Raw genomic sequence first — 144,179 nt, forward strand, 5'->3', positions numbered from 1 at the left:
TAATTTTCCATTGAAAAAGATTCAGTTTTAAAATGAAAAAAAACACTTTAACAATATTTATCCCCTACTCAATTTTAAATGAACAATTTAACATATATTTTCAAAAGCCCTATGAAAAAATTAATGTCTGGTCATGCTGTATTCCTTATCCACGCACTCTCAAGTAGTCCCCACTCCCAATTACTCATGAACAGTTGTACTTCTTTAAGTTGTATAATAATTTATTTCTACATTTCTACTTCTATAAGGTGCCATTCAAGAATGAATGATTTCTGTCAGGCCATTCAAGGGTCTATATCAAAGAGTAATCACTAACTCCCAAAATCAAATTTCTTGCCCACCTTTAAGAATCAAGGTGACGCTAGCTTATACCCTATGCATGTCTCAATCCCCCTTTTACAATTTTTTAAATCTACGACAATCATGCACACTACCCTCAACTGTCCTCAATGTCAAATCATTTCTATAACAACCCACAACCAGCATACCACTAGTGAAACCAAGTCTGATGATATCCCAGCCCTGATTTCACTATTCTAAATTAACTAATACCCATTCAGATGGCACGCACATGCTTGATGGCCCACACTTCTTATGCCTAAGGGCAACCAAGAAATGTGGTGTAATGATCCACCTGGATGAAATATTAATCAAAAGTGACAAAAACAGAGCAGTTATAATGAAGTTGATTAAATAATTTTAATGTATGACTAAATTTGTTGACATTACTCTCACATTGTTATTTATTTCAAACTTATAAAACTGACAGCTGTTTAACATCTATATGTTTCAGATAACTTGGGTAATTAAATTTCTAAAATTTGTTATTATGTCATAAAATACATCACAAATGATGGTTCACAATTGTTTTATAAATTTTCCCATTCCCCAAAACTGGCATTGATGACACTTCAATCCACAAATACAGCAACTGCAGCTTCAATTTCATTTCTAGACTTACTCAAGTAGGATCTTGGAGAAAGATATGTTCAAACCTGACAAAAAAAAAAGAAATGAAAATTTTAAAAATAAGAAGGGATACGATGTGTTCCTTTTTGTTGAGAGATAACTGCATTTAAAAGTTAACCACCATGTGATTGAAGATTTGATATATTTTTATCAAGAATAGCAAAGATTAAATTAATAACATTGAAGATAAAAGTACCCCTGGTGAAATTCTTATTGGTTTAATGATGCTAATGTTTTTGAATTAATATTTAGAAAAAATAAAAGTAAAAAGATTTCATTTTTAACGGTTATACTAGTTTCATTTAGTTAATAATTTCACCAGTATTGAAGAAATAATTGAAATACTACAATATTATTGGAGCATTTGGAACGATGAGTAGAATATGGTATATAGAAATCCAAGATTAAATATGGATAAGGTATCTTGCTTGGCATTGAATTTTCTCCGGCCATCAAACTCTTTAAGGCTATTAGAATTCAAGCATTCCTTTTTGCTAGAAATGTAGAGATGATCAACAGCACAGAACCATATCCTCCACCTAGGATAACTCCCACAAAATTTGTTATCTTTGATAATGAGTCATGTCCTAATTTCAACATTGGCATTAATCCTTAGCGAATATCATTGATGACTGACATCCTCATTTTCACTTCAAGTAATAAGTAGATAGTTGGAAGGAGAATGATTTTCTGTACCAAAATAAGGGTGGGGAGAAACATGGTGTCAGAATTTAGTTTTTGCTGACAAAAGGCACCAAGGAGGTCCACAATATGAGTATTCTATCCTATCCCACAGATAAATTAGAACTGCCATCCATGGTGGAATCATAATGAGAAATCCTTTAATGCTGGTAAATGTAATCATATCATTGGGTGCATCTATCTATATTCCAGGATTTTTATTTTTCACTCCCATCCTCCCCTACAACATTGTTACCCAATCTAACACAAATTTCTTCTTTGCTGTCAAGGAGGTGATTCCTCGAATCTTCATTATTTTGATATTTACCAAAAGAACTCTGCAACACACTCTTGTAACCATTTAGTCACCATTTTTAAATGAGTAAATTTTTCTTCTAGGCTTCTAATTCCTGACCTCATCAAGGAAAAACTTAGAATTTACTGCTCTGTTGTCGGTAATTCCTTTAATTGTCTCTATATTATGAATTTTTCACCAAAAGATTTCCTTACTGTTTTCTTGGATTATCACAACCCTGCTAACGCCAGAGTGTTTATCTACAATAAAGACACAGCCCCCATCTATAAACACTCTGTCATATCTGTGAACGGAAAGTGATTTTGGGAAAATTTCACTCTCTGTCATATAAGTGGATAACTAGCTTTCAGTTCTAGTAATTATATCTGCACATACGCTTTGATGTGATCATAATCAGAGACTTTTTTTTATTTCAACATTTAAATACTTATACAGATAATTTTTCCTTATTATTAGATTTACTTGAATATTTACTGAAGATCTTTTTGTGATTAATATCTATTCTCTTATGACATTTGCCATGAGATGCTACCTGATTCTTAATTAGTGACCTATTGAATGCAAGTCTAGCACTGACCCTCACTTCATTTAAAGCTGAAATATTTGGGAATGAGGATTGAGAGACTGGCTATTTGACTTACATGGTGTCCCATATTATCTAAAAAAGCTCTCAATGCTCAAATATTACAGACTACCAGCCACCGACGCGTGGTGAACACCATAGCGGTTCAGAGGGCTTTTACACGATTGGATGCCGGCTAAAATTCAAGGAATGAGGGCCCGACATCTCCGCAGGAATGGCGCAAACTCGGATTTTTTAATGCTACTGCTACAATATAGCTAGCAGTTGGTCACAAAAAACTACAGGAAAGGTTCGTTGGTAAAGAGCAGGTGCATTGGAGGGGGGGGCAGGTTCAACACAGAGCTCTGTGAGACTCGTTCTATCACATCAGCATCCAAGAGAGGTTGAAACGGTACTATTTACACGAAGTACAGGATTCTACAGACGTATTTTTTGATGGGACTAATAGATATCTTATTCGTATATTAATTTCTTAATTTTTGTTGGAAAGATTGAAGATATCGAAGCGATCTAGTATAGCGGATTTATTAGAATTCATGCGTTTTTAATATAAAGGCTACCATACACGTGTTATAAAAATACTATAAAAAAACGGGTAAAACTATAAGTGTGTGATGACATAAAATATTGACCAAGTTCTTAAGGATCAAGAAAAAGCAGTTATTTCGATAATTATACTTAAAATAGACAACCAAAAATTTGGTAAAATCACAATATGAAATTGACTTTTTCGATCACTGTCAGTGACAGGCAAATATCAATGGCAGTGATGCAATCTTATTTAAACAAATCAAGATTAGTTTTTTCACTAGGGCAATCGAAAATTATTTCACACTCTCCTCACATCGTACGAATAAATATGGTGGCCTTAGCAGAAAAGGTACATCATTTACCCACAGCGACAGATAATGCAAATGGAGCATTTGAGAAATTATCCAAAAACGACGGGGAGAAAAATTGTATACATTTAATTTTTGTGGAGGAATAAGCGTATACTTATCAGTATTTCTTAATCCCCAAGCCTGATCGCTTGGGGATTAAGAAATACTGATAAGGATACGCTTACCAGGAAAGGCACTTATTTAAGGTCGCATACATTGAGATGGCACGGTTTCATTTCTTCGATTCTCAATTTTCACTTCATCCACGACATCAGCAATGATTCTCCTGACATTCGAATCCTTGAGGAAATTTGGCCAAGCAGAATCCAGGAGCCGATTTATTTCACTGTATTTTTTGGTATCTTCATTTGAGATCGAAATATTCTTCAGATCGTGGGCTAGCTTATTGATTTTTTTGTTCTGTACTTAGTGTACTGACGTTTTCTTTCTCAGGCGACTTGCTCTTGTTGATGTTCCGACCGAATCATCTTTTATTTTCCGATTCTTTTCGGCGCTCTGCATTAGAGACGCTGAGCAATTCCGCTTCTTGGTGTAGCACTCAAAATTGGCGTAAGTTTTTCGTAGCGCATCTTCCTTTTCCTTCTGCACACACACACAGATCTTTGATTCCAAAGTTTTCCTTTAACATTTACCACATGTGCTTGCTTGTGATTCGGCATTCAGTTCACACTTATGAGGAAAATCTCCACTTAAGGAACTCTTCCGAAGCGTAGGAACAAATGATGATTTTCTCCCAAGAACAGAAGACCATGACGATGTATCTAATTTAACCGATTTAATCGATCCCCGATATGGCGTTGGTATTCTTTGCTTCTTTAGGCCAGTGTCACTAGGCTTACCACTGCTATTCCGATTTCTGCGGCCTCGAGCACCCATCGTGCCTCTATTCCAAGCGTCCTTTAAGTTATATGGAGTTTTGACTGCCCAAGCACAAAGGTAATGTTCATATGATCTACGGCTGTCTTTCAAAAAAGAAATTACTGGATCATGTGATGCCCATACGTTCGCGGACAGCAATAATTGGAATGACGTTTCCAATTGTTACTATTAGAAGAATGGCCAACATTGCACATACGGTATAAGTACGTCATGTGGCGTTCAATTCATTGATATAAAAACAATGGCGATCGCTTTGGAGCGATCATGGAATTGAGTGTATTCATTTAATTTAGTTATTATCACATTATCGTTTTCCGGATTAAAGATATTACCTTTCAATCGCGTAGCTTCCCGGGAGCAGATGCGGACTCTGATCGCAATTTAGTTGATATGTAATGTAGCGTCCGTTTCAAAAAGATAAGGCAGGGGCGGCGGGTTAGGAAATGGAATGCAACAGCATTAAATGGATTGACAAGGAAGGAGTATCAGCAGGCTGTAGAGAAAATAATGGAGGACGGTATAGAGCTGAGTAGGGGAGAGGGGGGCACAGTGAGACAGTTTTGGCTATTATATTTTTTATGAGCAAGCTTATCGCTGAATGTAAAAATCTTTTTTTACGTATGAATGAAGCACATATTAAGGATTAATATAGAATTTTTTCGAATGCCAAAATTCAGCAATTGGCATAAATTTTCTTCAAAGACTAAAGTTAAAATATATGTCTCACTGTGCCCCAATGAGGGGTACAGTGAGACATAGTATGGGGTACTCTGAGACAAGATATATAAATCTTCAAATGATTACATTGAATTATTTCTTTAAAGGTGAATTTATTTTTTTACATATATATGAAAAGTAAAAAATATTAAATACAATATTAGTAACTTTAACATCTTGTTAACGGATGTTAATCATGCTGAAGTCAATGTGAAATTTTATATGACCAAGTTGTCGTTTAGTTAAACCACTCTTGAAAGGTGGAGGCAATATCATTTTTACTGAACTTCCTGACACTGATGCTGCATCTTCTAAAAGAGGATAAACAAATGCATTTGCAATTTTGTTGCTTTTACGTAGGAAACAAACTTCATAGTCACCATCTTCATCCTTATTCTTCAAAATTTTCCCTACATAGAATACCTTAGTGTTTTTATGTCTAAACCCAATAAGAACATAGTCACCTTCCACTGGCTCCTGATCTAACTCTTCAAAACAAGGACCAACCTGTGGGAGGCAATCAATATCAGTGGCTGAATCTGATACTTCCTTGTGATCAATATAGTTTTTTTCAAAACATGAATTTACAGGATCCCTATTTTTGAATCTTTTCCTTGATTCCATTGAGATTTCAGGTTGAGATTTAAGGTTGAAGTCGATGATGAGCTTTTTCCTCGCATCCTTCTTCCTTTTTCTTTCTTCTCTGGCCCTTTCTTCCTCTGCAATTGCATTTTTAATGGGCGTGTCCGTAGCAATGCAGGTTTTACCTAGCCGTCTCCGTCTACTATCAGTTTTCCTAGGTGGTGCTTTGGGAAAACCTCTGAATTCTCTAGGGCTAATGTATGTTGAGTTATCACCATCTGTAGCACCGCCAATATCTGTATCATTTGCTGCGGTAATGCCTCCCAAATTAGCCAAAATGGGCATATGATTACTAACTGGGGACATTACTCCATTTGAGGATCTATCTTGCTGATTCAACAGTCGATCTGTTACTGATGAGGACATAAAGTCATCATCAGTGAAAAGATTACTATCAAAAGGGTATATACCAGTACTTGAGAAACCTTTCTTGATATTGGTAATGGTCATAGATTTGTCAAACGCTTTTCCTACACACTCTGCAATGCCATAAATTGTTAATGTTTTACCTGGATGAGACATCATATAAGAATCTATGGCAGAATAATAAAAGTGTTTGAAAGATTTAAATAACCTTTGTAGTGTTGTAGTGTATAAATTAACCTTTGTAGTGTTTGGAATTTCACTCCTTTAATTTTTGCTGCAGAACGAATTGAATACCCTTCATTTATTACTAAATTTACTGCACCAGACATTTCTTCTTCTGTGAACAACCCAAATGTTGTATTTCTATTTCTATTACGTACCATACTGAAACACTAAAAACGTAAAAGCACATGGATGTTAGAATACTTACATGATGTGATGAAGCAATTCACATGGGGCACACTGAGACAGTGTCTCACTGTACCCCCTAAGTTTTTGTCTCACTGTGCCCCGAATGCCCAAAAATTTCATTGACAGTAATATCCAAACACCTAAGAATGCTAATCGGAAAATATATACCTGAATTATTTCTGAATGTTTCCATTTGGTCACAACTAAAGGATTTTTGTAATATTCCTATTGCAGAAAACAAAATACTTTAAAGTATTTGACCGAATAATTATATCTTACTGAACCAAAATAAACTTCTGAATCCAACGACACCTACAATGGCCGCAGAGATTCAAAATCCCGCGAAGATGTAGGTCCTTAGGACATCTATCGGCAGTCAGAATTACTTCTTCGGCACGTATTTCAAAACGATATTATGAATTTTGTCTCACTGTACCCGCTGTCTCACTGTGCCCCCCTCTCCCCTACTATCGCAGAAAAATAGAAATGTATCAAGAAATGGATATCGAAAGCCGCAAAAGACCCCGTAGGAACCGTTAATGGGAAAAGGACAAGGAAACCATGGATCACGGATGAGATGATTACAAAGATGGATGAGAGTAGAAAATGGAAGAATGTAAACACAGAGTTAGGCAAAATGAAGTACAAAGAGATAAATATTAAAATGAGACGGGCACCAAAAAAAGCAAAAGAAACATGGTGAAAGGCGCAGTGCGAGGATATGGAAAGTTTGCAGAGGAAGGGTGACATTGGTGCGCTATACAGCACGGTTGAATCACTATCGGGAAATAAGAAGGGAAGATCTATGCTAACAGTTGGAAATAAGGCGGGTTAGATAATAGTTGACACAGAAAAGATTCAAGAAAGATGGAAGGAATAAATAGAAGAACTGTAAGGCCAACAAGGTTAGACATAGAAAAGGAACATGACGTAGATGAGGATAGCCCAGGTCCGGACATACTCGAAGATGAGATAGAAATGGCTTTAGGGGAGATGAAACTAAATTAGGCCGTGGGAGGGGATAACTTTCCTGCGTAACTACTGAAATGTTTGGGAAAATGTGGAAGGAAAACTCTATATGGACTTATTCGTAGTATTTATGAGGAAGAAATCTGGCCAGAAGACTTTGTGAGATCAGCGTTAGTTCCTTTTCTGAAAAAGGTCAAGGCTACAACATGCGAGGACTACAGAACAATAAGTTTGATATTCCACGCAGCCTAAGTTGCTCTCAGGATCATCAATAAAAGGATAGAGAGTAGAGCAAATGATTACTTAGGGGATGATCAGGTTGGGTTTAGGAAGGGGAGAGGTACGCGTGATACCATGGTAGTAAGGAATCGAGAGGAATATAGAATACAATCAAGACGTATTTGACTGTTTCGTAGATTTCGAAAAAGCGTTTGATGGAGTGAATTGGGAAAAATAAAAGAGTATATTATAGGAAATAGGAATAGATTGGAGGGACTGGAGGCTAATCCGCAACCTGTACATGTCTCAGACTGCTCAGGTGCGAGTGAGGAACAGGGAGTCCGGATACGCAGTGTTACGAAAAGGTGTAAGGCAGGGTTGCCCATTATCACCGGTGCTGTTCAACGTATATGCGGAAGAAATGGTTAAAGAGGCATGGGAAGAACTGGAGGTTCTTCCCATGCCTCCACCACCGGTTAAGGTAGGTTTTTGGATGGACATAATTACCAATTAAATAATTTGTGACCACTAGCAAAACAAAATATCCTACTCTACATCAGGTCCCTCTTCAGCTCTGAGTACTTTCTTCCTCCCTTCATCCCGTACAACATCCCAATCATGTTCCTTCCCTTTTCTCGTTTGCCTAACATTCTCCCCTCAATCACAGTCTTCGACATCCCACTGCCGGTCAAAACCCCCTTCATCCACTTTTCCTGCCTCCATAGGATTTCTCCCAGCAAACCCTTCTCTTCGCCCACCATACCAAGTACTTGCTCATTTGTTTTCTTCTCGTCCATTTCACCTTCTCCATTCTTCTCCACACCCACATTTCAAAAGCCTCGTCTACGCCTATCCTCCTGCTTCAATGACCACGCTTCCGCGCCGTACATTGCTACGCTCCATATCAAAGTTTTTACGAGTCTTTTCTTAACATCCTTGTTCAACGTCCCTGTCATCAACTCCCTCCTCCTTGTGCAAGCCTCTTTGCCTAGCGCAATTCTTCTCCTTACGTCCCTACTACTTTAACCGTGTTGTTCCAAAACACTACCGAGATACGTAAACTATTCTACCTGCTCTAGTTTTTGCCCTCCTATTTTAATGTTTAGCTTAGCCTTTTTCTTTCCAGAGAATCGCATAACCTTTGTTTTATTTATATTGATTCTCATACCATACCTGTCGCACTGAATTTCCAATTCACTAAACAATGCTTGCAACCCCTTGGCTGACTGACAAACTAACGCTTGATCATCAGCAAGCCTAGCTGATTTTACGAATTCCCCACCCACTTTCATTCCTACTTCCAGTTCTTCCCATGCCTCTTTAATCATTTCCTCTGAATACAGGTTGAACAGCAACGGTGATAATGGGCAACCCTGCCTTACACCTCTTCCTAACACTGGCCATCCGGACTCCCCGTTCCCCACTTGCACTTGAGCATGGCATCACGCGTACCTCTCCCCTTCCTAAACCCAAACTGATCATCCCCTAAGAAATCATTTGCCCTACTCTCTATCCTTTTGTTTATGATCCTGAGAACAACTTTAGCTTCGTGGGATATCAAACTTATCGTCCTGTAGTCCTCACATGATGTAGCCTTTACCTTTTTCGGAGTAGGAACTAAAACTGATCTCACAAAGTCTTCCGGCCAGATTCCTTCCTCATAGATACTACGAATCAGCCCATATAGCCTCTTCCTCCCAAACCTTCCTATACATTTCAATAGTTCCGCGGGAATGTTATCCACCCGCACGGCCTTATTTAGTTTCATCTCCCTTAATGACCTTTCTATCTCATCGTCGAGTATGCCTGGACCTAAGCTATCTTCCTCTACGTCTTGTTCCTTTTCTATGTCTAACTTTATTGGTCTAAGGTCTTTACTATACAGTTATTCTATATACTCCTTCCATCTCTCTTGGATCTTTCCTGCGTCAACTATTACCTTACCCGCCTTATCTCTAACTGTTAGCATAGATCTCCCTTTCTTACTTCCCGATATAGATTTAACTTTGCTGTACAGCGCACCAATTCCACCCTTCTTCTGCAAACATTCCATATCCTCACACTGCGTCTTCGACCATGCTTCTTTTGCTTTATTTCTTGCCCGCCTCAATTTATTGTTTAACTCTTTGTACTTCATTTTGCCTAACTCTGTGCTTACATTCTTCCATTTTCTCTTCTCATCCATCTTTGTAATCATCTCATCCGTGATCCATGGTTTCCTAGTACTTTTAGCGTTAACGGTTCCAAAAGTGTCTATTGCGGCTTTAGACAACCCTTTCTTGATACTTGCCCATTTTTCTTCCATAGTACTTAGCTCTTTACCATCCTCCATAATTTCCTCTACCGCCTGTTTGTATTCCTTTCTTTTTCAAACCATTTAATGCTTCTACATTCCATTTTCTAACTCGCCGCCCCTGCCTTATCTTTTTGAAACGAACGCTACATTTCATAACAACTAAATTGTGGTCAGAGTCGGCATCTTCTCCCGGGAAGCTGTGCGAATTTATCACACTGCTCCTAAACCTGTGTCTAACCAGTATATAATCTAGCTGATACCTTTCTGAGTCACCTGGCATTTTCGATGTATACCTGCGTTTTTGTGGTGTCTAAACCAAGTGTTGGTGATGACTAGCCCCTGTCTCCTGCAGAACTCAACTGCTTTCTCCCCGCGGTCATTCCTCGTGCCTTAACCGTAGTCCCCGACCTCATCACCATCTCTTCCTTCGCCTACCGTCGTATTCCAATCCCCCATCACTATCAAATGTTTTCCTGCAGGAACACACGCGATTATGTCCTCTAACTGATCGTATATCCTATCGACCTCTTCTTCCTTATGGTTGCTCGGTCGCATGTATACCTGAATAATAACCAAGTTCGTCGGTTCTGCTTTTATCTCTGCCAGTAATATTCTATCCGTTCCCTGTTCTATGCTGACTACGCTTCTTTCTAACTCTTCATTTAATACTATGGCAACCCCTCGTTGTCTCTCGTCCCCGCCGCTGTATAATATTCTATAATTATCACTCCAGTAATCCCCGCTATCCTTCCATGTCACCTCGCATAGACCTAAAATATCTATATTTCCCCCTTCCATCTCTCGCTTAACATTCTCCAATTTCCCTGTCCTCATCATTGTCCTAACATTCCACGTTCCTATTCTAACTAATTTGGTCTTCTTCTCCTGCGTCTTCTGTCCTGCTGCTGCTGGTTTTCCCTTGCAAGGGTTTCGTGGGATGACGACCGCGGAAGCCTTGCCTCCTCCGCTGCCGGGCACGACACACGGCCGATTGGGCCCGCCCCGTCGAGCTCTATGGGTCATCGGAACGCACAAGCCCTTCCACCACGTCAAGGTTGTAGTCCGGGGAGGGATGTATATATATATATTTATTTATATTTTTGTATATATATATAATATATATATACCATAAAACCATAAACACAGTAATCAACCAGAAGGTCGGTTTGGTAGGTGATGGTTGAGTTCACCCAGTACTAAGCCCTATACGGCGTGTGAAATTCACACATCAGGGTAGGGGGGCCAGTTCCTTTCCCTGTACCGGTCGTGGTTTTCCAGGAAGATTTGGTAGATTTGGTACCCGAAAAATCACATAGATTGGGTGGAGCTTCAGGTGCCCAGGGTGTCCTGTCTCCCACATATTAATGTATATATATATATACATATATATATATATATATATATATATATATATATACTCATATATACAGAAACATATATAAGGAAAAGGGATAGGAACACGTATAAAGGACGAACACAATAGAGGTGGGGAAGGCGGAATCGAACGGATCACAAGAGTAAAAATATTTCCTCAACCGGGACTCGAACACCGGATCTTTCCACTTACCGGGCGGATGCTCTTAACCACTTGAGCTATCGAGGATATGTAATTTACCCTGAGATCCGTGGGTCTTATATGTCGCCAAGCGCCCCGATTCTTTAGCCAAGAGATGGCGTCAGGGGGCTGTTTCACCCACCAAAGGAGAAATAGACAATACACAAGAGGAAAGGGCAGTGGTTAGAATTCATACAACATAATACAGGAAAAGAACAGTGCGTTTCGTGGCACGCATAGCCAGAAGAAAGAGATGAGCCACATTGGCCAAATACACATTCAAACACGAAATCCCGCCAAACGGCGAATAAATACTCATATATACAGAAACATATATAAGGAAAAGGGATAGGAACACGTATAAAGGACGAACACAATAGAGGTGGGGAAGGCGGAATCGAACGGGGCGCTTGGCGACATATAAGACCCACGGATCTCAGGGTAAATTACATATCCTCGATAGCTCAAGTGGTTAAGAGCATCCGCCCGGCAAGTGGAAAGATCCGGTGTTCGAGTCCCGGTTGAGGAAATACTTTTACTCTTGTGATCCGTTCGATTCCGCCTTCCCCACCTCTATTGTGTTCGTCCTTTATACGTGTTCCTATCCCTTTTCCTTATATATGTTTCTGTATATATGAGTATTTATTCGCCGTTTGGCGGGATTTCGTGTTTGAATGTGTATATATATATATATATATATAGTATATATATATATATATATATATATATATATATATATATATATATATATATATATATATATATATATATGCCGGGTTAGATTCCCTGGCAAGACACTCTGGGCACCTGCAGCTCCACCCAAGCTAAAGTGATTTTTTGGGTACAAGGTCTTCCTGGGAAACCATAACCGGCACAGGGAAAGGAACTGCCCCCCCTAACCTGATGAGTGAATTTCACACGCCGTATACCTAGGGCTTAGTACTGGGTGATCTCTACCATCACCTACTAAACCGACCTTCGGGTTGATTACTGCGTTTATGGTATATATGTATATAAATATAAATATATATATATATATATATATATATATAATATATATTATATATATATATATATATATATATATATATATATATATATATATGCTCATTCATTATGCATAGTGATTCTTGTAGAGGTGATGGGTTATCTTTATGTCGTTAGTCCATTAGAAGCGCTTCTAGTATCTTAAACATCTTGTTCCATTCGACATTGTCGAAGGCCTTATCCAAGAGCACGAATGCCACATACGAGCCTCGTATAATGCCTTGTTCACATGCATCAATTTTTCGGGCAGTGCCCTCAAGCTGAGTATTGCCTCTCTTGCTCCTCTGTTTTTCCTGATTCCGAAATGGTTTTCCGAGAGGCTCTCAGCTACCTTTCCAACTATTCGTCGGTTGTTAACTGAGTAATTATTTCGATGCGTGAGATTTCAGGCGCATTGTTGTGTTCTTCGCACTTATATGTTCTTGGTTTCTTTGGTATTGCAATCATTACACTGTTATCGAAGTCCTCAGGTTGTTTTTCACTGTCGTAGATATCTTTCATTATTTCAAATAGGGTTTCCTTTGCATTGGCCCCGAGTGCTTCGATAATTGCTCCGTTTATTTTATCTACTCCCGTTGCCTTGTTGTTCTTCAGGTCTTTAATGGCTCGGTTGAATTCACTTCTCAGTGTCTCCGGGCCCCGTTCGTCTCATCTATCACGCTTTCTTCTTTAATTAAGCCACCTTCAAGTGGCTTGGGCCCTTGATAGAGATCTTCAACGCATACCTTTCACTGCCTCCTCTTCATCTTCTGTCAGTATCTTTATTTTAGCATTTTGGACGTTGTGGGATTTTTTTCTTAGTTCGAATCGTGTCTTCACCCGTTTATAAATGGTTTCACTGTTTCCCTTTCTTGTGTTGCCATTGATTCCCTCGCAGCAGCTTTCTATCCACTCTTCCTTGTCCTTCTTGCACTCTCGTATGACTTGGTTCCGAAACTTCTTGTGAATGGCTTCCTCAGTTTAATTTCTTGGATTCTTGTATTTTCTTCTTTCCTCTACGAGGTATCTTATTTGAGCGGTTATTCATAGCCGTTTGGTTGGCGCCGTTTTACTCACGAGTTATTCATCTTCTACTTTGGTTATGATATTCTTTATTTCCTTCCATCGTCCTTCTATGGTAGACGCTTTTATTCCTACTATTTTTGTCTATGGTCGTGGTGAACTATTCTTTTGCCTGCTTTTCCTCCAGCATTATTGTGTACAATCTGGGTTTCTGTGTCACTTTCTTGATTTTTGCATCTTAGTTGGATGTCCATGACCACCAGTTTGTGATCGCTATCAATATCTGCATATTAGAATTGAATAAAATTTTCAAAAGTTCCTGAAAAAGTATTTGCGCAATATTTCGGGTTATTAAGGTTCAATATTTTCCATATCCAGAGAACCCAATCAAATAGAGAAGAAGTTGTTTTTATGATTGATGGTATTAAGGGATTGATTTGACCTTTCACAGCGGTTAGCTTGTTACTTAAAATAATAATAAACATTTCTGCAAAATTATTTTGAAACGTTGTTTTAAAAGCGATAATATAATATCAAAGTGCATTCTGTCATTTTGTCAAAATCAATGCGGGATATCAATGTTTCTAATGTGCTATCACAGGCGGATTTACAAAAGAACATATTCTATTATCAAACTACACAAAACACATATATACCTGTTAACCTGCCAGCCACCGCTGCTGTGTATGGCGGTGGTGATAACAAACGAGACTACCATTCGCACAATAAAATTCCTCCCTAGGATTGATGCGCCACTAAATTTATCATTGTCATCAACTTTTGATTTGATGGTCTAGTTTTAAAATTATTAATTTATTAATGCCACTCCCGCAAGCTCTTAATTTGCCAAGTTGATTTGAAGTCTGCAGCGAACTGTGATAGTAGTTGGAGACATGGCCACTCGCCACTAATAGCCATCACCACCTGCCTCTAGTGACCAGGATTTATATTCAACTAGCGACTATGCCCGGCTTCGCCGGACCAATTTGTCCGCACAGCTGCAGCAGGATTTAATTCGTATTATAGGCATTTTTATGTACGTGTGTTAGGTAGTCGTCGTCTTTCCCATGCTCTTCTAATTTCTTCCCCTCTTCCCATTTCCACACCCTTTCCTTCTATCTCATAGCAGTCTAAAACCACAGCGTTCGCCATTTATCGTTTGTTGATACCGGCAGTTAAGCCTCTTGGATCTTGCTTCAACTGACAATAATCGAAATCCAGCGAAAGCTTTTCTCCGTCGCACAAGGCGTCCGGACTCGCACACGATGTGGCAACAGCCGCAGACTCATTAAGAATTAAGGGTAGATGGGCCACACTAAGCCAGTGGGCTTATTGCCAAGGGTCGACCATCTCTTGCTTGCCTTTCAATTCAGCAGCCACATGCTTTGCTTCGTAGTTCAAATGGTTAGACACCGGTTGAGTTAGGGATGGTAGTGTTTCATGACCATTGGATGCTGCCTCCACGCGTTTATCATTTACAGGAATTGTAAACACTTACGAGGTGGACAATGGTATTTAACGAATAGTCATAAATTAATGGAATCATACTGTTTTCATAATACCCTCAGCTCTGCTCGTATTATCGTCGTTCTCTCGTTAATTCGACAAAAATATTTTTCAATGTGACGAACTTAAGACTATTGCATACATTTTAAATAGGGAAGACTTATGCCTATTAGCATTCACTGAGAAGGAATACTTATTCATAGAATTAACTATGGGATAATAATTATTGATTTGAACAAATTGAATAATAATACATCGAAACCGGATCGGGCTATTAAAATTATCTGATAGAAAATTGTTACTATCTTTTCTTATTTTGTTATTAATTTGTTCGTAACTTTGAAATTTTACATTTGGACGTTCGTATTTATGTACTTTTGGCTCGATAATTGTTGGGAGGTTCGTATCAAATATAGTATTAACTTAAAATAGAACAATTGACGCATAAAAAATACTCAAATTGACTAGGAATATAATACAGTTACCTTTTTTTACCCTTCTTAGCACATACATCGCAAAGAAAGTCACCAAAAAACGTATAAAAACTGTTAAAAGGAAAATGATAAGGAAACCATGGGTTACGGATGAGACAATTTGAAAGATAGACGAGTTATGGAAATGGGAGAACGTAAACACGGAGTTATGCAGAAGGAAGTACAAAGAGTTAAATAATAAATTGAGACGGATAAAAAAAGCAAAAGAAGCATTGTAGAAGACGCAGTGCGAGGATATTGAAAGTTTGCAGGAGAAGGGTGAAATTGGTGTACTTTACAAGTAGCCTAAAATACTATCGGGAAGTTAGAAGGGAAGATTTTTGTTAACAGCTAGAGATAAGTCGGGTGAGACAATAGTTGAAACAGAAAAGATCCGAAAGTGATGGAGGGAATGTATAGAAAAACTGTATGGTGAAGAATTTTGGCCAACAAGATTAGACATGTAGAGTGAACATGACGTAGATGAGGATAATTTAAGTCTAGGCATACTCGACGATGAGAAAGAAAGGGCACTAAGGGAGATGAAATAAAATAAGGGCGTAGGGGTGAACTAATAAAAGGTTTAGGAAACGATGGTAGGAAGAGATTTTATGGACTAATTCGTAGCATTTACAAGGGAGGAATTTGGCCGGAAGGCTTCATCAGAACAGTGTTAGTTCCTATTCAAAAAAGGCGAGGGCTCATTATGTCAGGACTCCAGAACAACAAGTTTGATTTCCCATGAAGCGAAAGTGGTTCCCAGGATCATCAACATACGGGTGGAAATAGAGGCAAATGATTACTTAAGGGAGGTTTAGTTTGGGCTCAGGAAGTGGAGAGGCACACATGATGCTGTAGCAGTTATGAGATAACTAATACAGAGGAACAAAGAATACAATCCGGACGTATTTTCCTGTTTCTTAGATTTCATTAAGCTGTTTAATGAAGCGAATTTAAAATTTAAATGGGTTCCAACTGTGTACAAACTTGATTTAAGAAAAACTATTGGCAATGAATGTCGATGGATGAGCCTCTACCAGTTAAAATCCTTGGGGTCACACAATCAAGATAATCCAACTCAGAATGGAATCTAATTATCCTGCAACAATGGAAAATATTTTAATTAATCATTAAAAGACAAACTCGTTTTTAATTTTTTTCTTGCATTTTAAAGTAAAAAAATGTGGGGAATTATTATAAATCAACCAAAAGATTTCTAATTTCCATAGCAAAATCTAGGAAGAGAGAAATTACTTTATATTTTCAGGATGCTGGTAGAGGAGAGTTGAACACCTTTTTATTAGAAAATATGCTTCCAGTAGTCGCAATTTACGGCGTAGGTTTCATCGATGTTTGTTTGGCACTAATATTTTATTGATCATGACCAGTTTTAACATTGGCCGATATTACTTTGAGTTAATTCTTTAAAAACTATTGTCCCAGAAAATTATTACTAGAAATTTTCAGCGAAGTACTTATTGCTTATAAAACAACGTTTAAATATATTGTCGCAGAAAGGTCTATTATTTTTTTAAGTAACAAGCTAACCGCTGTGAAAGGTCAAATATTTCCTTAACGTAATCAATCATGAAAATAACTTATTTGGTCTTTGATTGGCTTCTCTGGATATGGAAAAATATTCAACGTTTATTACCCGAAATATTGCGCAGATACTTTTTCTGGAACTTTTGAAAATTTTATTCTTGTGTCAATTATAAGGTGAACATGAGATAATTTACTGTTTATTTAAGTAATTGCCAAGCTTCCGGTGGTTCACAGTACAACTTAGCTAAAAACAGAAGCCAGTCAACATTTTTCCTGCAGTCATAAGATTGAAATAAAAGTCTAATGAAATGAATTTCGATAAAGTTGCGTGAGTTAATTTTACGCTGGTCCCCCTAGGTAATTTGACATTAAAATTGTAATCCTTTCGGAAACTTGTATCAAATTACTTACCAATATCTCAAGTCAAATATCAAGTATTGAAGAAGTAATGCACATTAATCTGGAATGAAGGAACTACTTTGGCCATTGTTATTTGCAAATGATTCGTACCGGCTCAGAAGTTTGTATCCAGAAACGTTCTTTACAGGACAAAACATTGAAGCCCAAAGCCTCAACCTTTTGCACATCACGAGTCGATGATGTAAATGAATTTCAACTCTTCAATCATTTTTTTCTCCCGCCAATATTTACGGGACGGAATCTATCGTTTCCTCCACGTGGCCACGTAGACAATCTGCTTTAATGGCTAGAAGAGAATGTGGCTTCGCCCCTTTTAGCACTACTTTTAGCGGTGAAACGGCCATTGGTTCATTTGTTACTGTCATAGGCAAATTTCTACTTTTTTCATTTCCTTGGCTACCATTGATGCTTATTGATATAACATTTTTCAATGTTATTTTCTGCACAGTAATTTTGGTTTCAATTCATTCACCATCGGTCTGGGTGGATGTAAGTGGGATTGAAAAGCGAGAAAAATCCGTGTTATCGATTGCCAATCTTTATTTCGCTAATAGAAATGGAGGTTAATTTACTTATTATTCCACTATTTCCTTTCTTCTCTCATGTCAAGGTATTTTCGGGTACGCGCGAATGTGCCCCCAATTGTTTTTGTTCACATTTCACACAAAACGGTTCAGAAGCATACCTCACCTCATCGCGTTTTTCGTTGCCGCAACGTGGGTGGGTGGGATATCCCTCTCATGGTTGGGAGATGTGGCCGAGGTGGTGACAGTTAATAAATCCTCACATTGGGTTTGGAATTAAGTGCCGTACGAATAAGCACTTATACTCCACTAATCCCTTCTCCTGAGCTGGTCCAAGGGAAAGGCGAGAATGAATGAAGTTGGGTTCATCGTCTCATCATTTTCTTGATTGTAATCCGTTGGCAGTCGATAATTGCCTGTGGTACCAACTCTTGCATAATATCCTCGATAGGAAATGAGATACTTTAGTTAAAGATTTCCCCTCCGTAGAACATCGTTTTCGTTTTTAAGTCCAAATATTTAGGAAGTACAATGCAACAATTCCAAAGTGAATAAATAATTCGACTTGCCCTTATTCCCGGGTAAGACGAATGGTGTTTAAACTTTGAAATTGTTTCACTTTAATGCACATTAGCGGATGTATCCGTTAAAAGATTCTGTCCTGGCAAATCCCGCAGTTTTTTTGAATTTATCTAGGAAGTGTTTTAGAAGAAGGTAGACGAAGAAGTAGGGATATTAATGAAAGAATTGTGTTAGCAAAGGAAAATATTACGAGGAGAAGGGATTTGATGATAGCTACAATAAGTAAGGATATAGAGAAAGAGCTAGCGAAAACTTTAATATTAAGCGTTGTTATGCATGGCTTTTGGACTTCATCAACCGGATGGGCATAGACTGGAGGATATTGAGGTATGGGCGTAGAGAAGAATGGAGAAAATGAATTGAATGGGAAGGAAAACAAACGACCACGTTATAGGTATGGGATGAGGAGGGTTGGCTTTTGAGAGAAAGTTAAAGACGACGGGGCAAGCAGATTCACGAGCATTTCCTCCAGCATTCACCCGTAGCACCATATTCCCATTGCTCCTTATCCTCTAGTCCCTGCAGCCTCTAGTTTTATTATCTGAAAACTGTAGAAAGGTTAACTCCATATAGAGCTTTTTATGAATACTTAAACTAAATCTACATAATACTCCCGCAAATCGAAGCATGGGCGAGTAGAGGAGGATTGGGATACCAGCCATAAATGAGCAAACATTAGTTATGTATGCATTTCAATATATATCTGCTCATGTAAAAATCATGTGTGCACATATGGACACAAACGCTTACATAAATCATGTATTTACTGGTGTGTTTGGCTGAATATCAAAATTTTGGAATTTTAGTTAATAAAATCTTTTGCCCTGCCCATCGCCTACCTCCTAGACAAGGTAAAAGACCTTGGGAATCCTGACGATCCCTAGAGCTGTGCTGTTGGGAGCAATGAAATTTGTTCCAAGTAGGATCACCCATGTCAGTTATGTCGAAAATTAGGAGCTAGACGAAAGGTGGTTGTGATGAGGATGTGGAGAAGGTGAAGTGGACAGAAAGGAAAAGAAATGAGGTGGTTATAGGTATGTTTGGGGAGGTGAGGGTATTGTTGGGAGAAACCATGAGGAGGCAGAAAAAAATGGATGCAAAGAATATTGATTGGCAGTGGGATGTTGAAGAGTGTAACAGAAGGGAGAACGTTAGGAAAACTAGAAATGGGCAGGAATAGGATAGGAATGTTGGACGGGATGAATGGAGGAAGACCATCGATGCTCGGATATGCCAAGTATTTTGTTCAGATTATGGAAACATTATTACAATTATATGGCTTATTTAAATTTCTGAATTTTCGGGAACGAGGCAAAGAGACAACGTGTATGGCTCCTAGAACCTACTATCCAGCACCAATGGTGAGAGGTAGCAGTTTCACCACAGGGCACTGATGACGCAGATCAAGAAGATCGGTCTGCTATCAACTGCCACAGCTGTGGGCGAGAGTGACAATCACGGAATCGGCCTCAGTACTGCGATGTGGTAGGCAACGGGAAACCACTGCATTAGTATCCCTAGAGGATGCACCCTTGCATTCAATATATGACGTGATGGCACTCCTCCCAGTATAATCTTCCAGAGGTAAAGCTATCCCCCAGTCGGATCTGCGGGTGGAGACTACTGGTAGGGGTTCATCAGTCAAGGTAGACGAATGCAGGTTAGGGATATGGAACGTGAGACCATTGGGATTGTGCGGGAAGTTGGAAAATGCAAAGATGGAGATGGGCAGATAGGAAATCGACATTCTAGGATTGAGCAAGATTAAATGTGCTTGGCACTCTACGGAGCATGGCAATCTACGGCTCGGCGACATGGAATATTTGAAAAGTGGACCAACGAAGAACAGAAGTATTTGAAAACTGGTGCTAGAGGAGAATTCTAAAGATTAAATTGACAAACAAAATGTGGGACGGTGAAGAATATAGAGAAGCAGAAGAGGAAAGGACCATATGGAGAGCTCTACGGCAAAGAACTCGATGGATTGGACATACAGGCATACTCGACCGTTTCTAATTTATCGATTGTGCCAGTATCTTGAGAGACAATGGATAAATTAGGAACATAATCGAAGGAAAAATTGAAGGAAAAATCCCGCCAGGATGGCCAAGAGACAAGTGGGTAAATTTACATAGGGTAAATTAAGGACGTTATACTGGGAACCTATCAGAGGGTGAGGGAATTAACACTAAATACTGAAGACTGGAGGGCTGCTGTAAACAAATTTTAGGATTGAAATACTGCTGACGATGATAATTAAATGTCTATGTATATAATATATATATATATATATATATATATATATATATATATATATATATATATATATATATATTAATATATAATATAAAATATAATATATATATGATATAATATAAAATTTATATATATATATATATAAAATAAACACCGTAATCAGCCCGTAGGTCGGTTTGGTAGGGAGTGGCAAAGTTCATCCATCACTAAGCCCGGCGGCGTGTGAAATTCACACATCAGGGTAGGGGTATATATATATTTATATATGTATACATATGTTCATTCTCATGGAAATATATACGAGTAAAAGGGATAGGAACGTATATAAAGGACGAACACAGGAGAGGTCGGGAAGGCGCAGTCGAGCAGATCTTAAGTGTAAAAATATTTCCTTGCCGGGACCTGGACAACGGATCTTCCGAGTTGATGGGCCGATGCTCTGGAGCATCAGCCCAACAAGTCGAAAGTGTGTGAATAAATAAATGTATAAATAAATAAATATATACATAAATAATAAATAATATATAAAGGATAGGCTAAACATAAAACAAAAAATGTTTTGGACCAATACGTTCAAAGTAGTAGGGACGTAAGGAGAAGAATTGCGCCAGGCAAAGAGTCTTTCACAAGGAGGAGGGAGTTGATGACAGGGACGTTGAGTAAGGATATTAAGAAAAGACTCGTGAAAACTTTGTTATGGAGCGTAGCTATGTGCGGCGCGGAAACGTTGTCATTGAAGCAGGAGGATAGACGTAGACGGGAGGCTTTTGAAATGAGGGTGTGGAGAAGAACGGAGAAGGTGAAATGGACAGAAAAGAAAACAAATGAGGAAGTACTTGGTATGGTGGCCGGAGAGAGGGGTTTGTTGGGAGAAATCCTATGGAGGCAGGAAAAATGGATGAGGGGTGTATTGATTGGCAGTGGGATGTTGAAGACTGTAATAGAGGGGAGAATGTTAGGCAAACGAGGAAAGGGGAGAAATAGGATAGGGATGTTGGATAGGAATGAAGGGAGGAAGGAAATACTCAGAGATAAAGAGGGACCTGAATTAGAGGAGGATGTTGGATGTTGCGTTTTCTTAGGAGTAATAAAATATTTATTTGGTAGTTCTGTCCATCCAAAATCTCCCTTAACCGGTAGATTACCTACATATATTTATATATATATATATATATATATATATATATATATATATATATATATATATATATATATATATATATATATATATAACGATTGTACGGGAAAACTCACACGTGCGGCACAATAATGGGTTGACACAATATAACACAAATAGAATAGAATAGCAACATTTAAAAGGACACTCACACGGTAAATTGTTCGAGCTTTCGGCCCTCTCAGAGGCCTTCTTCAAATGAGGAAATTAAGGGTGAGAGGGCCGGAAGCTCGAACAATTTACCGTGTGAGTGTCCTTTTAAATTTTGCTATTCTATTCTATTTGTGTTATATTGTGTCAGCCCATAAATATATATATATATATATATATATATATATATATATATATATATATATATATATACACATATATATATACACATATATATACATATCTTCGAAATGGAACGCTTTTCGGCGATGCAAAAATATATAAAATAGAAGAATCTAGACGACGGCCGAGCCGTCGAAACGTCAAAACAACATATTGCGAGTGTCCTTTCTCTGTGTCTCTATGGTCTAAAAATCTACATCTTTGTTTATACTACCTTGATCAAAAATTTCCCGGAATTTATTCAGAAAATTAAAAATACAAGTTTATTCATCTAAATCTATATTGTCCCCTTCAAAGTAATCCCCATCTACTGCAACACACTTATGCCAGCGCTTGATCCAATCCTCGAAACATTTTTTATATTCGGTTTTCGGTATGTCCATCAGTGCTTCCTGCGATTTTTCCATTACTTCCTCTCGGCTGCTAAAACGCGTTCCCCGTAATGGTTTTTTAACTCGATTGAACAGAAAGAAGTCACAGGGAGCCAAATCAGGTGAATTCGGTGGCTGTTGGATGGTATTTGTTGCATTTTTCGTCAAAAAATTACGAATAATGATAGCACTGTGCGACGGTGCGTTATCATGGTGCAAAATCCACGAGTTTTCTGCCCACATTTCTGGTCTCTTTCGGCGAATTGCTTCACGCAAACGTCTCATAACGCCCAAATAATACTCTTTGTTTACTGTCTGGCCTTCTGGCAAAAATTCATGATGCACTACACCGTTGTAATCCATGTAAACCGTCAGCATTGCCTTCTTTTTTGACTGAAAACGACGTGGTTTTTTTGGTCTCGGCTCATTTGGTGAACGCCATTCACTTGCCTGATGTCTGGATTGCGTGTCGTACTCATAAACCCACGTCTCGTCTCCAGTAATGATCCTTTTGATGAATGTGGGATCGGATTCAGCCTCGCAAATCATGTCTTTTGCGACGTCAACACGGTCTCTTTTTTGCATGAAATTGAGGTCTTTTGGCACCAACTTTGCTGCTACACGACGGAAACCCAAATCATTAACCACAATGTCTTGGGCGGATCCATAGGCAATGTTCAAGTCCTCCGCTATTTCTCTGATGGTTAATTTGCGGTTATTGACCAACATTTCTTTTACTTTATCAATTTTTTCACCGACTTTCGATGTCGATGGTCTGCCACTGCGTTCATCATCTTCGATTGACTCACGACCACTTCTGAACCGCTCGTGCCACTGGTAAACGACCGTTTTTTTTTAGAGAATCGTTGCCGAAACACTTTTCCAACATTTCCAACGTCCGTGCGCCACTAAATCCGTTTTTTACGCAAAATTTAATACAAGTTCGTTGTTGCAAATTTAAATCCATTTCTGCAATTGTAAAAAATCGCCAACACACACAGAGATAGATGTACTCTTGGCTACGTAACTTTTGCAAATGTCAAGTTATGACACTAAGATTTGAAGGGAATATCAACAACAGATGTACCAATTTAACAAAAAAAACAGAACTCAAATCGGAACGATGGGAGCGCCACACGGTGGTTATTCCGGGAACTTTTTGATCAAGGTAGTATATATATATATATATATATATATATATATATATATATATATATACATATATAATATTTGGATGGCACAATAGAGCAAATTAAAATAGTAACACTTAAAAAGACTCTCACATGGTAAATTGTTTAAGCTGTCGGCTTTCTCCGAGGCCTTCTTCAAGTAAGATAGAGCTGCTGGAGAGGGGTAAGGGATCTGGGCGGGGGAGGGGAGATGAGGTGCAGGAAATGCTGGGAAGGAAATTAAAGATGGCGGTTAAGAGTGGAAATTTTGAAAGATCGGAAAGCTAATATATACGCTAATTCTCGAGTTCTCACCTCTATATTCGTGGCTGAATCGCGTAGGGATTCTAGGATGCTAAGAGTAAAACACTGGTCGAATTAAAGGTTGTGTGAAGGGATAGGAAGAGAAGGGGGTGAGGCAGAATTGCAGGAGTACCGGTGATTGTTTATTCGAATGGTAGGGGGTAATGCATTCGCCTATGCAAAATGAAGTGCATTGTTTGCATGACAAAAGATGCATAATGTTTTTTGGGATGCAATTTAGTGGGACGAGGGGAGGGGAAATGATGGGATATGAGGAGACGGGAGTAGATCTAATAGATAGGCAAAATTTACATCGGGGGATTTACATTTTCCTCTAATTTGCAAGTAGAGGAAATATCAGGAAATTTGTCGCGGGGGGGTGCCAAAGGGTTGGTGGATCTCAAGAGGCATATGCAGGGTCGCACCCAAAAGTGGTAGGACTGATTTTCTCTGGCGCGAACGGAGCGGTGGAGGCAGGTCTGCCTGGCAGGATAAGGTGGAGGGGGCTCTTAGCAACAGACCGACGCCAACCTCAGTCGCCTGCGGGCTGTCGTTGAGTGACGACACCGTTTTTAGTGAAGCAAGTTTTTTGTCCGCGTCGAAAAACAAAATGAATCTGAACTTAGAGCAACGTTATTCCGTGAAGTTTTGTGCGAAACTCGGGAAGACGGCAACTGAGACCCTCGATATGATCAAGCAGGCTTATGGGGACATTGCCTTAAGCCGTTCCACAGTATTTGAGAGGCACAAGTTGTTTAAAGAGGGTAGGGAGCTCGTTGAAGACGACCATCGCTCCGGACGGCCGTCGACGGCAAGAACCGACACGAATGTTGACAGAGTGAGGACACTGCTGAACACAGACATAATCAGTGAAGAAATTGCAGACCAGTTGGGTCTGTCTGCATCCAACGTCCAACGCATTATTTCACAGGATTTGGCCATGCGCAAGGTGTGCGCCAAGATGGTGCCGAAAATTCTGAGTGTCGACCAACAGGCAACGCGTGTGCGCAATTTTGGTTTCCCACCCTGAGGGCGCGGGTTCAAATCCCGGTGGTGTTGAATATTTTTCAGAGGTATCTCGATCCCTACTTGAGGTGCTTTGTGGATGGCACTTTCAGTGATTATGCCGTCCGTCGGATGGGACATTAAGCTGCGGACCCCTCGGCGCCTTTCATTAAGAGTAGGCTAACGCCAGGTTTCTCTCCACCCTTCATCCTTTCCTGTCCATCCCCTAGGGCGCAAATGACCTTAGCTGTCGGTCGCCTCCCCTAAAAACTACTATGAAGCATATTGTCTGATCAATGAAGATGAAACATGGTTTAGGAAATTTAATGTGGAAGTATTAACCGCGACGGCAAAAAGGGAGCGAGTATGACAGTTGTATGAGGATATGGAGTGTTTACAAAGGAAGGGTGAAAATGGTGCGCTCTATAGGAAGATGAAAACATTGACAGGAATTAGGAGTGAAATATCCGTTCAAACCACCGAAGTCAGAAAATGCATTGATTGAATAAGAAAAAAACAAGAGATACGAAAAGAATAATAGGAGCAATATGAAGAAAGAAAGATTTTTCAACAAAATAATGGAGCTTTGATAAAAAGCGTTTCTTTATGTGGTTCTGAAACTTGGTCCTTGAACGGATAATTTAAATGAATATCGAAGGTGTTGTGCGCATATGGAAAATGGGCATGATGAATTTAATATGAAAAAAGGATGGAGTTTGTCTGAAGGAAAATTATTTTTTAGACAATGAAATATAGAAAAATATTAGATTGAGTTAAACAAATTCGCAGAGATTTGACATTTTTATTTAGACCTATGTCTCTCAGGTATTCTCCCATCTATGTTATAAAATTCTGAACGCATCGTAAACACTGCTATAGGCAGTCAAATAAGAGTAACTCCAAGAAGTTTAATGAACCATATTTTCATTGTTTTGGACTACCCTTACACTGCGTCATTTCCACTTCCCCGACATACCCCTGTCATAAGCATTTCCTCGCCTATCGTCCACTGACCGTTTCAATCATCCGCAGCAGAATTCTATGATTGTCTTGTGACTATTCAGTCTGTTTTCTGGTGAGAAGGGTTAAAATATCCCTTTCACTAGATTTTAAATATAAAGTAGTTGAACTCACACGGCTATACGATCCGATTCCGGAATTCGCTGATAAATATATCAGTGAGATTTACTTGAATCCTGTATTAAATACAGATGCATTCGTTTAAGAATGCGGGATCAAAAGAACAAAACAATTTTAATATTTTAGTCTGAGTATAAGTTGCTTTGATTCAATTTCCCATTTCAATTAGGCCGAACTGGATGATACTTGAAGGAGTTAGATTATCTTATTTTGGGCATAAAAAAATTACTTTTGCATTTATCATCCTCACATTCATTTAAGAACGAGGGTAGTGGGGATCGAGATGGTACGGGGGCTAACGTACTGGCTTCCCACCCAGAGTTCAAATCCGGCGGTGTTGAATATTTTTCAGAGGTATCTCGATCCCTACTTGAGGTGCTTTGTGCAGGGCACTTCGAGTGAGTACGCCGTCCGTCAGATGGGACGTTAAGCTGCGGACCCCTTGGCGCCTTTCGTAAAGAGTAGGCTAATGCCGACGCCGGGCTTCTCTCCACCCTTAATCCTTTCCTGTCCAACCCCTATGGCGCAAACGTCCTCAGCTGTCGGTCGCCTCCCCTAAATACTACTACTACGAGGGTAGTAATCAGACAGGTACAACATTATTGTCTTTACCACCAGAAAACTCTAAATTTAAAGTTACATGGTTTTGAACACTGAAAAATTAGGTATTTTTCGAAGTTGCTGGAACATCCCCAAACCTGACCATTAACCTTTGACCTCATGATAATGACTTCTCTAGGATAAACTGATCTTTCATAATTGAAGATTGGATAAATTGTGAACTGTTCCAGGAACAAATATCAGTAATATTCTCAAATATTTGTTATTCAGCTCATAATAGGGAATGCATTCACTACTTGATCTTCACCCTACTACAAAACATGTTATTTTTCGCGTATTTATGGGTGCCTTAGTATTAGATAAACACATCACATAAGAACCGCTTGAGAATAAAATAGCTCTCATAGATAAAATAGTTATTACGTTGTTATTGTGTAACACATCCCTAAGTTGTGTGAAATTACTCAGGCTCGCAAACTCCTAAATTTTCGTTAGATTAGTCAACCACATTACAGGAAACACTGCTCAATTGTTAGAAAAATGTTATCCTACAGTTATTATGAATAAGTAAGATTATGTCCTAAGACTATGTCAAAAGAACAATAGAATACGTCTCCATTATTGGAATTAATGGACCGACGGTCGCACTGGTAAATAAATTTTTCAAAAATACCAGGTAGACCCTGCTCAATGGTGCATCTCCTTGGACTGGGTGCCTGAGGTAATCCGGAGCAAGATGCTTGTGTGAATGACTGAATAAGCAACAATGAGTAGCCGACCCAGCAAGAGAGTATCGAGAGAGTCGGTTTCTTGAGAAAACGAGGAAACACTCTAGTATCTACAAGTCTACCCCCTTCATGACAGACGCGTTTTTCTGCAGCTTTTATTGAAAAAGAAGATCATCTTATGCAATTAAAGAAATATAAGGCTACAGGAGGAATACTCTGTTATTTATGGATTATTCTGAAGAGATTATTGTTGCTCGTTAAAGCAGAAACTCATTTTTTCAACTGGTAAACAATCTGATTTTACTTGATCCTTCAAGAAATTAAAACGATTATCAAGAGGAAAATTCTGGCATCGGCATAGGGATTGCAGGGAAATAGTGAAATGAATTCTGCATTTTATGCTTGGTTGGCTGCTAAGTTGCAGCAAAAGAAGGAAAACCTGGCTATTAATCATCTGAACATGAACATATAGGCTGATAACGCAATTTTATACGTCATCTCCCATTCTGAGGCGTACCGCCCTGCCTAAAAGCATTTTTTGGATCTACCGCTGAGCCCACGAAAGGCCAAAACGGTGAACATACTAATTGAAGTCTGTTCGGATAAAACTTGCGAGAGAGCGGCCCATTCAGCCAGCTCCAAGGGGCTCTGCCACTTCCCCTTGCTAGTTCCATCTAGGACGGAGCTAAACCTCCCCTTCATCACTGCACAGAAGATGGCACTGGCACTGTCATCCTCCTGTCCAGCACTTTTCGTCCCCACCGATTGAAAAGTTTCTCGGTAAAAGTCGTTTGGGGCTCTGCCTGGGGGTAAATAAAAGTCCCATTCGTCATTTACTCTTTATTTAATAACCATCCAATGAAATATAAGTGTTTACGGCTTAGCCACAACTTCATATCGGGTGATCGAAAATTGAAATATTTCATGTAAAATTGTCGATTCAGCATTATATTTCATTAATAGACAATAAAATCGCAATTTATTGCAGCCGAAATCCAGCAAGATTAAATTACGTTCTAATGGATAGAACTTGACGCTGCTATTAGCTACATGTCCTAGCTAAATATCATATAATTTGTGAGAGCTTCAAGATAGTTATAGTTTTCAAGGTAATTGTATTGACAACCTAAACGATTCAAAATTCTAAAGCGATAACGCGAAGTCATAACTTCCGGAGCCGCAGCGACATCGTCCAATACACCTATGAAGGGTTCGTGGGACTACCCACTCCCCTAACTGGTGCTCTCATCCCACACACTCAGCAGCATCGGATGAGGTGAGGGTCCCCCACTTCCCCATTTCCGAAGAGTGCCTCACCGGCGGCGTGGCAAAACCAACAGCAGTTCATCGTGGGCAGTCGTGTCGTGCAGGTGGCGAGCTACATATCACGATCATTGGTAATTGGTGGCATTTTTGAAGCGAAAGACCAGGGGCTACTTCACACCGCTCCGCGGGAGTGAGTGATATCGCCGGCGAAGGAGAAAGGTAATGTCATTTACTTGTTGTCTCTAAATAACTTTGGACTTGCCAAAGTGAGCATGCTTTTCACTAAAGTTATGCTTTCTGTTCCAACGAGTTTTGATATGATTTACATCTAATTAGTAAATTTCCGGTGAGCTTTGTGAGTGGTAAACTGTTGATCTGGGCACGAATGTTTATACACGTTCGCACTTGAACCGAATTTCATTATTGTCCTATTCTAGGAGAGGGAATGTGACACTGTTACATCAAAGCCGTGGATAATTTATATATCTCGATCATCGTCATCGGTCATCAATCCTATGATTACTCATGACTTAGCTCTTTACTTTGTTCTTCTATCTACTAACCCCTTCATTATACGCATTTATTCTCTATGACGAAGAAGGTCATTTGCTCCCTGTCCTCCATCCTGGATCTATCTTTGCTCTTCCCTTATAGAAATTGGCACATTGCAAGCCAATGCTAGGGTGTATGGCAGGGGGTGAATACACAACATACAAATTGTTACCCGAATATGACCCTGCCGTGTTCGGATAATGTTATTATGATCTCTTATCGTTCGTAGTAATAATTACATCTTAAATATATCTGTTCTTCACTTAATATCTCTAACATTATAGATATGATCGCTCCTATCGTAGTGCGAAGGGAACATCATTGCTAAAGAGACATCCTTTCAATTAATGCAAGATATTAAATCTCTAATTTAACCTTCGCTCCGTGAGTGATCCCCAGCCTAGCTCCTCCAATATTTTTGATAAGCTACTAATTGTATCATAAAAACGTTCTACAAATCTAAATCATCTGCGATGCACGCGATCCAATTTGGCAAATTAATCCAACTTCATTAGGATCCCATCTCCTAGCAGCATATTTTAAGTGAGGCCTAACTAGCGAAAAACAACATTTCTCTTTGACCTTTTCATCACATTTACCCAGTACTCTTCTACTAAATCCTAATTTTTTGTCTTCTTATCCACATATTCCCAGTGTGTGTTTCACCCAGGAGAGGTCGTGAGTGAGGGTAACGCCTTAGTATTTAATTGAGTCTATACATTCCATTTCGGAGTTCCCGATGCAGCAGGCGTTCTGGAGAGAATTGCTCTTTCACCAAAAATTCATCGCTAGGTACTTTTTTTAAGATTAATTCTTATTGCCAAGTTTTCTAATTTCTAATTGACACCGTTTTTAAATATTGGTGTTACGTTAGCCGTTTTCCAATCCCTGGGAACTTCGTGATCAACTTGCGACTTCTTAAATATGATTTCTAGATACGGTGCATTATCCGACGCTAGATTATTAAATACACGAGTGGGTCCAGAGGATTTATTAGGCTTAATATTTTTCAGCGAACGTCCTATTCCATTACATGAGATTTCAATTTTATGCTTCGGGAACAGCATTTAAAGTGCTTAGAAATGGTTACTTACATCTCTACGTAAAACCTGGCTGCAGGACTCGTGAATTTCGTCTATTGAAGGCCGGTCATTTTTATCACTTTCATTGAGAGACGACGATTTAGGCTGAGTAGGGGCATACTACGTCAGGGGTGAGATGCGTTTTAAATTTCCGAGCATGGGGTCATAAAATGTTTCGGAGTAAATAAGAACACATGCGTGAACATACGTATTGTAAACGTGCCTTTGCCCCTGATTGTTGCCACCACGACGTATAATACAAGCTAAGGATTTTAGTTCCGATACCCAGGAATTGCATCACTTAAGGTGTATTTGGAAATGGAAATAAATAATAATTTTCATAACAATAGTTATTTTGTATGTTTTCTGCGTGTTTAAGGTAATGTGGAAAAACTTAAATTGATAGTCATTAACAAAGGGCAGTTTAATTATCTTTACTGAACTTTGTGGTGTCAGTTTTTACGGTGACATAATGTAATTAGAATATGCCTTAGGTGAAATTAAACATGGAAGAATCTGGCCCCTGCAAACAACATTTAGCCAATTAACAGTGAGGCGCCAAATAAAAACGGTAGCAGGCAACATTTTTTTTATCTTTCGGTCGTCTATGAAATTTACAAACACTGTTATCTGCTTTTTATTGTGAATGCTCACCGCCTATCCACATTCCCGATAAAAGCATTGTTTCTATTACGTTTAACGTATTTATATTTCAGGCTAACCATGATTTTCGCACACTAACACAAGAATCACTTTTGAAAAAAGAAAACAGGAAATTCCCACGCTTTATTGTGTCACTATCAGCAGGCGGAGAGTTCACCTCTCGGTTGCAGGTTCGCTATACATGTTATGGTGGGTGAAATTTTATTCATCAACAGAAACATTGCTATCCATTTTGCAACAGGGTGGTGACGTTTCTTTAACCGGTGGTGAATGGTGTGTATGAACGTCCGTAGGGTACGGTAAACGCCAAGCCCGATGACCGAGTTCAATGGAACGAATTTGAGGATGATTCACGTAAATGGAAAATTGACAATTGGGTTGTTCGTAAATACTTCAAATGTTTGACGAAAAACAGTAAATCATACGTGTTTAATCCAATATTAACTCTTTAATCCCATATTTTAGTGGAAAAAATGTATTCCACTATGAAATGTACGAAATATATTATTAATTTTATTTTAATTGCGATAACTCATTGTTTTTTTCAGATAATTAGAGGTAACGGAAATAGAAGTTAATCATAAATGTAAATACGCTATTGATGAAATGAAACAATTATGATATCTGAGGCAGTTAGAAGGAGAGCGACCAGAATAAACTGGAGATGTTTGTGTCGGTAAATTTCTTAGGCGACCGAAATATGGCTAATATAGTGTCGGACAATTTACTAAATACCTACGTATCTTCTCCATGTCCTTGGTATCCAATCAGAGGAAAGACTAGAATGGATATTAACACGTGTGAGTACGCGAGGGTCATCGATAAGAAATACATTCTATGTACAAAATCGGATCCAGGATTATTTTCGTTTCACTTCATGTCACAACATCCTGTCCTGTTTTCTTATTTCATAAAAACTCGGGTAATTTTCCTTTTCTATGTCTGTAATATTTTTGTTTTGTAGAAGTTTTGTTATAAATTTGTTTACAAGAGTAACGGAAAAAAACAATTCACTAACATAATAAGAATCCATATCATAATAAAACACTACTCATCCGAGAAAATACGACCGAAGATAGTGGATATTTAATTTTCATAAAATATATTTGGCTTTATTGATTCAGCAATGCAGACTTCCAGTTATAGGCAGGCATATTAGCCAGGAGTATTCTTTGATAGCTTAGAGTCAATACGAACTGAAATTGACCTTCAGAATGCGCATTTAATGTACGAGTAGCTGCGCTTCTACGTTCCTCATGGGTGAAATGGAACATGGGACCATTTGGCCACAATATCGCCCTAATATAGACTACTATCTATCTATACCTTGCATAGATTATTTGTGAAATTAGTCTAACTGCTGAATCGTGGCCGTGCATCCAGAAGTGATGAACATCGGTCGGGACGTCCGGTTGAAGTGACTTCCTATGAAATTATAGTCAAATGCATCAATAAATTATACTCAGTCATGACTGTAAACCAATTGGAGGTTGTCCGATATGGTACATTGAGTTGCTTAGTTATTTGGTCGACAAATAATGCTTGATAGTAATAATAAATTTGCACTCTGTTTTTTAAAACTAGATGCATCCAGTTTAAGCATAAATAAGAGCTTCCATGTAGGCTTCCGCGGAGATTTTTGATGTGGGAAGTGGTTCTTTCGGGTTCTCTTCCGCGTGTATCCATTTTCCGGACAATATTTCGCCAACGTTCCAGTTGGCTTCCTCAGGTCCACTGAAGTGCCGATGCAGATTAGTTGTTTTAGTTTTATAGGTCTTTATTTCCGTATAGAGACAGCGTACAAGAAATGCATAAAATATATGATTGAAACATAACATAACAATACGGAAACCCCGTTTTAGGATAAACTCCTCTTTGGGGTGGAAAAATTAAATATTGAAAGGCTACAAGATGGTAGCGGCTGCGGAAAAACCTATGATTTCTTTTCTACGGGAGCGGTATCAGCCCGGCATTCACCCATGGGCGGAGGGAAACCCGTAAAACCTCCGCCAGGCCACCGGAGAAGACAAGAATAATGAAACAAACGTAACTGTAACGGTGACGACAGTAGCAACAATACTATAATTAAACAAATGGTAACAACAATAAAGAAACGATATACGGTAACAACATAAGGATAACAGTGTATAACAAATGGTTTAAAAGGCACTTCACTTTAGTCACTGTGAAGGATTGGCTCAATATCAGCACGGTCATAGACGTACTCCCTCGGGGCATCGGCAGGTAGGAGAAGCATTCGTCTCAAAACCCGGCGATCAAATGATGCATAGCGCTCTATGTTATTATTTAAGGGCAAAACCGGGAGCGCGGCATACTCCATGACAGGCCTGACAAAGGCTTTGTATAGGAGAACACCGCATCCCTCGGAGACGCCATGGCCGTTAGCCCGGACGGCACGTAGCAGGTTCGCGCGTCGGTTGCATCTCGGCCTTACCGTTGCCACATGCAGCCTGAAAGAGAGGTGCTTGTCAAGATGGACACCAAGGTAGGAGACGGAGGGGGACGGGGTCAGGGACCTGTCCCAGAGTTTTAGGGAAGGAGGTGAAAAACCGACTCCACGGGAATCGCGGGAGCCGGAAAACACCATGAAGGTGGATTTGTGGGGGTTCGGTCGCAGGCGCCATCTCTGGAACCATCCCTCCAGGGTGGATGTAGCACGCTGCAGGTGCCTCACGGCCGTTTCCACACGCTGCGCCCGTATCCGCAGTGCTGTATCATCGGCATACTGTGCGAGTGTGATTCGTTTGCCGTGATTTTTGTCCGTGGGCATGTCCCAGCAGAACAAGGTGAAGAGGAGAGGGGAGAGGACGGTGCCCTGAGGGACGCCCGCGAGTAAGGGGAAGGGAGAAGAGAGATGTCCATCCACTCGCACTCTCACCTGCCTGTCGGGCTGATGCAGTTCAGTTCAGTTTTCGGTTTTATAGTTTTTTATTTCCGTATCAGAACAGTATACAAGAGATATATAAAATATATGGAAACATAACAAAAACAATACGGAAACCCCGTTTTAGGATAGACTCCTCTTCGGGGTGGAAAAACTAAATATTGACAGGCTACAAAGATGGTAGCGTTTGCGGAAAACCTTTCTTTTCTTTTCTGCGGGAGCGGTATTGGCCCGGCATTCACCCAAGGGCGGAGGGAAACCCGTAAAACCTCCGCCAGACCACTTGCCGATGCAGGTTTTGGTCCAATATATATATACCCTCCGTTTGGCGCCTATTTTGTGGTTTTATCCTTGTAAACGTGTCCTCAAGGATTTCAACGAATCAGAGCACACCTCCACAAAATAGGCGCCAAACGGAGGGTATATATATTGGACCAAAACCAAACCTATAAAACTGAAAACTGCATCGGTTTTCCGCAAACGCTACCATCTTTGTAGCCTGTCAATATTTATTTTTTCCACCCCGAAGAGGAGTCTATCCTAAAACGGGGTTTCCGTATTGTTTTTGTTATATTTCCATATATTTTATATATCTCTTGTATACTGTTCTAATACGGAAATAAAAACCTATAAAACTGAAACTGAAACTGCATCGGCACTTCAGTGGACCTGAGGAAGCCAACTGGAACGTTGCCGAAATATTGTCCGGAAAATGGATACACGTGGAAGAAAACCCGAAAGGACCACTTCCTACATAAATAAGAGCTGTCAAACTTAAATATTTTTGGGAATAAATATATTGAGAGTACATTATATTTCACCAAGGACTCTTCTTCATTGATCGAATGAACGTGTAATGAAATTCTGTAAACCAACTCAAAGCATTGACATGAACCAAGTAACCAAGACGAAATTCTAAGTTAAGTCAGTGAATCATAAAAAATATTGTTTTGCTAACTTTAAAACTATGCTGAAATATGTTTTTTTGTAAATTCTCCATTCGTTTGTATGAACTTGTTAATCTTTCTATAGAAAGAGAACGTTAATTTATTTTAATGTATTTTACAGGAAAGGAAATCTCCTTGGAAATAAAGCGGCTCGGTGAAGATGTCATGGAGGAATAAAAAAAGTTTCCTCGAAACCTAAAGAAGGTAAATACATGATGGAATTTCAACTGTTTATTGTATTTATTTTAATATTTGAACAATTAATGTCAATATTTGAATAATTAATATTAAAATATTTTAGTTCCGTGTTATCTAATACCATTAGCATGTTTTTACAGGCTATAGAAATACAATAAGGAACAACAGGGACGAACTGACTCCTAAGAGGAAAACCATGGGAAGTAAGTTAATTACATTTCTTCATATGCTGTGGAAACTTCCTAAGAAAATCCAAGATTTTGCATAACACCACATATAGATGAGAATAAATTATGAGAGCTTTTTTACCAGCAGCTTGCTCACTTTTTGATCACAAGCAACTTGCCTGGCCTAGAAATAAGGTTGGCCAGAAAAGTATGCTACGGATAAAGTGACTGCTGTCTAGCATTCTACTGATGGAAGTCTTTTACTTCTCCGAGGTATGGCACATGCGAAAATTGATCCATCTGAATCATCTATAAAAAGGCAAAATGGAAATACTGTGACAATTGAGAGGCTTAAGTAAGATCACTATCCTGGGGGTCATCTCCTTCCCGATAGGTAAGGAGATGACCCCCAGGTATGCCCATAAGTATTTGGTTAAGGATGCAATTATGGCATCGACCACTTGAAATGGTATCAATAGTTATTCCATAAAAGTAACTAATGCCATTTCTGGATTATATCTGAGTGTCAAACTGCCAAGACCATGATAACTGAAATAGCATCGACAAATGTGTTGATCCATAGTCATCATTTGTCGATATCATTTTAAAACACATACTCTAATCATGAATCTTCATGGAGTTGATTTTAATCCATTTAATACAGGCTGGAAAATTATGAGATGCAATAATTCTAAAGAGACGATTACAAGGCCTATCAAATCATTTCATAGTGTGCAATGGAATTTACGTCTACTGTTACTGAGCCATCGACGAACGATACCACATTGAAGACTGATAGATGGGAGAATATTTTGGAAGTGAGGAAGGGTTAGGAATAGGCTAGGCATTTTAGATGGAGTGAACGAAGCATGAATAAATGAAGATAGGCTTATCGTAGTATCAAATGTTGGATGAATGTGCTTTGTTAAGAGACGTAGGTATAAAGGGTCTAAGACACTCTCCCTGGTGAATCTGGGTAGAAATCTTTTTCATACTAGACATAAATGATGGAAGATTAACTTTGCTATTACCACTAGAATTTTTATTTTTGATGACCATGGTTTCATCATAAGGCAACGTAACCGGCACCTGATTATGTTGTCTTCAGCGATTCGTCATGACCGCATTAGGGCTTATAGATTGGGATTCTTCAAAAGGAGCATCTTTATCCTTTTTTTGATAAATGAGGTTTGGATTTGGTGTGGGACTTCAGCCGTGTTGTGAGATTCTTGAATCTGTTTTTTCCGGAGAAACGAGTTTAGAAAGAGCAAACAGTGAAAACACGAAAAATTATTTAATTCCAGCGATTCTCGGGTGAAAATCGATGGGATAATACCTAACTATACATTTAACATTGTTAGAGCTCACACTTTTGAAACGTTTAACATAAGGAATTAATAAAATTATCACATAAAATTTATCTTTATGATTTATTTAGACTTTGTAACATTTTTTGCACGAATTCGGCTTCAATATTGGCAAAATAGTTTTGAGAAATTAGGTCAGTTTACCATGAAGCCAAAATAAAAACCACGTTTTACGCAGCCGAGAGCGGTGACTCTAATGAATTCGTATATCATCCAGTGGTAAATATTGTCATTTAAATTACTGGCAAAAGCGTTTCATTATTTTTGGCCATAAAATTGAAGAATTTGTTTTATTTGGCTCTGGTTTGGGAATATTTAGTCGTCTTGCGGCTGAATTTGGAACTGTTTGCCAAGCATACTGGCGCTAGTAGCAATCTTGAATGGCTCTGGAGTCCCAAGCTGTTCTATGTCCTTACAATATTTAATTTTTTTACTGGTGTATACAGATATTCATTTGTTCGTTAATTCATCCTCAGATGTTCAACTATTTTTTGCAAATGGAAATGATTCATAAATTGTGTGATATATAAGGCTTAAATGCTAAATTAGTTGAAATTATATTTCCATTAAAGTGCCTAGTTAACAAAATGTCGAACGAAGTGTGCCACAAAAACCGAAATTGCATCAACAGCTCAACCAGGAACGAGAGTGATATGTTTGGTTGACTACTTCAAAAAATTACCTGAGAATGCTTCCTTCTTCAGGATATTTCCAATCTATTAACTGTCCGTTTTATGACAGTGGCCTTTGTGACAGGTCATATTGTCACTATAGGCATGTAAAACGGGGCAAGTACCTTTCTAAATATCCCGCTTTAGTCGATTACAAATCATGTAAATTAACTAATCATCTAATCATGTTTTATGTTAGGAGATGTGCCGCATGGAGAATGCTTTGTGACATTGTGTCGCTAGATAGGAATTAACGTGGGATCTATTCCTTTGAGTGATCTCGAATAAGTCTGAAACTGGAATGTTAGAATGGCTTACTGATAATCCTAGAATGGCTTATTCTGGAGGTGTATGTGTTGAGCATAATTAGAGGCTTTAATTAATTGATCGAATTATATTAATTCAAAAGACTGTTAGACGCGCACATTAATAGAATTAATTACTTAAATGCGTCGTAATTAGTCTCCGCGTGCGTTTAGCGCAGGCATTGTTATTGGAGGGAAAATTTTCTCTTTGATCTTTGTTTGTCTTCCTCGGCTAAATACGTTGAAATAACAGTGGTTGAACATGGAGACCTATTGCTAAATGTTCGCATATTATTCTAGAATATTGACTAAATGTGGATTTTGAGTTGGATAATTTTCCCATGATGTGTATTACAGCCCAATTTCCAAGTAGGTTAGCAAATTTACGTTACTTATTCATTATCGCTTGCTTGTTAAAATTGACCGAATGTTATTGTCAGGAGAGAACAGGTTTTTAGAGTTTGTTTGTCTTGCTAAACCTGATAGTATTTAGTAACGCAGTTAAAGATACTAGATATGTCTCGAGCTCACATTGGGACGGCTTCATCAAAACCTACCCTGTGATGACTTTCATTGGAAGTCATTGCCTTAAAAAATTACGAGCTAAGCTCCCTGTAATTCAAAAATAGTGAGAGGCGGATTTGATCGTCTAACGCCAAAAATTCACTTCTAGTGCTATGCAATTGGGGGACATTCCTCTTGGGGGTTGAGTGTATACCGATCCTTATATTTGACATCATCCAGATGCAAGTGTTTAAAGGTTGGGCTACACATGATACATAGAGTTAACTTGAAGACGTACGTTGACGTTCGAGTTGAAATTTATTTTAGACCAATCATATATTTCCAGGAGAGTATGTTATTTTACCGCAATCTCCAATGTTTTGATACTACTAAGTATTATTTTGATTATTTAAACTACTAAATATCAACATTTGTAAATGGAAAAATGTATACGTATAGATATATTCTCCGAATGCGCATACCATTCCCATTCGCATTATTAGTTACATGGGTATCTTATCAAATTTACCTTCTTCGCCCTTAAATAATTTGCCTCGGCATGAAATGTGGAATCCAGGTAGTAAATCTCTCGTCTTAATCATTATAAGTGTCCTTTTCTGCAATTATTCTGGGGTGAATTTTATTTTTATGATAAAGATTCTTCTGGTAATACATTCATCTTTTCACCTTGTTTAATAAACATTTCATCATTCCTTACGTTAATGACGTTGATTTCCATTGTTCATTGGAGTGGTGTCTGATGTTTCTGAAGACCATATCAGTTTTTTCCTAGATAGGGTTAGAATGAGTTTCTCCACATGGTGTGTTCTCTCCATTTTGCTTAGACGTTTCATCTCCTTTTCCAGATTAAATTTCCTAAACTTTTATTAAGCTTTAATTTCCTTAGTCCTTGAATGTTTGTTCTCATTTCTATTATTTCTAGTAGTTTTAATTCTAATCCTTTGCACAGGGATCTTGTGACTTACAGTTTCTTCTGTAGCTTCAAAAAATCCACATTTAATTTCTATTTTTCTTTCTTCAATTGATTCTGTGCAGCTATATTTTCCACATCCTTTTCTGTTGTCTTTGGAAATTCATCCATGGTTTCCTTCAAGCAGATTGATGTTTATTTACGGTTCTTTTCAAGAAAGAGGAAAGCTAAGTTAAATGTTAAAAAGGAGGGCAAAACTAGAAAAGGGAATATTTTACCTATTTTGGATGGGTTCTGTACCAAGGTGGTTATAGTAGTAGATATGTAAGAAGAAGAATTGCATGAGTCCAAGAATCTTTGGCCAGTAGGTAATAGATGAGGGAGATGTAAGGAGGTTAAGAAAAGACTAGTGAAAACATTGGTATGGAAAATAACGTCAAAATAAAACTTCATAATCATATAAGATAAGCATATGTGGTGCAGAATTTGCAGGCCTGATGATGCTCAACTGCAGTGAAACCTAGATCTCATTACAGTTTATTTTACATATGTAATTATAGTGTTTCAATTTGATGTTATTCATCATAGAGCATATCCACAAATTGATGCCTGAAACAATTTATTATATTGGTATGGAGCTTGGTTATGTAGAAATTAGAAAGTTGGTCATTGAAGTAAGATAATAGGCATAGATTTGAGGATTATGAGATTTAGGTCTGGAGAATGATGGAAAGGGTAAGGCGGATGGAAAGAAAAACAAATGGAATATGAGGAATAGTCAGGAAGGATAAAGGGTTGTTGGAAGAAATTCAAAGAAGGCATGAAAGATGGATGCACAGTATTTTGATTGGCGATGACATGCTGACGACTGGAAGAGGAGAGGTCATTATTGAAGCATGGTAGGGGTTAGAAAAGGATAATCATATTGGATGGAATGAAGGGGGTTATATATGGGATTGAAGAACAGTTCACTGTATTCTGTGATGTCAGGTTGTGTCTTCTTCGACAAAGCTAAGAAATGTAGGCATGCGTAGTCTGTGTCCATCCATTTTCTGCCTTGAATTTATTTTATTTTTATTTAAAACTTTATTTGGGGTAAGATTGAGACAGTATAGTACCTTCTTCCACCTTGAAACGGTAGACTTGATAATAGAAATGGGTTGTAATACATTTTCTGGATGTTTCTAAGTTGTGAGAACAGTTTCAAATTATATAATTTAACACCCCATCAATTCTAATGCCACAACTTTATTTCCTTGAAAAATTTCCACGGTTAAAATATTTTATGCATTTTATTTTAGGATTGTATTTGGAATTAGTATTTTTTAATTACCATTTTAAAAGTGTGGATCTGGATTTAGTCAAAAATCCTATTCCAAAGAAACTGCGGGAGATGCCGCAACAGTAACTTTTAACGGAGTCATCCGCTAATGTGCATTTCAATGCAACAATTTCAGAGTGTAAAAATCATTCGCCTTGACTGGGATTCGATCTGGGACGCCTCGGTAGCTTAAGTGGCTAAAGCACTCGAGCGGATATTGAGGGATCTGGGTTCGAATCCCAGTCAAGGCGAATGATTTTTACACTCTGAAATTGTTGCATTCAAAAATCCTAATTTTAATTTTCACTTTAGGTCTCTTTAGGAAGTAACTGAAGTATATGTCAGTAAATTAAATATTAAATGTGTTTTTTATCATTGCAGACAACCCTACTAAGGAATGTGGTAGTGCTGAAGTAGGAGCAAATTCCCTACTTGGTGTAGGAGATGATCATAATATTTTGCAGCAACTTGTCTCAGAAGCAGTGAAAAAAGCCCTCCGTGATACAGAGTTATCATCATCTGTGGAAGGAGATGCAGGGAATGCAGGCAGCTCGGGGGGTACTGAGGAAGTTTCATCTAAGTTGGCTGAAAAAGTGATCGAAGGGTTGAAACCACTGGTTGCCAGATCACCACCTTCTCTTCCCACCCCTGTGGTTTCGGTCCCCATTCCATCTTATAAGCCTACGCCAATATCTGAGCTTCGTAAGAGACACATACCAGTGCCTTATACGCCTAAGGATGCAAAAACCACATTAATTAAAAGACAGTCAAGTACTGATGTTGGCAGTCAGTTGGTAAAAGCCAAGCCGGTATCCACAAAACGTAGAGAAGAGTATGTGCCTGGAAATTTAGGAAAAGCAGTTGATGGTGAGAAGCCATGTTATAAACCATATACTCCACAAAGCTATGGGGAGGTGCACTATTCGCCTCTTGATAGTGCAGTCACCAGTGAAATTTTGTATACTCCCAGTGACAAATCATCATTGCCAACAAAAACTCCTGATTATGTGCCTACTGGGTTGAGTGATACTTCATTACCTAATGCTTTCTATAAACCAACGAATAGGGGTGACAGTCCAATACGAGAGCCTGAGTATCAGCCTTATATTGGTTCTAGTTCTTCTAGACTTTTATCTTACATACCATCAAAATTAGATGGATCAAAAGAGAACAGTGATGTGGATAGCAGCAGTGATGCTTTTGATCCTGAATGTAGTACTGTTTCATATTCATCGTCAAAAATTTCTCAGGGTTGTGTAAAAAAAAATATCAATGAAAGTCACATAAAACAATTGTCATCAACGAAACATCCTGTGACAAATGTGCCAGTGAAATTGAATTCTGATAATGCTACTGAAACTCACAGTGCTACTTCAAAAGGTTCCAATAGTGATTCCAGCCATAGTAATTCTGTTAAATTAAAATCTAAAAGTGAGTCAAAAGAAAGGGATAAGTTAAAATCATCATCAAAATATTCATCACATCATAAGAGCCAACAGGAACACAAAAGTGGAAAGGGTCATAGTAGTAGCAGGGAGCATAAGGATGGAAAAGTTCTCAAAGACTTGAAGCATCAGAAGGAAAATAAGGACCATAAAGAATCAAAAAGTCCCAAGGATTCCAAAAATCATAAATCGATGAAAGATGGACATACTGCATTGGACACCAATAATTCCAAGGATGAATTCCATGAAAAAGATAATAGTATTCATAAGAGCATTAAGGGAAGTAAGGATTCAAAAGACAAGCATAAAAGGAGAAATGAAGATGAGCATGACAGCAAAGTCAAGAGGCAACGTTTGGATTCAAGTGATGGGGTTGATGGCAAAAAGAAGGAGAAAGCTCGGGAAACAGGCTCTAAAACTGAAAACAAGCACAAGTCTGAAAGTTCACGCAGCAAAAGTGATAAAGAAAAGAAGAGTATTAATGACAAACATAGCTCCAGTCGAACTAAACATTCAGGAAGTTCTCATGCAGTTCATAAAACAATAGTAAAACACACGAGTGAAAGTGTAGAAATGAAAGAAAGTAGAAATAAGTTGAATTCTTCTGTGAAGAAATCAAAAACTAGTGCCTCAGGTCAAAGCAATAATAAGAAATTTGAGGAAAATAAAACTGTGCCAAAGACTAGTATAGTTGATTTGAAGAGGAAACATCATAGTGGTGACTCTTTCGAAGAAATGGAATCTCTCATAATGGAAAGACTGCAGGAACGTGATCATGCAGGTAAGACTACTTATATTAGTTTTAGTATTATTTAGAACCCTGCAAGCCACTGCTAGGGTGTGTGGTAGTGGATGATAACACACCAGACTACTCTTGACCAAAGATACATTTCCTTCCTAATGCGGTCAGGCAAATGCTATTTTATTCTAATCCCTTATGGTTTTGGGGAAAAATGGCAGCTTAAATCTTTCTGTTCTACACTTAATCTCTCAAATGTTATTGACATGATCTCTCGCACTGTAGTACATTGAAGCTAATAATACATTTCAACATCATTGCTAAAGAGATATCCTTCCAATTTATGCAAGAGATTTAATCTGTGATTTAACCTTTGCTTCGTGAGTGATTCCCGACCGAGTTCCTCTGATAATTTTGATACAATACTCATTTTGTCATATCGTTTTATAAATCTACCTTCTCTATGCAATTCAATTTTATATAAAATTTTGCTGATATAATTGCTAATGATAATTAAATAGGGTGTAATGAGGGCTTTTGAATGGAAGAAAATTGCTAGTATTAACTGTTGTTTTGAAATGTATGTTATTTATAGAAATATGTTGAATTTACCGATAGTTATTACTTTTGTTACTCATACTTAAATTCTATAAGAATGGTGGTGTGATAAATTTGCCGAATCCCAATTTTTGTTAATCACACAAGAATTGAGATTCAGCAAAAAAAATGTAATTAGCAGATGCATAGTAAGTTGTCAAAAATAGTTCATTTATTAAGATAATTTTTACACTTTTTAACATTAAAGTATTCTTTTAGTGTTGTTTGCCAAACTTTTTTTGAGGGAAAATTTGTATGCCCTGCCAAAAGTTTTGTGGAGAGATAGCATTTTTGATCAATCACATATTTCATAAAGGAAGAATAATTTCAGCTGTGTTTGCCTTTGGGCTGGGCATTAGTTCAACAAGACGTAACTGTCCTCTTCTCTCTTTACTCAAAAGCATTATAATTCCCCACTACTTGCAAGTATTTATTTTAAGGCATATTCCCAATTATGTCTTCTGATTGTTCTCACAGACAATCTACTTTTTCCTCTCGGTGACTACTTGTCACCAGGTAAAATTAGAATATTGTGAGATTGGTTATCTGCTTTTATCTTCATCAATGAAATTTTATTACTTACCTGTTCAATAATTACTTCTATTCAAACCAATTTGCTATTCAGTATCTACATTGGCTCTCCTCCTGCCAATCTAAATTGCTTTAACTAACCACTGAAAATTGCTCCATTAATCCCCAGTTCCTATACATCTAACCTCCAAAAAACATAACATATCTCTGCTTACTATCACCATTATTCACTTGATGTTTTCTAAAATCCCTTTCCTTTACAGAAACCTAATTTTCTATGCCACTTTTCAAGCAGTTGTGGTCCTTTTCCAAGTCTTCTTTTCCACTGCTCATAGCTCTGATATACTATGATTTTGTGACAAGGACCTCTGAATCCTCTCTTCTCTTCTTGCTGTGCACAACAACTAACCCAGTGGGCAGAATCCTTAGTTTCCAAGTTCCATTACCCAAATAATACCATCGTATTATGTTGGGAAGGATAATTCAGACAGTGTCCCAATTCCTTCCTTAAATATCAATTAAATAATTACTCCGTTGGCATTAGATGTTGTTGCGATTGCCTGACCAAGGTACAGATTCTTCATGGACTATATTTTGTACAATTTCTACCCTTAGAGTTATACGGCATGGCATAGATTACCTGGAACTCTAATTGAAACACTGTCATTGAAACACCTGAGCCTTCTAATTTTGTCAAGGTTCATGTCAGGAATCATGTCAATAGTTCATGACAGGGATAGCCACTGTTAAAATGGCACAATCAGTTTCTCAGTTTATGAGGTTCCTTTTTGCCTTTCGAGTGTCTCTTAATATCTTATTGTTATACATAAACATCAAGAGTGATATCCAAATTAAATATTTGTCACAAACACATTTTCTTTTGGTGTGACATTTTCTGTAAGGGTACTTAAAATTTTTGTATTCATTTCTTATTCCTGCATTCAAAGAGGAATTGTTTCTCCTGTCTCTACTGATTTTCATCATTTTTTATTTCTTTTCTTCTGGAAATAAGGGAGGGAATGAAGTTAGACATCAAATGCTTAAATCACAGAAAACTTTGTGATTGGCTGTATAAATCTAAGGGTAGAATTTTAAATTACTGTAAATTTTGAAATTTCACTGAATAATTCGTGTTAAGTGAATGCTTCATTCTGGTATAGCTAGTTTTTCTGCTTGGTTTCCTATGTACTTTTCTTGATAAGAAAAAGTTGTGTGTTCTGGCACCACTGTAAATACTCCTAGGCTCTTAGCACCTATTAAAATTAAATTATCTGATAACTCTTGGGTGTCATTGAAGGGAAGCCATACTCTGGGGTAATGTGCAGTATTTCTGAGGTTATGAGAAAAGGTTGATGCAAAATCAGTGAAATAATGACTTGGCAATCTATAAAGGAATCGCTATTCTCCAATGGGGTGACTTTGGCCATGTGGGGTAATCATCTGCCCACTGCTCTTTTAATGGCAACTTGATAATACAATGAGTAATATGGCATGGATCCCTTGCTTCTGGGCATTCATAACACTGTTAGGCAACACTAATCTGTCTGACTTAACTTATCAAACTTACCATCAAAGAAGTCAATTTTGGAAAATTTGCAAGCATTTGTGCATTTCTGGAAGTTTTTAACTCAGAAAAGACTAGGGTCATTATTGTTAATTTTAAGTAGTGATGCATTTTTATGTAGTGCAATTTTGTTAATGATTGGCATTTCAAAACATGTCAATGATGTAAGAAATTATGCTATGTTCTATTGAAGGAGGTGACATTCCTGGGTAACTTTGACCCTTTGCTAAAATGTTCTTTTTGGGATGGTGGGCATTCATGCTGATCATAAAATTCAACTGTAACAAGAATTAGATAGAATCAAAAGAAAAAAGTGATAAACTTGAAGACAGCAAAACTGATGTGATGGAGCTTGTCTAGTTAGTTAAGCTCTTGGAATTCCAGTGTCTACTTTCTTGTAAACTAGTGTGCAATGTCACTAGTGTTGACTGTTAAGTAAGAGGCTGGGGAGAAATTTTAGGGAGCTACATTGTTTTAAGTTTAGGTGTGGAACAAGATATTAGTGGTTCTTTGAGTTTAGCTAAGGAATGAAAAGAACTTAAGAGTCGGAAGGTTCTCATAGATGTAAAGGAAGGAAAAGAAATATTATTTTGGTGCAAATGCTACTTTTCTCAGGCAAAGGAATAATGTCATAGTTACTAGAAACCTTGGCATGCAGAAAAGGAATTAAATCATCACTAGGCAGGAGTAGTAGTAGTATTTAGGGGCGGTGACCAACAGCTGAGGTCATTTGCACCATAGGGGATGGACAGGAAAGGATGAAGGGTGGGGAGAAACCCGGCGTCGGCATTAGCCTACTCTTAACGAAAGGCGCCGAGGGGTCCGCAGCTTAACGTCCCATCCGACGGACGGCGTACTCACTGAAAGTGCCCTCCACAAAGCACCTCAAGTAGGGATCGAGATACCTCTGAAAAATATTCAACACCGCCGGGATTTGAACCAAAGCCCGCTGGGTGGGAAGCCAGTATGTTAGCCCCCGACACACACAAGACAGGAGGAAGTTATAAATGAGGAAAGGGGGAAGATAAGAAAGGAAAAATTGTGTAGGGATAAGTTGAAAAGAATAAAAACTATGGAAGTGGGACTAAATTTGAAATGTACAAAATATTTTGACGAAGATTATTTGTTGGGGTAAACAAAGTGGTCAGAGAAACTTAGTCAGGAATACACTTGATAGTATCAGGCTTGACTAGGTGGAAATTCATTTTCCAATGGAAGAAGAATACTAGGTATTTTCCACAATATCTAGCTATCCCTGAGTTTAGTGGAAAATACCTAGTATTCCTCTTTCATTCGAAAAAGACTTAGTAAAAAATGTAGTCTGTGGGTCATTTGAAGCAAAGGGATTAAATAGGTGTTTTGAAACTGGTTTCATCTGATCTCTACGATAGTATAAATCTTCCTGCAAATTAAAAGAAAAAATATTGACACTATAATCTTGTTACTATAATTCAGTTATTTTTATGATCACCATGCAATTTATCGGAAAGGATTGGACTATTTGTATGCTCCTATGAGTAGACCACACAAGTTTTTTATCTTTGAATAAGTAAAAGTAATCATTTTTTCACAGAAGTTGTCACCTTTCAAAGTTGTTACAGAGTGCTGAGTGCTTCCTGTTTTTGGCAAAATAAACTCCTGGCCAATTTTATCCCAAGTATTTGAGCTGCGCTTTCTTCATCCACATCCACTCATTGATGCACATCCTATCTCTTTGAAGGCACAAGTAACTGTGCTTGAATTGAGTGATAGTTCTCCAAGTTAAAATGATAAAAAAGCAGATTTAGATTTCATCATTTGTTCTATTGCTGGCTCCCTTCTTTTCTTAAATATCTCTTCTCACCCTCACCTTTTTCACATGTACTATTCTTAATGGTGTTCTTTGGTAAACTATAGGTGTGTCAAGAAATTTGATTTCATATTCCAAGTCACCAATTATTAACGCTTCTGCTAATCTAGAATTTGGTATTCTTACCTACCTAAATGCTGCTGGGTAATTTGTTGCGTAAATTAATGGCACTTCTTTGACCACTAGCCTTTCTTTATGCCTCTCAATCTTCCCTTACTGATGTCATTTAAAAAACATTTGGATTCAGTTTTATTTTTGTTTGTTGGGCTTCTCAGTTCTTCTGTGTGTGTATCTTGTCCATGCTTTATTGTAATGTCAATGGAGGTCCACCGTTCCCCAGAATAACTCATGATAGGGACTCCCTAACATATCTGGGCTCTTTTACATTTTATTCAGCTTTGTTATTTGACAAGTTTACAGCATTGGCAGTGGAACTTCTGTATTTATTAATATCTGTGGAGGTTGGTTGGTGTTAATTTCCATCTTGAATTTTTCTATTCTTACCATTTTCCTGTATTTTTTATATTGTTCTTTATCTGCATCTTGTTAAGTGGCATATTTTTCTTCAGTGTTAAGTAACAGCTCCCAATCAATTTTTTTTTCAATTTTTACTCACTGCTCCATTCTTAGTGTGGAAACATGCCTTAATACAAAAGTCTACCAAAGAGGATCTCTCTTTAGGTAATAATCCAAAGGCAAAAAACACTTCAATCTTCTGAGAAAACTCCTTCAGTGAAAATAAAATTGCTTTGCATTTCATCCAGACACCATTATATGTAGCTCTCCTGTTTTAGTGAAATGGGAGAAGATGGACATTCCCAATGGTCACATGTATTTAAGGGTGATCATGAAATACAAAGGAACTATGATTGAAAGTTGAATTTTTTTTTAAGGTTGCCCAGCCGACCTTGACTAGGATAAAATAAACATACTCGTCATGTTTGTTTTCATAATTTTTTAAAATGCATTCAAGATTAAACAAATGAAACCATTTTAAATGAAATGAGCTGTTTCAAAAAAAATGAAGAAAAATATAAGTATCACTTTGCTGTTCAAGAGGACTTCTTAAATTTCTGTAAAGAAAAAAAAATATTGTTTTTTAGAGTTTTTGTGCCAAAAAATAATGTGAATGACCTTTATTATTATTGTGTATTGGAATTATCCAATGATGAGAGCTGTATTAAATGTTTGGTATTTTATTTTGCATGCCAACTCAAATGTTATGCGTAGTAATTGAAATTGCAGGTTTGTCTTTTTTATCATCAGGTTTTCTGGAGTTTGAGATATTGAATTTAATTTATACAAATATGCGGGCAATATGGGATTCAAACCTTTGAGTCGGAGGAGGTTTAACAATCAGACCTACCTGAACAATTAGTTAATTACAAATATTAACTTGCAGATTTATCTGTTGGAGACTCAGATACTGATGAGGACATAAGAGCAGAGGAGTGTCTGAAAATCTTCAATTCATACAAACCAGAAGCACCTGAAGAGACTCATAAGGTATTGTCTCTATTTTTATAATTGCATTGTTTCATACAAAGGTACATTGATGATAAAGCACAAGAATCTGGATGAGATAATAGCCTGACACTAGTGTATTTTTGCAATGGGTCTTAACATGAAAGAAACTGGATCATATTTTAGAGTTTTTATTTGTCATATTTACGAAAATATTTCATGTATAAGCTTTTTGAGTCTAAAATATCGTCAGTGTAGTTGGTGAATTTGGAATTTGGTATAATGCTTTTACATGGCAATGGAAGATCATTCTAAGAAAGAGATTATTGAAGAATCTGGGTTAATAATGTCAATGGTCAGTTTCAAGAAAAAGGGGGAGCCAAATGCAATCGATTTTCTCAGCAAGATTAAGTATTGAGGAGAATGACACTGTGGGCATCAATAGCAAGGTTGAATGGATTCTTGAATTGCATTGGAAAAATATCTTTTAAAATTATGAAATTTGTAAGTGGCAAACATAGGCACTCATTCAAATTTATTAAGACTGATAATATGAGTACATAAGTGCTGGCTAATTGGAGGCCATGTGTATTTCCTCCAGTACTTATGTGTGTTCTGTCTTTCAAACTGTGGTAACATTTGGCTTAGATAAGTTGCATAGGATTGATCTTCAATGTGGCAAAAGCTGAAATTTGTCACCTCTTCTTAATGATATGGTGGATAAGGACCTGATTAAGGTGATATTCTGTTGCATTTATTGGAAAATAGAACATATGAGCTGCTTGTAGACCATAATTATATTTAAAATTGTGTCTGTATTTGAAAGTGGAATTATGGAATTTGTTATCTATGAGAACTGAGAAATATTTGTTCAGAAAATATAAGATTTTTCCAGCCCCTTTGTCTATTTTTAAGTTCGAAGGCTTATTGCTAGCTTTTTACACCCTGCTTGTCTTGCATATTTAATTATGATTTTGCACAATGGATAATTTTGGTAGTTTTTAAGATGGTGATATGCATATCGATTATTGTACTACAAATATTCTCTATTTTTAAAGGAGCTAATTGTATGGGATGATATATCCGTTAACCTTCTTGAAGCTAAATACTCTCTGTCGTGCAAGTGAGAAAAGTCAAGAGTATTTTAATGAAATGTTAATTAGAAATGTGATGGTTTTTGAAATGAAAATAAACCATTGTAAAGTATTCCAAAAATATGTTCAATAAGTAGAAGTTAAAGACATTGCTACCAAAATTATTAATACTCCAACAAACATTTTAGTAAGAATTATTCTTTTTAACATTTTCATTGGATTCTTTGCTTCTTATTAAAAAAAAATTCAATTGCAATCTCTGGATGAGCTGATATATTGGCCCAAGGTTTTTTTCATATGAGAAGCAAAAACTGTAATATTTTCTGGTTAATAAGAGGGTTAATTACCAATTTAGCATAAAAACTGATAGCTTCCCTGAATAAAGTGTGGAAAAATGCCCTTATTGTACAGTTACAAGAACCCACGGTAGAAGATATCATGATGCTTTCACTTATGACATCACTAATGTGGCCTATAAGAAAGCTTCATTTTGTGTCAATCACGTTGCTGGAAATGATTTCCTAATATTTCTCCAGCCGAGTGAATTGTCATGAAATGCCTCTGCAAGTAGCAGTCAGCCTTAATAATAATTTTTAAGTAAAAAGACAGTAAAAATCATAATAAACCCTTAAAATACGAGGGTCATCCGGAAAGTAGTACCCGTTCGTTAAATAAAGACACAAAAGTAAATATTAACAAACATAAAAAATTTTATTTGAAAGAGGATACTTTAAACTACTTCTCAACATAATCTCCAAGCAAATTAAGGCATTTGTCATAACGTGTGACAAGTTTCTGTATTCCTGCTGCATAGTCCTTCGCCGCCAGCTCATTGAGATACGCGAGGGACCCATCTTGCACAAATTTTTGCATAATGCAGATGGTGTTTAACAATTTCATGAACAATTGTTCGAGAAACATTGGGAAAATGCTCACAGATGTCATCAATTGTGACGCGCCGATCGTTCCTCACGAATTCGTCAACTGAGCTCACCAGTTGGTCTGTAATGACAGACGGTCTCCCCGAACGCTCATCGTCGTGTGTGTTCCCCCTCCCCATGTTGAAGTTGCGACACCACCGCCGAACAGACGACTCGTCCATTACATTGTCTCCATACACCTCCTTTAATTGGCGATGAATATCACATGGGCGAACGTTTCTTGCATTGAGGAATTTAATCACTGCCCTCACTTCACAACTGGCGGCGTTCTCAATTTTTTTAAACATTGTAAACAATCACAGAAACAACACAGGCAATGCTAGCGTCACGCAACTTGGCTCAGAGAAGGCAGACAAGCCACTGAAGCTATCTGACCTCGTCCAGCGGCTACTCGCGTCGTCAGCACTTCATGCGGCACGAACGGGTACTACTTTCCGGATGACCCTCGTTCATAGATGAAAATGAAACATTTTCAGCGAGTATATGGCATTAATCATAGTCACTTGTAGTCATCGGGATGTAAGCTGTTTTTGCATATTACAAATGCCTTATTTTGAGCTTAATGTATATATTTAGAAATCTACGAGGATGAGTCATCAAAGTTGCAAACTTCAGATTACCTTATACCATATTTAAATTAAGTATGCCTATTTTGCGAGCTAATAGCAGCATTTTGTTTGCTTGTTGTAGAGGCTGTGTGGCATCTCGGGTTCATTCAGCCAGTCAGTGACAGCCATTGCAAGGTGGTGGATGTATTGCATGAGTGTACTCGAGAAGAACAGCTGTTATGAACATTTCATTGGGAACACTTGAAACTTCTACTGTACAGTGCAGTCCCATTTTAGCCCCGTATGATTTTCATCTGTTTTGGCCCCTAAAAAATGACATGGGTGGCCTTTTTCTAAGAGGTTACTCATTCGCTGCAACAGCAAACAAAAGACACCCTTGCTGCTGGTTATTGAGGACTTGTAAAGAGATAGGATAAGTGTCTCTGAATGTACAGGGTGAATATTTAGAACAGTAAACGTTACTCTGATTATTATTGCCTTTGTCTCTATCCAGTTTTGTGTGCTATTTATTGACTTACCCTCATAATTAGCATGATGTTCAGGTTGATTATCAGATTCAGGAGACATAATTGCTTTGGGAAATTGTTGATTAAAAAGCCCTAAAGCACTCCTAAATCAATTGCTAGTGGCAAAAGTTATGTGATTTTAAAAGTGAGGGTGAAATTGTGTACAATTTAGTAATTAATTGATAGTTATTATGTGAATGGCATGCATTGTAGTGTTATGTGTATAGCACTCATACAATGTAATTAGGAAATTCCGGAAGGTCCTATTCTCAAGGGCCACTAAAAGGTGGGGAAAGGAATTTAACATAACTTAAGTTATGCAATGAAAAACAAATGAACAATGAATGAATAAATAATGAATAAAATTCTCACTTGGGTGTGCAGGCTACCAAAGAATTTGCAGGAAATTTATTTCTTCATTAGTGACCCACCATTTGTAATTTTTATCCAATAAAAATTAAATAATTACTAAAATGCATTCGCTCCCTCAGTTTGGTTTGCCAAATTCAGTGACCTACTAGTAAAAAACACAGTAAATAACGTGAGTCTCAATTACTATTTCACACATACAATAAGTGATCGGCCAGTTGTATTTTCAATCAAACAGAGGGATGAAATTTGCAAAACATTCATACACATATAAATAAAACATTTGACATCCATTATTGAAATAGAAAGAAAGACTCGTACTTTTCCACAGATTTTATTATACGGAACGACGCGTTTCACCGACTTGCGGCATCATCAGGTACCTGATGATGCCGCAAGTCGGTGAAACGCGTCATGCCGTATAATAAAATCTGTGGAAAAGTACGAGTCTTTCTTTCTATTTCAATAATGGATATCAATTACTTCCACGAAGTGAAGCCTGAAACAATAGAAAACATTTGACATTTATTATCCTGAGTATTTTTACCCCTCTTTTTGTACCTGTGGCAATGACCTGTGGCAACTTAGTTGAATTAGTCCTGACCTTTTCAAATCAATATTTATTGCCTTTCCCTAAGAGGGACGCCTAAGCCACTTCCTAGGCATGTATGGCATCTGAGACTTTGCCATGGTATGAAAGAATAAGTGGCCATAAACAAGTGATGAAAATTTTTTTGTCTACTTATATCAGATTTTTAGAATGGGAAATCGCTGTTTTAGCAATCAAAAATATCAGTCAGTAATGATGCACTCTTTTGTCTAAACATTATCTTACGGTATATATTCTGACATATCACTATTTTTAAAATGTTTTATGTGCACATATATTTATATTTTTAAACATAGTCTCACTTTAAGTTGATACACTTTTCCAGTGATGCCTTTAACTTATTTAATCCTTACCAATAGTATCTGACGTATTTCTCCCCTAAACAGGCATTTACTTAAGCAATAACCTCCAACTTTTATGCAGGAGTCCTGCCATTTTCGTTATGAGTTAGGAAGGTTTTCAGACAGCCCTAGTAGATGGATATCTTTTAGAAATTAGCCAAAAATTGCTCAAGGTACCTCAATACATGTATTTCCATTGAAATCCCAAAGATATGCGTTTCATGGAAACCATAATTCCCATTTAGAGAAATGTATGGAGAAAATAAAAATTAGGTAACTCTGATGTATGAGTTAGTGGTTTCCTGGCAAATTGCTGTGGGAAAGGCTACTCAGGTGTTCCTACGGGTCAGTTCCTCCAACGATATGACGCCAGTGTTTTGGAAAACGAGTCATTTTCCATCCTCGGGGATCATCATCAGCTCTGAGGATGGAAAACAACTCGTTTCCGGAAACGTTGGTGTCAACGCTGGAGGAACTGACCCAGTGGAAGATCCAAGTGGCCTTTTCCACAGGTAACTCTGAGCTTCAACACCCTTATACTATGTATTGCATACTAGAAAAAAGAAGAGAAGTATAAGTAAATAATTATTTGCCTGTATGTTTTTTATCAATTTTATCAATTGTGGTGTATATTTCATTGTGCAAATGCTTCTTCTTCATCTCTTTCAGAAAACTGAACTATCTGAGAAGGAACCAGAGGGTACTGACTCAGCTCTTCCTGCCAAGAAGCGCTTGGCTCATGAAGGAGCTGCATTTTTGGCCAAAAAAACTGTTGTGCCAAGGAAATTATTTGATCCTGCATTGGTATGTTAATCCTGAATTCATAGTATTCTATTAATTTGAATGCTTCTAGGGAAAAAATGAATGTGCCCAAAAAGCATTCATGGACTGTCAATAGAGTGTTTTTTTTTAATTTTGCTGAATTGGTATCATTAAATAATAATATTTATAGAATAAAATACTTTGTGGTGTGATGAGATTTTACAAAGCTTTCAGGTTCAGTGAGTTTAAAGATTTTGATTAAATTGATTTCAATGGAGACTTACACCGACAATGTAAAAAATACATAAATTTAGTATTATGCCACTTTGGATTTTTAAATTTATAGATTTAATTATTTTAATTGATGGTGTTTGATATGCATGCTCTGAAATTTTCTTGAGCTTTCTTTTCTTTCTGAAAAATGTCATTGTTGCTCTACCAACTCACTTTTAAATAATGGGATTGATTTTTTATAGATATATGAACAATAAGATTTTTTATATCTATATTTTTCATAGAAAAGATAAGACCTTTAGTACCCTGTCTGCCTCCTCGTGACAAATTACAAATTCTTAGCCCACTTCCCTGAGGCTTCCCCCCCCCCCCTCCGGGGAGCCTCAGGGAATTGTCGGGTTTGTGGCTCAAAAAAGATCACCTATAAACTTTAGTTTTAACATTGAATGACTTTCATCGCCATTTTCTTATTCATTGAATTATAAGACCCAGGTATTAACTGTTTTGTATGACACTATCAGTCCGATGATATGTATGTGTGTGCCTGTAGCTACTCTAAGTCACATATCCCTTACATTTCTTTTTTTCAGCTATGACCGCTAAGAAGGGGAATATTTTCTCAGATGATCAAGTCAAAGGGATATTTTGAAAGTGATAATAGAATTATTAATAGTAGTGATTAATTAATATTAATTAATTAAAATTAATGTAATAATTAAGAGAGTGATTTTGATAGATAGGATTATTTGGGCAATTATTATCGGTAATCTACCAGTTTAGGTAGGCTTTGATGGACACAAGCTGCCAAAGGGTACGGCAACAATTCCCTTCTTGCTCTTAAGAAAAAAACCTGGCATCCAATATTACAATAATCTCCTCATTAGTGCTACATACTTCCTTCCATCCATCATTCTATCAAACATGCCATCCATTTCTACCCCTTCCTTGTTTGCCTTAAGTTTTCCCCTCTGTCACCATCTTCAAAATTCCATCCCCAATCAGAAAGCTCTGCTTTCGTCTTTCTCTCCTCTTTTTGATTTTTCTTAACAATCCTCTCTTCTCCCTGACCATGCCTTGTGCTTCTCCTCTGCACACTTAATCTTTTCCATTTTATTCCACACCCTTATTTCAAAAACCCCTATTCTATGCCTATCTTCCTGCTTCAATGACCATGTTTCTGCACCATACAAAACCATGCTCCATTGCAAGGTTTTGACAAGCCTTTTCATAACATCCTTAATCAAAATCTCTGTCATCGGCTCACTTGCCCTTGTAAGAGATTCTTTCCCCATTGCAATCTCATGTCTCTAATACTTCAACCATTCTGGCCAAAGTACTTCTAAACAAGATAAGATAATCCACCTGCTGTAGTTTTTGCCCTCCTATTTTAACATTTAGCTTAGCTTTCCCCCTCCTAGAAAATTGCATAACCTTCGTTTTACTTACATTTTTTCTCATCCCATACCTATCACTCTAACTTAACAATGCACTCTTCTGGGTTTGCAACCCCTTGCCTGACTGACAAATTAAAGCATAATCATCCTCAAACCTCATTTTATGAATTCCCTGCTTACTTTTGTTCCTATCTCCAGTTCTTCCCATGGTGCTGTAACCATTTCCTTGACATATGCATTAAACAGTGCAGGTGATAATGGACATGGTCTTACTCCTCTTCCTAGCTTTACCATCTAGACCCTCTATCTGCCACTTGTACCTGAGAATTCTTAGACAGGTATAGCTACCTCCAATCTACTCCTATTTTCTGCAATACATTAATCATTTGTACAAATTTATTCTATCATATGCCCTTTAAAAAATATACAAAACAGACAAATACATCCTGATAGCGTTCTATGATCCTTTCTATTAGTGATCTTATTACAGCAATAGATCATGTACCTCTCTGCTTCCTGAATCCAAACTGATCATCCGCTGAGTGATTATTTGCCCTCCTCTCCATCCACTTGCTGATGGAGAGGAGGGCAAGAGCCACTTTAGCTGTGTGTGAAATCAGACATTCTGTAGTCTGCATTCATTGCTGCCTTACCCTTTTTTGGAACAGGAAGTTTTCCAGCAAAATTCTTCCCCCATAAATTCTATGAATTGTTGATAAAACTCTTCTTCCCACACTTTCCTAAACCTTTAAGTAGTTCCGCGGGAATTTTGTATGCCCCCACAGCCCTAATTGATTTCAATCCCTCAATGCTCTTTTTATCTCACCTTCTAGTAAGCCTGGACCTAACCTATCCTCATCTACATCATATTCTCTCTGTCTAATCTTGGTTGGTTAATTTCTTTGCCATACAGCTCTACTATATATTTCTTACACCTGTCTTGGATGTTTTCCTCTTCAACTAATATTTTTCCTTGCATATCTTTGATTGGTTGCTACGATAATCCCTTCTTACTCTATGACACATCATTAACTTTTTGTGTAGTGTACAAATTTCACCCTTTCTGTGTAGACTTTCCATATCCTCATACTGGATTTTCCACCACGCTCCTTTTGCTCTATTTGTTACCCACCTCATATAATTATTCAACCCCCTATACTTCCTATAAAAATACGGTAATCAAACCGAAGGTCGGTTTGGTAGGTGATGGTAGAGTTCACCCAGTTCTAAGCCCAACGGACGTGTGAAATTCGCATATCTTTTCCCAGTGCCGTCTATGGTTTCCCAGGAAGATCTGGTTCCCAAAAAATCACAAAGCTTGAGTGGAACTGAGGGTTCTGAGAGAGGCATACCTAGGAATTGAAACCGGGCCCTCCGGTCTGTAGTCGAACTCTCTACCCCTGGATTACCGCAATCCGCTGTACTTCCTATAATATAGGCAAATTGATCACACTGTTCCTTAATATTTGCCTAACCTTAATATAGCCTAACTGATACCTTTCTGATTTGCCTGGCATTTTCCATTTATAACTCCATGTATAACATGTATAATGTCCAAACCAAGTTTTGCTGATGATTTTCCCCTGTCTCCTGCAGAACTCATTTGCTTTCTCCCAATGATCATTCCTTGTTCCTAAACTGTATTCCCTCACCTCACTTCAATCTCTTCTTTTGCAGACCATCGCTATCCAGTCCCCCAATATCACCAAATGTATCTTTCTAGGTTCACCTCAGATTATTTCCTTATAACTTATCATATACCTTATCGACTTCCTTCTTCCCGTGATTGCTTGGTGGAATGTATACCTGAACAGTGATCAAGTACATTGGCTCAGCTTTTACTTCTACAAATAATATTCCATCAGTAATATGCTATAGGTTTATTATTCTTCTACCTACCATTTTGTTCAGTGTGATAACCATCCCTCGCTGACTCTCTTCCCCTCTGCTTCATATTAGTCTTCAACCATCACTCCGGAAATCCCCGCTATCCTTCCATCTCACTTCTTAAAGCCCTAAAACATCTAAATTTCCTCTATCCGTCTCTCGCTCTAAATTTTCTAATTTTTTGGCCCTCATCATCCTAACATCATTTGTAAAAATCAATGAAAATCTCTCTCGACTTCTCACAAATGAGATTCTCATTATTAGTGTTACATTACTATTGCTTTTTTTATCCATATGAGGCACAACCTTTATTCTTGAGAATAGGTGCCCATTGCATTTATATTCTAGTCACTCTCTTTGAAGCTTTAATCTCCTTAATTATGCCCTTGTTCTTGAAGAAAATGCAAATTCTTGATGTCTACCAGTTATTGATGTGCTTACTAGATCAGCCACACTCACACTTTGTTCCCGTTTTTCAATGATTGAATTGTTCAACTTTTCACTTCTGCTGTTATTTTTATTCTCTTATTGCTTTCTTTTCATGGATTGTTCTTTGGGGTCACTTTTAAAGCTTTGCAAAAAAATGCTATAAAATTTTGCACAAGAAATCACTGATTATGTCTGAATGCAAGTTTGGAAAAATTTGTGGTCACCTAAGTTGCTAAGATGCTAGTGAAATGAGTGCTTAGCACAAACTGAAGTAGCAGGGTCACAATCATTCTGAGAATTCCCCTCTCCTCATTTTTTTTGCAAAAAATTGCTCATTAAGCGAGTCATGTTCAGGACCTATAGTATTGCTCATTATGTGAATTACTCGCCTCGCGAGGTGCTCTTTAAGTTTAGAGTCCAGTATATCATAGAAGTTTTTATTTAATTAAATGTTTATTAAAAGGTTGCAATTTGCCACTTTCAGGCAATGGTGAATCGATTGACAAAAGCAAAGGAGCAACTCCCAGAGGTTCAGTTGTTACAGCCAAAGACAATACCAGGTAACTTAATTTATTCTTTTTGCTTGTCACGGACAAAAGAATCAAGCTCTGGTATATCAGGGCTTGTGTATTATGTGAGCTGGTGTTTCAGTGCGTAGCACATGCTGCTGCTACCTTCAGAGTGACAAATTTGGTTCTGGATGGTACCCAGACATCATTAGCCAGGCCCAGATTGCATGGATTTTCGTGGTTTTAGATTTATTCTGGGGACAGTTGATAGAGCAAGATTTTGCCCACCCTCTTTCTCCATCTATAATGCATGATTTCATCTGAATGATGGCTCTTGTGAATGTTATATACTCTTATACCAGCCAGCCTTTGGCTCAATAAGCATTGTTCATTTTTCATTTTGCATTTAGATTATTACTAGCTTCAGCTGCATGTGTAATATTTTTCAGCTTGTTGGCATATGCTCTACACTCATCCATTGTTTTTTTATTGTAATAGATTTTTATTGATGCGGAAAGGAATATCTTGAAGGAGAAGAATTTAAAATATAAATCAGTTGTCTAGATTTTGGAATCACCTCACAGATTGACATGCAACCAAGAATAATGAATCGTAAGGTGATTGAATGTGAAATTTGAAGGAATATAATGCCCTCTTTGATCATCCATGCCACACAGTATATTGGCCATGTCACCCATCTGGTGAAGTTTTATAGTGCAACCTTTCACATATTTGTTATTTTCATGGAATCATGAAAAGTAGTGCCTTAATTTTTTCGTGTTTTTCAATCCCAGAGGTTGTATTAGGGATTTAATGTAATGGATGGCTCATTTTTAGAAACTGGTCTGGAATAGTGAAAGCGTACATTTTTTCACAATGGATGTTGATAATTGGTTTGAAAATAACAGATGCTGTCCATGGTGGCTGACGGGTATTCCAGTAATAATATGTGGACTCCTGTTGTGATCTTTCACCCCCCTTGGATGCAGAAAACCAGTCTAAACAATGAACTCTTATGCTAATGTGGAACTTGTGGATGGAACTCCTGCCCCTGTTGTAAATATTGTGCTGTTGTGTTATGTATTTTCTAATAATAAGGCTGGGTTTCAATGTGACCTTAGCTGCTGATAGAGATCACAACAATTTTTGTCATCTTACGAAGGGTGTTATGCTTGGTCTATTGGTGAAGAGTATATTTGAATTTATTTATTACGACAAAAGAGGTAGATTTTCATTTAGATCTTTGCTCTATCCCTGTGTATGCCCGAAGGTGCTTACTCTGTTCAGCTTGTTAGGCAAATATGGTGTGATTTCAGTAATTTCCTTTTGTTGTACAACAACATAATTTGTTAATGTTCCAAGAGCTGGTTTTCTGCAGATCGCGCCTCTTCATTCATTATTTTCGACTTTCATTCTGTTGCTGTCTTTAGGAGGCTGTTTAACCTCATATATGTTTTTAATTTGGTTCATTTTTGCAAAATACATACCCTTAAAATTTATTTCTTCACCTGAATTTCATAGGATTTATTCATTAGTTACCTGTCTATGACCAATTGGATTTATTAATTCTTTAGCTCCATATTCCATCACTTTCAAGCTTTCCTTTACTACTGACATTGTAAGCCCACATATCTCCCCCACAGATAAGTATCTCCCATTAATTTGTTTTCATGGGGAATTTCCTTACAACAAGACTTATTTTATTAGCTGCTGGAAAATTTTCTTCAGGTGGAGTGCCTTTCCTCCCAGTGCTATTCCGCTCACCAATCTTGCTTCAATCATCACTGGTGTTCCTGCTCCCATAAAAAATCTTCCATTTGCCCTTTTTTTGATGCCTTCAATTTGTAGCATTTGCCTTTGATGTACTGTTGGCCATTTTTCAGACTTTCCTCTATTTATCTTCCAAGTTTCACTTCTTATTAGCATTTTCCCATGAAAATGAACCTCCTCTTCAGATCTCCCTTTTCTGTTGGATTTTACATAACAGGATGTAAAATAATGAGTATTTTCATGCAAATAAATTCAAAAATGATAATTTTTCATAGAGAATTTAATTGTTTCTATTAGGGACCAAAGGTGAAAATGCCACTTTTTAATGTTTCTTTCAATGTACATACTTCGCACTTGTACATGTATGTGTGTGCACTCTTTGAACCACTGCTCTCTTTTGGAGGTCACCCCTGTTTGTTTTTTGGTGTAGTTAGTATCCTGTTCCAGTGATTGTTATCATATATTTCCTCTGAATACACCAATGAGTCAAATGAACCTGGTTCTTTTGCTGCTTTTTTGTCAGATAAGCCTTGAGTTTTTCATTAGCAATACCAGGAGTAGAAGTATGACATGTGGATGTCAGGCAGCGGATGGCGCATCAGTGCAGTTTGTGGTATTAAGATTAGGCACTCATGCCATTTTGTTGTGCCATCAACAAGTGTCAGATGCACACAAGTGATGAATTGAAAAAGTATTTGCATGGTGTTGTGTTGCTGTGTTTAATAAGTCAAAATTTTTACTAAACAAAGAACATTCGCGGGCAGCAATCAATTTTTGCTTTCATTTGGAAAAAAACTACTGCTGAATCATACAGATTACTTCGAGAAGCTTATGGTAAGCATGCTCTACCGCAAGACATGTGTGAACGATGGTTTTGGCATTTCAAAAGTGGTGAATTTGATGTTGCAGGCAAGGAATATGGAAAATCACAAAAAAAGGTTTGAAGATGTGGAATTGCAAGTGTTGTTAGATGAAGATGATTCACAAACACAAAAACAACTCGCAGAGCAATTGAGTAGCTGTTCCCAATTGCCTACGAGTGATGGGATAGATTCAGAAGACCAGCAGATGGGTACCACATTACTTGAGTGACAGGCAGATGGAGAGGGGCACCTCTCTATCTGCCTCTTAAAAACACACATGAAATTTTTCTTGCGCGATGTAAAAGGAAGTTATTTGTGCAATGTATTGCTACTGGGGATGAAAAGTGGATTATTTTGAGAATCCCAAGGGCAAAAAATCATGGGTGGACCCAGGACCAATATCCACATCATTTGAATCACTTTGGCAGAAAGATGATGCTCTATGTTTGGTGGGACCAGAAGGGTGTGGTCTATTATGAGCCATTAAGACCTGGTGAAATGGTTAATATTGAGTGCTACCAACAATAATTGTTCGATTTGAACCTTTCACTGCTTGAAAAAAGGACCAGAATATCAAGAGAGTTAACTTAAGGCCTTTTTTCTTTATGACAATGCTCCATCACGTATGGCAAAACAACCACGCTCAAATGCCCATGCACCACTCGAATCCGTTAAGTCAAATTTTTAGAGTATATATATTGGGGTGAATTACAATGGGTTTTGATGTAGGAGGCATGCTTTAGTAGTAGCTATTTCTGACATTTTACTTTTATAGTGTACTCTCGTAGTGAAATGGTTCTGAGTACACAGCATCAATGATGCAACCTTTCATTTGGAATGCTCATCTGGACATTATCCAGGCTCATTTCAGGGTTTAATATACAGTAAACTCGATTATCAGTGCATGGATTATCTGTTTTGCAGATTATTCATGTTACTCTCTTCCAAGCACCTTGAAATTCTAATAAAATTTGACGGTAAAAGTAGTTATATACTTTAAAATTTTGATATACTTTTAAAAAAATACAAGTTTAAAATACCCTGGATTTCTTGAAAGTTTTTAATTTAATAAAATCAAAAGTTATAGTAGTGTTCAATGTTTTAATTGGAAAAATTTTGGCTATCCGTACTTTCCCATTATTGTTTCCCTCACATTCATTTCCCCAGAGAATTCCGTCCGGAAAATAAGTGTACTGACTCCTGGGCCCAGCCCAGGAGTCAGTACACTTTTTTTCCAGACGAACCCTGTATGTTTGAAAAAATTTGTGATCACTAGCAAAACTAAGATACTAGCAGAACAAGTGTTAAACTCAAACTGAAGGAGCAGGAGTGCAATAATATCGGGAATTCTGTTCTCTCTGTCATTTTTTATGCAAAAATTTGCTCATTGAGGGAGTCATTTTCAGTAACAATGTTTTTGCTCGTCACGTGAATTACTCAACTACGAGAGGTGCTCCTTAAGCGAGATTCCATTGTATATCATAGGGTAATAAGCTGTATCATGGGCATTACTTGTGATACTGAGTTTCTTGTTGCATGCCTTGGATTTACTTCAAGATTCCGCTGTATCTCTAGACTCTTAGACCCAGTAGTTATTGCTTTTATTTTGCTGTAGTAGTTATTATATAATAGACTTAATTACATATGAGAAAATGTGACTAACAGAAGCATCTGTTAATAATTGATTGAGATGAGAAATAATCAACTTTGCAGAATCAGGGATGATTTTGTGTAAGGTGAACATGATTACTTCATAGCTAATAATAACTAGGTTCCCATGTTACTTGGTCATCTTCAGGTGACCTGGAGACGACGAAGTAATGTGGGAGCCTATGCCTATGCCAAAATATATTTGATTAACAGTGGAATAGTGTATTTTTATTTGCTGCTAATCAATCATGAGTAGTAATAATTTTAGGGATCATATTTAAACAATAGTTGCAGTACTTGGAATTATATAGCTAAGGTCATTTAACTCATTGTTTCTGTCAATGACAGAGTACTTGTATGTATCATTTCACGTATAATATTGGCTTTTAAAAAATAGGCTGCTGAGGTCAGTTGTAGGTGCAATTCTATAATGTCAGGTGTTTCGTCATCCATTTCCTCATTTTCAAGTTGTCATATATGGTTAATAAATAACTGATGAAGAATGTAACAGTGGAAAAAAATATTTTTTGAATCATCAATTTGGTATTCATTGTACGAGAATTAAAGTTCAAGAATTCTGAATTTTTTTTCTGGAAAAAATTCTGCTTTGCATACCCCTAATAATTATACTTAATTTTATGAATATAGTTTTCAATTAACACTCTTAAAAAATATCTTTTGTTTGCTCAATAAGTACTTTTCAATGCATATAGCTTTATTTTTGTAAGACATTTTTAGTCCAAAATGTAAGCATTTATTTAAAGAATAAAAGAAGGAAAATGAAAAAATCTCCATTTCTTTCATCCAAATCTGCAAACATATGAATCTTACAAGTAGCATAATTTTTAGAAGGAAAATATAAACCTGGTTGGTCATCCTGATGGTGACATGCTGGATATTAAAAATTAAACATAAAAAGATATAAGGTGATTGATAACCCATTATTTACGCAGGATGTCATTTGAAGACAGAAAACAACTGTTGGAAACAAAGTTACATTACATAAGTGTCTATGAGTTTATGATATGGAGAGATAATTTCTGGTTTCCATCGATTTCCATCATCTTATGGGCATTAATAACCAGCTGAAAGTATATCACAAGTTTAGCACCTGGGTCAAGTTTTGCTGTAGTGTATGTTTAGAACCAGGAGTTTCCAAGAATTTTTTCGTGACATCATGGCATATGTATGTCTTGTATTAATATTTTGAAGGGGAAAAATCACTATTTTTCCAACTTAATAGTATTTAGATGAAATGTCACTGTTGCCAAATTCAGGTTCATCACCACTGCTGTTAAAGTGAGTAGATGATTATATATTTCATTTTATAACGTAATACCTAAATCATCTGATGAGGATTTTTTTTCTCATGAAGAGAAAGAAGACATTTGCCTGCTCTGTTCCAAGAGAAAATGAAATTGATCATTAACAGATTGAAGATATTAATTTAGTGTTCACTGACTGCTTTATGTAAACCCATATTATGTAGTCTTAACTAGGATAAGCTTATTCTTGAACTGCAAAAAAATTCCATTAGATTCTTACATGTCTCAGAACATCTGACTTGCATGACTGGATAAATTAGTTATCAATTATAGTTGTAGTAATAAATTACAGTAGTGCATCTTACCGTTTTCTGAAAATGTATTGCAATTTCTGAATTTGCATCCTTGTTTTATGCTGTATCACCTGTTGTCACTGTCTGCTGTTACCTGCTTGGTGGGATTATTCATAGTATTCTTGTAACTATCAAATAAATCCTCGCCACTGTTTTTGTATGTTAATCTGAGGAAGGGCAAGAGGGTTGCTGGGTTGCTGGTGAAATCCTATGCATCTAATTTTTTGTTATGTAAGACCATTAATGTCAATATTGTTTTGAGTCTATATTCTTCAGAATAAGCTGAAATATGCATGTATAAGATCTTGATGTAGTGTTATCTCACTTGAAAATGAATTTATTCATTAGTGAGAATGTTACGGGGTGGTGTTGACAAAACCTGTGTCCTTCATCTTCTCCACAAGAATCACTCACCTGCACATTAGGTGTTATTAAATCCCATAGCAAAATCACCTTATTTCACTGCTTACATATGTTTTAATTATCATGAATGGTTATTACAAAATGATTGAAAAGTGAAATAAGGAAAGAAGAGAATTGTGGTGTTTGGGACCATTCTTACCATGCAGGGAATCTTTTTCATAATTTAATGAATGTTGAAACAGATGTAGAGATTTTTGGATTTTTCTTCTCTAATGCACAGTCAGTGATATCAAAGAGAGTAGGAAACATTTATCAGTATCATTCTAAATGCCTGGGAACACTCCTCCATGAGTTATCCTTTTTTCAGTTTTCTTCCATAGAAGCATCTAGAACTGGAAGTAATGAGATAACCACATATTTTGAGAAGCAGTTGTAAGATGGAAACAAGAAAATTGTGCCATTTTGATTTCTTCAAAAGCAAAGTTAGTTTGACTACTCATTTTGGTACATCTGTTGGTCCTTGGTCCTTGCCTCACATAATGCCCCTTTGTCTCCTGTGCATTTGCAAGCTAGTTTTACGTAGCACCTCTGTAGTTGATTGAACTAGATATTTTTTCAGAACATTAACATAAAATATTGAAATTGTAGAAACCCTTCTTGGCTCATTAGGCACTAAAGGTGGTATGTCATTGGTGTGCTCCGTGTCAGCATCTCACCGCAGTAACCTGCAGCTGAGGCAGGGCACATGGCCGAGTGTAATGACTCATACGTCTCACCTTGCAGTCAACAAAGGTCAGTTCATTGTTCTTAAAATAGCCAATCTAGGTCGGCTGCAGAAATAAACCTATCAGCATGACACCATCCTTCAATGCTTTGCATTCTGATTGGTCTCGAAGCATTTGAGTCATAGATGCATGAAGTTGTCTTGTTAGATTGTGTTGTTAGACACAGTGTCAGGGATTTTCCAGAGAAAACCTTTTTTACAAATAGAGTCTATTGCATTCATCCATAGCATCAGAATACAGGAAATAGATTGAACAGTGATATCTGGCATCTAACTAAAATTGTATGCTCATCATATGAAAAAGGATTACAGCTGTATGGTCTCTGAACCCTCCTCATGGACTACAACCTTTACATGATGGAAGGGCTTGTGCATTCTAATGATCCCTAGAGCTGTGCTGGTGAGAGCAAAAATATTTGCTCCTGATGGGGTCACCCAAGCCAGATAGGTTGAAGGTTAGCATCCAGACGAAAGATGGTCCACACAGTGTCTATTCTTCAGTGAGGCACCTGCATCTGACCCCAGTGGGGCGGCCATTGAGTGAGTGTCAAGTTGAAAACACTATTGATGAAGGCAATGGGAAGCAATCTCAATTACCTATTTTCCTTAGAATTGAATGATTGTGTAAAAAAATGTGATGCTCAATTTCTGTGCTTAGCAAATGCCGAGGGTATGAACAGCATTGTTTCTAATTTCCTTAATGTGTGAACACTGAATTCCAGGGGAAAAACCTTAAGAGTCCTGCTCTGCACTCGAGAAAAATAAAGTGAACTGGTACTCATTAAGGAAAACTGAAGAACTTTTAATTGAAATAACTTCAGGAGCTCAGTAACTTCAACAAAGTCACCTGCTGATGTACATTTATGTGTGAGAATTTCACAGACTAAAAATCCTTTGATTTGCCTGGAATTTTCTTAGTGCATGCATATGCATTTAAGCATAGATGAATGAGACACATGATATGAATGATTTCAACAAGAGAGGCTAATACAAATAGGAAAATGTGAGATCTTTAGTGTTGTGATTATGTAAACTCCTAGGATAGATGACATTCACTCGATAGTTAATTCATAACAAGCATATAATATCATAGGGTGTGAATTAGTTAATAAAAACACTGGTTAATATTTTCCAGATGAAGTCTTCTGTTATATATAGCTTCTGAGACAATGGAAGCAAGTTAAATACATTTCCATAATATCTAATAACTAGTGCAAGGTGCTACCCAAAGTGTTGAAGAATTTGTATATTCTGCTCAAATGAAAAACAGCAAGAGGTTTTCCCACTTTACCACTTGGTGCACCTTTCAGTCTCTACTCGGCCAAGTTTCATCATCGAAGGTGCAGCTTGTTTTGAGTTATTGCTGCTTGCATTGCAACACGTTCTTGTGTTTATGCAAATTTCTAATTGGCTGATGCTACAAAGGAAGGGATTTGCATCAAATTCTGTTTCAAGCTCAAGAAAACTCCGGCTGAAAACTACTGCATGCTGAAGAAGGCTTTTGGTGATATTGCCTTGAGTCAAGCAAGAAAATTTGTTTGGTTAAAGCATTTTAAGGAAGACTAGGATTCTGTGAAAGATGGCAAACATTCATGTCAACTTGTTGACATGGGCAACACCAGAAATGATCATGTAGGTGAATGAAGTAATTTGGAAATACAGAAGGAAGACAATCCTTGAAGTTTGTGGATGACTTGAAATGTCATACAGAACTTACCGACTAATTCCAGCTGATGAGCTGATCAAGATATGAATTGCGGCATAGTTAGTCTCTTGTCTTCACATCAGGGATCAGTGAGACCTCTCGATTCTGGTGGATTGAGCTGCAAGAAGCAGTAGGAGATGATCCAGATGTCCTGTCCTGAATAATTACAGCTGATGAATTTTGGGTCTATGGTTATGACCCTGAAACAAGCAGCAATTGTCTCAGTGGCAGACATTATTCTTGCCAAGGCCAAAAAAAGCCTGCCAAGTTTGCAGCGACATTGTTGATGCTTATGATTTTTTTTTGATATTGGAAGAATTTTATGTTAGTAGTTTGTTCCACACTGCCAGGCTGTCAATTGGCAGTTTCACTGTGAGGTTTTGATGAAACTGGGACAAGTTTTGGCACCAAAGGCCCGAGTTGTGGAAAACAATGACTGGATGCTCCACCATGACAATGTGTCCACCCACAACCTTGCTCGATTGTCTGGACCTATCCCCTGAAATGTCTACATCTTTCCAAAAATGATAATTAATTTGACAGGGTGGCGTTTTGACTCTATTGAAGAGATCCAAGTGGAATTACAATTGGTCTTGAACACTCTGCAGCCTTCAGACTTTCAGGAGGGATTAAAAAAATGGGAAAATCACAGGGAGCATTGTGTACATGTGGGAGGGGCTACTTTGATGTTGACTAGAAACTAGAGTGCTAGGTAAGTTTTATGCTTTGTACAAGAACATTCTTGGAAATTTTGGGTTCTTGTAAAAGTATTTAGGAAGTAAACTGGAAATATAATCACTTATATTTGTACATTCTTCATAGCAAAAACAGGATACTAGTAAATTTAGAGTTGGATCAGCTTATTTGCCACCCATTTTTTATAAACTGTAATATAATGTCAGCTGCCAACAGATGCCATACATATATGCAGTTGAGCCCTGATGAAGATATGTAAATAAGTTGCGGGCTTTTAATGAATACCTTTTATTAATTTTTGAATTGTGAATACAATCATTCCAAATGTAATGTTTTAGTAATTTTGTATGTGTGGCCACAGAAAAGATTTATTCCTTTAATTTCATTCATGTGATTCAAGGCATTGAAATCTGCAGTATCACACCAATGCACCCACCTGTGAATGTTATTGTATAAATGGCTATTGGAATGGTGCGTTAAAAAGCTAAGACTAAAATTCACATGAAGCTAGGTCTGGACTATAGGCAGGATGAGGGACACACTCCACATTGGTTTTTAAGTTATTCAGCAACAACGCTTGCGATACTTGGCTATGCATTGTAGTGATGCAACATCCCGTCTGTTACTTTGAAATGTGGCCTTTTGTGAGTGATTTAGCCGACGTTAATTTTCAGTGCATCCATTAAGTATGCTCTGTTCACAGTTGTGTTTGCTGATATGGTATGCTGCTACATCATATCCTGAATATTGAATAAGATGCATGTGTCCATAACTTGTCCAGTAAAAGTTCCAATGTTGGCTTTTTGGTATTAGTGATGTGGGAGATTTCCACATACATCTTTGCTGTTTGCTCTCAGGATCCAAAATGATATAGTCAAGTTTCATCAGAATTAATAACCTAATAATTGAACTCCTTATCATCCTGTGATGTCCACTTCGGCTGCAAGCAAACCAGTATGCACTTGTCATGCTGTTCGAGTATGAGCAATCTCAAAATTTGCAGCACAAAAAAAATATCATGTGCAAATTTTGTGTTTACAACATGTGGGAAGCAACCAATGAAATTTTCACCATTTCTGTTAGTGCTCTTAATGTTATTTGATGATCTCCAAATGGCAACAGAAATGCCAGTGTGTACTTCTGTAAGAAAAGTAACTTGAGCTCTGAGTCTAGCTTCATCTGAAATTGAATATCTCCCTTTTTATAATATTTTCAACCATATTCTTCCTATGCTATAGCTAGAATAGACTCTCCATTAGCTGTCTGTAGCATAACATAGGCCTTACCACAATTTTTTTAGGCAAATGCTAATTTTGCAATGCAGCATCGTATTACTTTGAAGGCAAAGTGAACATGTTCCAACTGTCACCAGCTGCCTCTGATGCAATATTTGAGTCAGATGTGTATTAATGAAACTCTTACTTTATACACATTTTAAGCAAAGTTAATCACCTAAAATTTAATGTTTTCCCGATAAAGTTAAAATTTTTTATTGAACAGCTCTTTTACAAATCCCTCACTTTCCTTGTGTTACTTTTGCCAAAGTGCTTATATCTTGTGCCACTTTTACTGAGCAATTAAGCTCCCCTTTCAACATTTTATTCAGCAGGTCACTCCTCCACAGCCCTTCTATAACCTCTAACCAGTAAAAATCTGCTACCTACTTCACCAGAACAACTCACGTCACTTCTATGAAAATTGTCTCATTGCTTGCTCCTATGGATAAGAAGATGTTTATGAGCCTTGCAATAGATTTTTCAACTTTAAGATTCTCCATTCGTATTGATGCTTAGATCTTTGTGGGCTTTCTCTGAACTTTCATTCCTAGTAATTATTCCATTAATTTTACTAAAGCCATTAATAATTAGTACATGAACATCTATGAGAAGCTCAGAATTCATAACATGTCATAGGGAATTATATAGATGTCAGATTTTAGTAAATATTGTCATGCTTAAAATTTTCCCATCAAGGTGAAATATTTCACAATTACTTTTATTGAACCTGTTCATGTATCAGGCTTAACAGATACAGATAGTGAATGTAGGGTAATGATGGGCAGTGCCTGGCAGGGGATTAAGACAGGGATGTATGCTATCACTTATACTCATAAATTTGTATGGAAAGAAAAAGGTAAGCAAGGCATGGGGTGGGAAGTGTTGGAAGCAGGAGTAAAAGTAGGTAAGGAGCTCATCCAATCAGTTAATTTGCAGATGAGGAAGTGTTATTTACACAGTCAGCTGAAGAGTTACAATCATTAAAATGCAACAGTTTTGGTGTGTAAAAATCATTTACCTTGACCTGGTGAATGATTTTTACACTTTGGAATTGTTGCATTATAATGCATATTAGCAGATGACTCCGTCAGTAGTTAGTGTTGTGGCATCTCCCGGAGTTTCTTGGAAGTTAAAATCATTACTTAGCACATTGCAGAATTATGATTGGTATGGGATGAGAATTAATATGGAAGTAATGAAAATCTTCATTATTGGGGAGGCTAAGATATACATTAAATTTGGGGGATATTTATTCTAATAGAAATATGTAAGTAAAAGATTAATGGAAACTTATATTTGGAGCAAAGTTCTGTATCCCTTACAAACTTGATCATTGAGGCAAGAGGGTAAGTGTAGATAGGAGGCTTTCAAGATGTCAATGTGGGAAAGAATGGAGAAAATGTAATGGTTGAAAATGAAAACAAACAATGAAGTTCTAGGATTGATAGGAAAAGAGATATTTTTTGTGGAGAAGAGACTCTTGGGAGAAATTCAAAGGAGGCAGGACAGTCGTATTCAGGAGGCACTGAGACACAATGGAATGCTGAAAAGAGTAATAGAGAAGAGAGTTCTGGGAAAGTAATGTTGAGGGAGGAAACGTATAGGCATTTTGGATGGAATTAAGGGAAGTAGAAAGTATGCAGATCTGAGGTGTAAGTTATTGTACTTTATGGTAGGGTTTTAAGAATATTGCATATCACATTAGTTAGAGCCTAGGAATACTTTTTTTTAGTCTCAGGGTCCATCTTAAATCTGTCCTAAGCTAGTTGAATGCTGTTAAAGAAGTTAAAAATCTTAACTGACCAAAACCTGTATTTATCGTTGAACATGTAATTTTGGTTTTGGAAAAAATTGGGTGAAGTGCAGTTTTGGGCTATTTTCGTGTTCCAGTTATTCATATCATCAATCCATAAATGGCTGCTCCTTTCTGGATCCTATGTTGTCACAAGTGGTCAATCATAGCTGAATAAGAATGTGTTGTGTTGGAAAAGGATGTTGATTCATTAGGAAAATCCATGCTTTGTATATCCTCATCCCTAATAATGTTATTATGTATTATCACTATATTTTTGAATTCACATTTCTCTATTTTAGCCTGTTTTTCAAGGTTTAATATCCTTGTTTTGCATCTTTTTTTCAAAAGTCTCTTTTTTAATTCAGTCTTGCCAATCTGAGACGTGCGTTTTTCTTTTTCTGGGAGCAGATTGATGTTTGTTTCTTTAAATGGAAACATTGGTGTTTTTTACACAATTTAAAAATAAGTATGCTTTCGAGTTGGATCATTGAATGATTGATTTTAATAAAAGTAATAAATTACTAAAGTACATTCTCCAAATAAATGCGACCACACTCATTATGCTTAGCAAAATAGCAAAATGTTTGATATCATTGCTTAATTAGCATCCTAGTAGCTTCTTACATCCTATCACAATTTAATTGGGTGCTTAACTCTGTAACCCATAACTCGTAGAATTATTGCTCTAGGATATAGGGTGCATGCAAAACAAATTTATAGTGAAAAAAATCCATCCAATATTTTGTCCTTAAATAGCCTGTTAGCTCAGAATTTGGATGGAGAGTTGCATCATATATGTCATTATGGAATGAATGAAATATTTTTAAGTTAAACTTTTTATCAATTTGAATCAATATATATGCATGTTCAGACAAATTCTAAGTTCCTAATGGGTTTTACTTTGGTAAAAAATTAAAGCACATAATTGAGAAGTAAATTATCATCCCATAGGTTAAATTGAGTGAGGTTTTAAGTGTGTTGAAGATATTTCTACATTTTTTACACCTTTTAAAATTAATAGAATTTAATGCTGAACCTCCGGCCCAAATGATGCACTTTAATTTTTTATGTTCGAATTTACAAAAATACATACTTGTATCTGACAGAAAATCAAAGTATTTCAATGTTAATACTTAATACAAAAGACTTGTTAAATTAGAAAATTAGCAGCTATGTCAATGTTAGTTGTCCTAGAATCTGGATGAGATGGTGCAGTGGCTAATGTACTGCTTTTTCACCCAGAGTGGCATAGGTTCGAAGGTATCTCGATCCCTACTTGAGGTGCTTTTGGGAGAGCACTTCTATCCGTTGGATGGGATGTTAAGTTGTGGACCCCTTGGCGCCTTTCTTTAAGAGAAGTAGGCTAATGCCGATGCAGGGTTTCTCTCCACCCTTCCTCCATCCCCATCCATCCCCAATGGTGCAAATTACCTCAACTTTCAGTCACCTCCCCTAATAACTACTGCTATGAAGCCTGGAATGCAAATTTGATTTGTAAAAAACAAAAAAAGAATTAAAATAATTGGCTCATAATTTATTATGTATTCATAATTCTTTTTTTTACTCTTAAACATTCATTATTGCTGATGATTCGAGATTTTGTGAAAATCTAGGTCGGCATTATCATTTAATTAATTTGTGGCATGCCACCACCTTATTAGAGTGATACTTCGTAATATATGATGCAACATTTTCTCAGGCTTTCTCATGACATCCACATCACCTGTAGTCTGTGGCAGGTAACCCATAGAATCTAGGAGCTTCTTAAAGTCGCCGATGAAGTTCTCTGCTGCCTTAGTGCCACAGAGACATGGTGAAGCAGCAGCAATGTGTAACATCATGTTCTATTCTTTCCATTGATGGAACTTTTGGAATTATGAATCCAGAGTTCATATATAGAGAATAGGTCATATATAGAGGTCAGAACAGGGCAGTCATTGGAACGTAGTTTAATTTCCATTCTGGAGTTTCAGTTCACAGTTTTCTTTCCATTCTTCTATTATTTTACCCGTAGCAAATTATTTCATTTATTTTATCATGTGTATGCCTCAGTTTGACTTACTCTGCTCCAGCATTTCATGGGTAAAAGAAGTATAATTCTATTGATTATTCATTGCCAATTTCAACATCATTTATGAGGTTGACCTTAAAAGTTATTGGCCTGATAATGTAAACGACAAAATATGCTTCAAAAAAGTTTTATTTTTTTACATAATTGCCTTTAATATTGATAATTTCATCCAGCGGTGTTCTATTGCCATTAACCTGTCTGTATTATGTTCTTCCGGAAGTGATCTGGGGAATAGGGTGGTGGATGTTCCAACACTTCATAGTGCAAGTCTCTTAATTTTCGCATCGGCAAGGCACTTATGTGGGCAGGTGCATTGCCCTAGTGGAAAAAGTTTTTTCCTTTGCATGTCAGGCCTGGATGCCCGAATTTTTACTCTCAGTTTTATTAGAAGGTTAGAATAGTAATCCACTGCTATTGTTTTACCTTTTTCAAGATATTTGATTGACAGAATTCGTTTTTATCCAAAAAAAATGGATACCATGACTTTTCCTGCCAATGCCTTTGTCTTCTTTGGAGTTGAAGGACTGGCTTCTATCCATTGGGTGAATTGTTGTTTCGATTTGGTAGTGCAATGACAATTCCATGTGTTATCCATTGTTACAAATCGATGCGGAAAATCACTTTTGTTTTTTGTAAAGTGCACTAAGCAATGTTTGGAAAGTATCATCTGAATGCAGTTTTAATCCCCAATGAGCAGGTACAGAACTTATTTTGCACAAAGCGTTGTATTGGGCAATTCCTTGAGTAAAATGTAACCAATATGTTCTTGATATCCCTAGAGTATTAACAATTTCATACACCTCCGTATACCAATCTTCCAAAATCATAAATTGAGTAGCTTCAGGCGTGATATGGTGGAAGTCGAACATAATGAATAACTGATCAAAATACTTTTCCAAATTCCAAAGAAACTGCCACTTGATAACATTTTTTTATTTAAATAAAAAAATTTTATCAAGGGGAAGAGTTTTTTGATCAGTTATTCATTCCAAAATCATGTTATCCACTTTTTTGATGATTTCCAGTGTGGTTGCACTTTTTGGGTGTCCTTCTCATGGATCATCTTGGAGGCTTTCACGGAACTGTTTAAACTTGGCTGCCAATTTCTTCATAGTGGAAATGGGAGGAGAAGAGTCCTCGTATTCACTCACAATCCTTGAAAGAATTTTGGTCGGAATTTAACCTACTTAAGCAAAAAATTGATCACTTCTCAATACTCGATATTTTCCATTTGTAGAAACACATGCATCACAACTGATTGAAACAACTGACTACAGCAAACTGCTGGATGGATTGGCTTGCAATTTAACAGGGTGTCTACTTAAAGTTGTGCCAGCATGAGAGAAAAAAATCATGCGAGTAGTGGTGCCATATATGGGCAATACCAAGAAATTTTCAAACCACCCTTGTATTATGGCCTCAGGCCCAGGAAATGGGCAGTTTTTGATTGTCAATATGGTAAAATTGCTTTAAAACTTAGTGACTATGTTTTAACTTAAATAGATTATTGAAAACAATTTTGTTCTAGAATTTTGGCTTGATGTTGATTATATTTCCTTGAAAATCCTTGGAAACCTTAATTGCCATGTATTGCCATTAATTGTAATTATAATCTAAAATTTAATTTAAAAATGGGTGGTCATAACTTTGGAGCATGAATTGGCGCTTGAGGTAAACACTTAAATTTACTTTCCTTAAGGGACATGATAGTCCAGTTGTTAGGGTGCTGGATTATTAACTAGGAGGTTTGATTCTGTGGACTTTCAGCTTCACCCAAGCTGAGTGAATTTTTGGGTACGAGTTCTTCCTTGGAAACCATAGGTGGTACAGGGAAAGGAACTAGTACCCCCACCCTAATGTGTGAATTTCACATGGTGTTGGTCTTAGTATTAGGTGAACACTACTGTCACCTTTCAAACCATGTTTTGAGTTGAATACTGCATTTATTTTTTATATTTCTTATTGATTGCACTGCAGCTGTAATGAGCACATGGGGTTATTAAAATGGTTCTATGAAGGTTAAATTATAAGCATGATTTTATTTGATCTGCATTTCTAATTACCAAATACCCTAATGCACTGCTGTGTAGTTTGACATATATTTCTATTCCCTAGCATTTGGTGAATGATGGAAAAGTATATAATTCTGGATTAAGAAATATTTTAATTGGAAATATTTTATTGCGTGAAGATTGGATGTCTACTAGGATTTTTCATGAATAAGTTTTTTCCAATGTGAAGTTGCCAGAATGCTTTATGCATGTTATGAATGAAAAGAGGCAAGACAAGCACTTATATTTGTCAATATAATAAATTGTTACTAATATTTTCATATACATTAAACTCTTGATTATCATTGCTAATGACTGCAGAATGAAATGCAGATAATCAAAAAACCCATGTAACCAAAATATGTTGTGATATATACAGATATTTAAATAGACTTAGGTTTTCATTCCTTGTGATTAGTGCACATTTTTTAGTACATTTATTCCATTTTCCGCCATTTTCAAAAGGGTGGAAATATAGTTTTCCAGAACAGAACTATTATCAAGTGAATTGTAGAATGTAATTTCCTCAGACAGATAAACCAATCACAAAGCCAAGAAAAAACAAATTTCTGGCAAAGGACGGATATTGACAAAATATCGATGATTCAAATTCGTTGCTATCATTTGATACCGATTAAAATGATAAGCGTAGATAGTTAATGACTATTTTGTAGCATAGGAAAGCTATGCATTTGCTCGCTGTAAAGGAGAATATGGATTTCTCAGGGCTAATGATTGCAAGGGACACAATGTTAGGAAATTACGGATAGTAAAAATCATTTAAATTGAAATATTTGAGTTCAATTAACAAGTATTGATTTTGTAAAATTGAAAACTTCCCAATAAATTCAATGTATCAAACTTGTATTTTTAAAAAAAGTTTAATAAAGCTTCAACATTTTCAATTATCTTTTGTAATTTTATTAGGATTTTGAGCTGCTAGGAAGAGGAGAGCATGGATAATATATAAATATGGGGACAAGGAGGAAACAAGCAATTACAGTCCTAATTCCCTCACATCCATTTAGTACAAGGTTATGGAATATATAGTTGCTAGTTCGATCGTGAGACACCTTGATAATATAAATTATCTATGACATAGATAAAAATATTTGGGGTTGGATTAAAGACTTTTTGAATGGTTGGGTACAAAGAGTAATGATAGATTGTGTTTGCTCAAATGCAGTAGAAGTTACTTTAGGTGTTCCCCAGGGGAGTGTTATTGGACCTCTTTTATTCCTACTTTGTATTAGTGACATTGACTCTGTATTCAGTAGTCAGGTACGTTTTTTTGCAGATAATACAGTGGTTTACCATGATATCAATGATCCTTAGAACAGAGCAGCTTTATCAGATGACCTTCATGCTATACAATGCTGGTGCGACACTTGGCAATTAGAGTAAAATTTAAAAAGGGCGCAGTCTTAAATTTTTGGAAAAAGACCAATTCCCACCTAAATGCCTACTGCATTGGGAGCATGGAAATGGAATCTGTAGACTCAATTAAATACCTAGGTTTTACCATCATTTGCGATCTCTCCTGGGGTGAAACACATACAGGGAATATGTGGACAACCTTACAAAAAATTAGGATTTATTAGATGAGTACTTGGTAAATGTGATGAAAAGGTCAAAGAAAAATGTTATCTGTTGTTGGCTAGGTCTCATTTAGAATATGCTGCAAGTATATGGAATTCTCACAAAGTTGGATGAATTGCCACATTGGATCGCGTGCAGCGTAGAGGATCTAGATTTGTTAAACATTGTTATGGTAAACTTAGTAGCGTATCCAAAATATTGGAGCAGCTAGGCTGGGAATCACTGACAAGAGTGAAGATTAAATTACAGATTGAAACTCTTGCATAAATTTGAAGGACGTCTCTTTAACAATATGTTGAAAATATACTATTACCCCCATCAAACTACGGCAGGAGAGATCATTTTGATAAAATTAAAGGGATTAAGTGTACAACAGATAGATTTAAGATGTAATTTTTTCCACGGACAATTGGGGATCATAATAGCATTGTTCAACCACGGTACGCTCATGTTCAGGTAAAACTATTCTGGTATGTATTCAACCCCTGCCACACACACTTGCAGTGGCTTTCAGGGTATATACATAAATAAATAAATAATCCATGCACAGATAATTGAGATTTTACTGTATGTATGTAAAGGCTCAATTGTATGCAATTTTAAAGAGAATTTCCCTAATTCTTCAGTTATAATGCAAGATCATCTGAATATAATTGTATCATCACATTAATTCAATAGTTTATTGGCAATCGTAAATTCATTACATCTAAGAATATTCATAGATATAAGGATATACGGCTTTGCATATTCTTCTTTACTTAGGATGTTTTTCTTGGCACCATCATTAATGTGTTCACAACATTTCCCCAAACCTTGTTTAATTATCATTAGATTGACTACATTGCTAGAGTCATTAATCCATTATGTGATTAAACCTAGGCCTGATTTCTTATCTTTTGTTCTCTTTCAGTTTAAATCCTTTTAATATAAAGTTGGAAATTCCTTGACCGAAGACTTGATTATCGAAGAAATCTTTTTGGGAGTTGGTCTCATCATCTCATCCATAATTATGCCCTTTTTGTAACATAGTGTGGATTCACCAAAAATAATAGGAAGAAAAGTGAATGAATGAATGCTTTGATGTACATTAAATCTTTGAAGTTTGGCAATTACTTTTTTATATTTAATATAATGGTTATGGAATGCATGCATGCCCAATATAATTATGTGGCTCATAAAACAAGGGGTGTAGAATAATGTTTTACCATGTTTACTACTTGAAGTGGAGATGAATTTCATTGGCCATAGTTTAAATGTGTTTTTTATAAAATACTAGTAGTTTCCATTGTCATAATCTTAAGAGAAGTATACAAATGTTTTAGTTGGTAAGCAGTTGCAATTGATGGTATCTTGCCATTCTCTGTTATTGTGTAACCACATACTTGATGACTTACATCCTGGTATGATAGAAAAACTCTGCCATTCATATTCTGCTGACTATATCCCTCTGACGTCTTCTGTTGTTAGAGATCTTGCACCCATATAAGTCTTGCTTGGAGGTTTTTATTCCTAATTTGACTACAGACCGTTACCTTATCTTTAATTTTGTGTATCTGAAGATTGTACTTTTTCATCTTCCACTTCATGGTGACTAGTATTCGGGTGGTCTTTTTTCTTTATTGCAACTATAGCTGCAAATTTATGCATACTTATACCTCTCCTTCATCCTTTGTCAGCATGCAAGTGTGCACCACTAAGGTATTTGTGTGTTTTATGACTATCTTCACATTAAGATTCTTTCTTTGTACTGTAGGAATTTCTTCACTCTCATTGCAGCACTTTTCCACAAAATCATGCCCATTCCAGCATTATATTCTTGAAGCCTGTGTGAATGATCCTCTTGCTTTCACTTCAAGAGTCTCCTTTGAGCCATTTTATTTTACTTGCACACAAGATATCGAACTCAAATTGAAGAATTTCTACCTTTACATCCTCTTGCCTCCTGTATACTGGGAATGCCTGGACATTCCAAGTCCTAATCATAATTTGATTACCAAATTTTACTGATCTACTCTTTCTAGTAGTCCTTTCCCAGTGATTTGAATTGGTTTATGCCTAAAATATTTTAATGGAGAGGGTTCTTGTCACTTTTTTAAAATCAACCAAATAAATAATGTTTTGTTGGTTGCTCCTCTTTGGGATGGGAGTGGTTTCCCAATGCCTAGGAATTGTAGTGCTGCAGAAGTTGAAGTCATTTTTACCATGCCTGCAGTGAGATGTGTTGCTGCTCTGACCACTATGGTCTCCACCTTCATTCAGTTAAGAAAAGTGGCTGACCCCTTCTCTAGGTAATTAGCAGCCTATTGTTGGTGGCACCCACTCACCAAGGCATGGGACTTTCTTACCCTTTCATTTAATTTTTAGGTCATCTTGTGCAAGGATTGTGTTCTGTTGTTTGCAAGCACTGCTGCTAAATGTCCTTGGTTGCTTATTCATTAAGCATAATCATTTATTTCGCAGCTAACTTCTACATCTAGAGGGTGACTCATCATCCACTATGTGGAAGAAAATCAAGAGCTTAAGGCTAAACTATTAGATGCAAATCATATTTTCTCAGTTATATTCCTTGGAATATCTTTAAATTTAATTTTAGTGAGAAAGTTCTTATTTGGAGAATAATATATCATGAGTGTTAATGTAAAACATATTACCAATTAGCATTCAAATTTCCTGGTGTTATTTATGGGTACCAGTGTATTTGCATTGGTCTTAGGCATGTAAAAAATTAACTAGTTCACTTTGATGTGTAAGAAAACTGAGTCAATAATATTATCTATGTAATAATTTTAACTCATTTCTATTGATTAATTTACAGGGAAAAGAAGAATTGCACATGTCCCAAATGTTTCAAAATTGTTGGATGCCAAAGAAAAAATTATTGCTGAAGTTCAGAGTGCGAAATCTGAACCAACAAAATCTCAGACCATTGCTAAAGGCTCACAGAGAGTTGCCCATGTTCCACCTAAGGTATGGTTCTATTTTAAAGGTTATTTTCTTGAGTAACTGAATTGTGATCAAATATGTGAATTGTATCTTTCATTTTGTATGCATTTCCATGTGCATATGTATCTTTCATTTTGCATGCATTTCATCTCCATGGTCATTGGAAATTAATGGCAATTTTAGAATGACCTATACATAAGACAATCAGACAGCATCGAAGAGGCTAGAATAGAACCTTTTCGCAATAGTATCAGTGGGGTAAAACTAATATAGAAATAATCATTGAAGACATCCGTTGAAAATGTTGTAGTACAACATTTTTTGTCTAATTGCAAATTCTGAAGAAGTTGCTATGCATGATGTAGTGTCTATTTTAACTACTCCCAGGCGTTTATGAAATCAATCATGTTTTTTCATGGAAACCACAAAAAGCTGCCAGAGTGTAAGATCGCCTGTGCAATTTGATGATTGCTTTTGTGTTTGACAGAAACATGTTGTGCTTGTTCTAAAGATTTCTTCTTCGGATGATTTTAGGATTAGTAGGCCAAAATAATAGCAGAGAAACAAGGTGTAATTTGCAGGAACTTTATCGAGTTAAATAATGTGAGAAAATATCAACCAGGGAAAAAAGGTAAAGAATCCGGGATAAATCCTTGTTAAATTTTGTTTTAGGCATTACATACATACATATTACCCTGAGCTACCACTAGGGTTTTTGACAGGGGGTAATTACTCACCAGAATAATATTGACTTGAAATACTTCTCCCCCCTGATGCAGTTTGATGACGTTACTCTGATCCCTTATTGTTGGTTGGAAAAATAAAATCTTAAATCTACCTATCCCACACTTAATCTCTGATTTATTAATTGGAAAATCTCTCCTACAATTTCATTCATTCATTAAATTAATTTATCCATTGTAGGTGAAGCATAAGCTATTTCGGTAAGACTTTTCATTGTATAAATTGCTGAAAAAACTCATTTCAATGCAATTTTACATCTGTATTTCAAGATTATTTCAAGCCTTATCTTTTTCATCTTCTATATTTATGTTTGCTGCTTACATGAACACTGCAACAAATAGTCTCTCTTGAGGTATGAAGATTTTCTTTTTACTATTCTTCCTTTGATAATTAATGCACTCAAGATGAAGGTGGTGAAGGCAATATCTTTGAAGGCATAGTTGCCGTAGCAGCTAAACGTAAGGGCCAACGTCAAAGCCAACCAACTCAAGATTGCTAGAGGCCATACTGTATGACCATAGTAGTAGCAGTATTTAGGGGAGGCAACTGACAGCTTAGGTCATTTGCGCCATAGGGGATGGATAGGAAAGGATGAAGGGTGGAGAGAAACCCGGCGTCAGCATTAGCCTACTTTTAACAAAAGTCGCCAAGGGGTCCGCAGCTTAACGTCCCATCTGATGGACGGAGTATTCACTCAAAGTACCCTGCACAAAGCACCTCAAGTAGGGATCGAGATACTTCTGAAAAATATTCAACACCGCCGGGATTTGAACCCTGGCCCTCTGTGTGGGAAGCCAGTATGATAGCCACCGCACCATCTCGATCCCCCCATATAACCATAGGCTCACTTGGTAGGAGCATAGTGCATTATACCCCTCAATATATCCACTTTGATTTTCTTGATTTCAGAGTACTTTAGTGCATTTGAATCAACATCTTAAAAATATGTACCTTAGAATGAAGTTCACATTGGCCAAGCAATATCTTTATATATGTCATCAAGCATGACGCAATATACTGTGATGAAAAATGTTATAAAGATATAGCTCGACCAAACTTTCATGCGCAGAAATTCATACCAGTGATATCTGTCCTTCAAATATGATTTTATATCATTTTTGGTGATTTCACTAGTCACGCAGGAGACTTCAACCCATGCACATCGTGGAATACTGCTGGATTTTGAACCTTTAAATTCTGGTTTTGTGCAACAAAACATTCGCAAATTATTCTTTTATTACAGTATGTTTTTTTAAACTTAAATTTACGAAACCCTCAGAATCGTAGAGCATGTCTAGTTGATTATAAAATACAGTGGTTCTATGGTTTTTACCTGCAGGCTGAGTATTACCATCACTTCAAGTGTCATATTGTTCACCTCTTTTACTTCAATTTGATATTTGGTAAACTCAGCAGTCTCTCCCTAGATAGGTCGAGCTGAACGTCTTCATGATGCCCTACTACTTCCACGGTATCAGGCTGAACTGCACCATGGTTGATAGCTATGTTATTTGTGATGATTGGCTGAGAATCACTTCCTACGGAAGGAACTACCTTCTTATCATGGCATGTAAATGAATCCACAAAGATCTTCCTAACTTATGTATTACGAGATGCTGATTTCTTGACTCCACATTCTGCGTGAGAAAAAAATTGCACGATTGTTAAAAATCTTCAACTCTCTTTTTGAATCTGTAAAGCCAAACAGTGTCATTTAAAAATTAGTAAAGATCAGACTTCAAGGTTTCAAGGTTAATACACTTGATCATTGAAATACCAGGAGAGATATTATGCAGCAATATACACCCCAAATGGTTTTCTATGAATATTTGCTTTATTATAATTTCAATTATTTTGCGATATCATTTGTATGATTTAAGATTTAAGGAGAGCAGTTAACTATGTATTTTGCTTATGCATTTGACCAATGACTGGTTGTTTATTGGTTTTCAATCGTAGGATTTCATATGCTATTATGAAGGGATGAAATACTATCAGCTAGATGGTAAAGCTATGGTTTTAGAGAGAACGTCTCAAAGAAATCATGAAAGAAAAAAATATCAACCCAGGAATTCTTAGTTAAGTCAAAAAAATGAATGAAGAAACTATTTTATTTATTTGTTTAAAATAACTATAGAGGTAGGGATATTTGATGCAGTAAGAAAGAATCTTTCTATGTATGTCTGGTTTTCTTCAGAAAATAAAAGAAATAGCATATCAAACTTCCTTTCTTAATTCCTGTGAGAAATTCCATATCCCTCCACACATCCTTTCAATTAGGAAACTGGGAGTACGAAAGGAGGTATTGGGTGCAAAGCACTTGGCGGGGACCCAGGTGACACAACCGCTAGACTCTTTAACAATAACATGACTATGGAGCAGGGTACAATGAAGGGGCAGGATCGACATTCAATGTTGATATGATGAAGGGGTGATTATGTATAAAATAAATATGTATTATAATTACGCATTGAGCCAATTTTTGGTGGAAATAAAGGCAAATGAGTTTGTCAATTGATTAAAAAAATGTTACAAAACTGCATCGTCTCCACTTCATCAAAAAATTGCATAAAAAAAGGATAAACAGAGCAGAGTGAGTTTTATACAAGAAATTGAGAATAAGAGTTGATTAAAATGTTTTCAGTGTTAAAAAATGTGAGCACTTCTGAGTGTATGCTTACTATCTCAACACCTGGCCGCCTGACCATATAAATGTTTAGATGGATCCCTGATACCCAGATTCAAGGTATCAGATTTTGTGATAAAATGCATTTATGATTTTTCTTTGTTCTCCCTAATTATTGTTCAGTAGTATAATTTATACTTGCTGTAGTTCTCGCTTCATTCACAGTCCTTAGGAGTAGTGTAGGTGGCAACTTAGGCAATATCATTGCTGTTAACCAGTCAATACCAGTGATGTTAATGAGTAATTTATAGCTGTATACCTGGCAGATTTTAGTAGATTTGTTGGGTATAAAACAATGTTGACCCACAGCTAGAATATTGTTTCCATAAAGAAAGTTTAGCAAATGATTGTATTAAATGTTCATAACAATCTTTGCGAATAGTTTAATTTGGCTGGTTGGTTTGGCTAGTTATATTTAAATCATCTGCAGCACCTTTTCTTTTATAAATAGGCACATATTTTGAGCTCCTATTGGAGGGTGAAAATATTATTAATTTATGATATTAATTAGATGTCGCTGTGGATCTAAATGAGGCCATATGAAGTAGGGATTTAATCTGTTAATATCATGTAGACTAGGTGCATCATTTGAGAACATTTTTTAACTATGACTATGAGTTCAAATTCCAAACGTGACACGAGAAGTATATATTTCTATTTCTCTCTGTGTCTAACTAGGGAGGGCATAGTCAATATCATCTATTCCTATTTGTTTGGGTTTAACCAAATATGTAAGGCAATTTAGGTTTATTTATTTATTTAGGTTAGGCAAAGTAGGTTTGAAATGTAAGGAATGCTTTTTGAGCAAATCATGAGAGCTCTGGAATCATCATGAAGACCGACAGAACTTAAAGCTTCTTATCCACATGTTTCTTTGTCAATTTTCCAAGATTTCTTGATTCTGTTAGAAGAATTAAGGATTTTGGTATTATTAAATTCTATATTTGTTGCATTTTCTCTATGGTGCTTAAAAGTAATCTGCCAGTAATTCCTCATCATTTGATTCTTTTGCCAATACAAAATGATTCTTCATATTTGCAGGAAAAAGAGAAACTTCAGGCATAACCCAAGTTTTTCCATGTTTCTCTGTTGGCATCAGAAGCTTCTGCCCTAAAGGAGAAGCCACATTGAAGTAGGACGAGATCTTGTTAAAAAATAAGTCAAAATTTACATTAAAATAGTGCATCATCATGAAAATCACCACAGGACTCATGTTTATCTATGTTGATGAAATCAACCTTGTTTATAGGTAGATTTCTGTCGGTCAAGTTTATTAGTTTTGTGGGAATGTGTGTGTGTAGTGATATCAATGGCTTTTTGAGGAAGTCTTTACTAGATCACTTTTTTGTTTGAAATAATATTTTTTTCTTCTTTCCCTGTGCACAGGAGGTTACTTGTAGACCATTAATATCATCAGTTGATGGATCAAAAATACCAGCTAATGTTCGACAGAAGTACTGTAACCTTATGTTTGATGAGCTACTGAAGAAAATGGAATCAGAGGAGGATTGTTGCCGATTGGTAATATATTAGGAGATAGGTTAATGCATTTTTTTATTTTATTTGGGTAAAAGTTTATTGTAACATCCATGTTTTAATTTTTTTTAGGCTCTTATGGAAGAGGAAAGTTGTTATTCTCGTAGTTCATCCAGAAATGTGTATGTGAATCTAGCCATAATTACTATCCAACGACTAAGAAATTTGGCGGTTACAGAAGGGAAAGGTGAGGGAAAAAACTGGATGTAAAATTTATAGCCATAGATTACTTAGACCCTGATGTACGGGTAATGTCAAATTTGGGAAATATAATATTATATAATATTATATAATATTATATAATATTATATAATATTATATAATATTATATAATATTATATAATATTATATAATATTATATAATATTATATAATATTATATAATATTATATAATATTATATAATATTATATAATATTGTTACCTGAACTTGTATGGATTTAATTAAAACCCAACTAGAGTACAGATAGAAAATGATAATTCAAAGGTTTTATGTGATATTCTTTTTCCATCATTGAATTGAATATTTTCTGGCCTTATCTACTATCATGACTATCATATAGTTTGCTTGTATGAAGTAAAATAATCCTGTCAATTCACTAGAATAGTTTTGCAATCATCCTAATACTTCATCTAATATCTAGTATAAATATAGCTCTGGCCTACAAAATTTGATGATGAATTCATTTTCCCTCATGCTGGTCATTTGTGCATTTTTATGTAAACATTAGGTGTGCTTTTGTTTCCATGCTAGTTGCTAAGAGCATAGATAAATTCTTAAAGGACTAAACTGCGTAAAATTTGGTTGCTCCTGCTGCTTAAAGGATTTTTACCATTTCTTATTTATTTTGGCAGATAATAGAAGTTTTTTAAGGCTAGACAAGCTTTAATTCCTCAAATTGTTTATTTGAGACATTTCAACACAATGAATTTTAATTTTGTTGATTCTATAGTTCATCCTCAAAAACATGGCAACCTACTGTACCAACCTACTGTATGGGACCACACTCTTTCCAGGGTTTTGAGTTTTGAGCAGGGTTTGAGGGTTACACTAACTCTTAAGTATCTATATTACAAAATTCTTTGCATAAAGTACTTATCATCTTTGAGCATTTGACATCTTAGCTTTGGAATAAAGAATTAAATATGGTGGAAACTAATGCAATGAGCATATTAGTTCCGCGATCTTTCTTGTAAAGCAAAACCCTCATTTAGCGAAAAAAATTCCCATATAAATTAATGCAAAACACAATAATGTGCTCCATGTCAAAAAAATAAATTATGCAAAAGATTTATTCGGAGGAAATGATGTATACTGTAGAACCTTGCTGAACAAACATCTTGCATAGCGAGTAATTCACATAATTGGCAAAAATATTGTGCCCAAAAATCACTCATTTAATGAGTGACTTTTCACATCATGAATAATGAGATTTCCGAAATAGAAGCGCACCTGCTATGTCAGTTTGTGCTTGGCATTCCTTCTGCTGGCATGGTAGGGTTGCTAATGATCACACATTTTTTCCAAACTTGTAGTCAGGCATATTATTTGTGATTTTTTTGTGTGCAGTGTGCTTCAGTACTTCTTGAAGTCACCTTTAAAATCCTCTGCTGCCTTTGATTCAGAGCTTGTAGCTTCACCATGCCTCACAATGACAATGGATGCCGGCTCTTCTCTGAAACTTCTCGAACCATGCTTGGCTTCCCTAAAATATTCCTTACCCGACTTCTTTTTAATGAGTTTGGAAAAAAAATCACAAATAATATGTTTGAGCACGTTTGGAAAAATGTGTGATCACTATCGACACTAAGGTGCTAGGGGAAGGAGAGCTAATCACAAACTGAAGTAGCAGGCACACAATCATTCCAGAAATCCTCACTACTTAGCACTGGTTATGCAAAAAATCACTCGTTAACCAAGTCGTTTTTGGACAAAATATTTTGGCTTGTTATGTGAATTACTCACTATGCAAAATGCTCGTTAAGGAAGGTTCCACTGTAATTTAAAGAATTCAAACAACATTTATGAATAAGAGAATTATGTTTATTACATACCACATTTTTACTGCACTCGTTTCTAACAATAAAAAATTGTGGAAAATGCCAGTCAAGTTAGTTTGCTGCAATCGTTTTTATATCAGATGTCGTTTAGGTAAATTCCAGTTGTGATAAAGAGAGAAAAGAAATAATCTAGGAAATATTGAGCGACTAAGTGTTTAGATACATGATCATCTCTCTGAATGTTGAATGTGAATTTAACAGATGTTAATAATGTGGCTCAAGAATTGGATCAAAAACATTAAGTTATTTATAAACTAAGGTTCAGTAATCCAGTATTGAAAAAATAAGATTGGGAACACACACAATTCTTATGGAGATGGAAAGATTTTTCTTTTGCCATTTGAGTAAATAAAAAAAATCATAATTCCTTTATTTCTAGAGTATGATCTAGAACTGATCCCATGAAACGTTTGAAGAAAGTAGGCCCTAGCTATTGGGTAATCGTTTTAAGTAGAATAATGGAGTCACTGAAAGGGACTGGTGAAATGCAATCATAATAAATGGTGCTTAAGAGTCTTCAGGGTTCGTCCGGAAAATAAGTGTACTGAGCTCAGGAAAAAAAATGTATTACACTTTTACATATCTTAAGCTAATATTCCTCAAAATAGGACCCTTGTGAGTCGATACACTTGTTCCAGCGGCGTTCCCATTCCTGGAACGCTCCTGCGAAGGCATCATCGGGAACCTCTCGAAGACTCGTCGTCGACCTCTTCTCTGCCCTCCACGAACATCTTGTGCCACCGAAAGATCATGTTTCTGGACATGGCTGACTCCCCGTAAGCGTGGTTAATCATACCGACAGTTTCGGTAGACGATTTCCCAAGCTTTACCGCAAATTTGATGGAATAACGCTGCTCCAAAAACTTCGGCATCGCGTTCCGTGACGTGGGTCGAGCGTGGAGGTTCGCGTTAATAGAGCTCCTCACTACACCACAGCTCAGAGCCGACTGCCTTTTTCAGCGTCGCTTACCAACATACCCCCCTCCAATCGCAGCCCGTCAGAGCGGTGCTGGGCGTACCTGGAGCGGCGCGCCCAGCCCAGGAGTCAGTACACTTATTTTCCGGACGAACCCTGTACAGTTACCAAAAATAATGGCTGCCATCTTAGTTGGATTTAACTGAAGATGATTGGTTGCACGTATGAAGTGTGGGAGTTCTTCAAGGGAGGAATGGATATATATTCACAATTCATCCAAGTAAGGGGTTTACTTAGAATAATAAACATTATTTGCCAAATCCAGAGTATTAAGGGTAAACATTAGGGATCCAAGAATAGAACCACGAGAAACCATTAGCCAATAAGATATGGCATCATGGAAATACATTGCAACATGACTTCTGCATGAAATAAATTGATTACTGGGCTAGTTATAAATTCAAAGATTTCAGTGTAGTTAAAATTATTGGGTGGTTGACATGATCCAAGTCTTGCTATACTTGATGAAGACCATAATAGTTACCCATGTCTTATCAATGGCGTGGTGTCTTCAATAACCTAAAGCAGGGACTTCTTAGTAATGAACCCTTCTGGAAGTGTGATTGAAGAGGGTTTAGTTTACCAGTTGACAACAGGTATTCAGTAACATTGGAGTAAAGTCTTCTCAAATGTTTTGTAAAAGAGCAAAAAGGATTGGTGTGAAGGAGTTTCTGAAGATCATAGGCTTGAAGTCTGACAGATTTTGAAGCTTATTTACCTTTTTCATTTGTTCAATAAGAACCTCTAATAAGCTGGTGGAATTTGAACTTGGATTTAGGAATAAGTTAAAAATATCAAGGATAGTTGTCAGAAGGACTTGAATGGAGATTATGAACACATGTTGGGGATTTTTTCACTACCTGAAAAATTGGTTTTGTCAGCTTTAAGTTTTTAAGGGTGGTTTTGGGTAGGACATTCTGGGGATGTTCTCATGTAATGGGACAGATCTATCATTGGGAGTGAAAGAGATATTGGTAAGTCCATCATACAGTCCTGTACAATTTTACTGGGGGTTAGAGAACTTATTCCAGAGGTCAAGAGATATATAGCTTAAAAGTTAATTAGATTCCTGAGGTAATGCCCTGAAGTTCCTCAATTTGCTCCATGCTGACATTTGGTCTTAAATTTGTTTGATGATAAAAATTTCTTCAGTGTGGAATTAGTGGATGTTTCTTTCACTACTTTCAGGATATGGCATAGTTGGATGAGCATCATTAAATGTTACTGCCCTGTGGCAATGTTACTGATTCTACTATGGGGATAGAAATTATCTGTGTTATTACTGCCAAGAGTTATTGAAATTGGAATTGATGTTATGCAGTGCCTTAGTTAATGTCACTTCTAGATTGAGTTGAAGAAAAATATGAACATATGAATAGGTGGTTAAAGGGATGATGGCCACCGCTGTTTGCTATTTCCACATTTACTGGTTTATGAGCAGGTGTTGCATGATTAGAATAGAACAAGTCACTATGTGGTGACAGGTCCTAGAGGATTCTAATGTGAACTGGAAATGAATAATCTGAGCATTCAGATACTTACATTTGTGCTAATGAATACCCAGGAAAAGTGGGATTCTAACTGTGAGCAATTAGCTGCTGGCCAAAAACCATCTAAGGAGGTAAATATGACTGTTGATGAGAGAATTAAAAGTCTTGCTCGACTATGCGAGTTATTGTACTATCCTTTTGAGTAAACTAGGAGAATGAGACCAAACAACTACATTTTCTAAAGTTTCATTTTTGTGGCCTCATAATTATGTACTTAGCGTAACATTAATTTCCAAATCAAAATGCCCATTGTTCCTTTCCTGGTCTCTGCCACTCATTGTGAGGAAATTAATGATGAAGCATTAGGGTAAAAGTTTAGACTCTAGTTCATCTTCTTTTAGGGATTAATTACTGTGATGTTATGTGTAAATTATTTAGGTAACTTCATTTTGTTAATTTATTTTTCAGATGTAACTTCAGGAGGAAGCAAAATCACTGTTCGACATGAGAATGTCATTGGAGGCAAAAGTAAAGCCCAAGGGCTTTGGAGTATCATACCATCAAAGAAAGGACCTGCTGTTTTGGATGGTTAGAGTGAATAATATTTATTAAATATGAATTAGCTGAGTAACAATCATTAAGTTTATATCTGTGAGTCTTCCATTTGCTGAAATAGTAAAAAAACTAAATATAACTAAACTAGATGAAAAATGGAAGGCCAAAGAATTCTGAAGTTTAAGCGAAGAATTGCTCATAAAGCTTACCTGATCAAGTTTACAATGGGTACAACATTAACTGCCTTTTTATTTTTTATTCCATAAGATAAAATTATTTCGTTGATAATTATGTGGTAATGGCTACAGAGGAATATCAGATTAATCTTTTTTTATAAGTTTTACTAAATAAGGTAGGCGTTTATTTTTTGATGATTTACTTGGTAGAAGATTAGTAATACATCAAAAGAAAATCTGTGAGGAGGTAAAATGTTTTGACATTCATGAACTGCCTCTATGCTTCAGTAGTGCAATATTTTTCATTCTTATGTGTCAAATTTATTTTGAAAGTGTAAAGAGTATTCCTTGTTGATTAATGATCACGCCTAAAGCTGGTTAAGTTGTTGGCAGTATACTTCTATTTTTCACTTACTGTCTGTACTACTTTCTGAATTGCATCATTAGTCACCTTCCCTTCTCAAATGGTTCTTATTAATTCAGTATGTACTGTTGTAGTTATTATTTAAAAAGTGTCACATTCAACATTGATGTTTTCATTCATTATTTCCTTGTTTGTGAAAATACCTTTGCTGGGCGTTGAGAAGTCCTCATTATCTACTGTCTACTTGATATGTAATGAAGCATACCTTGTACAAATTATTTGTTTACGAAATTGATTTTATGATATGTCGTTGACCTGATGTGTAATTTCAGTGGCACAGATTTTATTGACATGACTGAAATATTGCATCATAGGCAGCCATTGACAATTGAAACATGTTCATTTGATGCTGCATTAAAATTAAGCGTTAGCCATGACAAATAATCAGATGACGCCCTATGTAATACTGCAAAGGTTTGCGGTGAGTCTTTTCTTCTCAATAGTACAGGTAGAATTTGTTTTAAAATGCTACAACGGGAGGCAAATTTGAATGAAGGTAGAGCCAAAGATCCAGTCATTGCTCTAACAAGTACAAGACAAACACTGACATTGCTGCTACAATTGTGAGCGATGATCATTACATCAGCATTAAAATTGTCAAAAAGATATTAAATTTCATTGAGTGCCACCCACACCTTGAAAATTTGCACATCTGATGTTTTTGTGCAATGGGTTCCATGATTGTTCATACCCAAAGTTAGGACATGTTCTTAAATTTAGTTTCGGATTAGTTTATAGAAAACTGAAAAATATTAGGATATCACATGAAAATAATTATTAATGAAATTTCTCAATGTGTCTGAACAGAAATTACACCTTAAGGATTCATACCACACTTTATTTCTAAAACAAGGCTATTTTTGTTGTGGAAAAAAATTCTTTGCTCTTGTTTTATTCTGGTTAAAAGGTTTGAATCACAGCCAAATCAGCTTTTCATTATTATGTGAAGGATGTATATTTAATTTTATATTAGCCATTACAAACTTATTTACATGATATTTAATGTATTCAATTACAGGACACTGTATATTAGATGTTCCCAGATCATAAAAATATTTAGGTGCCCTGTTATGTTGATGCGAGGTGGAATGTATGATTTCAGTCAGCATAATTTTCTAACATATTAACTATATTATTTTTACCCTAAAAAAATTGATTTTGGAATTTTGTTTAACTTAAAGGACTCTTACACTCAATGTTGTCAAATTTTTGAAGGATTGAAAATAAATTCAGAACACATGTATGAGATGCAGTTGGTAATCACTAGTGTCAAATGGTTCGCAATTAGGTTTTAAAAAATGAAAATCACTCTTTTACATGATAGTCATTGATTTACTGTTGTGCTTTTCAGAGAGTTTAGCATACCAATTAATGATGGAAAAGTATGTAATGGCAGAGGATGAGTTGGTGGCCAACGGATATCCTAGGCCATGTCCTACGGAAAAAGGAAGGGCAATTATGATGGAGACAACTTTCAGGGGCAAAAGCAAATCCAAGAGTTTTACGGAGAGAATTTGTGATCGATGTGGCAAGGAATATTTTGTGGATGAAAAGGGACTTGGAAATCCTTCCGACAATTGTACGTTCCACTGGGGCCGGGCCTTTAAAACACGAGGTATAGTTTAATATAAGGGACATTTGCTCATATTGTGATGCAGGTGTCAATATATGTTTGTTTAGTTAATTATAATTGAATTCAACATTTTAATGAATCCCATCTCTGGTGGTTAATGCTTTAGTTGCTCTGTAATAAATTTTCACACTCTCACTAATAAGGCATGTAGTGCAAAAGTGAAAGGTATTTGGAAAATAATGAAAAAGTGAACAAATTCTGTAATGAAGTGTGAGGTGTCAGGTTTTCTTGTGAAGGTAGGCTAGGTAATGAGGGGTGCTGAATTGGTCTCAATTCAAATCCTATCTTAAATTGTTGACTACCAATTTATAATAATATAAACCAACTAGGTTGAATGCACTCAGTATGGGTTAATTTTTTAAGAGAACTATAGTCATTAGTATTCATTTGCTTCAGGATAGTTCCAAAAGTCAAGTGAGATATGTGAATTATAAATTGGGCCCTTATGTGTGCATCCGCTGAATCTGAGAAATAGTTAAGTTTATTATAAGGGATACTTATGATTATCTCAAGCCCAAAGTCAGAAGAAAAAATTCTATAAACAGATTGAATTGAGGTCTTGAAAGTAACTTCAATTTTTACTATTCAGGATACAAAGGTAATATTAAGTGGAAACTGTGATTTAATAGTCAAATGAACCGGATGAAAACCCAGGCATTGATCCTACGGAATATTTGTGCTTGTGTTCTGTTTGTCACTATCTAGAGCCTCCTGCAAGTCCCACAGGTGAACCAGGAGGGGTTTACTTTAGGCAATCAAATGATAAAGTAACTGTGGGTTATTAAGTTTCAAGGTGTTATAAACGGGAAATTGATCATTTGTCCATGATTATACAGCTCATAGTGAGTTATTATTGAATTATTAGCAGTCTTCCATTTAAGATAGGTTTCGAATGGACAGAGATTGAGAATTGCGTCATTCCTCAGCTCTTTCTAACTAAATGAAATAGTTTCTGGCGTCGCTTGGTGGAAATTCTTCATATTGAAATTAAATTTAAAATGCTTCGCCTTTCCATGTGGTCTTACCTGATGATGTTATGCCATAACGAAACCTAGGTCGTAATAAAAGTGGTTTATGTGGAAAGGCGAAGTATTTTAAATTTAATTTCAATAATTCTTTCTAACTAGACAAGCCTGACACCCTGAACGACATAAAACTGTGCCTCAAGTCTGCACGCTCCCGACTTCCTTTCAATCTATTCAAAATACCTTTCCTTTTCTTTCTCCTACCTCACCTATCTAACAATGTCCCCTTTACATTCCATCCCATAGTAAAATGCTTTGCATTTGCCTTTCCTGCTTTCTTTGGATTTCTCTCAACAATCAATCCCCAGCATGCCTAATACTTCTTTGTTTTCCTTTTCATCCTTCTCCTTTCCCAGGATTAAAGATCCTCCAGTCTATGCCTATCTTATTGCTTCGAAAAATTTGCTTCTGCAACATATTTATCTACACCCCTTACCATAGGATTAACAGTCTTTTTTTAATGTCCTTACTCAACATATTTGTCGCTGTTTCTCTCCTTATGAAAGCTTCTTTGCCAAATACAATTCTTCTTCCTACTCTCTTACTCCTTTGATCATTTTGGTCCAAAACATAGCCAAGATTGATTAACTGTTGCATTTGGTCTAGTTTTTTATCCTACTCCTGTTCAAGGTTGTCGTACTTGTGTTTTGTCCGACTTAGTTTAGCTTAACCTTAATCCTTTCAAAAGTGTAATAACAACTTTGTGGTGTCTACATTGATTGTCATTACAACTATTAAACTGAATGCAATGTAATAATTTCAGAGTGTAAAAATCATTCGCCTTAACCGGGATTCGAACCCGGATCCCTCAATGTCCGGTCGAGTGGTTTAGCCAGTTAAGCTATTGAGGCATCCTCTTAAACTCTGAAATTTTGGGGTCTTTTAAAGAAACAAGATGGAACTTGCACTTTGGAACTATTACACTGATTATATAATGTACTTAGCAATGTCCGTAATCCCTTGAATCACTGGTTAACTACAGCTTGGTTACCCAAAAATGTAACTGAATTTATCAGTTCCCTGCTGACTTTCATTCCTATGCACAGTACTTCCTCTGCCATTTTTACCATTTGAATGAAATAAAAATGAAATATCCCAAAACATATTGTCAAAGAATGGAATTCCAGTTGTAAAAATTCAATGGCAAAATCGGTAGAAAAAAGGTGGAAGGTCAATTAACATCAAGCATGCTTTTTTAGTCACTTGTAATAATAAGACAAGTAAACTCTTGATTATCCATGTGGAGATTATCTGTTTTGCGGAATATCCTTGCTATTCTCTTGTTCTAGAACATCAAAATTTTAATAAAATGAAAATCATGAAAATAATTAAATGATTTGAAACTTTGATACCCTTTTTAAAAAATACCAAAGTTTTGCCTGCTGCCAAGTTTTTAATTTTTTAAACGGAATCCAAAGTTGTCAATAGTTTTTCATGTTTTGATTTAAACAACCAAAAATGGTTATTTTCTTTATCAGACCGTTTTTGGCTACCCTAGATGAGTAGAAAGTTTAGAATCGATGATGACTAGCAACATGGGTTTCCATGATAAACTTTTTAAATATTTTTCTGTAATTTGGAAAATTCCATTCACAAAAATATGTAAAGAAATGAAATTCAAGAATAAAATTTTATCAATTTTCATTTGAAGTGTTGAACCTAGATTATGCTGTGGTCTTTTGATCCTATAAATACATTTCCTGTGGGATAAATAGAACTTTAAAATCAAAACCTATTGCGTGTATTTTTCTATGGTGTTTGAAAGTTAATGTTTCCTCAAATACCTATTTGTAGTTCATTAAATTGTTCCACTAATACCATTGACTACTTCAATCTACAGGCATTGGAGAACTTGAAACCAGATACTCATGCTGCCAGGGAGAGGCAAGGTCAGAAGGGTGCACTATGTGGGCCTGCCATGTCTCTGATATGTTCGATCCAGACAATTTAAGGGGTTTTGTACAAACCCTTGAAAAGCCAAATGCGACACCAGGGAAAATATTTGCATTAGATTGTGAAATGTGTTACACCACAGGTGGCCTCGAGTTGGCAAGAGTGACAATCATTAACTACAAAGGCGAGTGTGTGTACGACTCTCTTGTTAAACCAGAGAAGACTGTATTGGATTATGTGACCAGGTAATTATATACTTAAGCACCTCACCTAAAGGAGTTTTTCTTTTATGGTCAGTGCAAATTGTTAATGAAGACCTGATACAACTGGGGTCTGAAATTTGCAACCATAATATTAAATTTAAATATTAAGTATTTCATTTATTTATTAAGGTAATAGGTATAGCAAAATGCAAAAGTGAGTGATTGATGTGCATCTACACCATTTATCAGACCAACCGAATACTGATTTTGCTTCTATAAACTGCTTAATAAATGGCTCTATGGCATATTTTGTTGTACATCACATCTTTGGATTCCTTGATACTCCTCAGTAAGAATTTCCGAAAATAAAGACTAGCTCACACTTTTTTGTGAGAAGAATGTGGCAATTTAATAAAGTGCTACCACTGTGGGTTAGTCTTCCCCTATGCCCCATAGACAAAACAAGGACTCGTATTCTTTCACACCTCTCCATCCCCAGTTGCCATGCCCTTTTTCTCATTTGACACCAGCATAAGAAATGTTTTCCTTTATGTGAAATTACTTAATGTAGTTCAAGATTGGTCCAATTAAGTGGCATTGCTGAGTATCAATCACTCCCCTTTGTTTTTTTTTCTTATGTACTAAAATGTGATACCTTGGGATATTAAAATGCAGTTTTTTACTACCAAAAACTTGGAAACTAAACAGGGAGAATTTTTTTCCAAAATGATAAAATTAAGTAAATATGTCAACTTTCCTAAAGTTTAAATCTATCCACAGAGAGTCGGTTTGATAGGTGAGGGTAGGGCCCACCCAATACTAATCCCAAGGTATGGGAAATTCACACATCAGAGTAGGCGGTAGCAAGTAACTCTCCCTATGTCACCAACAGTTTCCGAGGAAGTTCTGGTGCCTGAAAAATCACACAGATGGGGTGAAGTTCATGGTGTCCAAGTGCGTTCTTTGGAGTTAAATCCTGGCCCACACATGAAAAGCCTGGACTGCCACATCTTTTTTTAAAGTTCATAATTTTAACTTTTTTTATTTAGAAATTATTTTAAAAATTTTGTCTGACATTTTCATTAGTTAACTAAAGGAAGCGTACTTTTAAATGTTCTTTCGAACTTTTAACTATTCATCCTTGCATATTTCAAATAAGTGTATTGTATAGAATTCCTAGTTTTTCCCGAGATGAACTACAATGGTCAGAGAGTTTAAAAAACCTCTTATATTAGAGAAGTAGGAATTGATTTTTACGTTAAGGTGTCTATACTAATATAGTGAAAAAATCTAATGTGACTACATTGTCAATTGAAACACCTTTGAACCTGGTATATAAAGTGGAGCCTTGTATAACAAGGATAATTCTCTCAAAGTGAAACACTCGTTTAGTGAAGCAATTTTTTGCATATAAATAAATGTGAAATACGATAACAGGCCAACAAAGTAAATTATGTATGAGGCTCATTCAAAGAAAATTAGATGTACATTGTTTAGGTTCGTCGCTCATGTTCATCTTTTCATCTATTACAGAGTGAAGCAACCAGTAATGAGAAATCGATTTGTAAAAACAAAAAAGAATCAAAATAAATAGTTCATTAATTATTATATGAACATTATTCCTTTTTGTTTAAAAGCTGTGGAGACATTAGTTTTTGCTGATGCTTCAGAATTTTGTTAAAGTGCAGCTCAGCAAAATCGAAAAAAAATCAAACCATCTTCTTCTGGTCGCGGGTTCCTCTCTTTAACTTCTCAAACCACGCATGGCACCCCTTAAATATTTTCTTTTGGCTGTTGGTGATCCTGGCATCTTATTAAGGAGGATGGTGAAAATCACTTTCACATTTTCACAAGTGATATTCTTGTTAATAGTGTCAACTTGCAGTTACTTTTCTATTATCCATATGAGAAGCAACCTTTCAACTTCATTGGGAATGCATTGTGTAGGTATTCTTTTCACTCTCTCTGAAGCATCTATCTCCATAATTTTGTCCTTGTTCTTGGGGATAGTGCCAATTGTTTATGTTGACCAATTGTGTGCATGTACATACTAGATCAGCCACGTTCACACATGATTCTCAAGCTTCAATGATTTTTCTTTTCATTTCTATAGTTTTTAATTTTTATTCTCTCATGGCTGTCTTTTTGCGGGATTTATGGGGGGAAATTTTTGAAGCTATGCACAAAATATTATTAAAATTTGCTCAAAAATGTAACAAATAATATCTGAACACAAGTTAAGAAAAATGTGTGATCACTAGCAACACTAAGCTGTTCCCAGAATGAGTGCTTAATGCAAACTGAAGCAGCAGCTGTAGAATAATTCAGGGAATTTACCTCACCCCATTACTTATCATGCAAAAAGTTGCTTGCTAATTGAGTAATTTTCTCAGTCAATATTTTAAATCACTTAGCAAATTATTTACTATGCCAGGTGATCATTAAATGAGGTTCAGCTGTGTCATTTTATTGGAATGTATATGAACCCAGGTGTAAATAATCAGTTCAGTGGCACATTATATTGATGCCCACAATGAGTTCAGTTTGTCATCACAATGTGCAAGAATTACTGGATGAATTTTCACCTGATCATTTTCAAGTGGATATCTATTGTGAGGAAATCACTTATCTAGCACACTCATAATGAGAGAGCCACTCTGATGAATTTACTTCTAGAAGGACTTCTTTCATTGGAGACTGCAGATATTTTTCATTCGTATCCCGATCCCTACTTGAGATGCTTTGTGGAGGGTACTTTGAGTGAATACACCGGCCATCGAATGAGATGTTAAACTGCGGACCCCTTGGTGCCTCTAGTTAAGAGTAGGCTAATGATAACGCCGGGTTTCTCTCCCCCCTTAATTTCTCATCCATCCCTAATGGCATAAATGACCTTAGCTGTCGGTCACCTCCCCTAAAACTACAACTAGGACTTGTTTCATTAAACGCTGAATTCCTAAAGAAGTTCGAGGAGGCAGTAATTTCTGAGTGATGTGCTTATGATGGTTGCAAATGTCATTGTGTGATTCTATCTCATATTCACTTGTGTAACAGTAGCATTTTTAGTTTAAGTGGATCTTAAAATAGTTGTCTGCATGTGTCTGTGATGTGGCGTATGCCACCAATGTAAAACTTTTAGTTTGGAAGGAGTATGCTAATCTCAAAGTTTACTTAATTGTAAAATGGACACTTCTGAATAAAATAGTGTACTTTATTTGGAGAGAATGTACATTTTGCATCACTATCAAGAATGCCTTAATAATATTCGTATGATTGAAGAGTAAATGTCTATCATGTTGTTATAATTCGCATTTCAGATACAGTGGATTAGATGAGGCCATAATGAAAAAGGCTAAAAGAACAATCCTGGACATACAGGCCACTCTACTGAGCTTGTTTGACAAGAAAACTATCCTCATTGGTCATAGCTTGGATAGTGACTTAAAAGCATTGAAGGTAATATTTTTCTCTTCAGTTTGTAGAAAAATTAAATGTGTAACTGGAAAACACTGAAAGATGAAGTATATAATATAAGCAATAACTGGTTAGTGTATGTTAAATTTTAGTGCAGTGTAAGCATTATATACAAATATTCATTAACCCTTTTGCTGCGGCTCACTCTCTGGATAGGTACTCCTCATGTGGGTTGAAAAGGGAGGGTATCATATCTCTCTAATCATTATTATTCCTGGTTTTAAATTGTTGGATATAATAAAAATAGTATAGTTTCACTGTGTACTTATAGGAAAAGTTTTATTAATTGATTTTGCCGAGCATAATGCCAATAAAATTGTAGGATAATATAATAAAAAAATAAAATTCAAAATGTGGATCTGAGGAAATGAGCTTTTGAAGGAGCAGCGTTGTTCTGTGAAATTCTTTGTGAAATTATGCAAATCCTTCACAGAAACTTTTGAGCTGATTACTAAGGCTTATGGTGAGGATTCTATGAAACATACCATGAGCTATGACTGGTTTATCCAGTTCAAAAAGGGGTGTCAATCAGCAGAAGATGAGTAGCATTCCTGAAGACCATCAACGTCGACTGATGACTGATTTCTCATTGAGAAAGTGAATGATCTTGTTCGTGCAAATTGGTGTTTGACTGTGGGGGAACTTGCAGAAGAGTGTGGCATCTTGATTGGTTCATGCTTTGAAATCTTGACTGAAAAATTGAGTATGGAACGATTCACCACCAAATTCATGCTTCGCCTGATGACAGTGGACCAGAAGCAACATAGAATTTAAGTCTGTCAGGTCAACTGTTTGATCAAGCTGAAGAGGATGAAACCTTCTTGCCCAGGATTATAACAAGTGATTAGTCATGGTTTTATGGATATGACATTGAAACAAAAATACAATCTTCACAATGGATTGGTGAAACATCTCCCCTCCCCAAAAAAGCTCAAGTTTGCTCCAATGTCAGGGTGATGTTGAATTTTTTCAATGCAATGGGGGTGTTCCATCATAAAGAACTACCTAAAGGCCAAACAGTCAACTTTGGGGGTTATGAAATGCCTAAGAGAGAGAATCGGGTGAAAATGTCCCAAACTTTGGAGGAGCGGTGAGTGGTGTTTTCAACACGGCAATGCGCCAGCTCATTTGTCTTTCAGAACTTGTTAATGTTTAACCAAAAACGATTGCCGTGCTTCCTCACCCACCTCACTCACCAGGCCTGACTTCAATGTGAATTTTTCGTGTTCCCTAAACTAAAAAAGCTACTCAAAGGAAAAAATTTGCCACCATTCTAGAGATAGGGAAAACTTCGATGGAAGAGCTTATGATCGTTCTGGAAGAAGTGTTCCAGAACTGTTTCAAACAGCGTAAACACCATTGGGATAAGTGGATAGGTTAGGAAGGCGACTACATTGAAGGGGACCCTGAGCAATAATTTGTTAGTTAAGTATTTTTTTGTGATAAAAAAGTCCAGGAACTTTTTGAATAGCCCTCATATACTGTGATGTCATAATTTTCTAATGAGATCCCTCTAGGATTGACTGAATGTGTACAATATGTATTCCTAAACCATAATTATCAGTACCAGCTGATATATATAGTATGCTAGTAGTTGTCCTCACTCAGGATAGTTGCACCCTTGTGAAATTTATTAGTGGGAGAGGTAGTTCTCTGTCTGCACTCATTAGCCCTTCCCGCACCTGCCTTTCCTTTTCTTCCCTATATATACCTCTCCTCATCCACCTCTATCTCTATACCTGGTACCCTAAACCCTTCAGTCCAAATTTTCACCACCTCATGCTGTAATCAAGGGTAACTGTTTCCGTCAGCTTCACTTTCTTGAATGCAGCAATAATGCATCTTTTTTAGTTTAATTGCAAGCCCATAACTTTTATTTAAATTATTTCCCTATATGTTAATGAACACACTCTTTTTACCATTTTAGTTGATTCATGATACAGTTGTCGACACCAGTCTTGTGTTTCCTCACCGAAGAGGTCCTCCATTGAAGAGAGCTTTAAAAACATTGTGTGCAGAGTACTTGCAACAGCTTATTCAAACTGGAGGTGGGTTATTACCTTTTTATTTTTTAATTAGCGTTTTATGCATTTCATCTCATGTTATTTATTACCTATGTTAAATTTGCAAAATAGGAAATTGCTTGAAACTCTTTTATATTTTTAAATTGTCATTTCTAAAAATCATAAATTTGCCATCCTAATTAGAGGAATTTCACATTATTGATGAGATGTGCTATAGTAATATGAAAGGAATAATATAAGATTACCTGAGCCTGGTAAAAATAATTAAGATAGGTAAATTTAATTAAGATAGTTAAAAAAATGAAGAATGTGTTGTCAGAACAGTAATTAAATTTTTAAGTACTTGTATATTTAGGGAAGCTTTTAATTTAGAAAGTATATAATTGGCTCAATAATATTAAGGCATCAAAAGGATTTTAAAAAAAGATTAAGGGGATGGAACATTTTTTAGACAGGAAAATGTATAATCAGAAAGAAAAAATGCATGATAATGTTATAGTTTGACCTCCCCAAACAGGCCATCACCATATTTAGTTGGCCATTCAGTAGTATTGTCCATTAGAGATTACAGCAAGCGATCCTAGGTGATAGAATTATAGGGTGGTCTAAAGTTCCATATTTATATCTTGTAGGTGACAAAATGATAGATACTTTGTTAAGCAGGTGATACCGAGTTTAAGCACTGACATTTGAGCTTTCCAAGTTTAGCCCTTATATTTAATTTGCATATTTACAAAATGCAGCATTTTCACATTCCCAATTCTGTAATATTTAATTCGAGAGTAATCACATAATATTCCCTTAGTATTTATTCAATCAGTATGAAGCACTATCCAATACTAAAACTCTAAATTTGTTAGGAAAAAACATCGACCCTCATGAATGACTTATGTTAAACTTAAAATGTACTGACGCATCTTCCAAAGTACACTAATACGTGTCTGGGTGTAAAATTTTGCGCAAAGTTAAATAAGAAAAATTGCATAATTTCAAATTTGTTTGATTTTATTTAGCAATAAATGTATTATATAATTAAAGTATGATGAAAGAGTACAGATAATTAATAAAATGTAATTCAAATAGTATTTAATTACCTCGCTGATCAATAAAATCAATTTAATTGAAAATTTTTCTCAATTTAGATAAGGTGCTGACTTTTCTCTGGGCTATTTGACCCAAAAGATATCTACTTTTTGTATGCAAAAGCTTAAATCCAACCCTATACTTAAGTGATAATTATCTTATCAATTTCTTTCTCATTTGTTCTTTACAATATGTTTTTTATGAGACTCTTCTCATTCATTTGCAAAAAGCATTCCCACTATATCTTGAAAACACCTCTCCATTTCAAATACTTGCTCCTTAAATATACTACTAGAGGATATTAATCAACCTATTGTGAGTTGCATCATCCATGATGGCCAAGTATTTTCATGGCAAGTTGTGTTTTATAAAGACTGGCTAAGTGAAAGTGACATCCTCTGTAGTTTTTTTTGGTGACTATCCTGCCAAATATTCTTCAGTATCCTCTGTTGTTTCCCTGGCATGATCCATAACAGACTGTGGTGGTGCATCTGGCCTTGTGTTATCTTATGTTTGGCTGATGTTGCTCAGTAAGGAAATTAATTTAATACCTCTCCATCACTGTCAGTTCCACTGTTTGCAATGTAGCAGTTTAGTTACATCTCTCATGTGGTTCTGCTGCGAAACTGGACTTACTTATTGGGACAATGGGGATGTTGCCCCTATCGTATCTCTCACAGTAAACTGGAGTCTGCAGGCACTTATTGTGAACAGTATGATAGTACCAGTGTCCCTTACGAGGTTGTCATACAGTATTGCATTAAAAACTGAATTTTTAAATTATGCTTCAGAACACTGAAACAGGGCAGCTGAAGGCACTTTAGCCCATTGACTGATGAGATGTTACGGGAATGGAAGAAGCAGAAGATTGATTTAGTGAATGTAGGTATGAGTTAAAACCTTAACGTTCATATACTCCTCAATGGCTGTAGCTTGAGGATGTTAAGAACTGGATTGTAAGTCATAGTAGGAATGTGATTACTGTTTCAACAGAAACGATTTTAATGGAGTGAGAAAATTAATTATCTTACGTCTGTTGCCAATTTTTCTGGAAAAAGGATGTGTTTGAGGTAGGATGAATAGGGTACATGAATGAGGTACAATAGACATTTCATGGCCCAAAAAATAGAGCAGTAGATATTTAAGGGACTAAGTCAGTAATAATAGGGATTGTTGGTAACTAGAAGATGAAGAAGATGCTTTTTGCTATTGTTTTTGAGTGTTATGGTTATGATTCAAAACTTTCTCCTTTTTTTTAAATGAAAAGTAATGCCCACATGTACAATTCCACATGCAATTTATATTCCTGTTCATACCAGAGGATGGCTGGAGAGGGTATAACGCTGTGGTAATGAAGGTGTGGGCCAGGCATTGAGGTGGTCATCTGAAGAAATCATTCTTGTTAATTTGTGATCTGTTTAACACCTAGAAAACAGAGTCAGCCTTGCCACTGAACAGAAGATTCATTTTGCTGTAATTCTTCATGAATTAAATTCTCAATTGCAGCCTCTGGATACTCAATCGAAAAACTGTTCAATTGATATATGAAATTGTGGATAAAGTAGATTGAGGCGCCAACTCATGAAGTCAAACTGACAGGAAGAATGGCCGTCAATTTCTAGTGTTTGTGAGTGGGAAAAAAAGTTATAGAAGAAAATTAAAAGTGAGACTGTCATAAAATATTTTGAAAAATGTGGAATTAGCACTTTTCCAGATGGAAGTGAAGAGATATAGTATGAAAGGAAAATGGCAGCTCCTGTGAATAGAAGTATGCATTTGATTTTAGCAGCATTGATGACAGATTCCTAGGATTATATAGTGAATACAATTTTTTCTAGTTGCTAATTTTTTAACGTAACAATATAATTTTCTTCGTATGAATTGTGTATATTAAAATAGTTCATTCCTTTTCGGTTTGATGCAAGGATTGTTGGTGCATTGTAAACTAAAAAAACTGAGTGTCTTATGGGCCAGGAAATATGGTAAAGGCCCTTTTGTTTTTCTACAATACCCCTTCACATCATGACAGTGACAATTTGTGTTGTAAGGATGGTAAGATTATGTGTCTTGCTTTGCCCCTAAGTACAATTTTATTATTTCAGCTGGTCAATCTAACAGTAATTATTACTTGCAAGTTGCCGTACTGGGGAAAGTTGTTGACTGAAGTTTTAGAAGCGCCAGAGTCAAGTCACTATGAGATTGAAGACAGCAGGGGGCAGAGAACAGTAATGAAAATAAAAAACTATAATTTGAAGCCTGTGTGATTCATTTGGGCTGATTCATGGAGGAAGGAGGGGCATTCCATTATTAAAAATATGTGGAGAAAAATGTAGAAAGAGGAAGTTGATTTCCTCTTCACAGGATTTGGGCCTTATGGTTACCTGGAAGCTTTACAGACTGAAGTGGAAATACCCTTTAATATTGAAATTGTTGAAGCCTGGCATTATGTTTGTGAAGGTGATCCAGATTTTCAAACATTTACTGGTGAAGAAATAGCTGATGGTGTTTCAACAGTGGGAAATGTATCTTCAGAATCTGATGAGCAGTCTGCTGAAAAATCAGTTAAAATCTCTAAGGTCCGGTAGAGCATGGATTCTTGGGACCTTCAATAAGTTCTTAGAAAATCCAAGAAATGGCATTCTTAGTACCGGAAAAGGTTTCCTTTAGTTAGCGTCATATCTCACTAGACTGCTGTAAAAGTCGCAGCTACATCCATCACATGTTATCATTTCCATAGTAGATTGAACCAGCACACTTTTGTTTATTTAGACAAATGGAAAAAATGTGTTTAGTGCTTTGATTTAACTCTTATTTAAAAGGCTTTGCACCTAAAGAGATCAAACCTGGATAAAGTTAATGGCACATCTGCTTCTGTGTTTGCCATTGTTTACTTTTGGATATATGAGTTAAAATGGGACCAAATATCCACAAATGATGAACATCATTTAGGACGTCCAGTGGAAGTGACTTCCTCTTAAATAATTGAAAACGTCCACGATACAGTTTCAAGTTATCAACGCATCAAAGTTTGGAAAATAGTTGCCACAGGCATATCACAAGGTACAGTGTGTTTAATTTTGCACGAAAAATTGGGTTTGTAAAAAATCTCTGCCAGATGGTCTGCTCTCAATGTAGCATAAACACAATCAGGTGATCACTTTGGAAGCTAGTGTTTTCTGCCCTCCGTTGCAACACTATTGCTTGTCTGCATTGATGTATAATTGTTGAAGAAACATGGATACCTTACTGCACCCCAGTGATAAGGCAGTAGTTGATACAGTGGTTTTCTAAAGGCGATCAAATACCAAAGAAAGGGAAGACGGTAAAATCGGCTGACAAGGTGATGGCCATTGTTTTTTGGGATGCATTCATAATAATCTGCATTGATTACTAGCAAAAAGGACTAACAATAAATGGAGAGTATCTTTGTTGCACCAGTTAAGTGAAGAAATCAAGAAAAAAATCCTCTTTTGGCATAGACAAAAATCAAGACAATATACAGATGCACACATGTACTATTTTGATGGTAAAATTATGAATTTAAAGTTAAAAATATAAATAATTCATGGCATTCACCAGACTGACCCCCAGCAATTTTTTAAATTTCCCAACTTTAAAAAATAGCTTAGCAGAAAACAGTGCACATTGAATGCAGAATTCATTACCAACACAGATGCATATTGTGAGAACCTGCCAAATATCTTACTTTTTGGACAAGGTGGAGAAATATTAGGAAAGCATAATGAGTGAAAAGGAGATTGTTGAAAAATCTATCCAAAATAATTTGTTTTTCTAATTATTCCTAACCCATGTCTTGTCATTATTAATATTGATGGAATGTTGGGCTCAAATGTGCCACAATATTGCAGACATTTGAGGATGCTCTGGGAGATTGTAATTCGAAGTAGTTAAGAAAAAGCAAGCCATGTAAAATAAGTATGCTTTTCAAAACATTTCCCTCTTCTTCTTGAGCATCTCCACTGCTTAGAATATCAAATACCATTGATGGAATGGCCTAACTTTATATTCATGTGTATAAAATAAATCATAAACTCAATAATCAACCCAAAGGTCAGTTTGGTAGGTGATGGTGGAGTTCACCCAGTACTAACCCCGACAGTGTGTGATATTCACACATCACTGCAGTTCTTTTCCCAGTGCCAGTTATGGTTTCTGAGGAAGATCTGGTACTGCAAAAAATAATATAGCTTGGGTTGAGCAGCAGGTGCCCAGAGAGGCTTGCCCGGGAATCAAATCCGGGCCCTCCGGTCAGTAGTCCAACGCTCTACCCCTGGACTACCGCGACCCACATTCACGTGTATATGTTACAGTTATTAAATCTTTTCCTTGTGTGGTTTTGAATTTTCCATTGCATTAACTCTTAAATCATTTTCTGTTATCTGATTTTCTTTGTAATTTTTAAACTTTTTGGGTTGGGTAGATTTAATTAGCAAAAAGTGACATCATTTCTTAGATTTTAAATTTCTATAATCTAGTCATGTTGCTTTAAAAATAATCGAGGAATCTTTACATGGTTATAGTGTTATAATGTGTATTATGTCGTGGCATAGCTAATAATCAATTTTTAACATACTGATCATAAGAATTAAAACAAACATTAATGCGGTGATATTTATTTGTCAATGACTGTTAACTTGGTAATTTCCATTTATGCATTAAATCCTATTACTCGCAGGATGCTAATTGATATGACTGATTTTAGGCTTCTTTTACTACATGTAATAACCATATATTTTTCTTAAATACTTAAACATCGTCTTATTTGATATTGTAGAGGCAGGACATGACAGTGCTGAAGATGCACTAGCGTGCATTGATTTGATGAAATGGAAATTGAAAGAAGATCTAAAATCCAGGTAACATGGAAAATTTAAGAGAAGAATTTTCCAGCAGAAGACAGCTGATGTGATTTTGCACAAAATGGTAGACTTGTTTTGCAAGAAATTGAGAAACAGTTATTTCAGACAATTTTGTACTCAATTTTATTAATATATATGTATATACCTAATTTGCACACTACCCAATTGTGCGGATCTTTTTGAGAACCAGTGTTGGATCAACTCTCTTTGTATGCAATTTCTTTCAAATACTTCTTATCTATTACACATAATTAATTTACCAAACTCTACCCTTCAGTAGCCAGGCTGATTGCTGTGGTTCATTGGATGATTTTGTATTCTTAGGTTTTACTAGAATTATGAATCATTAAGAAGGTTTTGCTGAGGCATGCCATGGTTACTTGGAAGAGAATTGGATTATCCCAAGTCCTAAAAATCACTAAACATCCATTCTATGTGATAATATTTGTAGTTAAAATAAGTGATAAAATAATTTATATTTAAAAAGTAAATATTGAATGAAAAAATTAGTTACCCTGACCATATTTTTGTTTTGTGCAAAATGTAGATTATCAGATGGTTCATTGAGATTATTTTATATTATTTTCTCTTGAAAGTGTAATTTTTTGAAAAGAAAGCCTTTACTAGCCAATTCATTAAATGGTATCAGTTGTAATAATCTATGTGTGGAAAGTTTACTTGCAGGCCTTAAGCATCACAGTTAAGTTTATCAAACTTTTGTAAAATGTAGAGAAATTTTTACAATTCATGTTTGTCAATAAGTTCTCAACCTAGACCTTAATTATTATTGAAAGCAAGAAATTAGTTATAAATTTTTTATACAAGAAGCTCAAATTTTTCTTGCTAAGGGATATTGATCCTTACTACCAATGAGAGGGCAATAACAAAATGGCTTTAAATATAAAGATGTCATGTTGGGTGGCACTGTGTTTTCCTATTTGTTTACATGGTAGTATCAACTCGGTTTTTTTGTAGTTTAAATGTCAATTTTTTGTGTGAATGCAAGATTTCAAGAATCTAAATGTTGAGATAGAGCCTGTATGACATGGAAAAAGCATTAAGAGATTTAATCCTATTCATGATACAAATGAAATATTTGAAGGCGTATTGTATGACAGAGAACACTAATGGAGTAAATGAGGATATTTTTATATGTTATTGCATTTTGTTCACGTTGTGAATTATGTTATTAATTCTAGTTTGTAATTACTGTTAACTTTAGTAAAGTTGTCCGCATTTGAAAAAGTGTTATTAACTATTTCCAGTTTTTCAAATCAAATGGGTTATTGTGCATATTACTGTCATTTATATATAATATTTGGAATCATTGGATACCTATATTAATTGATCTGTTTATTTCTGATAACAGTGAAAGGATTTATAATTTGATCATACTGAGATGAAATTATTTTCATTAAATAGATTATTTAACAATATGTTGTGATGATTTAAATGCATGCTATATTGTAGTAATATTTTCATTTAAGAGGAGTGTAATATGATCATTTTATCGGATTTCAGAATATGTCTCAGAAAATATAATGATGAAGAAAAATATGAATGCCTTTTTTATATGTTTGGCTGCTGTTGCTGCCTCTGTTTCTATTACCGAGAACATTTTGCTCAAAGCAGGTTTCATTTTTCACCTACATTTCATTGATGAATCTATGTTTGTAGGTTTAATAAACTACCTCTTAAGTGAATTATTTAATAATTTTATTTAACACCCATCTTAAGTGCGTGTGAAATGTTCATTTTGCTGAGCATCAGATCCTACTAAAAGGGTTGGGACTCCAAGATTCCTGGGAATACTGAGGATTTTCGCAGTAGGTTTTGTCCCTTTGGACTGGTGTTTACTATTACTAATTCTTCAAAATCAAATTAGTTATTGTGCATATTACTGTGTCATTTATGGGAACCATTTGGAATGGTTGGATACCTATATTAATTGTTGTGTTCATTTCTGATAACGGTGAAATGGCTTAAAAATTTGATCATCCTGGTATGAAATTATCTTCATCAATTAGATTATTTAATTTATTTAAATATATTTATTATTCTCTGTGGTGAAATAGAACTGCATTATACCATTTAAATGGTTGACTTGAAACTCGGGACTCTTCACACCTTTTTCACAAACAGCCTAACTTTGAGATGAGATTTTTCCCTACCTGCCTCCATCCCAATTACCTAATTATTAGTCTGGTCACTCAGTTTGGAATATTGGGAAATCAGGGAAAACACACTGGAATTACTCATTATCTTTTTTAGAAAAACCTGGGGAAAATAACGTATTTTTGAAAAAGTTTGAACTTTGATATGTGAGTTAGGATATGGCAATGGAATCAGTAATTCTGTGAAGAACAAGATTTCTTTCACATTGTTATGAAATTAATTCCCATCAGCTTTGGGTCATTGTTTAAGCTGGTTATGACGAAAATAATGTATAGTCTTCTTGATGCTAATGACACATGAAATGATGAAAGATGACCCTCAGTAATATATATAATGAGATTTGGAACTCTGGGGGAAAATTGGAAAAAAGATGGCATATTTTTTGGAGACATTTCGGAGTGGGAATCAATAATATTTATGGCTACCGTGATAACACAGCCACTATACTTTCCCAAATGTTATAAATTTATTATATGCAATGCACTTGCCATACATGTATGGCAATTTTACTCCTTGAAAAGGAAGGAGCGTCATCAGGTTGTAGAGAAAATCATGAGTGAGGTGATGAGTACCACTGAGAAAAAATAAGAATATATCAGACAAGGGATATTGGAGCTGCAAAAAAAATTATAGGTACTATTAATGGGAAAAAGAGAAGGAAACCATAGATTGCCGATGAGATGTTTAGGAAGATAGATGAGAAAAGGAAATGGAGAAATGTAAATACAGTGTTAGGTAAAAGAAAGTATGAAGAGTCAATTGATGCATTGAGATGATAACAAATAAAGCAGAAGAAGCCTGGCAGAACATGCAGTGCAAGGCTAAGGAAAGTTTGCAGAAGAAGGGTGAAATTGGTGTGCTGCACAAGAAGGTGAAAAAACTATCAGAAAGTAAGAAGGGAATATCAGTGTTAACAATTGGAGATAAGTCAGATAAGATAACAGTTGAAACTGAAAAGATCCAAGAGAGATGGAAGTAACATATAGAAGAACTGCAAGGTGAAGAACTTAGGCCAACAAGCTTAGACAAAGAAAGAGAATATGATGTAGATGAAGATAGCTCAGGTTATGGTATACTTTATGATGAGATAGAAAAGGCATTAAGGGAGATGAAATCAAATAAGGCTGTGGGGATAGCCAACATTCCTGCAGAACTGCTTACAGGTTTCAGAAAATGTGGGAGGGAGAGACTATAGTATATGGACTAATTCTTGGCATCTATGAGGGAGGAATCTGGCTGGAAGACTGTGAGATCAGAGTTGGTTCCTATTCCAAAAAAGGTGAAAGCTATATATTGAGAGGACTAAAGAATGATAAGTTAGATTTCATGTGCAGATCAAGTGGTTCTGTGGACCATCAATAAGAGGATAGAGAGTAGGGCAAATGATTATTTAGGGGATGATCGGTATGGATTCAGGAGGGGGAGAGGCATGCATGATGCCGTTACAGTAATGAGGTTCCTAATAGAGAGGAGCATAGAATACAATCATTATATATTTGCCTGTTTCATATATTTTGAAAAGGCCTTTGATAGAGTTAATTGGGAAAAAACTAATGAATGTATTGGAGGGATGGGAGAATCATCCACAGCCTGTATATGTCCCTGACAGCTCAGTCACAAGTAGTGAATGAAGAGTCTGGATGGGCACTGTTAGGGAGAGGAGTAAGACAGGGTTGTCCAATATCACATGTGCTTCCAAAGAAACTGCGGGAGATGCCGAAACAGTAACTTTTAACAGAGTCATCCACTAATGTGCATTTCAATGCAACGATTTCAGAGTGTAAAAAATCATTCGCCTTGACTGGGATCCCAGTCGAGGCGAATGATTTTTACACTCTGAAATTGTTGCAATCACATGTGCTGTTTGATGTATGTGGGTAAAATGATTAATGAGGCTTGGGAAGAACTGGATATAAGAATTAGAGTTGGTGGGTAATTCATAAAATCAGGTTTGCTGATAATGAAGCTTTAGTCTGTCAGTCAGCCAAGGGGTTGTAAGCATTGCTGAGTGAATGGGAAATTCAGTGCAATAGATATGGGATGAACTGATGATGGGGATGTTAAATAAGGATTTTAAGAAAAGGCTCATTACAAGATTGATCTGCGGTGTAGTTATGTATGATGCAGAAATGCATGGTCCATCATGAAGGTAATGCACATGATTTTATTGTGATGAGCTATCAATGGCAGCGCGGTAAAACCCGGGAAATGTAATGGAAGGTCTGCCCTTTCAATGAAGCCAGTCGCCAGTTTGCTCCGTTTTTCGACTTTGTAACATGGCGCGATGGAGTTTTCGCTTCAACAGCGATACGCCATCAAGTGCCCCCAGCCACTCGTCCTTCATTGTTACCAACTACCTGGTTCATAGCACCCTTACCGGTGGTCCCCCAGCCCTCTTACCATCCTGACTTGGCTCTGTGCGGGTTTTTTTTGTTTCCCCGACTGAAGAGAGAGCTGAATGGAAAGGATTGGGAGACCGTGGAAAATATCCAAAAGCATGTTACAACGTTCCTGAGAAACATTCCCATCGAGAAGTTTCAGGGTGCCTTCCAGGCATTGAAGACATGTCTCCGCAAGTGTATTGATGCAGGGAGAAAGCATTTTGAGGTCTTTTAAGCATTTGTACAAGTACGATAATAAATCGTATTTTTATCAAACCAGAAAATGCGGATTACTTATATAGTAGACTCTGTATGGTCATTGATACAGTGTGGAGATTGGAGGCTTTTGAAATATAGTTGTAGAGTAGGATGGAGAAGGTGAAGTGGATGGCAAGGAAAATAAACGAAATGCTAAGCATGGTGGGCGAGGAGAGGGGATTGTTGAGAGAAATACAAAGGAGGCAGGAAAGATGGATGCAGAGCATATTGCTTGGCAAGGGGATGCTGAAGGCAGATAGAGGGGAGAATGTTAAGCAAACCAGGAATGGGCAGGAGTAGGATAGGGATGTTGGACGGAATGGAGGGAACTACACGGAGATGAAGAGGGGCTCTTTGTATGATATGATATTAGATTGTGTTTTTTCAGGAGAGAAGAGTGATTGGTTTGGTAGCTTTTGCTCATCCAAAACCTACCTTAACCGGTGAATTACCTATGTCGATGATAAATGGTGCCAATGGTCACTTCTGAAAGCTCCTGCCACATCTCTACTATGTAATGCACTATACTTATTGATGTATATTTTTAATTCTACCCAATATACTAAATTGTATCGATCTTTGTGAGAACCAGTGTTGGGTCAACTGTCTTTGTATACAATTACTTTCAAATACTTCAAATCCCAAATGCTTCAAATACCAAAATGGATAGGCTCGAAAACAATAAATATCTGGTAAGTTAAAAAAACAAAAAAAGATTAAGATGGGGTTTTGCTTCTCAAGTTTGACTGCAATTGGATAACTTGGTGGTCGCCTAATATATCTAGTTCATGCTGCTTCAAAATTAATTTCAATCTCTTTCCTCCGAGTTATTAGCTCATTAAAACCACGATTTCTCAATGGCAGTGTTTTACATACTCAAGTAGATGTACCACATCGCTGCACAAGTATAAATATGTGCCAAGAAACTGCGGGAGGTGCCGTGGCAGTAATGTTTTGACGGAGTCATCCGCTAATATGCATTTCAATCAACAATTCCGGAGGGTAAAAATCATTCGCCTTATTCCGGTCAAGGCGAACGATTTTTACATGCTGAGAGTGTTGCATTGTGTAAATATATAATTTTGAGCCACGCTATGAAGGAGCATCTTTTTAGTTACATGAATAGTTCCTTCTATTTCATGCTAATGATTCAAATAATACAATAAGTCTTCTGGTGCAGTCATAATCAGGAAAAAATGAAACTACTGAATGAACATGCCTAATCCATTCATCCTTAGTTAGTGACATTTGACAGTTTTAATAATGCATCTATAAATTTAATTGTTGAAATTAACTGACGAGTGAAACTGAGAGATGCAATGAAACCGTAAGTTACGCTTACCACTCATTGCCTCCGGTAGCATACGAGGACGGTTCAATAAGTACCCGTGTTAGAAATGAAGAAACCATTTTTTCAAAAAAATTGTGTTTATTTTTCAACATAGTCCCCTTTCAGAAAGATACACTTCTCCCAACGTTCCGGCCATTTTTTTAACCCCTCCAAAAAATAGGATTTCTCGAACTCTCCAAAATACGCATGCTTCGGCGATAACTTCCTCGTTTGTGCTAATTTTTTTTCCCGCGACCCATTTCTTAATGGTAGGGAATAAGAAAAAGTCGCAGGGAGCCAGCTCGGGTGAATACAGGGGGGTTCGGCTGCAATTCATAACGTAGTTCATGCAGTTTGGCCGCGACAACTCGGGATGAATGTATTGGTGCGTTATTGTGGTGAAACAGCACCTTCTTTTTGGCCAAATGCGGCCGTGTCTTCTTCAATTTTTTGTCAAAGCGGTCCAATGACTCACTGTAGTATTTCCCAGTGATCGTTCTTCCTTTTTCTAAAAAATGCCATGAAGATGACGATGTTTGCATCCCAAAAAACCGTCGCCATGACCTTTCCGGCCGATCGGACCACCTTCGCCTTCTTTGGAGTAGATACACCGGGAGAAATCCATTGTTTTGATTGTTGTTTAGTTTATGGTGTGTAATGATGAATCCAGGTTTCATCAATAGTGATAACTCGATGCAAAAACACCTTCGGATCTCCCTTAAATTGCTGCAAACACTGCTTCGAAGTTGACAGCCGGATCATCTTGATGTCCACCGTGAGCAATCGCGGCACCCATCTGGCCGACAATTTTTTCATCGCCAACTTATCATGTAAAATATTAATTGCCGTTCCGGTCGACACACCCTCGGCCTCTGCTACTTCGCGCAATTTCGTTCGTCGATCAGCGAGAATCATGGCGTGGACTTCTCGAATGATTTCCTCGGTAACCACGTCTGCCGGGCGTCCTGGTCGCTCCTCATCAAAAACAGATGTTCACCCACGTTTAAATTCGTTGAACCAATGTCTGTGGTCATAGATGATGAAGTGTCCCCATAAACAGCATCCAACTTTGCCTTTATATCCTTACATTTCTTCCCATCCAAAAACAAAAAGCGAATTACCGAACGATACTGCTATTTTTCCATCTTAGCGAAAATCACGAAACACTTCTTACTCGAATGGCTACCAAATCCAAACTAACCTTTAAATTAGTCTGAAATTTGTGTCGCCGTCGTTTGATAGATGGCAGCACACGATGATAACATAAACTTCCCTCAGGAACGCCCTTTGTCGTCAAACACGGGTACTTATTGAACCACCCTCGTACGATTCCTTTATGGGAGAGCGCTTAATTGATTTCATGAAAAATGTCTGGGGGTTTGGTTGCCATGCTTCTTCATCCAACAAATTCCATTCTTACGCATTCGGGTCTAGATAGGCGAAGGCCTATGTCGGCCTGCTTGAATCAATCGCATTCCAGCCACGGCGTTTCGAAGAACTTAATTAGGATCAGGGACGCCAGTGTGCGAGTATAAATTCATTACTAAAGAAAAAAATCCGACATATGTAGCAAAATGTACGTCTGAAAAAATTAGTGTGGGAAGAAATATGTGGGAAATTAACAATTTAAATTAACTCCGCCGGAATTGACAAGATTCGCATTATAATGAGGTGGACATTGGCTTTGGAACTGTAGTCTATGAAAAATCCCAAAATTTTAACCTAATTAACTACGATCCAACTATTTTGACATTTAATTTAGATAAAAATAGATATCTTTTAGATTTGCACGGTTTTTAGAGTGTTTAAACATGAAGTGTTACTTCATATTACAATGGTAATGGCTTGTGTTAAAAATATCCATGAATTTATTTGGCGTAGGCTTAGAAAAAAAGGGGGAAATGTTTGTTTTACCGTAGAAACAGAGACGCGTTGTATTGCTTTACTTGACTTTTATTTGTATCAACACCTACATCAACCTTTTGTAATTTATAAGAATTCATGACAACACCAGAATAAATTTCCAGAATGGAAGTTTATAGAAAAAGGCCTAAATGGGTATCTGGTTTGTGACCTCTTAGAAAAAGCACTGAATAATAAAATAATGAAATTACGTCATATCTTGAAAGTAATATTAAAATGTGTAAGGCTCTTCGCTGAAAATAATTTGGCAATTCGTGAACACAGTAGAATATTCGGAGTATAAGTTTGTGATATTTTTCAAGACAAAATTATTTGGAGAATTTAATTGTGAGGTGAAAAACCTTGAATCTCATATTAAAAACCTTAAAAGTTATCTATCGTCAAATACGCAAAGTGAATCAATATTGGCGTCAAAACACGCTGTAAAAAACATTCAAATGGATAAATATCATAGTTTAACATTACACAGTACTACAGATAATATCAAACATATTAACTAGCATTAATATTTCGTTATGCAAAATTCTCTGACGGTAAATGTAAAATTGAAGAGATTCATCGATTTCATATAGGGAACAGAAAAAATGGGAGAAAACATTGCATTCGACATTAAGAGAATACTTATTCAGGATTGTTCATTAATTGAAAATATGTGGCTGAGGCTAAAAAAATTGTGTTAATCTGTCAGGATAGTGCGAAGGTGTTCTAACCATAATCCAAAACGAGAATACCCATGCTCAGTGCCCTGCATGTTTTGCCCTTTCTTTAAATTTGGAAGGCGTTCATGCGGCTAGCATTAAAGCAGATATAGCATATTTTTTGGAACAATAGAGCCTTTACAAAATGCCTTGCCCACGTCTTCTAAGCCATGGAAAAAGTATCATATATAATCAAAATTTATTTGAAAAGATTCATCGTTACCAGATGGCATTCAAAAAGAGCTGCTGTGAGTGTCGCAAATTTTCCGAGTGCATATGACAAATTATGGAACATATGGAACGTATTTAAGCACGAACATTCCTTTAACTAACTTGGTTTAACCAAATTTCATCGTTGATGACAGCAACTTGGTGACATTGTGGCTTATATGGCATATTTTCTAAAATACAAGTGTTGGAATAGTGAAAAAAAATCCTGTATCCTCCTTAAAGAGCAGGTTTAATTGCTGTATTGAGTTCTTGATCCATTAATATTTTATTTTTTTAAATTAAAAATTCAAAAGCTGTAGTTCTTTTAATGAAATAGACATGAGAACTATCTTGTGTTTCCTGAAGAGTATATCAGTATGATAAAAATACAAGACTGTGCAAAAAGATCTGATGCTCAACTTCTGCACGTAGCAAATGCTGAGAAAGAGAAAGTAGTGGTACGAACAGCGTTGTTTTTAATATTCCATTATGTGTGAACAATCGAATTCAGGGAAAAATATTTGAGCCCTGCTCTGCTGTCTGAAAAAAATTAAGCTTTCTGGTACTCATTAAAGAAAGCTGAAGAACTTTCAATTAAAATAACTTTATGAATCCCAGAACACTAAATGTAGCGGAGTCGCCTGCTGCTTTGAACATAGGTGTGAAAATTTTACAGTCGAAGAATCATTTACTTTGACTAGGACAGACCCCTTAAAATCTGTCCTAACCCTTGATCACTGAAAACCAAGTGCCTTAGTCAAATGCTTGTGGGGAAATCATGCCAATAAATATTCATGAAATCAACTAGAAAACTCGATAGTATGGATCCAAACTTTCTTAAAATGATGACATGATGCTTGCGGGAGAAAAATTAGGAGCAGATTAAGAATCAAGATGCCATTAAGTTTACCTGCTATAGATATCATTTATTTCTTACGCGGTGCTGACTCACCGAACAAAATATGTAACTTTTCAGATAGCAACCATGTTCCTAGCTCAAAGTTTTAAAAAACACTACTTTAAATTTTTTTCGACTTGGTTTCATTGAATATTTTATGTGCATAGTTTCTTTCTCCCTTTATTCCATCCAAATACTTTACAAATGAATTTCCTCCCTCTACCTCGCGTTCCCAGCGTTATACTCCCTATCACCATCTTCATTATGCGAAGGTTGATTGTATAACTTGCTGGAACGTCTTCATGATGCGTGGGAAATAAAGTACTCTAGTATTCCAGAAATTTTAACTTTACTGCTCTCAGCACTAACCGAGGAGTTTCTTTCTTGAACACGTCACCGTAATGGAATTCGGCAACATCATTTTGATTCTGAAAGCAAGCATCACTACTCTTTGTGGAAATCTCCAAATATAGCCAAAATCCTGGGAAAATTGTAGTGATATTATTTTTCGATACAAGGGCAATAGTGTACCGGCATACCTTACCATCACTCACAGCTGTAAATGAAGCATACTGTAGGGATGTGCGGAAAATTTACCAAGGTCATATAAATCCAAAAAGACCATGTTTCATGGCATTAAACTGGATACTGTATTACAGTGATGTACGGCCGCATATACTACATTGTAAATGCTGACGCTGAGTATCTCACAAAAGTCAATTTGAAGTGAGTTCCTCGTCCTATCTCTTAGTCCAGACCCAGTTTCTTGTGGCTCTTCCTCATTGTCCCATGTAGAGCAACATCTTCTTGGGAAGAGCTCTTCTTCGTCAGATACACTAGGTTCCAGAGGTTCCAGAGGCGATTTTGACTGACCAAATAAAAATAATGGCTTCCGGCATGTATTTGAAGACTTCAAAAAAGTGGGATAAGTAGATTGCATCAAATGAAGTCTGCTTTGAAAAGAACCATTACATGATGAAAATGAATAACAGCGTGTTTCAAAAATGATCATTATTTACGGAACAACCCTCGTATGTTAATTATACTGTACCAAATATATTTTATTTTAACCATTATACCAACCCTGCTCTAAAATTTCAATTACGTATATCGGGAAAACTTAGCTTTAATGACTGGATAAAATCAAATGTACAGCATTTGATTCGTAACAATCTAATTTTGAGGTGATTTGAAAAATTAAAAAATTCTATCTCTCAATAGATAGGTAGCTAATCGCCTAACCTACTAATATTTTCCCGAATATTAATATGTTTGGGTTAGCACTCTCCTCTCAAGTTTAGCAAATAGATACAACAAACCATTTGGGTTACAGGGAAGATGAAGTTTATTACACTGGGTGGAGAGACTCACTACTCTAAACATTACACCTATTTTAACAGTCTAACACAGCAGCCTTTTCAACAGTGATAATTTGCAAACCGTAGCAATATAAATTCATTGCGGAGAAATAAATTTTATCTCAATTATTCGCTTTTTTCCCTGAAACATTTTTTCATTCCGTTTTTCCATTATTATCTACATTTACCAATTGACCCTGTTTGACGCATGACATTCATAGATAAACGGCTGAGTTCGAACTGGCAGGTGAAAAATTAACCGTTACTGCATTTGGAGTCTTTTTTTTTAAATAGGCTCTGGTTTCAAAGAACGTGGGGCGGGCATATTCAATGCCACAGAAATAGAAAAGATAATAGTATTTCATATAAATAAACACGTGGAGATTCAAAATCAATGCACCATGGTACTCCGCGTAAGTTTTCATAGTAATTATTTTCATCACAATAATAAGTGATTTATTTTCGTTTCGATAATTTAACACTGTCATTTAAGTTTCCCTTTTTTCTGAAAGCAATAACTATTTTTTTTACTTTACTCATTGGTATTTTACCGGTTATGGTAGATTTTGGATGGACAGCCTCTTCAACAGTATATTGCATCCCTCTCTTAGACAAAATACAACCTGAATTCCGACTCTACAATAAGCCATCCTTCAATTCCACATAATTTCTTCTTCCTTCTAAAACGTACAACCTGCCTTCATCGTCGTCTAGCGTTCTCCCATCTATCACAGGCTTCAACATAATGCACCATCGCAAATCAAAACAATTTATCTCCAAAATCTTTCCTAGCGCCTTTATTGACTATTAAGATTGGTAAGTTGATAAAAACCCGAGTAAACAAGAAATAACGAATGGAGACTACTGGAGTTATACATTGTCGGAAAATGATTCCAGAAAAATCCCTCTCCAGAATCAAGACAAATCAGGAGATCAATTCTTAAAAACTTCCACACGGTAAGACATTCACGGATAACGCCGTGACTTAAAGTTAGGTCATTTTACTGCACTAGGTAAGCGGGAAGAAAGTTTTTGAACGAAGTAAAGTGAAAGCGGAAAAAAAAAATTGAAATCAGGAAACCTTTCCGAATATCAGTAAATTATTAATTTGTGTACTCCTAAGGTCAATAAGTTATGATAGGAGACAATAAACTACATTTTTATATTTCGGTCAAAAGGTGACCATCTTCGCTAAAAGTGATCAATATATTCATAAAGAACGACGCTGAGTAAAAACTTGAAATATGAAATGATTTCATATTTCCTCGTCAAATTCTTGAATACTCTTTACCTCCAACCTCTCACCTTGGGGTCCAGCTGGGGTCGCACGGATAGATATAATTGCGCATTGGTCACATTGGTAATATTTAGCAAATATATGTGATCCTTCAAATAAAATGCTAATTAAGGATGTCAAGGATTCTCGATAAGTTTCGCAAATTGACTCAATAGATTTACACAAGAGAGTTGCGAGAAGAAATTCACAATGCCATGGTAAAGACACCGGAATCTTGCTAATGGGAGTCCCTCAAAACACGAAGGGAGTAGATGGGGCTAATTGATAATAAGACTTTTGGAAACAGATAAAAAATTTTTTTTTAACTTGTGACATTAAATATATCATTAATATACCACGCACTAATGACAGGTCAGATTACCTAGATAAAATATGAGAGACTTCAGTATGGGAAGCTTATAGTTCTTTCTCCTGGCAAAATTGGCGACCATAACAGAGGTAACGGGTAACTACCCCAACAACAAAAATCGAAGAATCTAATTGTAACAAAAAGCTCCTACTAAGCAGTCTCATTTGTGGTTTCAAATCGTGCGTTCTATTTTTTTCATAAAGGCGCGTCGCCTTTTCATGCATAGCCAATTAATTTTGCCAATATCTTGAATTACATATTTTCATCAGCTCTTTTGAATCTCGTGTTGACTTTGCATTGCTTAAAATGGCACAACTTCTAGACACATATCTTTCATAAACAAAAAGGCGAATTATAGAATGGATATTGTGTCAATCAATGATTTCTTTCAACTAGCTTCACTTTTTACTGCTGACAACATCGCTGCCAACTTGTCGGAAGCGAAGCTCTATCCTTCCAACGGCCGGAGACAAATCGATCGACTGGATTTGCGCGTCACTGAACTCGATATCCTTTGCTTGTTTAAGAGAAGTAATGAGAATGCCAGGGCAAGTCGCCATTAGGGTCCTCTTAGCGCGAGGCCAGAACGTCAACGGCAGATCTGATGGGGCTTTCGAGAGGGAGGTTAAGTGCGTGTGAGGGCAAGGGGGATCGCGAGGGAAGGTCGGCAGAGGAATGGGGAAAGCGAGAGTGGGATGGTGGCGGGGCAGAGTGCTAGAGACGTGAGGGAAAAGATTCGAAGTTAGACGGGATGGCGTGGGGAGGGCGGAGGGTTTGAATATCTTCAGATAAATTGCCTCTCACGGCCGCTCTCACCTCGGCCTCTTTCCTAAGGTCTCTCTTTCACTCGTTCCCTTCCCCTCATATCTCCTTCTCTATCCCCTCCTAATCTATTGTTGAGCTCCCGAATCGCGCAAAATTGACTCCCCGGAGTTGAGGAACTAGGAGGGTCTCAAACGCCCTTCCAACTCTTTTTTTTCTTCCTTTCCGGTATCATTCCTCCCTTTTCCTTTCGTTTCTCCTTTCTTCCCCGTCTGGCTGAATTCTCGGTGATGGGATGAAAATGGGTTCCAAAGCAGAATTAAGCACGGACTCCACCACACCTTTGTGGCGGAGGCGTCCTTCGCGTGATTGAATCCGTCGGAATTTTGCGTTCGTAGGCACTTGTTGTTTGCGGTTAATTTTATTTTCAGTGCTGCCATTGCATGAGCGTCAACTACTTACAGGAGGGGTAAAGAATGGGTCACACGCCTATTTTCATTATTTTTAAGACGCTCAAATTGTGTCAAAAGAAAGGTGAGATGAAAATTGACCCGAAAGAATAATTAAGCTCGGACTCCTCCACCGCACTTTTGAGGCGGAGGCGTCCGATGTGTGTTCGAATCAGTCGGGACTTGGCGTTCACAGGCGCTTGTTGTTCGTGGTTAATTACATTTTCAGTACTGCTATATGCATGGACGTGAGCTACTTAAAAGGGAGCTAAATAATAGGCCACATATCTATATATATATATTATTTTTAAAACGTTGACTTGTGCGAATATACGTTAAAAAGGGAAAATCATATTCTCAAGTCCGAGCCAGTTTGAAAAGTGAAAGAATTTGGATTCGTGATTTAAAATTGCCACAGATAAATATTTTCTGTCTATTACTCTTTGAAAAGAGCTGTTTACACTCGTCACGTTCTTGAATTTTATTTTCTTACAATTTTTTCCTTAAAATATCAGAAATAATGGTAGCAGTTATTTTAGTCTGAAAATTACTCATGTCTAATGCCAAGGAAAGTATGGTAAATCAAGACCTTTCAATTGTACGAGTATGTAAGACGTCACTTGAAATCTAAGATTTTTGATCTGTACTAATTGTGCAAATAATCCATATTTTGAGGATATTTATGGGTGCAAAAAAAAATAAATTCTACTGAAATCAGCACATTGCTTGACTCTTATAAATGATGCTGATTGAAACGCGATCAATACTGTACCTTATTTGAAATATGCGATTAACAAAAACTTATATCTGATTTGAAGAGAAATAAACTACATGAAATGCATGTATGATAGATGTATGATGATAATGATGAGATTATCAAAGGTAATACTTAAATTAGAATATTAGTTTTGCCGCACCGGATTTTTCTGTCGGCTAAATTTCAGAAAGGAATTTTAAGTTGACATGCGCTACCTTTTAAGTCCCATTTTTGGTTTATTATAAAATTAGTGTGTGAAGAAGCAAATTCGAAGCAAAAAGCGATTTCCATAACAATAAAATGATTTCGTGGCACTTGGTTTCACAGCCGAAAAACTTAATGTTTCTTATTAATTGCAATTAAAAAGGTCGTCGAAATAAAGCAGTGTAGTTTTTATTTGTTGAGTTGGTAAATTCTAGCTTCGATATTTGCCTTTTCATGAATTATGTGAAAGGATTTGCACAACGGTCAAGGTGTTGGGTTGGGTGTTATAAAAAGTCATATCAGTGTCTTTGATAAAAATTATTATCCAAATTAAGCTTTCAGACTAAGCTATTAATGCGTAGGTGCTTACGAAATGTTGCTATTCAGGCCCGTGTCTCATATTGTGCTTATGCAATATTGTACAAAGATAGAAAAAAATAATAAAGTGATTGTTTCATATTTTAATTCTATTTCCCGCTGTAAATTGTGGTCATCCTTCCGAGATGCCTCTATTTAACAGTATGGATCCTATTTCTTAGAGGTGAAAATGGCCTGCCTCGCAGCGTGTAAATTCGTTATCATTAAAAAACGCTCAATCTTGAAATTTAATGTGACTCTCCTGTGACACCTGACAAGTCCTTCAAGATCTGAGCACTTGGATCAAAAGAGCAGAAGGAGATAAAGCACTTCCTCTTTTTAATTTGACTAATTCAGTTTCCGTTTCAATGCGAAATATAATATGCGTCCTAAGTACCGCCAAGCAGTCACGTGGGGCTTATGTCATGCCAAGCGAGGGTTGTGTGAGAATTACGGTCCGGAGACCACCATTGAGATATATGGGGTCGATATCGCGTTACTGGGCGAGCGTAGGCAAGCCGTGCGTGCGACTGTTGTGTCGCGGGGAAGTGAACGGGAATGAGCGCCTGACGCTCTGTCCTGGTAGCCTAGTTGGCAGTCGGAGACCCGGCTCATGAGGTCGATGGAAAATGGACATATATAACATCCCTTCCGTAGCAAAAGAAGGCATAGATGCCGACATTGCATTGCAAGAAAAATCTGTTTGTACTTTTAAAAATATGTACTTAATCAAGTGTAAATTATTTCAAATCGCCATTGAGTTTTGCTCAAATTTAATGGCGGCGTGATAAACACGAATTTAATTTTCCTTTAATCCCAAAAGTGAACCATGGAATGGAAATGGTATGATGTGAGACTGAGAGGATGATTAAATTAAATGGATCAAGTGCATCACTGCCGATGGAGTTGTGTGAAGAGTAGGGAGGAAAAAGTATTTGACAATATAAGTGTGGAAGAAATTCTTAGGAAAAATACGCTGAAATAAACGCTTCCTAAGCACCGTTATAGAAGGAGGAATATATTGGTGGAACTTAAAGAGGTGGACAAGGAGCGATCAAGCAGGTCAAGTGAAGATAATATGATGATATAAGAAAAAAGTAAGTGGTTGGTTGGGATGGGATTGGTGTATAGAGTTGCAGCAAATCGATCCTACTGATAGAATTATTAGCTGCCAATGGCGAGGACGACAACAGCATTGTGAAGTCCAGTCCGTGAAAGCATGACCATGGTGTCGGAAATTCAAATTAAATGCAAGTATTTCTTTACATACACAGATTCATGTCTCCAATTAGAGCGCTCAATAATTATTTGTAGTAGATCTAGGCCCATCCAACCGGTGGATTTTATGACATGTTCGTAGTCTGTAGGTTGTACATCAATGTGATATGAAAGAAAGCTTACCCATAGTATTCACAAAAGAAGATATGTGTACTTTTTCAACTCTTGAAGCAAATCTTTCTCATAATATCATTCATTCGGAGAATGACGGCAGCTGAACAATCAATTTCCGTTCGGTCCATTGAAGTGAAAGTAATTGTTTTTCCCAAGAGCTTAGATTACTCATTTATTTATAACTTGATGAGGAAAAATCCATAAAAAGCAATACAATTAAAAATTTCGAAAACATATATGGGGAAAATTGATGTTTTAGTCATACGAAATTAACAATGAAAACTTTTGAATTCAATATGATGTATTAGCTTCCATTTAATCGTCACGTACGTCTTTCTTCATTTGAGGAATCGAACAGGAATACGTTATGGCCCTCAAATTAGTCGAGCGTTTAATGTACTAAATGGGAAAATTCACGATACAAAAAAATGCATTTTCCTGAGTACTGTCATGGTATGTTATAATATGTTTATTTTCTTTCAAAAATGCTGGCAACGGTAATATTTTTCACGTGTGTCTACAACGATGAGAGTAATTTTAAAAATAAATATCTGGTGATTTGGGAAACAGGGCTGGAAGCATAAATACACGAATTTAAGAAGAAGGCAAAATCTACGGGAAATAAACCTTAGGGAATCGATTCTAGGTAATTTAAATTCTGGATCCAACAATATAATACACAAGTTGGTGTTGATGAGACATATCCTCTAATAACTTTTGGAGGCTATTCCTATACGCTTAAGTTTATCACGGCCATTAGATATGTTGGGTATTGCTTTCGAATGTTTTTTTACTAACTCCCACGCCTTCTCTCTTCACATTTAGTATTTTATCCGCCTCATCGAAGCAGAAACGTTTAGCCATAACCATTGTGGGCGTCAACTAAAATGATTACTTGACTCGATTGGGTATCGTTCCAAGCTGCATGAGGTAATTTCTAATTCTCTGACGCCTGTACTTTCCTAAAAAGATCCGTAGCCTATCTTCCTAGCTTCCTGGAAATGTAGTTGGGGTATATTAGAGGTATGACCCAGGATTGAACGCGGCACCCTTCAATCAGCTACGGTTTTCTTACTTCAAGATTAAAAAGTAAACATTTCAGTAATCCCGAAACATGAGTTGACCAATATCTATCGAGGTTTTATCAAGCTAAATCAATCCAAGGGATCGCCAAAATGTAAACTCATGGTATCTCCCTCCAATCTGAATAGTCTTCAGAAACTTACCATTCATGCACACTAGGGTAGGGTAGAAAACTCTTCTCTCTGCTGTATGAAATAAGTAATTAGAACTCCACCTCAGTCATTAGTGAGGAGTCATAGGTAGGTCATCAATATCATTTAATTTTCTTACAGGATAGATAATTTATATTCTTTAAGGATCGATCTACTCACGTTTTTGCACAAGGTTGTGGTATGTTGAGAGAATTTTGCTTTATCTAAAAAATGTCGATTGAATTCACATTTATCATAAACATTGAAACTTCGGGCGTGGGATGTCGAAGACAATATTCGATCGCTTGGAATTTCTCTGTCTCCTCCCGCGCGGCTCGCTTTGACCCCCACGCTCTTCAAACTCCGAGGGCGAATAAGCTGCAGCACTGAGGGACGTGATTTGTCGTCCGATTCTCGAGGCGTCATGCCATGCACGCACGGGCACTTCTCTCGCCACTGACTTATCGCCGCGGCCAATATGTTGGAGCAGAACCCGTCACCGATAGCTCACTTGCACGGCCGCTCGTCCCCATAAACTCATCCACTACGGAGGATTGAAGCGACCTTACTCACCTCACCTACCGTGGCTGCTCACAAAGAGATCAAGGACGTTTGCCCACTCAGTTCTTCCATCGCAGTTCTCTGCATTCGATAATTTCCTGTCCAAAACTTCGGAAAAAATTTCCTTGTTACGCTTTTTAAAATGTAAATGAGCCGTCTTTTCCATTCTCAATCTTCACGAACCTTCCGTAAATTGCAGTTATTCCCAGAAGTATTCTGCTTTATTTTCTTTCTGCTCTCATTATTGTGTTTCATGACTAGATTTATACGCCCTTTAGAATTTTTATTTTATCATCTCACAACTATTACTTTGGTTTTTTCCTCTATGATAGTTATCTTTGTGCATGACGAAATGTGAACTACAGAAAACATTTTGAATACCATATAGGAGTGAATTCATAGCTTATACTGCATAATGCAATGAAGTAAACTATTCAATTAATCTCGAGTTAAGAATTGGTACTCGATCCTGTAACTCTCGTATTAAGGTGATAGATTTATTGCAGAAAAGAATAAATTGTCAATTATGTTTGCATTAGTAATCTCGTTATGTAGATGTCCTTCAATTTTATATCTGCATTCTGATATTCAAGTAATCTGCTTCAGTTTCAGATTTATATTCAATACATTGTAAGGATTTACTATATTAAGTTTTGAAATAAGATGCACTATTTTACAGAATATTAACCAATATTCTTCAAACAGAGGTTACCTACCCTTCAAAAGTACGAAGTAATTTGGTTTCGGACGAATAGCTCTTGACAAAGGATACACCAAAACAAGTCACTTCTGTTTGATTTCGCATTAGAAACATATTGAGTATACAATCATATCCACATCGCGCAAAGTAAGCAAGATGTTTTTAAATGTGCATACACGTATATCGTGGTTACATCGTAAGCTAACGGAAGTCGGAGAAGATATTTTCTGGAACTATTAACAATAACTATCATACCTACCCTGTTTTTACTTATTAATAGACCTAATCGTGTGCAACGAAAATTAGGCGCATAAAAGATATGCACGTCACCCATTAAATCATCTTGTTACTGGAAAATGTGCGAACTAGAGAGAGAAATGTTTTGCTTTTCAGGCTGCCGTAATCATATCTTATTTGAACGTCAGATTCATGGCCGAAGAAGAAATAGTCTTTATGTACCTAATATAATTATAAAGACTAATTATGTCAATTTTACTAAAGAATAGCATGAATTTTAGCAATATATTTACGTAAAATTAAGTATTTTTCTATATACACTTATTAACAAATGTCTCTTCGTCATATAGTGCAAGAACATAATATTAAGCCTAGGATGTACAATTTGTCATGAAAAATTATGTAGAATGGGCATTAGGTGAAACAAATCTTAGAAATGTTATGTTTAAAAAATTTGATTGTTATTTGTTGCGTCTTTATGTGTCAGTACACTGGATACTACACACTACTACTGCACACGTATAGGTGCATCTTACTGGTGATATGTGGTCAATATTGTGCTGGATATCAAGATATCAATTTACAAGAGATACTAATTTACGTAGAATAGTGAGAGCTCGCCGGATGTATGTGCAGCCTTCTGTATTTTTTACATAAGATGGTGAAATCGTGCCAAAACTGACAGGCAGATTACTGTAACCTTGAGCAGAGAGTTCTGCATTGTACAGGAATCACACGTTCCCGGTCAATCACTTCTCATACAACTCGAGCAAAAGCATCATAAGATCAAAGTCGTGAAGGATGACGTAAATCGTGTGAGAATGCTATTTCAATGGACAGTATAAATCAGGAAAAAGGGGGTGATTTTGTTTAAAATGATGGATATGGTTTTGTGTGTGTGGTTAGGAGTTAACGATAATGTGCACAGCATTCAGTATATATGATTTTTAATTAATGAGAGGGTTTAAATGCATGCAATGAAATACGAGGCGATATTTGTTTTATTAATCGTGTCCCGTATGAATATCGGCATCAAAAAAGTTGTCCTTATGACTTGATATGCAACAGTAGATGGCAAAATTGACAGCTAGACGAATTATTTTAGGGAATAATCGAAGGAAATTTGAAATAACGCTGGTGACTTTGGAGCAGGAGTAGTAGCAATTGGAAGCATGCATAGATGGTTGGTTTGGTAATGAGCGCCTCTAAAGAAGTGCTAGGGTCATGTGGTAATTCCTAAGTGAATAATAATGACTTATTTGTTTGTATGAGTGTGTGTGCATGACTTAAGTATGATTTTTCCCTGATAATATTTTAAACACAATTATACGAGGGTGTTCCCAGAAGTGCCCGGCCTGACCTAGAGATGGCGGTAGTTGATTGAAACATATCCCTGTATTATAAAGTATGTAACCTACAAAAATTATGTTTCAAGTTTGAAGACGCTACGTTGTTTAGTATTTGTTTAGCAGCCATCAATAGTGAACGTTTTCAGTGAATTTGTGAAAATGGGGAAAATTGGTCATCGTTATGTCATACAATACTTTTATTTGAAAGGCATCAGCCGAACCAATATAAAAGCTGAATTAGATTCTACTCTGGGTGAGTCTGCTCCTTCGTTTTCAGCAGTGAAATATTGGGTTGCAGAGTTTAAACGAGATTGTACGAGCTGTCATGACGGGCATCACATTGGTCGACCAAATGAGGTGAGAACTCCATAAATAGTGAATAAAATCCACAAAGTGATCCTGGATCATCGTCGACTGAAAGTGCGGGAGCTAGCAGACATAGTAAGCATTTCAAAAAGTGCGGTACATCGCATATTAACGGAAAATTTGGGCATGAGAAAGCTGTGTGCAAGATGGGTGCCGCGTTTGCTCACACTCGAGCAAAACAAGTGTCTTGAAGATGTTTCAATTGATTGTTTATCAAAGTTTCACTGCAACAAAGCAGAATTTTAGCGCCATTTCATAACCCTGGGTGAAACATGGGTCCATTACTTCACACCAGAGAAAGAAGAACAATAAAAACAATGGATTCAAAAAGGAGTAATGGCTTCAAAGAAGGCGAAGACCGTTTCATCTGCAGGCAAGGTGATGGCGTCGGTTTTTTGGGATGGGCGTGGGATAATTTTCATTGAATACCTTGAAAATGGAAAAAATATCAACGGCAAGTATTATGCGAACTTACTGTAACGTTTGAGCGAATAAATCAAGCAACAGCGGCTGAATTTAGCTGAGAGGAAAGTGTTGTTTCATCAAGACCATGCACCAGCTCACAAATCCGTTATTGCAATGGCCAAAACTCATGAATTAAAGTTTGAATTGCTACCTCATGCACCATATTCACCAGATTTAGCCCCATTGGATTATTTTCTGTTCGCAAACTTGAAAAAATGGCTCGGTTTTAAAAGATTTTCCAACCGTAAAGAAGTGATGTCGGCAGTAAATGGCTTTTTTGAGGACCAAGACAGTTCGTATTATAAAAAGGGTATCAAACTTATTGAACATCGCTGGGCAAACTGTTAGAGCTGAAAGGAGATTATGATGAAAAATAAATACATTTTTTCCCAAATGTTTGTTTTTTCTTTGTTGGGTTGGGTACTTCTGGGATTACCCTCGTAACTTTACATCTGTGAACATGTGAAAAGGATCGCATATGAATAATATTGATTTAGATTTGTTTCAGGATGAGAAACTGAGCGAGGTAGTGACGGCTACGAGGGCTGATGTACGAGGGTCATCCGGAAAGTAGTACCCGTTCGTGAAATAAAGACACAAAAGTAAATATTAACAAACATAAAAAATTTTATTTGAAAGAGGATACTTTAAACTACTTCTCAACATAATCTCCAAGCAAATTAAGGCATTTGTCATAACGTGTGACAAGTTTCTGTATTCCTGCTGCATAGTCCTTCGCCGCCAGCTCATTGAGATACGCGAGGGACCCATCTTGCACAAATTTTTGCATAATGCAGATGGTGTTTAACAATTTCATGAACAATTGTTCGAGAAACATTGGGAAAATGCTCACAGATGTCATCAATTGTGACGCGCCGATCGTTCCTCACGAATTCGTCAACTGAGCTCACCAGTTGGTCTGTAATGACAGACGGTCTCCCCGAACGCTCATCGTCGTGTGTGTTCCCCCTCCCCATGTTGAAGTTGCGACACCACCGCCGAACAGACGACTCGTCCATTACATTGTCTCCATACACCTCCTTTAATTGGCGATGAATATCACATGGGCGAACGTTTCTTGCATTGAGGAATTTAATCACTGCCCTCACTTCACAACTGGCGGCGTTCTCAATTTTTTTAAACATTGTAAACAATCACAGAAACAACACAGGCAATGCTAGCGTCACGCAACTTGGCTCAGAGAAGGCAGACAAGCCACTGAAGCTATCTGACCTCGTCCAGCGGCTACTCGCGTCGTCAGCACTTCATGCGGCACGAACGGGTACTACTTTCCGGATGACCCTCGTAGGTGCCAAATGTGGAAGAAACCACTATTTGGTAGTGAAAACAGTAGATCTGCGGAGAAAGTGGGTGGTAAGAGAAATTGGAACACAAAATTGATTGAGATTTGAGATTGTGTGAGTGTAAATCATCAATGGCTCAGTTTTGTGGCCAATTACATTTATTTAATTCGCAAACCTTAGTTTTTACGAGCGATGAAGAGATTGCAACATGAGTACCCTTTAATAAAGGGAAGAGGAATTAGAGAGAAAGAAAAATTAAAGCATCCTTACAATTCTCTTTGGACTATTCGTTGCTGCAAAAACATTTTAAATTCACGACCCAGTTTGGAAAATTCCAACTGAAATAATAAGATTGGGGCTTGTATTGATTTTAGCATTGATATGTTAAAATTTATTCTTTTTTCAAATCCATTTTTGCGTAATTGTCCAATTCCATTATTTGAATGCTTGAATCCGGGTGGTGAATATAAAATATTTGCGGAAACGATTGGCTCAAAGTTATTTTCACCAGTTTTATACACATTAGCACAAAGGTATGTCCTAGCATGCAGATTTTTTATTATTTATATCAATGGTCTTTTGAGTTGATAAGTGACCCGTGCAAATTGCCCCATAACATGTTAACTGGATGAGGGCTAACTTTGGAAAAAAATTCCGGTAGTGAAATTTGGTTTGACGTCTGGCAGGGGGGGGGGTACATTCGTACGAATGACCTCCTTCCGTTTCAGCAAGTGTTCGCGAAATACATGTATATAAACCATAAACATAGTAGTCAACCCTAAGTTTGGTCTTTGACTTCCACGATTTAATTTATTAACCAGCAAAGATTAAAATCCGAAACTGATATGAATGAAAATGTATGTTAAAGTATTTTGTTGAAAAACGTATTACCAACTTTCGAAATTTTAATGGTTTGAGTGTCACCTCATTTCTACCCAACTTCAAAATTCCAACTTTTCAGTAATTGCTGTGATTCATGTAATGAAGTTCTAACGCTGGGGCAGCAGGAATGTCTTATTTGAATCTTGACTGTGGCAACTTAGGGGAAAGAATTGAATTTTAAAGGTTTTAAATGAATTTTTTTTCGAGAGAAATTGACAGAAAACATTCATGGAGAAAATATACATTGGAATACAAACTACTAAATAAGCAACTAGAGGTAATTGTTTCATCTCCATATTCAAATTCTGGGGTCAGCGTTCGGCTTGCCTCTGCTTAACCCCCGTCAACATTACTTACCTGGTGGGCTCCTAAGGGTGGCATATTGATTAGGGTAGGTACTATATTAGGCCTTAGGTGCTGGTCTTTTTAGCTTCTCTAGTCTGAATGTTGTGAGTTTATGCATTTGACGAAATCTCTAAGAGTGCGATATAATGGAATGGTTGAAAAGGGGGAAGCTAGGAAGATCGATGGAATTGGCAATGGCCTTGCGGCCATTTTTTAATAAGTTAATGCTTAGTTTTTTTAATGCTTCGAACGCTATTTATGAGAATTGAAGTCACTAGAAGTCAACTATTTATTAGTTTAATGGTGAATGGTTCCAATGTCAAATTTATCACAGGGAATGTCGTTGAGGCCAATATCCTACATAATTTATTTTTTAATATCTGCAGTAAAAGCATAAGTGTATTTAATCAAGTTCCCTAAGCACCTGAAGAGATCATTTAATATTTTCCCAAGAAAGAATAGTAATCATCTATGAAATATAAAACAAAGCCCAGGCCCGGAAAGAGTTCCTCTAAACTACCGAAGAAGCTCACGGAAGAGATTACACTCTCCTTAACCCGTTTTCGATAGTTAATAAAAGAAGGTTCACTACTTCACGACTGGAAGCTAACTCTAAAAAGGTGACGGCAAGGAAGACCCTTTTAATTACAGACCGATTTCTTAAACATCGAATTCCTGCAAAATTTTAAAATATATCAATGCTATCGATATAATGTCCTTTCTAGGCAGTAGGGACATACTCTGCCGTAACCAAATTTTAGACTGCATCTCTTAAGTAAATTTGAGGCAGATGAGTTTTCCGAATACGTTTGTCTCATTCAAAAAAATCCCAAATTACTACGGGGAGACATGATTATTCATTCAAGATTGGAGAAATCCAATCGGAGTTTGGAACGGATAGATTCAATATATCGTTTTTTTTCTGAGAACAATAAGAGCCAGTAACAGCTGCAATTCACATCAACTATGGATAAATAGAATCATCATTACGTAAGCAAACGTATGTAGGTATGAATGAGTTTGTGTGAATGTGCATATATATTTTAGCGCATGAATATTCATGTTTGCATATGTGTGAGTGAGTGTACGTCGATTTGTACGCATGTATGTGTGCATATATTTTAAGTCGTCGAGGCTATATTGAACAGGAATTGTATCATGATTTTACTTGTACTGGCGGTGGTACAATGTATATTTTTCTAGAGCCCGATGTGTGTTCACGAGTTCCTTTATGTTGACATTTTTTCAGCATTTAGGCTCATGAATGATGCGTGCCGTTTTCTATTAGTGTGCTATGCTTGCCTGGTGTGGATACACCCCCTGCCACACGGTGGCTTGCAGGGTATTATGTAGATTTGACCTGGACGAAATTAGGACACTCATATAATGTGAAGCATAGTTTCGTCTTTTTATTCATGAAATCCAAAGTACAGCAGGTCTTCTTCCAATATACTACCTTGATCAAAAAGTTCCCGGAATTTATTCAGAAAATTAAAAATACAAGTTTATTCATCTAAATCTATATTGTCCCCTTCAAAGTAATCCCCATCGACTGCAACACACTTATGCCAGCGCTTGATCCAATCCTCGAAACATTTTTTATATTCGGTTTTCGGTATGTCCATCAGTGCTTCCTGCGATTTTTCCATTACTTCCTCTCGGCTGCTAAAACGCGTTCCCCGTAATGGTTTTTTAACTCGATTGAACAGAAAGAAGTCACAGGGAGCCAAATCAGGTGAATTCGGTGGCTGTTGGATGGTATTTGTTGCATTTTTCGTCAAAAAATTACGAATAATGATAGCACTGTGCGACGGTGCGTTATCATGGTGCAAAATCCACGAGTTTTCTGCCCACATTTCTGGTCTCTTTCGGCGAATTGCTTCACGCAAACGTCTCATAACGCCCAAATAATACTCTTTGTTTACTGTCTGGCCTTCTGGCAAAAATTCATGATGCACTACACCGTTGTAATCCATGAAAACCGTCAGCATTGCCTTCTTTTTTGACTGAAAACAACGTGGTTTTTTTGGTCTCGGCTCATTTGGTGAACGCCATTCACTTGCCTGATGTCTGGATTGCGTGTCGTACTCATAAACCCACGTCTCGTCTCCAGTAATGATCCTTTTGATGAATGCGGGATCGGATTCAGCCTCGCAAATCATGTCTTTTGCGACGTCAACACGGTCTCTTTTTTGCATGAAATTGAGGTCTTTTGGCACCAACTTTGCTGCTACACGACGGAAACCCAAATCATTAACCACAATGTCTTGGGCGGATCCATAGGCAATGTTCAAGTCCTCCGCTATTTCTCTGATGGTTAATTTGCGGTTATTGACCAACATTTCTTTTACTTTATCAATTTTTTCACCGACTTTCGATGTCGATGGTCTGCCACTGCGTTCATCATCTTCGATTGACTCACGACCACTTCTGAACCGCTCGTGCCACTGGTAAACGACCGTTTTTTTTAGAGAATCGTTGCCGAAACACTTTTCCAACATTTCCAACGTCCGTGCGCCACTAAATCCGTTTTTTACGCAAAATTTAATACAAGTTCGTTGTTGCAAATTTAAATCCATTTCTGCAATTGTAAAAAATCGCCAACACACACAGAGATAGATGTACTCTTGGCTACGTAACTTTTGCAAATGTCGAGTTATGACACTAAGATTTAAAGGGAATATCAACAGCAGATGTACCAATTTAACAAAAAAAAACAGAACTCAAATCGGAACGATGGGAGCGCCACACGGTGGTTATTCCGGGAACTTTTTGATCAAGGTAGTATGTTTTGAAGGAGACCTGTATTTGGAGATAATGTTGCGATGACTATTTTGATGTGAAGTTCAATTCCTACGGCCTCTATGCATTTTGAGTTGAAAGTGGTGATTGCAGTGTTTTTTAGAGATAATTTGATTGGTAACACTGCTCTTCCACAGATCGTAGATGTGCATTTTCTGTCGAATCGGTATTAAATCTTGATAGTTTAAGATTTTTATTGTTGTGTAACTTGGTTTTTGAAAGGGAATTATATCTGGTAATTGTTTACGTGTTATATTGAGGAGCTTCTATTTCTGTTTAAGTTAATATTATTACAGTTTCATTGAAGGATGGTGAAATTGGAGACGCTAGAATATCGAGTCGAGTGAAATGAAAATTTAGGATCTACTACAATTTGGAAAATAATTCTAAAGCTGAAGCGAGAATCGCGAATAGTTAATCGGAGATTGATTTAGCCGGGGTTTAATTTAGCGGTGATATAGGTGAAAATGTAAGTTCAATTCATTTATTCATAGATTTTTTGGGACTTTGGAAGGAACAAGGGTTGTGGAAAATTGTATCAGGTTTATCAATGCTTGGGATTGCACTTGAGTTGTCAGTAACATTTGATTGGGTGACGTTTTTCAATGTATTGGGTGCCTTTTGAATGGCTCTTGTTGAGGAAGATGATTTTTGGCCAAGTACAAGGTCAAGGGAATGACGTAAGAGAAGGGCAAGGAGGGAAAAGAAGAAAGAAGGTGATGGGGAATAGTTTTACGAATAGGTGCGCGGCAACGGTCACATAACATTGCAAAATAAAACTGCTAATTATTTGGAGTGGAGAGAGATCTTGCAGACTTCATTTAAGAAATGTAAATTTTCATCGTCCTCCTATGATTTCATATTACTAGTATGTGCTTGGTTTGTGAAATTTGATTCAACAGGGAGAATGCTTTAACAAAAATAACTTGCCGCTCCATTTGCCTCCCGCGAAGCACGATATCGACTTCAGTGAGGGAGGTGCTGCGACCTCCCGGCCATCTAGTAAATCTCTTTGAACGAGAAACCATTTTCGTAGGGCACAGGATTTTGGGGTGATATGTGGAGCTCTGTCGGAGGTTGAAGGAACAATGATGGCGCCTGGGAAATGTCCTCGGATAGAGCTGAAAAGGGCACAACTTTGAATTTTTGGGTAAGGATATGATGTGCCTCCTCTCTGCGGAGAGAAAACGTAAATTACATTCGCCATTGATACAAACGTGAAGTTTTAGATGGAATAAATGTTACCACATTTTATTGCCGAAAAAACGAAAATGGAAAACATCTCTGAAAGCACACGTATAGACATCATAAGATTCATGGAAATTGGGATTACACAAGATATAGCGTGCAACGAGGCTTTTCCGAAAGGTTTTATTATTTTCGGAAAATAGAGACATAATAGACTTGGTGGAGTATTCACGCAGTCAACTCAAAACTATCTACCGTTCTGAATGTGATATTGAGAAAGCATTCGTTGTAACGAGGATTATAACCAAAGATTTTTTATTCATCTGTTCATTTTAAAAACACCCATAACTTCAACATAGATGCTTTCTCGATACACGAATCTCAAGACTTTACAACAATTATAGCAACAGCATATCCCTTGTCGGAGGCGAAATTAAAATGCCGTCAATTACAATGCACAGATTTTCTGTAGGAATACCAGTAAAATCAAGCAACCCATTGAAGAAAATTCTCAATATATTCACCCAGTATTTGTTAGAAAAGTTAATTGAATGACCAACACAAGATAACAGCATCCTCGTCAAATTTGTGGCTAAAACGCCAGAGATATTCTAAAGCAGAGGGCAATAAGGGACTACGACGGGGAATACTGAGGGAGGAGGGCATTAGGGACCATAAAATAATATACATGGTAAGTTCGCAAAAGCGATCAAGGAAAATCGTTATGTATAATCATTCAAGAAAAATTAGTGAAATTATGTAAAAATCGAGCTGCAATTATTCCGATCGTAAAATTACAGCGCTGACCCAGGACATACCTAACAAATTGTTTTTAAATATTATATTTGACGAGATAGATAACTTTATTCCATAAAAATAAATAAATGCATTTATTAAAAGCCAATATTTTCCAACGGAGTGTCATGGTGGCATTAGGAGGAGAAAAAAAATACACACAAATTTAAGAATGGTTTAATAAGTAATCTCAAAAATGTAATGATGACCTCAAAAGAGAGACTTGTAGAATGTTGAGCAAAAGCGAAAAATATATCTCTGATAAATCTCGAAGATGAATCTTAATCTTTGAAAGCAGAATGATTTTGAAATATGAATAGGATAACCATAAATCGTTTTTGCTTTTGGTCGAAAAAATTCAAGAAACAACAACTTTCTAGCCTTTAAATTCATAAAATGAGGATATTGTTACAAGAAGCGTAAATAAGGCCAGTATTCTCAATAGTTTTTTAGAATGTCCTAAGAAAAAAAATCGTGTACAAAACAAAGCCACTAACGAATCTGAAGAGCACATTGTTACAAAAGGAAAAGAATATCTTTTCCGAGGTAAAAGGACAAATGAAGCCCGTGCACAGAAGATATACTCCCTAGAGTACTGAAGAAACTTGCTGAAGAGGGAGTACGTTACTTAAAAATCTTTTTTCAAAAGTCGATAGAAGAAGGTTCAGTACTTCGCGACTGGAAACAATCCCACATAACTCCATATGCAAATGGAGAATACAGTAATTATAGTTAATTAATATCTATGTCCTCAAAATCTTGAAACATACATTTTTAGCAATACAATGTCCTTCCTCGACAATAGGGACATACTCTGCCATAAACAGGACGGGTTTGGGAAAATTATTTAATATGACACATAGTTTCGTCTTTTTATTCAAGATATCAAAAAAAATATTGGGGACGCGATAGCCCTCGGGTAGAGCGTTGGACTACTGACCGGAGGATCCGTTTCATTCCCGGACACGCCTCTCTGGGCACCCTCAGCTCCACCCAACCTGCAAGATTTTTCGGGCACCAAATCTTCCCGGGAAACCATACACAGCACAGGGAAAGAAACTGACCCACCTTACCTGATGTGCGAATTAAACATGCCGTCGGGCTTGGTATTGGGTGAATTCTACCATCACCTACCAAACCAACCTTCGGGTTGATTTCTGTGTTTGTGAGTTTTTCGGCCAAAAATCGAGGGGAGAGAATGTAAAGATGGTGATATATTTTATATACGCCAAGCAAAACCTACGACAGTGTCCATAACAATAAATTGATGTACAAACTAATATCATGGTATCAACGATTAAAAAACTAACTGGATTCGGTGTTTACTAAACCTTACCCAAATGGTTTCGTCTATGGCTTGAAATCATAATAGACAGGTGTAACTCCAGGATTGTTATATCGAAGTGTTATAGAGCTCCTAATTTTATTGACACACATTGGTGATCTAATATTTCACGTTAGCAGGACAGCAGCAATCATCTCGGATATCGTTAAAATAAACAATTAATCCTTAGATCTGAAATTCACGGTGTTGTGATAAGAAAACAATATCGTTCACAACCTTGCCTAAAAGTTGCAACCATTGACATATTGTTGATTGGCAATGAATATTTGGGCTAAATGAGTTTTCACTGTACCATTATATATCAATTTTATAATAGTTCTACATGCTTTGGCCGCCCTAGCTTAACTTCTTTCCTATTCCTATATATTAATTCATTGTTGATGACCATCAATTCTATGATTGATTTGACGCAGCTTCCCAGTCGACTCGTCTATCGACTAACCTTCTCATGCCTGCATATTTTCTCACTGTCAGGTCTCTATGTATTCCATGTGTTTTATCGGGGGGCTCCCTCTGTAGTTTTTCACGTCCAATTCTCTACTATTTATTGGTCCACAATGCCTTAACATTATCCGAAGACACTATCCGTTCTTTTTCCATAGTATTCATTAGACGTCTCACTTATCCTACTCTTCTTGCAACGATTTTATTAGTTCCGTCCATTTTAGTTCCTTCATTCTGCGTAGCCCGTAGCGCCACGTTCACAATACTTCCAATCTTCTCCATTTTGCTCCTATTGTGGGATTTGCCTCCCCACCATGGAGAAGAACGCTCCAGACATATGGCCTAATGAAGTGATTCCTCACTTCGAGGATAATGCTCTCGGTTTTTAGTGGAATTATCTTCCAAAGAAATATATTCTTCGCCTTGGTTCTCCTGTCAATAACACTATTTTTCCTTAGTCCGTCGTTGTTGATTACGTTTCTCAAATTGCAATGGTCTTTCACGGCTTCTGGCAATTGCTTACTCAATTAAAAAAGACGCTGCCTTCCGCTAAATTTCCACTGATAATCGTCTTTTGGTATTTATCCTCTTCATACCGTCTTAAAGTTAATTAGAGTCATCTTCAGATCTCCTTCACTCTCAGCTGCAATAGTTATGGATTTTGCAAGAGACAATTTATTGATATTTTCCGTAAATTATCACCTCCGTTGCATTTTCTTCAATTTTATTATATACTTTTTACAATTTACTTTTATTTGAAGATAGCAAGGGAAGCAGCATGGTGAATCTAAATTCTATCAATTCCTTATGATTTTCCTGTAGCATATTGACTTTAATATGCATTTACTCATCAAATGCATGAAGACTATCGGTATCTATGCTATGGTAAATTTTGTAAATTTTGTCTTATCATATAAATATTCAATTTGCCTAAACTTTAATTACATAATTGACTTGAAATCTTCTTCCTCGCCAAATGCTTATGAATATTTATTCTTCGTGGTGATCTTCCAAAAAAGGTTATTACTAAATAATGAATCATGCCGCGTACATAATTACATCAGATTTTCTCTTCACTTGTTCCATTTTCTTAAAGAAGATTTTACCATAGTTTTCCCTTCTTGGATTTCTCTGACAATTGAGTCCCAGTCTCTAGGGAGCATTCAGTTTTATTCTCGTATTATATTTTATTATTGTTTCTGTGATACAAGGTCCTTCCCAAAAGTAATTAGAATAAATCTGGGATAAAAACTATTGCAGATCAAAGTACAGACTGCTAATATTCTTTATAAAAGCACTCTAATGTATCGGCACACCAATGCCAGTGCCTCCGCCAGTTGTGGTATGCTTCCTGTAAGGCATCAACCGGACCCTCGTTCAGGCACCTCGTCATGGCCTCTTTGACACAATCCAGTGGTCTAAAATGGTACTCAAAGGGCTTAAACTTAAGTTTTACTCAAAGATCCTATCTAGTCACCAGTAATATCCTATTCCTAAAAAATCGGGTCTACTTCACCGTGGTCCAAGAGGTCTATAGGGTTCGTCCGGAAAATAAGTGTACTGAGCTCAGGAAAAAAAATTTATAACACTTTTACATATCTTAAGCTAATATTCCTCAAAATAGGACCCTTGTGAGTCGATACACTTGTTCCAGCGGCGTTCCCATTCCTGGAACGCTCCCGCGAAGGCATCATCGGGAACCTCTCGAAGACTCGTCGTCGACCTCTTCTCTGCCCTCCACGAACATCTTGTGCCACCGAAAGATCATGTTTCTGGACATGGCTGACTCCCCGTAAGCGTGGTTAATCATACCGACAGTTTCGGTAGACGATTTCCCAAGCTTTACCGCAAATTTGATGGAATAACGCTGCTCCAAAAATTTCGGCATCGCGTTCCATGACGTGGGTCGAGCGTGGAGGTTCGCGTTAACAGAGCTCCTCACTACACCACAGCTCAGAGCCGACTGCCTTTTTCAGCGTCGCTTGCAAACATACCCCCCTCCAATCGCAGCCCGTCAGAGCGGTGCTGGGCGCGCCTGGAGCGGCGCGCCCAGCCCAGGAGTCAGTACACTTATTTTCCGGACGAACCCTGTAAGGCAAGATTGTCACAGAGGCAGTCTTCTGACAGCACCTTGGGGACCTTCTTGGCGCACCTTTCTACTGGCTAAATCTTCTAAAATAATCCAATGCACTGTGTTTTTCTAAATATTGCACTATTCTGCTAACATCCTGACACTGGGGGATCAATTAGAATTGAACATGTCTCACTTTTGCACATTTTCATCACATTGTGTGGTTGACGGATGTCCAGGGTATTCCTCATCGTCAACCTCCTCGTTACCCTCCCAGAACATCATGTGCAAGCAGGAAACCACCACCTCCATAAACATCCCAGCAAATATGGCCATGGTGTCCGAACCCAATTTTCCAAGCTTACTGCACAATTTTGTCGAATTATGTTGCTCCATGTAAAGTGGCAACGTGAATACGTGACCGTTGAACAGCGGTCCAGTCTAGCAGCAATCCGCGTACTGAAAATGCCCACAGTTAACTAATATAGGTCGCGTTGTTTTCCCAAGGTCTTCCATTAGCCTTCCCACTACAAATCACTCCACTCCAGCCATATGACTTGGTGGCCAAAATTATTCTACTTATTTTTTTGACAAACCCTGTACTTTCGTAGACCTCCTCAACTTCCTTATCTTCATGTTTCGTTAAAGGCGCGTCATCTGTACTACTATACATAGCCACTGTTTAAACATGACTATCTTCATATTTGAATATGAAACCTTTCGAAAGTATTCCGGCACAAATACGTATGGTGCGAATAGTTCCCTTGCTTTCCCATTTTATGTCTCCTTCGAATAATTTCATTTTATTTTTTCCCAAAATATCTTAGATCATTACTCGTATTTATATTTATCGATTTCCAGTTCCTTTGTCACGGGATTTCGTCAGGTTTCATTTGGTTTTATTTCAAATTGATATTGGTGTATTTTATTTTGATCTAAAAAACGCTGCGCACGGAAATTACGTTTATTTATTTGTGTGTAATATAATTGTGTACGTAGAATTATTGTGAAGGGAAATATTTTACTCATGGGTAAATATGAACTCTACGCGTGTCCCCCCTATTATTCACGACTTATTTTTCGTAAACAATCCAGAATTATAAATAATAAAATAATAATAATAGAAAAACTACCATTGCACGTTTTTTTTAGATTGGAAAGTTATTCATCCCTTAATGTATGGGTAATATTTGCTCTCTTGAGTGGATTTAGTTTATGGCAAGAGTTTTGGGAAACAGATTCATTAAATATGCATCTAAAATTAATGCATTAGTTTTTTTTAAATTTGATTCATAATCTTAATTTTGAAATCCAAAGACGTAAATAGGATTTGTCAATGGGGCCTGGAGAAGACTTTAACTAAAGTTAGGGATTCCAGCGGAGACGCCACGGATTTGTCTTAAATAAGGATGGTGCCAAAATTATGCAGTAATTCTCTAAATAAAGCATGCTGTGCCAGTGAGGATATCCTTCGTTAACCTCTCAATATTTTTAATCCCTTCAAGCCGTTTAAAATGAATTCATTAGGAATTTCTTCCTCTTATGTTTATGGAGCATAATAAATTAAACAAATTAAGCCAAATTAAAAATTTGTTGTCCTAAAATGCTCTTTTTACTAATTGTAAATCAATAATTAGGTTCAGTGACACTAAAATCAATAAATTGTTGCATGAAAATCAGGATTGTTTGCGGATTTCTTTATATTCATACTTTTCTCGTCATTGCATCAACCCTTTAAATTTTATTGTGCAAGAATGGACCCATTAAAACTTTGATATGGAGCGTGTTTTGCAAATAGTGGAAACATGGTCGATGAAGCAGAATGATGAACGTAGATTGGTGGCTTTTAAAAAGTGTGTGTGGCGAAGGAGGAAAAAGTTGAAGTGGACCGAAAAGAAAATAAACAAGGAACTGCTAGGCATGGGTGGAGGAGAGCGAATCGTCGGGCAAAATCCAAATTAGTAAGGAGAAATGGAAGCAGAGCATTTTGATTGGCAATGGGATATTGAAGAGAGAAAGGAGGAAAAAGTTTAGTCAAGCGAGGAAGAAAAAGGAATAAATAGGCATGTTGGATTGAATGAGGGAAAGGAGATATGAAAAACTACCCTTTTTGACCTCGCTCTTTTTTATAGGCTTACTTTTTTCATTGGAGTAGTTACTACCAGTATAATAATAATAATAATAATAATAATAATAATAATAATAATAATAATAATAATAATAATAATAATAATAATAATAATAATAATAATAATAATAATAATAATAATAATAATAATAATAATAATAATAATAATAATAATAATAATAATAATAATAATAATAATAATAATAATAATAATAATAATAATAATAATAATAATAATAATAATAATAATAATAATAATAATAATAATAATAATAATAATAATAATAATAATAATAATAATAATAATAATAATAATAATAATAATAATAATGTGTATAATGGATGCTGCATGAATGCTATTCGGTCGTCCCCCTTCCACTTGTCCTTTCAGTGGATTATGAGGTACCTTGTGTTTGCGGAAGTATCGGAATAGTTCTAGTATGTCTGATGACTTAACACCCTCTGCCAAAAGGTCTTGAGACGGATTGCAGGGTAGTGTATAAATGTAGATACCCAATTTTTATGGAAAACGAAAAGATTTCTGTAGACCAGTTTTGATTTTCACACTGAAAAAATGTAATGTGAGGGCTATAGAATGATACGTTCAATTTCACATGCAGCAAAGCTAGCGCCAAGAATAGCTTACAGGATGCTACAAAATAGTGAAAGCAATTAATTGGGCGAAGATCAGTTTGGGTTTAGAAAATTGTAGAGGAACGTGTGACGACATTGCAGCGATTACAGTATTATTAGCAAGTGACATAGAATATAACAGGACGTCTTTGCGTGCTTTATCGACTTCGCGTACGCGTTTTACCGAGCAGAGTGGACAGAATTGATGGTTAATCACGGAATGTAAGATTATATTAGAAAGAAAGGATTATTATTCGTAACTTATGTATAAATCAAACGGCTCAGGTAGGGGAAGCAGGGGGAAAAACAGGATGCGCAGTGATAGGCATGGATTTAAGACCGAGTTGCTCGTTATGTTTGGTACTTTTCAGCATTTATGCTGAGGAATTGTTAAGAGTAGCGTGGGAGAAACTTACGCTGGGATTAAAGGAGGACAACGAAATGATTAAGTCTGTTAGGTTTGCAGCTAGTAAAGCAAATATGATTTAGACAGCCAGCCAGGTTTGAACTAATTTTTCAACGTTTTACAGGAAAAATGCGAGAGGCATGGGTATTGGATAAAGTTTAACTACAAGGAAAAACAAATAATGAAATCGCGTGAGGCAGGAAAGCTTAGTCAAACAATAAATCAGAAGGAAATAAATCAGAGCAGTAAAAGCTGATCATGTTATTTTAGCAATATTTTAGTGGAAAACGGGCAGCGTAATGAGGAAATTAGGAGGAAATTGCGCTAGTGAAAGAAGAATATAATTGAAGAAGAGAATTGATGACAGGTACACAAAATATTCGCGTAGAGATGAAGCAAAGATTAGTAATGACGAATATGGAGTCAAGAGTTTTAGGGATATGAAGCCAGTGTTTTAGACAAGGTAATGAGCGCTGATTGGAGGCCATTCAGGTGATTGTGTGTCAAACAATGGAGAAAAAAAGGTTAACGGAGAGGAAGACAAATGCTGGAGAAGAAGATTAAAATAGGATGAGTGGAGAGAGAAAGCTGCTGTGTGAAACATAAATAAAGCAGAGAAAGTAAATAGAGAAAATATTGAAGTAGTGGTGTGCTGAAAACCGCGATGAAGGCCAAAGTTTGGGTGATTTGGTATTAGAAGATAGAGAGTAGTCTCTCTAGACTGCAAAAATGTAGACAGAAATTACGAAGAATTGGAAAAGACAGTGTGTAGGGCAAAGAGAGGAAGTTCTTGTGATTCGTCGAAGTAAAGAGTCGTTCCTGATGGTCAAAAAACTTCCTTCCATTAGGTAGTATATCTGGAATGAATGAATGAGCATATTTGAATGAGATGGTCATATTTGCAATTGATGGAAAAAGCGATCTAGTCGAGAGTCTAAAATTTGTAAGGATTTTCCATTTAGATATATTTTAATCCAAGAATTTATGAAGGAATACTTAAGAGTTCATCTATGTAAACATATGTTTTCACTATATAAAGAAATATATTTGCATACATTGGAACGCCAAAGCCTCCTTTCCTATGTCCTTTCATCAGTGTGGACTACAACCTTGTTCTCTGTCATCAACTACATATTTTAATAATATAGTCAAGCACCTTACTCTACGGATTTTGACTTTGGTGAACTTAGACTTATAAAAGATAACTCTTTTCTTAACTAAGTGGCCGCGCATAAAAGACCACGGAATGACTGGAAGATACTAAACTGAAGTGTAAATAACAGCAATAAATATTTTGCTTGACACTTCACCATAAACGTGTTAATTGATTCTGTACGCTATAAATTTTCGTATCAAAATATTTAGTTGTGAGCGAGCGTGAGTTATTCTTTTGTTCCCAAGAATTACGGCAGAATGTTCACCAAAGAAGCAATAGGTATAATGAATATGCCCATCAATGTTTCATGATCGATGAGGATCAAAAGGAAACATCAAATTTACTCGTCAAACTGCTCTCACGTTAGCGGGGCGCCGGTAGCCATTTAGTTGGAAATCTCCATGAGCGTATATTAAAGCGCGGATCGGGAGATAGAGAAAAAATGGTTTTCGTGAGTAATTGTTACCCGTATTTAATTGATATTTCCAAAACTGGAACTTGCTATTCATTCATTCCGGGTCACTAAATTCTTGAAAGATGATAAATCAATGCCCTAATGGTGGCCGTCCAAATTGACCTATTTC

At 36.7% G+C, this 144,179-nt stretch overlaps 1 protein-coding gene and 1 non-coding gene across 3 annotated transcripts; one reads left to right on the plus strand and one right to left on the minus strand.

The window, feature by feature from the left end:
• Positions 1-11,477: 11,477 nt before the first annotated feature.
• Positions 11,478-11,553, minus strand: TRNAT-GGU (transfer RNA threonine (anticodon GGU)). Its single transcript has one exon. It is a non-coding gene; the product is annotated as a tRNA-Thr (tRNA).
• A 25,727-nt stretch (positions 11,554-37,280) lies between these two features.
• On the plus strand, positions 37,281-108,046 carry LOC139685782 (RNA exonuclease 1 homolog). Of its 2 annotated transcripts, XM_071582897.1 has the most exons (15): positions 37,281-37,582; positions 40,908-42,752; positions 48,654-48,757; positions 53,815-53,949; positions 58,336-58,411; positions 65,294-65,416; positions 79,418-79,569; positions 84,362-84,496; positions 84,584-84,698; positions 89,505-89,624; positions 91,543-91,806; positions 94,690-94,987; positions 98,263-98,401; positions 100,347-100,467; positions 106,322-108,046. In XM_071582897.1, exons 1-15 carry the CDS (start codon positions 37,483-37,485, stop codon positions 106,405-106,407), a joined length of 3,813 nt encoding a protein of 1,270 aa, XP_071438998.1. In that variant the 5' UTR covers positions 37,281-37,482; the 3' UTR covers positions 106,408-108,046. The 2 variants fall into 2 exon arrangements, with proteins under 2 accessions (XP_071438998.1, XP_071438999.1); XM_071582898.1 differs by lacking the exon at positions 65,294-65,416.
• The last annotated feature ends 36,133 nt before the right edge of the window (positions 108,047-144,179 follow it).

The sequence above is a fragment of the Hetaerina americana genome, unplaced genomic scaffold, assembly GCF_022747635.1.
Source record: "Hetaerina americana unplaced genomic scaffold, ioHetAmer1.1.p SCAF_12, whole genome shotgun sequence".
Classification (NCBI taxonomy): Eukaryota; Metazoa; Arthropoda; class Insecta; order Odonata; family Calopterygidae; genus Hetaerina; species Hetaerina americana.

Coding starts and splice junctions, on each gene's coding strand:
- LOC139685782 (XM_071582897.1), top strand. CDS start 37,483: ATGCTTCCTTCTTCAGGATATTTCCAATCTATTAACTGTCCGTTTTAT. Junction 65,417..79,417: donor TCACCTTGCAGTCAACAAAG/GTCAGTTCATTG, acceptor ATTAATTTACAG/GGAAAAGAAGAATTGCACAT. Junction 89,625..91,542: donor AGGACCTGCTGTTTTGGATG/GTTAGAGTGAAT, acceptor TGTGCTTTTCAG/AGAGTTTAGCATACCAATTA.